The following is a 120,803-nucleotide window of genomic DNA, read 5'->3' on the forward strand; positions in this document are numbered from 1 at the left end:
TATATAACGACTTACGATGCGCGTCCGAGGCAGTTTATATACATATAATATGTATGTGTGTTTAGGCACCGCACACCGTTCAGTATACGTATATACACGAATAGAGGATTATAGCTATAGTGTATAATATCTTTGCGGAAAATATCCTCTATCTCTCCTCCGCTGCCGTCTCAGCATAATACGCGTATGTGTATGAGTATAGATGTGGGTATATATAATATTATAATGAAATATCAACAATCCTTCGGACGCGGCAAACCGACCGCGCGAGCGTCTTATAAAACCCCCCTTCTACCCCGACCCTCGTCATCGTCTTAACTATACGTACACACACACCCTGCAGTGCTCCGAAACGGTCGTAAAATACTGCAGCTATCATCGTGTATGTGTGTGTGTGTGTGTGTGTGTGTGTGTGTGTGTGTGTGTGTGTGTGTGTGTGTGTGTGTGTGAGACGTGGGTATGTGGCGTATAATAATTCCAACCCCTATCGCCTATCCGAGGTTGACCTATAGACAGACAGTGGCATCCCTCTCCCTATCGGCATCTTCCACGCGCGGCGTTAAGTAAAATACAATAAATATATATATACATTATATATGTACATTACGTATCCAAAGACGACGGCAATAATTTGTTACCGGCTAAACAAAACAAGACGCGCTCGTGATTCGTAACAATGCAAATATTGCTTATTACTATCAATGCGTCTCGGCAACCACCACTAATCCTATTATAATAATATAATATCATATTATCGTAAACATTAAACGAGACTTGAGGCCACTGCTGCAGCGCCAAGTCGAGGACGAGTCGAAATGCATGACGCGGTGTAAGATTAAATTTTCTGCAGAGACTGTCTCGTCGAGGAATATATAGTAAACTGTCGTAGTATTATGATTAACGTAAACATTTTTTTTTTTTTCTAAAACATGACGCGACGAGAATAATTGATAAAGTATATATTATCATTATTTAACCAAGAAAGTAATCCTCGACAAATCCGTTCCCCGCAATACCTATCTATTTAAATAAAACTATAATACCTCATAGACCTTTTACTCATAGACCAACCCTCTTCACGTTTCCAACGCAGGATTAGCTAAATTAGTTCCCGTATAAATTTATGACAATCCACTAAACTGGTCGAGTTGGTTCTCGTTTTTTAATTACACATATTCCCTTTCCCAATTTTACAGGCTTAGTACATCAACAAATTATATAAATCTAGATGGGATATTCCCTATTAACGCCATGTAATTCTCAAAAATGTAAACAATCAAAACTTACCTCAAACCTTAATCACTTCTTATAGAGAAAAATAGTTTTCTATGAAAAATTATTGATCATTCATAATGCATCTTTTATATTTATCACTCGCTCCAAATGCCTTACCATAGTCATATTATTTGATATTCAATAATTGATTAAAGTAAATCATATGTTGTACATTATTTATCTCTCATATGTGATGCTACTACATTAAAATAGTTTCAAGTCAACAATAAATTCAGAATTACGAAATTGCTAATCATAATAAAATACATTTTTAAGCGAGAAACCATTTAGGAAAGGATTATATTTAGTATAGGATAGGGTGGTCTATGGAATACTTACATTACGCAATTATGCAAGTGTTATATACCCATATACATACTCCTATATGTAACTGAAATAATTGCCGTTTAAAACTCGGAACTAAATTTTAAATTTGGTACCTATTAAAATTAAACCCCTATTTTAATAGGCACATAAATTTTAAAGCACAGTAATGTTACAAATATATATATTTATATATACGATAAGTATAATGAAGGATAATCCTTTTTAAGTAGGACGAACGGTGTCGCAATGTTTAAAGTTAATCCACTATCAATTATTTCACGTACTGCAGTAGTTATGGATGATCATAGAAAAAATAATGGTATAACGTGTCTTAGGTACATATATATGATATATAAAAATATAATATGTTATATTATAAACATAGGAAATTATTCATTTTTTTTTTTTTTTTTGATTTTATTTACTTTAACCGGCGTAGAGTAATCGTATCACACATTATTTTGCACCATAAAGTATTATACTGAAACACGCGCGTTTGCGGTTTCAACCCCTACCGACTACGTAGATAAATTGTTGTAAATAAACGTTTTGGAATGTCTTTATCGCGGCGAGTACTCACCGAAATACATGGTTCTGAAAAATTACAGTTGTTTTCTGGAACCTCAGATGAGGTAAATATCGTATTGACGAATATTTCGGTGGGCGAGGAGGGGTTGAAAAAAATAATTGGAAAACATTTGTAACATTATGGACAATTGACTACGGTGATATAAGATAACGAGGGCCATAGAGTTACAACCATGATGGTCACCCCTCGCCCTTGCTTTATATAATTATATATACTACCTCGGTTAACCTGCTGCACAGTGAGAAATTAAATTGAGTGAGAACACGAACACTTGGTCCCAGCTAATTATATCCGAAACACACGGAAACCCGAAAACGAATCTCGAAAAACCGCTCTACCATTTATAATTCACTGCACAGTAAGCGTCTCTTATGAAGGGGCAATTGCATGCGTCCATGTTTTTATTTTTGGTAAACTGAAAGTCGCGCAAACGAAATCTTTTAACAACAGTTTGGGTAAAAAAAAAACCTAAGTGAAATAAATAATTGAGCGTTACATCCGATTGGTTACCTACTACCTACCTCGATGTTAATAATATATTATTATAAAACAATCGATGTGATATTATATTATGATGTGTTTCATAGATATTATTTTATAATATAATACGACATATTAATAAACAAATTAGTAATATGATATAAATAAAATATTTTTGATTCCTAAACAATCGCTGAAACAACTGATTTTTCTTTATCAAGGTCGATGACTTATGTACTGTACCTAGCTTATACAATTTGTTCACTGCCAATGGTAATTATTAAGAATCTAAGATCAATAAAAAAAGTTACATATTATGTTAGCTTAGATCAGAATTTAGATGATTATTGCCTGGAAAACTTCAAATAATATTAAACTATATTAATAATTTGTATGCATATCATTATAGCAGTAATCATATTAATAATTACATAACAATATTATATAAGTTATAATTATGTACAGATAACTAAAAAAAGTAAGCTGACAATTATTTATAAAACTTACAAAAATAAAATACTAAACACTAATTATTATAATACACCTAACTCCTAACTCATGTAATAATTCAAATAATTTACAATATTTTGTAGGTATACCTCTAATTAAAAAAGTTTAAATTAAAATATTAAAATAAACCACACACATTTTTATGTAGTTTTATTTTTTCTAACAAATGCACTTAAATTAATTTAGATTTTTACAAATCATATTATAAAAAGGACCTTAAAATTATAATATAAAGGTAAGCATCATTTAGAAGCAGCTTTGTGGTGGAGTTTTTGTTTTGAAACACACATATACACAATACACACACGTGTTTCGTTTTCCTTCAGTGCCGAAATAATAAATAACTGTTGTTGTTTGGCACTTTTACCGGAAAAACAAACGAGCGTTTTTCAAAAACTTTGAAAACATACACATTAAGCGAGTTGGTGGCTCATTCATCCGTGTCGGTTTATGTTTAGTGGTTTTACGCGTCTATACAACTTTTATACCATCATGATCGTTCAATAAAATAAAACGAATTTTTTATATGTTTTTAATCTAAATTTGTTCTACATTTTATTAGATATATCTATATTCTACATATATAATAATTATATATATATATATATATATATATATATATATATACATAATCTATATTTATTCGTCAAATACATAATATATAATATACCATGTGTGGCCACAATGAGGCTCGCGAGCCACATGCGACTCTTGAGTGAGTATTGTGCGGTTCTTGATGCCAAGCTTAGAGTAAAATTAATTAATATACCTTATATAAAAAGCATTTCTTGATGTGTACCAGAACAATAATATTCTGTGTAGTCTAAAAATTAAATATTCCTTCATTTTTTACAAAATGAACAATTTTATTTTTAATTTATTAACAATTTTATAAGGTACATCTCTCAACAATGCGGCTGGCGTCAAATTAACTTCATACATTTTTGGCTCACAAAATTAAGATTAATGGCCACCTTTAGAATATATCCTGAAATATTATATTATTATATTATCAGAAATACTTTTTGAATTACCATTTTTGTGAAATTTTTAAATTTTAAAAATTAAATTATTTATTTATGTATTTTTTAAATTGTCTAGGTTTTTTGTATGCTTCTAATTTAATTTTTTTTTTTTTTTTTTTTTGTGGTAGGAAAGTGAAACTTGACATTGATAATTCAAAAGTGAACAATCCCAGTACTTTTTAATTTGTATACATAATTTGAAAAAATATAAAAACCAGTTTTTGACAGAATCGATTTTCTTATTTGGTAGTTTTTCCAAAACGAATAAAAATAAATTCTCAAATTTTCCACCAAATGTGTATATTAGCATTACATGATAAAATATGACAAGATATTTTATAGACATGTATAATGTTTTCTTTTTTTACTTTCAATAATATTGTGAATAAATCATTTTATATTTAATTAAAAAGCTTATTCAATTAATACGAGATTTATTTTTTATTTATTTTAAATTCGTAAATTATTTTGAAGTAAACAATTTATAAAATGTTGAATTAAAAAAAAATACACATTCCGATAAAATTATATATTTAAACACAGAAAAGGTAACGATGCTATTTTTTTTTATGTAATTAAAAAATATTTTTGAAGGTATTTAAACTTTTACATATTATATTTTATGAAGACAATACCGCAAAGACGTGTACAAAACATTTAGACTAATTTTATGCTATTTCCTATTTATAGTTTATACCACCAACAATCACACTGTTCTACGTTAAGTTGGTATTGAATCAAAAGTTATAACATTAATATTATATTACATTAATAATATAATAAATAGGTTCTTTTATTTCCGCATAAATTAATATTTCACCTTACCTTATCACTAATAAGTAGATAATAGGAACATTAAATATTTACCATGTAATTATATAGTCTGACAGACCATCTTTCGCTCAGAACCGTTTTTCGTATACAATGATTAATTATTGATATAAATTAGACACAATATAGCCACATAATTACATTACAATTTACCGAGAATTACTCAAAAAAGGTACATTCGACAACTTACTGTAAATCAGGACGCAATCGTTTTGACTACTCTGAGGTATCGTAAGTAGATAATCATTCTTCTTCCATTTTTTTTCCTTTTTACCCTCCAATGATACAATTTTCTTCTAGAAACAGAAGAAACCACTCAAAAACTTGGATATAAAAACATTCTTACTGCTCCAAAGGTTGAAAAAAGACTTACTCGAAATTAATCAAAAGTTTCAATTCATAATTACCTGCCCCGTGTGTATGTTATATCTTCAACAATAGTTTATACTCGAAAATAATTCCTACCATTTATTTTCATAGCATAACCCAAAATTTCAGTATGTAAAATAATTTAATGACCTATACTGTCGATCATACTCCGAACCAAGATTGGCTTCAAGTCTTCCGGAACACTTATCAGAATTACTCGGCCACAATAGATCCTCAATCGTACCTACTCACCTTCAATTTCATTTTAAAGGCAAAACTCCAAAACAAAATATAAAAGAAGTATAAATATGTACAACAATTCATAGTCTTAGTACCGTTATAAATAAGTACTTGATGTAAATAATAACCTTTGTATCCTAATAGAGAGAGGATATGCTATATCTGCTATGTCAGAGAGGGTAAATTTTGTTACACCTCGAAGTTATAGGGACGTTATAATAAGAGACGCCCTTGACCCTTCATCACATAATCTAGTTTTTTATTAGTTTCTAATTATTGAATCATCAAAAAAATAACTAATTGTTTTTATAAGTATAGTATTCCTTTCAAAACTCCTTTTGTAGAAACCATTAGACTGAACTTATACAACTATATATGACGTATATCCAAAAATGACTTAATGTACTGCGCAGTTGTTATCAATTACGTATCTCGCGTTCTTCCTTTATAAATTATAATCAAGTTGTCTTAAATCATGGGTTGGTACCGCGTACATTGTGCTAATAATAATTGTGGGAATCCAAAACGTGTAAATTATTCGACAATGCCAAAACACTCGAATTACCATTTTTCACACTCGTGTTTGGCGGTATCGTTCAAAGTTTCCACAATAATGCTTGTTGAACAGTTAGTTCCATGCACAGCAGTTATCTCCATTCTACCCATCTTCCCGCACACCGTCATTTTGTAATGTCGTCTCTCTATTTTGGGAATTCCGCTTTTGTTTAGTTTGGTACCGCAGTTGCCGGCCGCGGACAAAGCCCGACAAAGTTTCAGTTAACGATTGTTACATTACGACATACCTACCTACCTACCTACCTACCTACACATGGAAAGTGCGAAATTCGACAAACGTTTATACTATTATATTCCTTTTCCCATTATAACCATATATCCTAAAACTAAATAGTTTTAACTTCATCGTCGAAAACAAAATAATATAATATAATATTATTATTTATTTTGCAACTATTTTTAAGTATACACGAGTGCAAATCAAATTACGAACAAATTACATTAAACATTTCGTTTTAACTAAGATTACATGCTATTAAAATAATTTAATTCAATCAAAGAAAAAAAATTTGACTTGCTTTATTCGATCAATTATTTACTCTCTGAACTATAGAGTAAAAGGGAATAAAACCATTTTTCTGTATCACTACTTGTTGGGTTTATTGTATATTACATTTTTTTCATTTTTATGTTTAAGAACGATTTAATATGCCAGTTTTCATGACGTTATAATATTAATTAATTAATTAATTATATTTTTGTTTTATGCCTCTAGTTTTTCACAAAGGAATTATGTCAGGAAAAAGTCATGGTTTATAAAGTTTATTTTCAGTTTTCACAATTCCTCGCTTAAACGAATTAATGAATTTATGTAGAAAATCATATTTCTAATAAATTTTAAGAAAAAAATAAAACACCAAATATACTTATAATATTATTTCCATTAAATAAAAATGTCATAGCTGATAATAATATGTATAATAGAGAAATTATTTATCTTTGACGTCAAATTAACTATATATCCATTTAAACATTTTAAACCATACATTAATATAATATATATATTTTATCATAATACTTTATGTTATTCCTTTCTTATCTATAAACACGTACTTTCATAGTAATTATTACGAATAAATTATTTTATTAAAAAATGATTTTATACAAAAAGAAACTCAGAAAATGTGTAATGCAAAATTAAAAATAATTTAATTTAATTAATTAAAATTAATTATAAACAAAATCAGTCTTAGATTCTTATAAGAACAAATTGTATTTTATGTTTTATCATATCATATAATTTACCATATTTTACGGATAAAAAATATTCGTTCTCTACATATAATAATATTATAAAGTACCTAATTTATAATATTCAAAAGTCATTCTATTCAAGTGTAGTATCGACATGAAATGTTAACGTAGCGCAACAAAACATTAAATGTCAATTAGACGTGATACTATTATTATACGGTTAAATGTCAGTTAGGGCTCACATACTTAAAGGTTAAAACCGTACGGAATTATTAGAAATACCAACCGAACGTAAAATCGGGCACTCGAATTTTATAATTATGTAATTTAATAAATCTTTCTGCTAGAGGTTGGAGCAGTGTGATTTTCCATTTAGTCTTTGAGTAAAAGCAACGTAAGACTAAATGATTCCACCACACGGACTTGCATTATTTTCCACCGTGCACTGGACACGAGGGAAATCAACGCATACTTTAAGATAGGTACCTACCCTTATTATGCGCACAAGACACTTAGTTAAATGTCAAGCCCTCTTCAACCACTGGTGACACTTAGTCCAAAGAACCCTAAAAATATATTACACTACACTATAGATATAGGTATATGTTGCAGCATTACGTGAGTCCGAAAAGATAATTTATCAATCATCACATGAATGTGAAAATTGAACATTTTAATCTCAATGCATTATATTATACTATATACAGTTTCATTCTTATATCTATCATATATTCATGTAAAATCTAAAACATTTATTCTTTATTTCAAAATTTAATTTAACTTTTGTTACGCAGCTTGTCCTTCAATTGTAAGCATATACAAATTATACGTTTTGATTAAAATATTATTAATACAAATTTTACTTTTAAGTTATTATATGTGCCTATACACTATACAATAGTTTATACGGATGGTTAGAATGGAATAGGACATGAAAAAAAATGAAAAGGGGTAAAACCTTGTCAAGGAAATATATACTGTTTTGTTTGTGGCGATAAGGTGCCAAACCACAAGTCGAAACGAACATCAGTGAAAAGGGTAGACGTAGTATCAGATATCGATATCGGACCAGAGACACCCTTGTTCTTTTTGTTAATTACAAAAAACTACCCTTCGTGAAAAAAGAATAAAATATATCACAACCCTTTTACCGGTTTCTTTTGCCGTCTACATTGTTTTATTTTCTTCCTGAAACGTATTTTTTTTTCGTCTGGCTATTGTCCAAAAGGCACGTAAATGCTGTAAAAAACCGTGATAAAACGCCTCTATAATGTTTACGCTCCTAACTATTTTAACTTCAGAAACACGCACCTCTTTTTCCCGTCATACATTTACACAGAACTTTGGATTTATAACTGTGTAGTCTACGCGTGATCGACGTTTTTATTTGGAATGACCAGCCAAAAGACTGCTACTAGACTACGTTATACTCAGCACAACAAAGGACTCAAAAGGTTTCTTTCGTAAATTTTTTTCCGCCGTTGGTTATCCATCAACGTCAACTAGAGACTAGTGCTTAACATTAAACGTGGTGTATAAAACGCTCAGTCAGCGAATGAAAAAGGGCAGTCGTTCTGAATTGGTAGTGGGGAGAGCATTGATAATTAACATAAGAACGAAGAAAAGATATTAATAATATGATGAATGGTGGAAATGTTGACAGTAAAAAAATATAAAATGAAAATGTCCCGTACGCGTAGAATGGTAACGGACTTAAATGAAGCATATAAGCATTAAGCAGCTATATAATATTTTAGGAAGCGATATGGTTTTTTAAACAAGAGAGCGACTGTAATAATAAATTGTATATTACATAATTACAGTCATAATATAGTATTTGGAATGTAGTTTTACGTTATATTTTAAACATCACTTATTAATTACACCGTAGCTCACATTAATATTATTGTTATAGTTGGTAATTCATATATAATTATTATAAACCAATATAAATATTTCAATTAGCATAATATAGGTAGACTATATTATATAATTCAAAGAATAAATCACCTCGCCCCAACATGTTAAATATATGAGTGAAATTACTGAAATTAAATTCAGAGTTGGTATGAGTCTGAATGATAAACACTGAGTACAGTGAAGTTTGTTAAATAATGTGACAAGAAAGTAACGCTATCGTGGTTTTTACAGCACTGCATGTGCAACTTTTACTCGCTTTACCAGTATGTGATCGACCGTTGCGCACCCTCAACGCAGATCGAGACTTTTCGATTCGGTACGTTAACAATCAAATTTATATCCTGTGTCGTTTTATTGGTTTTTAAAACTGCTTTACAAGTCTCACTGGGGCCAACGTATTTGGGACGGGTTGTAATTAAAACGAACTTGCGATTTCCCTTGACTATGTGCGCGCTCGAACCCTTTTATAATTGGCAAATCGGTTAAGTCTGCAAACATTTTCCCTTTGAAGGTTATGCTGCAATGGTTATAGGTGATATATTATTATAACAACATGTAACTTATTAAAACACACGTACTGTAAACGGTTTTAGATTTAGACTAATTTATTTTTCATATTTCAGAATGACTCCAGGTAAAACCATCAAGCTTATAACATAAAATATACAAACAGGCTATGTTTAATTAAGTAAAAGCTATTTAAAGGCAATTAGTTATAACAACAATAACTAATTTAAATATATACAAGTTTTATTGGTAGAACTATTGAAGTATTATAATAGATTAAAACAAAAACAAACTTATTTTTTATTTATATTAGCTTTTAGTAATACTATTAAAGCTAAACAATTATGAGCAAACTCATTTATAGAGTAATACAATATAATATTTTAATAGCTGTACATAATGATGGGAGAGGGGAGTAAGAATTAATACGAACTCGTGATGAATGTTCTCAAAAATATATAAAATCAAATAATTGGTTATTAAACATTTATAGAAGTGTACTTATACTATAGTTAATAGTAAATTATGAATATAGTTAAGATGGCATTGCATAATAAATCATAATAATTATGAACCCGAACACTCATCAACTCGTCCAATCAGATAGACAAAGCGATACCTTATATCAACACAATATTGTAATGCATACCGTGTTATGCAGATGTAAAGCGAACCGACAAAAAACTAAAATTTCGAAAAATAGTCATCTGTTCCGTATAATAGTATAATCGACTAAGATTTAATTGAAATACCTATTGTCATAATAATATTATAATATGTATTATGCTAACCTGAAAAGGTTGTTATAACTATAAACAACTGAAATGTAAAATTATGATAACAAAAAAAAGAACTAAGAGTAATCATCACTCTTCTCTCTCCCTCTATGTTCATATATATATATTATGTCCCCCGAGGAGCTAAAGACTAATACACGGATATTCACTCGAATCGCAACCGATCATCAGTCTTGTCTTATACAGGTGGAAAACGGCTGTGTATTATTAATCAGCTGCCGTTAACACTCGAGTCCCCAGAGCTGTTTCTTGACGAGGATTTGCTTTTAGCCCTACGGTCACCTTTTATCGTTGCCATTATTATTATATGGTCATTGTCTCGTGGTAATAAAGCGTTTATTACTGTATTATATTTTTGTTTTGTTTTTAGAGGGAGTTGGAAAAACAAAAAAGTATCCACGGTTCTCTTCAATTTCCCAGAAGTGTCGTTTTCCCTAGACTTTTCTTACGAGTTGATTTTATGTAATGAAATCGCAATTTTTCAAGATTATAAAACACGAAACAAAAAAAAAATGTTTGAAATTAAAACTGAAAAGAAACGAGCTTAAATTAAAACTATTATAATTATATCAAAAAACATTTTGTAATATTTTAAATGTTACAGAAGCGAGGACTTTAACTTATACTGAATTTAATTTTAGCATTCAGCGAAGTTTTTTATTTTTATTTAATCATTAATTTTGATTTCTAATACACGCATTAAAATGTATTAAATGCATATCGCTAGCTAAAAAATTAAAAATACATGACGTGCACAATTTTTTATTATAATTTAAACGAAAAATAACGATTTTAGCTTAATTTCTTGTAATTAAAAAATAAATACTATTTATAGGAACTGAAACTTTTCACCACTATAATATGTACATGATTAACATACAGCTGAGACATATAAACATATAAAATATACAACTTGTAATATTTATTTGAAATAATATTATGATTATTATTGTTTAATACCCAATAGTCCTATTTGTTTTTTGACGAAAATTAGTTCGACCTACCAGATTACTAAAAGGAATATACCAATAAAAATGTATATGTATATATCCTTCGAAATATAGACTGATAGATCGTCTTTACTTAAAATAATTGATTGATCGTATGAAATGATTTATCATTGAATTCAAATTAAACACAACCATTACAACAGTGACAAGTTTATCACTAAACACCTATACTATGCATAACCTATAGCGAGTGGAAAATTTGCGCTCCAGGGCCACATCGTGTTGCCACCCCCAACCTTTCACAAAAAAAAAAAAAAAATGATAAAAATATAGTTTATGGAAGTTCATTAAATATCAGATGATAATGAAAAATATTAACTCGCTAAGTTTTGGTTTATACACTGTTTTTACTAGGTATTTCTAAAGAACCTAATTGTTTCATAGTTACAAATAGTATGAACTACAAAGTCATAAATAATTCAGCATATTATTGTTTTCGTGTATAAAGATTTTGGTCAAATTTTAGTCAAACTCTTAGATTATTTACTATATTCCTCGTAAAGTATCTATTTATAACTATGAAACTATTTATTCAATAAAAAAAAAATTTAATATATTAGTATATTGCAAACATTTATTTACATCCTACTTAAATAGTGGCCGAATGATAATATAGGTTTTTTTTTAATTCGTTCATAGGTTTTGTAATAATTTTAAGTCAGGTAAGCTAAATACGAAGTTGACGCTTTCAAAAATACCGAACACATCTAAACTCATAAAACAATATAAATTATTTTACTATAAAATAATATTAAATTATAATGACTGAAGAAAGAAAAATCGATTGCCTGATCTTATAATATTATAATAAAATTCATCGTTATTGTTGTATTAAAATTTGTATTTGTAATAATTTATTGACATATTAATTTTTTATTTTAACAACTTTTCGTGGAATTGCATCATGAAAACGTTGCATTTTATGTATTAAATTGGCGTACAATAATGCGTTATACGCGTTACGTACCTACGTCGTACATAGTATTATATACGATTCTATATACTTAATACGGTGAACAGAAAAAAATCAATTTCCAACATTAATATTTTGTGCGTATGATATTATACATTATAGGTATACACAGTGACAATAGCGAGCGTCGAGAACTATATAATGTTATACCGTTTGGCGGGACAAATAAGTGGTAATAAATAAAATATTTCCCCAATGCTCGTCAACGCGTCAGTAATACGCGAGAAGGACCGGTGCGTAATAATATAAAGACGTCTACTGGACCTAATATAATTTCGTTTCGCTGGCCGTCTAGTTCTGTCCCCTCACCCGTCGCTCGGCCGCTCTAGTACATTTCCACTACTCCACATATCGTTTTGGGTAAAAGCACAATATTATTATCCAGTAGTTTTATAATATATTTTTCAAAAGATATCTGTAACGGATCAGTGCGCCCGATTGCCTTTGATGGAAAATAAAATAAAAAGTAAAGAAAAGCAAAGACCCCATTTACTCATGGCCGAACACACGTATACCTTATACCTATACATACGTGTATTTTTCTCTACTCCGTCGTACTACATTTTATATTTTCCTTCGCCCGACTATTTTTTATCGGGCCACAATTGAGTGTATATATATATATATATATATATATATAGGTATAACACAATTAAATAATAAGTGTTAGAAATAAAACGTAGTATAGTATACACACTATAGCATACTATTCAATAATGTATAGGTATCAATTCAAACGTAAAAAACTAGAAATATTATAACTTAATCCTAGCTACTTATGTAACAATTTTTATTCCATTAACTTTATCACTCATTAACTTAAATAATTTCGTACATTTTAATCCATAGTTATACCAATTGTCATAAGTAGGGTTTGAATTTGAAAACAAAGACATTATGTGTTTTTTTTTAGAAATATTATAGGTTGTATTTGTAGTTATTGAAGGAAACATCAACTATAGGTGAAGCGCGTTTATGTTAAAGCTATGAGTGTAATTTTACTGTGATAATTCATAAAATCCCAGTGAGTGCATAGTAAATTGAAATAAATCAAAAATAATTTGAAAATACGTAGGAGGTATTGCATGGCCCCGATCGTATCTCTAAAACCTAACCTAACCAATTTGTAAAACTAAAATAATATATTCATAAGTTCATAATTTATCTTACATATTATTGTACTTGTAGAATTAAATTTTATCATTGATAAAATATTTCAATAACTATATGATTACGTTAACACGGCGTTATAAATAGGCAATTTAAGTACGTTGCTGACTTGTGGAAACTCAAATCAGTATATTATCACGTCATGACTACGAATATATTATAATAATATTATCAATTATGGTTTGTTAAAACAATTAATCGAATGATTTTTTTTTTCAAAAAGTAAAACTTTCAGATGACTAAAAATCTGTACCAGCGTTTATGACAATATTCAAAAAAAAAATCCTTATTTTTCATCCTATAAAAATCTTTAAGGAACGATTCGAAGACATCGAAACACTATAGTACTTATGTAAATTCGAGGATGGAATGCTGAGATCATCACGAAGTCAAGTAGGTATATTGTATTAATAATAATATGCATACATTTTTATAGAGACGACAAACTGTAAATATACACACAAATGCGACGAGAATCCACAGCTATAATTATATTACTCCCACGGAATCAGTGGCTTAAAAAAATATAATTAATAATTGACATTCGCAGCCTTTCTAGTTAGAGGATATAGGTGTGGTGGCGTAGAGTATTATAATATTCCTGTGCATACTATACATTATACTACACGTGTATATAATATAATATATACATAGTATATACCGGATGATCCAAATATTTTAAGTCGTTAAAAACAAAATATATGTTTTAGTGATATTATTTTTTTATTTTACTTTTTGAATGATACATATATTTTTAATTCCTTATTCCAAAACTGAATATTTTTTATACTTCAATTGATAAAAATCGAATTTTGGACTAGTAGATAGAGGTTATAAGTTATATAACTTTAAATAAGCCTAGTAAATTATAACTAATAAGTTATTTATCCAAAATTTAACAACGATATAGGTAGATCGAAAAACTCCGCTTAATAATCTGTTTCGGAATATTAAATTAAAAATATATGCTGTTATTTAAACGATTAAAAAAACTTGAAAATTATGACGATAAAAAATAGATTAAATAGATTAAAATTATGTGAAAATAAATAATTTGAAAAACGTTAATAATAGTTTTCGAAATTAAGAGTGTGTCTTACGTTAAATGGACCACCCCGTACATATATTTTAAACGTGAGTCATCGCCTCCACGCCGTCAAATTCCAAATGGTCGGGCAGTCAAAGGCCCACGAAAATGGTTGTTTTTGCGTTATTATTATTCATTTTCCTACGCCCTCCACGCGACCGTTTGTTGCTCCGACCGTGGGAGGGTCGTTATGATATTATTCGCCTCGGAATAAAGCTTGTTTCACCACGCGATTCTCCTCGACAACTAATTAAAGCGACCGCCGACGTGTACATACCGTAGTTTCCCAACCCGTGTGACCTTACTGCAGTCAACGGCTCACTTTTGTGTCATCCTCGCGACAAACGCCGTTATTTTTTCCCGTGTCACATACGTACTATGTCCTATATTATAGTGATCGTCCGATGAAATTTACGAAAGGGTGGATGTAAAAATGTACAATCAACTATGTGTGTGTGTGTGTGTGTGTGTGTGTGTGTGTGTGTGTGTGTGTGTGTGTGTGTGTGTGTGTGTGTGTGTGTGTGTCTTATGACATCCACAATCGAGATACAAGCCGGCGTTATGACTTCCAAGTGTCATAGTGACCTCCGGATTCCGGATAAAAAATATATTGCTTCAATACTTCTGTTGTGAACTTTACTATTTGCAAATTCTTTAGCGCATTGATAACATTTTAAAATGTTGACATTCCCGAAATAAAGAAATTGCCTTCATAAAAGCCACGCATACACTGTAATAAAGTGCTTCATTATTGTATGATAGCCGTAACAGTGTCTAATTTTCATTAAAAAAACTTTATTTGAAACTATTGAAATTTGATTGGTGAAGATGAAACTCAAAAAATCTATCTAGAACTAAGGCTATACATATAGATAAGGAATAAATGTTTGTCATTTGGTTCAACATTAAAATACATATAAGATAATTGTAATTTTGATAAGTAAAAAATGAAGTTTTATTTTTATTTATTGAACATTTAAGAAATGTTTTTATGAGATTAATGATGGAAATAAAAAATGTTTGCTTTTAGCTACTGCTCGTAGATTATTGTAATTTCATGCATTCAAGGAAAATAAACGCACTCGAAATTCTAATGTTACTGGCCAATGCAAACGATTATCGTACTCGCTGGCTAGTAACAAACGTTTTCGTCTAGGAGATTTTTAAATTTAAAAGTCTCTGTGTTGAAAGACACGTTTTTAGTTCATTTGCAATTCTCAATTCGACCAGCGACTACATACACTCGTATACACATACGCACATTTAAAAAATGGCTGCTTACCATCGCAAAATACAAGAAGTTCAAGTCCAATTACTCCTGATCTTGCATGAAATAGTTGCGGGTATCACGGATGGATATTATGACAAAAACGACGACATGCACAACTGGGTCATAGCTCTTCTGCTTGCTATCGCTCAAGATACCATGTCAAAAAATGTCGATCTGTCTCCAGAATCGGAACCCATGGATGTGGATGAGGTCTCCGAAGACACAATAATGTTCGACACAGAAGATGCGAAAAATACCGATGACCAGTTGTCATTTTCCGTAGGCAGTAGTGCATGGTCGAGTGGCGACGCGCCGTTCTTCGAGTCGGGGCCCGTCGAAACCACTCCGATTCCGAATGACGGCCCACTCGACGATGCAGAGAAGACGTGTGAAGCTGAAAACGGAATTGAGCCGGCTCAGGGCATTGAAGAGCCAGACAACGGTGAGGTCGTAGGTAGGCTGGACCCGCCAGCAACAACCGGAAAATCCGACCAGCCACGAAGGTACAAGACCTCGTGCTGGAAAGGCGTCAGGCGGATTTTCCGACGTCTGTGTTGCTGGCGAAGAGAAACCGTCCGCGACCCACGTTAGTCTGGCGGTCCCCTAAGGGCCGATGATGTCGTCAGGAAGACGGCGACGAATAGGAGGGGAGGATACGGGAAAGAGCCCGGAAGGTGCACGGCGGTAAGTCACCCGAACGCGTTTCCCGACCACCCACGTAGCGACGGGTTCACGAGCGTAGCGCTCTCGGTCGTCGTTGACGCGCGAGACCCTCTGGCGGCTCGGCGAGCGCCCGGCAGTTACAGTCGCGTGGATCGATGGACGACGATGTCGACGGCACGGTGTTTAGTTGAGGTAACGGCGTGGGCAACGATTCCGCCCCGACCGTACCTACGATGATGACGGCGGCGATGGCGACTCGTTACGATGGCAGTGGCGGACACTTTGGCTCGAGGTAAGTGGTATAGAGATTTATGTGTTAGGAACACGGATGTCAGCGGCAACGAACCCGAGGAAACTATGAATGTTTCAGGGTCCGGTGGCGTGCGACTTCGTGGTGACGGTCATTGCAGGACAAAGACGCGGCTGAAGGGTCGACGCCAGCGCGAAAATTACCGATTGTCAAGGATCGCGGCACGTCGTTCGTGCGGCGGTCCGATGGCTCTCGCCTTTTCGTCCCGCGGTAAACCCACATCGGCCGTGTCGCTTGTCCGTATAGCGATCACCGTCCATTCCGCGGCATGCACCAAATCTCGATTCTCTCGCTTCGTGTCCAACGGTATATCCGCTGCAAGTCTGTCGCTAGAGTCGTCTCACCGTCGACCATCAAAGCGCTAACATCGCGCACTAGCCGCCGTTGCTTGTCGTCGTCGACCATCGATCCCGCGGCCGTCTCGGTCTGGCCTCGCCGGCTGGGCAAGGTCGTCACGCGTCCGAGCAAACTCGCCCGTGACACTCGTCTACCCGTGGGACCAGTCGTGGAACGTTGTGGAGGTGACCAGTGGCCAAAACTGTTACAAATCCGCACCCAATCGCCATCTCGTATCCTCCCCTCCTTGTTTTTGTGTCTCCTGACCGACCTATTTTTTTTTTTTAATTTTATAACTTTTTTTTATGTATATATTGTTGTTGTTTATCTCCTTCTTTAATGTTGTTTGTCTCCCCCCCTTTTTGGCTAAATCTTGTACTGGCAACATTGAAATTATAGTAATTTTGTGCTATTTTTTTTAATGTTCTCATTTTTTTTAAAATGTTTCCCCAACCCCTTTTTTGTTTTTGAAAATCTTTTACTTGTAAAAATGTAATAATTTAGCCATTTTGTGCTAATTCATAAAAAATTATACATATTATATCTTCAAAAATGTTTTCCTTATGATTATAGCAACTTTGCTCTATTTTTTGCCAGTTATAAAATATTTTTTCAAAACTGTATGTTCATTATTTTTATTTGAAACATGTACCTATATAAATGTATACATTTGTAACTGTTCGTTCAATTGTTATAATATTTGAATTTTGTAATTGATTATAAATTTGTTTAATTAATAAAAGATAATTTTTGTATACACAAGCAATTTTAGTTTCTTCTTTTTTCGTATTGTTAAGTGTGTAAATCAAATTTTAATGACTAAAAAATAATTAAATGGTAATAAATTATGTACTAACGCATTATGCGGATGTGTGTGTGTTATAAATGTACGTATTATGTAAACTATAGATATAATATACTATATATATATATAATTTAAAGCAATGTCTGTGAATGAATCCCAATGGTCACGATTATTAAAAATGCAGGTTATAGATCTTACATCATGGAAAAAATTATATATTTAACAATGTAAGTTTCTACACGAAAAGTTAAATATAAAGTTCCTACTTTAATCATTTATATCAGAAATAGTGAAGTGATTATTTTGGAATAATATAACATAATATAATTTAATCAATCAAATTGTTAAAAATAAAAGTATATTATATTTATTATTACAAAAATCAATATACATATGTAGGTATGATTAAAAAAAATTATCAATAATATTTTATATTATGATAATAATACTAATTTAATGCAGGTATTCTGTAAAAATTAAATCCTTGAAATAAAATATTACGTTTTTTTATACCATCTTGACGATAATGTATAAGATATTTAATTGTTATGTAATTATGAGTTGTAGTGTGTTCCTTTGATAATGTATAATATAAGGTAAAACAATTTGCCAGAATTTGGCATTTAATAAGAAAAATTAAGTATGAGGTTGCATTAGATTATGCAAAATTAGCATTGGACGACGTTGGAGAAACTAATAAAACAACAACCAAAATTGGACCAATGCGACGATGGATAAGAGATTGAAAGAACTTAGTGTCAGGCTTAAAAGTGGAAGTATAAATATTCCGGATTTTTTTTGAATTTTATAAACCAAAAAATCAATATTTATACATACAAGTTTTTAAACATTTAAACTGACAGTGATTATTATAACTATTGAAATATTTTTATATACGATTTTTTAAATGAACTGTGATTAATATTGTTATTATTATATTATCGAAACATTTTTTAATATTTTTATTATTTGACGTATGATTACAGCATTTGTTTAAAATTATAATAGGTATATTAGTTTTTTGAAAATGTATAATATAATATAATAATACACATTTATAATTAAGTATTAAAATGTGGTAATTATATATACTAATTAGCGCTTAAAAATATTTATATAAATCATTTTCATTTGATGTCATTAATAATGTTATCTAGGGATTTTTTATTCCTCTTATCGCGGCCATAGCGCATCGCCGATAAGCGCGGGAACATAACGTACCTGTTTTTTTAAGCGTTTTTTTCACTAACCATAGGCCGAGCCACCGAGGTCGCCTACTTTCACTTTAGAAAACGGCGTTTCTGAGTTCAGTAGTTATAGGACGGATTGTATTGCATAAGGTTTGTGCATTTTGGCGAGCATTCCTTACAGGATATTCGCTGATTTCAATGTTTACCGCTGTTTCGACTAGAAGTACAAGAAAAACAGCGATAATAGTATTATATATGGGGGTGGAGTGACTAAGGCGTCTGTTGCCATGCACGGAGTCGCCGGTTCGAACCTCGGTCACGGGCGGCATCGCTCTTTGGGCATTTTCGCGGTGTCTGGAGAGAGAGGCCGCCGCCCCCCAACTAGAGCTGGCGGTATGTGAAATTCGCTCACCGGTATTCGGTATGTATTAACATACCGGTTTCTATCGGTATACCGGTAATTCGGTATTTTCGGTAAATACCGTCTCTTCGGTAAATACCGTTCCTTCGGTATATACCGTCTCTTCGATAAATACCGTATTTTTGGTTTATACCGTCTCTTCGGTAAATACCGTATACATTCAGTAAATACTACATGTATTTTGTTAGATCATATAAATATCGTATATTATCGCCGTGTTCCGTGTATAGTCTCAAACTTCGTTAATACGTTGAGGTAGAGCTGGTGGTATGTGAAAATCACTCACCGGTATTCGGTATGTATTTACATACCGGTAATTCGGTATTTTTCGGTAAATACCGTCTCTTCGGTAAATACCGTACATTCGATAAATACCGTATCTTTACTCGCCGTACCGAAAAATACCGGTAGTTCCAAATACCGGTGACTCACCGGTATACCGTAAATACTGCCAGCTCTACCCCCAACCGGACATGGCAGAAACCTACGGGTGCCCATTCAAAATTCTGCCAAAATACCCACGTGTTTAAAACCTACAGTACCTTCCCCTACAGTTCCCCCAGGCTAATGACCTCAGTTGTCGAAGCCTTAACCCTAAAAAAAAAAAAGTATTATATATACTAGTTACTAGGTACCTATATCACTATTTATGCATATTGTGCATATCGTATTATCAATATTTAATCATAATGTATCATACATTGAACTTATCCTAGCAAACGATCCTTTGAATGAATTTTATTTAACATTGGAAAGCAAAAAACTCTATAAATAAATTAAATTGGGTGGTATTATTGTAAGGTCTGTGCACCTCAGGACTGTATTCGGTGGAATAGACGTCGATGTCTTAATTTTATTGGATCTTGCTGCAAGATTCTTGCAGGACAGTCCTAAAAGTTTTTCACAGCGGTCTTAGTCGGGAGGACGACAAAAATATCGATAGAATTGCTTATATACTGGTAATGTACTGTATGCCCCATATTATCAATAGTTATTATAATTACATATTGTCGTAGATTGAACTTACCCTAGCATACAATCCTTTGAATGAAAATCATATTGGAGAAGATTAAATGAACTATAAAGTATGAACAATACAATAAAATAATAAGGCTGAAATGATGATATAGAGTTATAGACATTTTAGTTCAACCAAAACAAATATTTAAAAATCGTATGTGAAGTTGAAAATCGCGCAGTAATAGTGCAGTATAGGTACTATTTTTAATAACGGCTCCACTGGACTATTCTAGCAACAATTATTTACATCGAAACAGAACTATCATCAGTGTATAAATTTCTGTTGTGAAAATTATCAGTACTATCAATATTTAAATATTATTGACTATTGTAAAACATCAACTTAGGTTTGTTCTTAAAAAAGTTTCAAAGTTAAAAGTATTATAAACATATAAAATATTCAAAGTATTAAATTGGTGGAATTTACGAAAACCTGACAATTAGCTCTATCTATCAGTTTCGTTTAGTTTCATTTTTACTTAATGGAAATAAAATCCAAAATGTATTGTTTTAAATCCAACGCGCAACTATTACTTAGTTTTATTAGAAAATTAGTTTAGGTAAGTACCTACCTACGTCATTTTGATATCCAAATTAAAAAATTTATAAAATCAAAAATAATAATAATAGGTTATTGTGGTCCGGATTTAAATGATCTAAAAACTATCCAAATAAGTCCTCAAAAAAAAAAAAAAATGAAAAAACTGCAATATTCTGAATATTCATATATCATTAAACGTTGTCTTTGATAACGTTGTATTATACACTTATATTACAATATTATTAAAATATTAAATTATGATGTTTAAACTTAATAAATTATTTTTAAGTAGTACCTTTCGTTCTTTATTTGGCTTTAATAGATAAGTTATTATAAGTATTTAGAAATATTTTAATGTTTGACACGCACATTAGGTAAATAAATACAATACTCACTTACATAAATTGATAAATTACCTATAACTTATCTATAAATTGTGTTATAATAGGTACCTTTTTTTTTCCGTGTTATCGAGAACCAGGGAGGGGACTGCTGTTAGCATTGCTTCCCACAATATAATAGGTACCTCTGGACTCTGGTATAATATATGTGCTAGTAAAAATTTTAATGTAAAATATAGAACCTCCATTTAAAAAAAAATGTCTAGGCACACCACTGTTTACGAAGTACAAAATATCAAATTATGTAAAGCTAAAATTTAGTTCCCTATTGCATACAAAATAATTTCATCAATATTAGGTGTAAAGTGTAAATAACAATATTTATAAATTAATAATGTACCTATAGTAATTTATTACGTTCTTACTAAATACAAATATAATATGGTGCATCTAACACAGAAATATAGTCAACAATCAATATTATAAACTATTATGCTTTAAAAACTAAAAAATTGAATAAATTACTTTTTTTATTTATCTTCAAAGTCTTAAAGTACCTACTAGGTATGTTGTCAGAGACCTGTGAGTATCTGTTTAGTATTTCTCTTTTTTCTTTCTGTATTTGTTCATTGAAACGACCTTAGGGTCTTTGTCAATACGTATCACAAGACAGTAGTTAGTAGGGAGATCATGTGATCTAGTTATCTATGTATACAGGGTGATTCTTTTATCATTGAACACTCATTATTTAAAAAAGTATTTACTTTTTTCAAAATATTTTTTTACATAGTTTCAAGTTGTTAAAAAACCAACGTTTTTATTAAAAAATTATATTTTTAAATATTTTTTATCCTTATCATTTTTTAAGTTTTTTACTTTTTTGAATGACAACATAGAGTTTTAATATCATATTCCAAAGCAGAATATTTTTCTAATTATTTTGATACGTAAAAATCGAATTTTGGACGAGTAGTTTATAAGTTATAAGTATTTAAAGTTTAGATTGGCGGAGTGGAGTGGTACGGGGTTACCCCGCAAAATGTTTGTCCACTACTCCGCTTGTGTAAACTTTAAATACTTATAACTCATAAACTACTCGTCCAAAATTCGATTTTTACGTATCAAAATAATTAGAAAAATATTCTGCTTTGGAATATGATATTAAAACTCTATGTTGTCATTCAAAAAAGTAAAAAAATAAAAAAATTATAAGGATAAAAAATATTAAAAAACATAAATTTAATAAAAATGTTGTTTTTTTAACAACATGAAACTCTGTAAAAAAATATTTTCAAAAACATTGATACTTTTTGAAATAAGGAGTGTTCAATGATAAAAGAATCACCCGGTATATCATTATACATAAGATTAAAGATACTACCCCCTTCTCTAATACGTGACATGTGCGGTCTTCAGTCTCAGTGTCAGTGGAATGGGACCTAGTTGTAAACAATGGAAACCAGATAACTCAATCGAAAGACAGCATGAGAAATAGGCGATCGCATTAAACCACGCAATTTTTTTTTTTTTTTGCACTTGCTATGAATCGAACTGATGATTGTGAGTTGCAATCAACTACGCGACAATTGCGTCACTCCGGCCCAAAAGTTTTTTATTAAAAAAAAAAAGAAAAATGTTTTATCAGACGTTATAATAATATACATTAAATTACTTTTTTGTATACCGTTTGCGCTCGGTAATTTTCAGGGTTAAATGTTGATAAACCAATTGTTCTAGATAATAAGTAATTTAAAATTAAAATATTTAAAAATATAATTTATTATATTATTCAGTACAATATTAGTTACTTTATTTAAATTAAATTAAATCATACAATAACTAACACAGGTATCATAAAAGTAAAAGGCAATTGTTTATAAAAAAGTACCTATAGTATCATTGTGTATCACTATACAATAGTGATAAAATGAAAACTTGGTTATAAGCAAGTAAAGTAAAACATAACTACCCATCACTCTATGTATATGATTTTCATAAAGATTCATTTTTAAATCCCCAAAACTATAATAAAATATTCACTTCAAAAAAACATTTTAAATGCAAGAATCTTTAAAAAAACATGTTACTATTAATTTATCAATATCATATAGGTTTTTAATTTGCAATTATTTTAGTAGAGAGAAACAACTTCATTCAAAGTGAACTGCCCGTCTACCGGGTTGCCTATACAACACAGTGTAAAAATCAAACATACATAATTGTTACAAATGGATAAAAATAGTATATAAATAAGATTAATAAATTTAAAAAAAAGTAAAGCATATAATAAAATATGGAGTGTTAATAGAATATAAATTGAAAATTATTGCGTTTTGAACATGGTGAATAAGATTATTAGTAAAATAAAGGTTGTACATTATTGATATAAATAATATTAAGTGTATAAATGCTATGGATAATATTAAGTGTATCTCTCATGACAGCTAAGCACATTTCTTTTAGTTCTCTAAAATCTAATGCATTGTTTTTAAAGAAGTCTCTAAGCAGAGGGGACGCAGTCCCACGTACCCCGAACCATAAGCCAGGAACTTCTCAATTATTTATTTGATATACATAGTTTACATTTACTGTATGATAACCCAATAATTGTTGATGTAATTAAATTAGAAAAAACATTGTTTTTATATATGAAGGAACTATAAGGTAAGTGCAATTGGTTTATAGACTGTTAAATATAAGGAAGGCAATAATTGGTACACTGATCCTAAAATACAAATTTTTTTTAGTCACTATGGGTTCTACTACTTCTATTCTACCACAGTAATATTTATTTTTTTCCATGAAACAAGAGATTTCAAATTTTTCATTTAATGTGTTTTATAAGTTTTATGTTTGATAAATTAAATTATATTACAAGCTATTTCATAAATTTAAAATTGGCTCATATATGATTATATATCGAGTTTCAGATTACTTTATCAAATTCTTGGTCAATCAAATCTAAAAACTGTAAAGAATTTAATTAATACAATTTTATAACTTGACGAAAGAAATAAAATAATTATGGTTATACAGAATTTCTATAAAAGATGAACAAACACTACAATACATCACTATTAATAAAATAGTTGATTATATATATATATATATTACTCAAAAACGAAACAAAAAATTATTAACTATACATATATTATAATAAACAGCATAAACTTATTAAAGTATAATGTAATCATCAACAACAAAAATGGGTAGTCAATAAAAATTCAAATAAATATTCAACATTAAGTATATCACAGATAACATGAATAGAAAAAATTAAAACTGACGACAAATCAAATTGCTTTCATCAAATGGGTTCCATACGGTATATAAAACTATCGGTATATAAGCATTTAGCCAATTTAATTATGAATAGTTCACCAGTTTTCATAGAACTCTGTGGTCCTTTTATCATTTTTAATGCCATGTCAATGGCTACAATTGAATCAGAAAACTGTCTATCTAGTTTTAAAGACTCTAAAATGCTGATTGCTTTTAAACATTCTATAGACGTTGTAAAATCACTGCAACAAAGCAAATTTAAAATTAAGTTATTTTGTCTATCATAAGTATAATAAATAACATAAAATTAAATCAATGCTATTACTTGTCATTACACAAGAAACCACCAGGAGCATTATCTTCTTGTCGTATATGTTGTTTACGACTGGATTTGTTTTCTGGTAACTGTGAGTGTATAAAAGCTACTAGAGCCCGACATATTACACGACATCTACAATTTTGAACTGTTAATAAAAAAGAATTAAAATAAAAACTAATTAGCAGCTTACTTTGGTGATATACTGGTCTGTTTTTGTAATCTGATGGCATCGAACAAATTCCAACTCTGTTTATGTTGGGCTAATTGTGCTGCTGAATTAGCAACTCGTAACAGATATTCAGCTGTTTGATCATCTTCAACAGTGCTTAACCGTAAGACTAAAGACCACAAAAGTGGCAACTTGTTTTCAGTAATATTACTGCATGAAATAAATACATTTAATTTAATAAGACATTTTTTTTCTATTCTAAGCTACTCACTTAGGTTTCACTGATTCTAGACACTGTACTAAAGTATTTAGTATGTCAGGATATGCTGATCGATTTTGGGATTCCTTTAGAGCCAGAGTGTATAATGTAAGTAAATGGCTGGAAGACATTAATACTTCACCTAAACCTTGATAATGAAGACGCACAGGCTGAACCAGTGATAACACTTTATCCCATTTAAAATCTTCTTCATTTCCTATTTCAAATAGTGAAAAATAAATATACCATAAATTTAATAGACACTTAGTACAATAAACTTACCAACATGTTTGAACCATGATGTCAAACAAGCTTCAAGTATATCACCTTTATGTTGCTGATCAGTAACATGAGCCCAAGTAACCATCAAAAAACCTTGTAATACTCCACAATCAGCTTTTCTTTGACTAATCCACTCTTGAATAGTTTGTACCATGAGGGAGGATAATATGGAACCTGTAGGTTGGTTAACTAACACCAACAATTCTAGGACCAATAGTTTAGCCTCTTCACCATGTTTAGTGACCATTTCAATTTCATCCAATAAACGGTGAAAAGCACATTTAAGATTCTTGTAATGACCTCCCAACACTGACCTGTATCGTGAAGCTAGCGATATAAACATCCTTACCATTGCACGAATAAATATTCTTCTTTTGTACATCATAGGTTCTGCATATGGAGCATTATGATCAACATGATTATAACCAGCTGCTGTTTTTAAGAGGCTAGAAATTAAAAGTTATTACAAATATTAAAATAGCAGATAATAAATTTAATTTTATGAAGAGCATGACTTACTCAAGCACGGCCGAATCTGTGCTACACCAATCTTCATTACTTAGTTGAAGCACAATCATTGGATCATATTTTGAAACAAACCAACTCAGAATGTTTTCATATGTTTCTCCATCAATTTGGTACCAAGCAAATTTTTGGGCTTCTAATAAAAGGGGTCTAATTTTTCCACCCTATAAAAAAATAATAACTCAACAAACATTTAAGAAACAAATTAAATTGTTTAAATTCAAAATTACTTTTCTCATATTAGGTTGATTAGATAGTTTTATAAACAATGATAAAAGTATACGGAGATCAAGATTTGGAACATATGGCCAAGGTACTTCTAAAATTACATTTGCCAAAAAACATTGAGATTGAGGTAAAAATTGGTCCATAACCTGTGAAATATTTTAAATAAAACTATTAACTATTATTTTTGTAAATGAAGAACTAAATAAGCAATATCAACAATCACCTTCATTATTAAATCTAAATCGACAGGTGTTGGTATAAATCTCTGCCAGGGTAACTTTTCAAGATTTGTGTGAATCATCTCAAAAATGTAATCATTTGTCTGAATATGAGCAAACATTTTTATATACCATTGACAGACAAAACTTAAGACATTATCACATGCTAAAAATAAAAGAAAAATAAATGAATTTCTTTTTTAAAACACAAACAATGGTAGTTAATATTTTTTAACAAAAGTATTCTTACCTGGCATGGTGTCTAGCGCAAATGTAATACATTCCACTAATGCATCAACCATTAAAGTAGATATTGAAGTGTCAGTAGCCAACCAAGGCAGTTTTAATGATTTATGATCAGTGTTCCAACCCTCATACCATGGTTCCAACCATGGGCCAAACACGCTTATTAATGTTGGACACAAAAACTCACATACTAAGATAGTAAAAACAAAATGAAAATTTCAATAATGAAATCTAAGCCATTTTTTTATATATATAAACTCAAATCATTTTTCCATTTAATAACATTTAAAATGTAATAAAATATACATTAATACATTTTATAGTGATTTTTAAATATATTTAAAATCTATTGCAATAAATATTTTATTGATATAGATTGTAATTCAATTATATTTTTTTAGTATAAACAAAATACATAAAAAATATATTATAGCATTCATATGAATAATTTTATTTTAAATAAGTAAACATACTTTTATTTGCTAACATTCCACGATAAGATTGTAATGTCCCCACAACAAGTGCATGGGTAACCATGGCATACAAGCCGACCAATGGTTCAATATATACATTGTATTTTGAATATAGTTCGCCTGTGGCAGATTTCAGTCTTTCATTAGCAAAATGTGTGGTCAAAAGATGTAAAGTTTCTTGAAGCTAAATGTTAGAAAGAAAAAATGTTGAGCAGAACAAAAATAATAAGTCAAAACATACTTCTTGTGAACTTAAAGATCGTTGATCAGTGGCATAACGTCTAACTACGTCTCTTAGCTGATCTGTTGACATTCCTGGCAACAAAATTGTTCTCACAGAATTTGTTTGTGTAGTAGGTACAGCTTGAGCCAAAATTGTATTGAGAATATTGAACCATACTTGACAATAAATGCGACCTTCTTTAGAGTGATCCAAGAGTTTAAGTAATATTTCACCATAATGTTCAGGAAAATCATGATTCATTATTTCACATAGATGTTGACTAAAAATCTGTTAATTACAATTAAATAAATCACTGACCAATTAAATAGTTAAATACTACAAACATTAAATTTACTGACTTCATGTAAAGACCATGTGTAATCTGATCGTGTTTGTTGTTTAACTAATATCAAAGCTCCTATACAGTAATCCATTAATATTGACCTTTCTTGAAGTAAAGGCTGTTTCGTTGATAGACAAACTGATATATTGAACTAAAAGATAATTATTTAAGGTTAAAATTTTATTTCATTAACTATTACCTAATACAGTTGCGCTCACTTTAGAAAGTAAATTTAGTGCAATAGGCTCGTATTGAGCATTGCAATGGTCAACAAGATTTTTGTAAGCTTGCACAAATATATTTGTGGATGCACTAGATGGTGAAAATAAAGGAATCAATATATCTGCTAGTTCAGGGTAAGTTAATGCTGTGTTTTGTATTCGTAAACATTCATTTTCATTATTCAGTATAAAAACCTAAAAAATATGAATTATATAATTAAATTATAATAATTGTTGATTTATAATATTTAAAAAAATGAATAAATTTATAAATACATTTCCAATAGATTGAAGCATAGTCAACATAAATTTTTCAATAGAAGGACATGTTCTTAGAATTGCATATTCTGACATGAGTGTATAGAACAACCAAACACCTAATGATTGAATATCAGTAACTAATGCAATGTCCCCTATTTTTATCAATGTGTTGTATTCATTGAATATTAACCTATAAGTTCAAACAAGTTTAATTACAAATTTCTTACATTGTTTTTTAATAAAAATGGTCACAAAATTAAATACTTACTGAATAATTAGATCTATTGTAGTACATGCTGTTGTTAATGAACGCGGCAATGCATTTTCCAAAATATCCGTAATTAGTGTGTCCAATTCTGATCTGTTATTGGAATTAATTTCTACTACATCTGTATTTAACTTAGCTTCTCGAATCTTTAAATTAAATTTTACACTTTAAGTAAATTGATATTTTCTTTTTGGAAAATTATGTTTAATACTTGGAAAGTGATTTCAGCTGCTCCAGCACAACTACTGGTGCTGCCTTTTTTTGTTCTATAATCACAAACTGCTTGAACTCGGGTAGTAGAATCCATTTGGACATAAACCATTTTTACGCCATCAATGTACCGATTGTCTAAATTTTCATGACAAACTGTTTGCATGCGGTACACACTACTGCAAAACAATATTATTTAACTTAAAACAAAAAAAGTAATAAATATAAAATATGATAAATGCCCACTTAATGAATTGTACAATTTGTTTAATATTTAATTGTACTATATTTAGCATATGTTCTTTATGATACAATATATCAGAAGTTATTGTTTGGACATCTGACAGTCGTAACACAAAATCTGGACTTTTAATAGGATCATCGTAAGATTTCAATCTACAAGTATAAATTGCATTCAGCACTTGTTAGTATATTTTAATATTAGAAAATTTTAATTTTAATTTTAAACCTGTTGATAATTCTAGTAATAGGATCCTTTTCTAAAGGTAGTCTCCTATTAGATTGACTGTTACTTAGAGTATTTTTGTCAAATAAATCACACCAACTTTGAACACACTCAAGTTTGTTTTCTTCAATTAATTTATAATTAATTAAATCTGACAACCACTCCTATTAAACGAAAAGGAAGTTAATTTTTTCAACTCAAAATATTATATTAAAATAATAAATATCATAAACTTTATTTCATTACATGAGATCCATTTATAATATGTGTTAAGTCATTTGGTTCATACATTGAGTCCAATGAAGGTATAAATAAGGTAGATTCAAGAATCCGAACATCAGATAACCATAGGGTACAAGCTTCATAAAATCTAAAATTAAAAATATAATTTTTTTGGCCGTTTATACATTTTAGTTAAATATTTAAAAAATTAGAGTTTCTACAATCTGAACAGCAGTTTTAAATAATAATAATAATTTACATACCTCGATAAACGCAAATCAATTTCAGAATTTGGTTCAGTTTGAAGTTTAGAGCGATGAAAATCAATGTACTCTTTTAGTTTATTACTAATTTTACTCAGATATGGTGAGTTTACAAGACCATCAAAAAATTTGCGACCAACACAGCCTAATTGTTGAGTTCTAAATAAAATAAAATAAAATATTGATTTATATATATAAATATTTATTATGTGTTTAAAACATTTACCCTGGAACTCGTTGTAAATACAATCTAAAAAAGTTTTGCCAATATAAAGGAGTCATAGGATGACCAGGTGGAATTTCTAAACCATACTGCATCCACCGGTATATAGCTAAATGTCCTGATGTAAAATGAGGCACTTTTAATTCTGAACACACTCTCTAATCACACACAAAAATAAACAATGGTTATGATATTAAATATTATGTTTTATTTTTATTAAACCTTAAGCGCATCATCCACATTTGATTTTCCTTGTTGTGCATGTAATTTTATTAATAAGTTTTTCCAAATATCATTTCTACCTTGGACACACCATTCTTCAGCTTCTAATGCCAACAGAGCATAATATGGACAATAATACAATACTACGGGATATTTGGGCAATAAAAGTGGTCGTTTTTCTGGACTTTGAAACATAAAATTAAATATTGACCCAATAGCTGTGACATTTTCTTTTGAACCACTAAATTGCTACAATAATAATAGCAGTTAATACTATGTTAGGATTGCTCAAAAACAAAACTTACAGTTATCAAATTTATAAGCAACTCTCGAGCCCACTGTATTGATTGGGTTCGGAAAACATTTCTGATTACAGTATCCAACACATATACAAATAAATCCGAATCTGCTTCTCTCCATACAGTGCACACTACTTTAGTCCAAAGGTCCATAACAGAATGAGGACTTATTAACCCATACCGTGCATAATTTGATATTTGATATTGAATCATATTAGTAAATTGTAAAGTGATTTCAGACGGCCCTTGAACACTCAATAAATTCATAGCACGTTTTGTTGTACTATTCCTATTATCTGCCATAATGCCTGCCACAATCGTAATCAGCCTATAAAATAATAAAATAAAATCAATATAAAAAATTATATTTTTAAATAAAAATATCATCACTTTTTGGATTCCAGTAGGCAATCTGTATTTTCAAAAAAAAATGGAACTATCTTATTTAGACAAGCTATAGTAGCTGTATAGTGTCTGTATTGTAATAATCTATAACAATAATCTAAACCTTTATTTAGAATAACTGGAACACAATGGCCAGCTGTGGTTACATGTATAGCAGTGTATAAAGCAATTGGGTCATCATGACGCAAATATTTTATGTCCTAAAATTGAGCAAAACGCATTATTTGGGAAGTGTTTCTAAATATGTTAAGCTATTGACTTACATTATTATCAGTTTCAATATCTATTACAGAAAGTAAATAATGACTCAAGTCTTGTAATGAGCCACGCACTATAATGTCTGGTAGATCCATTAAATGGAGTTTTAATGTATATAGTACTTTCCATGCCCATACTCGAAAAGCTTGTTCGTTTGATTTAATTTGTACCAACTAAAATAGTATTAGTTATTGTTTTTAACATTGAAGATATTTATAAATTTATAAAAATTACTTGTTTTATACTGTGAACTAAATATTGAGTTGAAGTTTCATCTACAGTGATGGGAGCATGTTGTACAACAGCTTTGACAATAATGTTCGCTATACGGCAGTGCATATCTTTAGTTAACATAAAATCACTGCATTTCATTGAAAAAAATAAATAATAAAAATAATGTTCAAAATATTTAAACATGTTCTATGAATTGATACACCTAATTACTACATATTTAAACAAAATAATACATACTTAATATCATTCTCATTGCATCCCGAAAATATCTTTGCAAGTATATGGCGACTTAGAGAATTTTCTGTTGATGTAATTGGATGATTGAGTATCAAATGCTCTAGGTAAGTTAAATCATCCATAGTAATATTCCAATTTTGAAGTTGAAGAGTTTTAAAAAGATATATAGAACCCTTGGTATGATAAAATACATTTAATTTTAATTAGTCTGATAAATTAAAACTATTGGTAAAACAATTACATTTCTAGCATACATACCGAGCCAACATCATCAAAGTTATGTTTAAGTACGCTTATAATTTCAGAAATAAGAAATGGATATTTATCAGATAAATTTGTAAGCAATGTTCGACAAGTTTTACGACATTGTTCTTTAGTTGTTTTAATTACAAATCCAATCTATTAAAAAAAAAAAAGTTATAATAATAATAAATTATACATTACAACTTTAAAGTACATATTATTGTCCTTACTTTAAATAAACAATTAGTCACTGCCTTTATAAAGTCTATGTCATTGATGTATCTACTTAAGGCCATATTACTAATAGCTGTTAATAAATAGTAACATTCATCATCAGAAGTATTTGTAATACATTCTGAGAGTTCTTCTAATGAACATTCATAGAAATCTATAAACAAAATGAAACTATTAAAATAAAATATATAATATATGTATAGGTATACATTTTAATTTTAATGAACCTGATTTAATATGTAGTACAAATTGAAAAACATGTACTACCATCTGATAAGATACTTGTCCAAAAGGTAGCATTACTAAATACTGCCAAGTAGTTCTATCAACATTATTGTACAAACAACTAACAGCACGGAACAAAAATGCATCATATTCTGTTTGTATTCTAGCAGTCACAAACTTATGATTTCTAAATAAAATTACACTCTTTTAAAAAATTAAATAATTTATAATGATACTAGTTAAATAACTTACTTATATTCTTCTAATACATCAGTAACATAGTTTACAGTATCCTGAAGTAGATGTCCAAGTCGTTTTGAAAACTGTTTATACTCAGTACTTTTAGAATAGTAAGTCTCTAACCCAGATTTAAATAATTTAACCAAAACGCTGCCAACAGCAATCAGTCTTAATAGGTCGTGTTCATTCCACAAATTTAAACGTAAAACATTATCATTTTCAGAAAACATAATCATCTGTTATAAAAATGAAAAACAAATTATTATTTATCAAAGCTTTTGATTATAATATACATATATATATATTAAGAAGAAAATTGTTGAAATACTTTTTTAAAGAGCACTGAAAATGGCATTTGATTGAGAAAAGAAATAATATCACTCTCACGGAGTGTTTGTTGAGAACTTCCTGAACTATCTTCTTCTCCTTCACTATCTACCACTACCCATATAGATTCATTAGCATCTCCTTCATTTTTATAAATCTGAAAAATTTAACACAAATATATTTCAGTACCATTAACGATGCCAGTCAATGTGACGTTAATTTCAGATCCCAGCAAAATTCTGTTTATTTAAATATACATTTACATAACATATTTTTTATGAGCCCTTGACTATCATCATTGATGATACAGTATGTGCATATAAAATGAACAAAACCGATACAGTTTCTTACTTGTTCTAAAAATTTTTCTCGAGCTTGAACTGGTAATAAAATAATGGCCAATGATGTAATCATGTAGTCTAAATGAAAGTTATCATCTTGATGATTTAAATCAATCAAAGGTATTTGGATAAAAGAGTTGGCCCATTTCCCAACACCTGTTTGACATCTGGATCACAAAATAAAATAATTTATGATTAAGAAAAATACAATCTTACGATGAGTGAATTTAATGCAAATATTCTAATCGTTGAAAAAGTATCTTTTAGAATTTGCTCTAGTTCTGCATGCAACCAGATTCTTTTATATATCTCAGTAGTATGTCTTGTAAACCATAACACCCCTTTTGCTGCATACTCAAGATATATACTCCCAGATACCTGTATTTTAAATTTATAATATATTTACAGTGTATTATCATCAAATTTAAATTAAATAATAAATGTTTCTCTTGGTAACTGTCATTTTGTGATTAAAATAAAAAAAATATTAATTAATGAATTTATATATACATTTTCTGATAAAACCATTATCAACTTTTAATTTTCAGTTATATCTGATTACCTTAAAACGTGATTAATTATAAAGAAATGATCTTTCCATGAAGCCACTCGAAGTAGAACACCAATTATCTTCGTTAACAAGTTTTTAGTTTCATTAATAAAAACTTTATCGTTAATTATTTTTCTTTGGTATAAAAATAATACAGAAATGGAAGACTTGAGATCATCGATAGGTGACTGAAGATTTTTTCCTTGTAGACTTCTCACATCAGAGTTGAAATAGAGTCCCACAGGAGTATCCGCAGACAAAGTAGAAAAAGGTTGACATAATACATGTAAGTAATAGTCAATCTAAAAAAAAAAATAATATATTTTACTTATTATTATTTTCAACTGATGAACTATAATATTTGCATAGTGTACTCAGTGGCGTACCGGGAATTTTCAATGGGGGGGGGGGGGGTTATTAGGGAATCAGAGCTGGGATTTTATAGCACTTAAAATTGTAAAATTGCATCCAATAATATTACTAAATATGTGCTATAATATGTAATTAAAACCATAAAATATGCAAAAATTGGAATTTTAAAACAAAATTAAGAATACGTAACAGTAGTATTTGTTGTCTCCGTCTTACCAGTGCGTAATATAGCAAATTTACGCTCAGCAGAACATTTGTAGCTCCTTTAGTTTAAAAATTATAGTGAATCGAACTATAATAAAACTTGATGGTAAGAACATTATCTGTGTTTGTACGTTGGTTTTTTACGATAATTCAATTTTTAAGTGAGTTATGAGCATATAATATACAGTACATTAAAAATGCTCATAACTCACTTAAAATTAAATTATCGCCAAAAACCAACGTACAAACACAGATAATGTTCTTACCATCAAGTTTCATAATAGTTCAATTCACTGTAATTTTTAAACTAAAAGAGCTACAGTGTTCAGCTAAACATAAATTTGCTATATTATGTACTGGTAAGATGGAGACATCAAATACCACTGTTACGTACTCTTAAGCATAAGTTAAGACATTTTACAGAATCCACATTACAGTATTACACCACATACAGATGTTCACAACATAAACACATTCAACTAAAAACACAATCAGTAAACTAGGCACACTAGTAAAGTAGTTAACTGCATTCATATAGTAGATAATAGATACCTAATCCTTCAACACTTGCTCAATTATAATCACAGCCATAAATAACGAAAAATTAGTCCATCAAAATCAACAACGATAAAATGTTTAAAACTAAATCCAAAATATACTTTTTACTAAATAATGCACCAGTGCATCTGTATAGTCGATCTATTTTACTTTAAAAAATTAAACAATAATTAAAAACACATTTATTATAATATTATATAATATAGGTAATATTAATTTTTTAATAAAAATTGGTCAAAATACAATTCCTCAAAATACGTAATGTAAAATGTTTAATTTAATTTTTCTGAATTATGAACTATATGTAAAGCATACTCAACTTTTTCTAAGCATTTTATAAGAAATATTCAAATGATATTTAAATCCCAATTCTGGTAATAATATATCTAGTGAATTGTGGTACTATACAAATAACGGATTTAAGGAGATTTTATTTAATGAGGACATAATCCATAATCTTTCTTCTTGGGCACGCCACTGAATGTAATTATAAATATTATGAAAAAGATAAAATACAATCATAATCTTTTAAACCTTCTCTTTGATCATTTGACAATCGTATAAGGCACAATAATAGTTGTTGACTAAAGTTCGTAACTGTTTGAGAGATACCTCTAAATTATCTAAAGCTACTTGGTTGAATCTAGATATATCATATTTCTTAGTAGCCGATACTGGATTACCATCCTGAAATAAGAAAAAATAAAATAAAATACTGACTATAATAAAAAATCAGTAGGTGTTATAAAACATCTTTGGATGAAATATATATTATGCATATCAAGATAGCATTAAAATTAGTTTACCTAAATAAAATCATTATTCTAATAATATTTACTTGGCATTCACCGTACTGTGTATATGAGGCTGGTTCTAATGCCCAGATATGTTTCTCATGTGTAACATAAGAATATTTTGATTCTTTAATTTCTTGTTTAGTGCTTTCAAGTTTAAGTCTTGCATGTAAATAATCTTGAAGTAATGTGTAAAGTGGATGTTCACAAATTTGGAAATATTTTAATTCTGTATGATTAAATTCTTCAATATAGTCTTGTAATTCAAATAATAATTTATTTTGATAATATTCTGCCAGTTGTTCGTCATTAAATGGAGTCAAAGATTCAAAAGTTTTATCAACTGGTGAACTACATAATTCATTAAATATCGGAGCACACGGAATTGGTAATGAACCTACAGAGCAAGGAATTGAAATTGGTAGCATAGATGATGGTGTTATATTTTTAGCAGTAGGTTTTTCGATAACATTCTCTGTATCAGATGTTTTAATAGTATCATTATTTAAATAACTGACACTATCATTAACTTCTTTTGAAAGTTTCGTACTTAAAAAAATATCATTAAATGCTTCGTGGAGAGCATTTTCTACATCATCTACTGCAGAAGAATTCAGCACATTGTCTATAGGCTCTGGTTCTTCAACATAAACCTGCAACCAAAAAAATTATTAAAAACGTCTATGAAAGAAAACATGATTTACAATATGCTTGTTGTCTTTCAAATAATTTTAAATAGTAGGTTGAAAAAAATTATTTATCATGTTGAACAAATAAGTATAATTATTAACATGGAATATTATATTAGTAGCCTTTTTTTTTTCGTAGGTGCTATGTCCGGGAGTAGGCTCAAAGGCCTTGTTCAGAAGCCTATTTGGCCGAATTTCTATTGGGGCACTCGTAGGTTTCTGCCATGCCCCAGAGTGGGGGATGGCGGCACTTATTCTCCGAACACCGTGACTTGCCCGGAGAAAAATGTCGCCCAATGGCCGAGGATCGAACCTGGTCCGGCAGAGCCACAGTTGACGCGTTAGACCGCTCGGCCACCTCGTCCCCCCATCAGTAGACTGAGCATGGAGATGATTAGAACTATTTTTAATATCTCATCATAATTGTTGGTAAGCTCCTTAAATTACAACAGTGCCCTTATCTATTTACAAATGAAAAATAAAATTAGTTTAGAGTTAAGTACAGGTTATTTCCAGAGACAAAAGACACATTAGCATATAATTGTGACTGAATTATACTGTTGCTGGACTCACATCCTAATAAAAATTAAATTAAAAATTATTAATATTGTAATAATTTTGTAAACAAATACCTATAATAGAATTTTTTTTTTTTTTTATTAGAAATATTTTATTTAACACCCAAAAAATAAATCTACAACTTAAAGCTATAGCTTGCAACTCGGCTTGCAATTGCTCACGAGATACTATGAGAAATTTTTCAATTTTCAATTAACTAAATTTAACACGTTGACTGCCATGCAGCCGCCGGCGGCCTCAGGAATATTTATCATGAGTACGCCAAAGACATTTTTCAGTGTCATTATAAATTTGTATTTGTATATATACTATTGAATTTGAAAAAAAATTAAAAATACAAAAAAAAATGTTAAAATTATGTTTATTACACCAAAAAAATTGCAACTATTCCCACTACGCCACAGCATATTTTCAAGATCATTATTGTAGCGCCATGGAAAAGTTAATAATATAAATCCAAATTTATTTACGGCAGCCCGCGGCAGTATGGCCTCCTACGAATGATATAGTGCGGCAGCCGGCGGTCTAAAAATTATCAATACCTAATTATTATTATACGGACGCCGGCGGCCGCATGGCAGTCAACATGTTAATAGCACCATAAAATAATTGGGTACAATTTCAAAAGTACTTCAATCAAAACAATAGTTGATGATATTTTATACAACTAAGATAAAATATTCTTATTTACTTATTAAATTTCATTGTTGATAAATGTTAATACAAATTTATGATGTATACAATATTCAAATATTTTACTTAATAATTAACCGAACATTACACATTTACAATCAATAATATCAGTGGCGCAATTAGAGGATGGCAAGGTGGCCATTTGCCCCTTTCACATTTTATAAGCAGCCCAATGAATTGGTGTCTGTTTGTTTCTGCTTAATCATTACTATATATTATTAGAAAAACTATGTACCTATTTTTGATAAAATATTATATGGTCTTCTTCTTCTTGTCGTATCGGTATATTATATGGTAAACTGAGAAATTATTGCCACAATGATAAATTAGTAATGACTAATTAATAGTTTATATTTAAATGCATGTGTGGAAATGTATAAATTTTGGCATGTGTGTGTTTTATAAAGGATAAAGAACATAATAATATATGCCTACGAACGTAGCAAGTGGTTTGTTTAAAGTTACCTATTTAAGCTAGTCAAACTTTTGCCCTCTTTTAGATATAAATGATACCACTATTAATAATAGTATGATACTGTTCATAAATATCATATTCTAGTCTCTAGATAAATAATACAAACAAAAATAAAATTTTGAAACGAAATAAATGTCAACATGATATATAATTACAAAATATATCACAAGGATGACACATAAACACCTCATGGCCAAAGAAGAACCCCCTCAATGTGCAGCCTGCGGGGTTACACTGACTGTGAAACATATAATAACAGAGTGTTATCAATATTTAGAAGTTATGGAGAAATACAACATTCCACCCAACTTGTATGGAGCTCTGGGACCGAGCAACGAGACCACATCGAAAATGATAGCCTTTCTCAAAGGATCGGATTTATACAACAAAATTTAAACGTATTGATTAAAAAAAAAATTGTAACATTAACTTAAATAGTAACCATATGTAGTTAGCATCATATAAACATTGTAATACCCTTAACATTGTATCTTAACAAAAACTAATAACCTTTGTTGTTGATGTTTTTTTAGTTCAATAAAAAAAAAAAAAAAATTACAAAATAATACTAAATTCACAAATTAATAATCAATCAGTATACGCAAAATGTATATTGTATCGAAGATTTTGAAAAATCGGATTATATTTATATAAATTGTCCAATTGGTAAACATGAATATAGTTACCTATTTTAACACACAACGAGAACCTATAATATACAAGCATTACTTAATGAGTCCATAACAAAAGGGTGAGTGTTATAGAAATACAATACGATCAGTCGGCCTTGATAAAAAAAACCAAATAAATTGGAAAACTGAGAGCGAGTAAAGCTCATATAGAGAAAAATAAGACTGCACATTTTTTTCGTTTAAACATTTTAAACTGTGGTTTGGCGTATGAAAAATTAGTAACTATATACAAAGAGGCGTCCTAATTCTGATATCGCCTCAGAAATAAATATTATCCGGATGTCGTACATACTTTTACCGGGTGTTTGGTCTCAGACGAAGCGCGACTTTTTGGCCTTTGTCGTTCCATACCGAAGAACGGAAGAAATCAATTCATACTATCTCGAGCGTTAAACGTTCAACGGAATCGGAGAGCACAAATCGTAAAAAATACGGACAACCAACGATCAACGAGAACTACGGCACAAGACAATCTCCGACTGTCGTGGCGTCGTGCAAATAACTAAATTAGCCAATTGCGACTTTTCCAATATTTTTTTGTCTTATTCGTATTTATCATTGTTTTTAACAATGTTTATTTTGTTTCATCTCTTATCGGTGACAACAATAACAATAAAATCAGCTGCCGGCTGCCGCTGAGCGAATGACCACTACGGCCATAGCATAGAACAGCTGTACCACGCTGTACCTAACCTGGCCGCGTATATATATATATATGTATATATTATCTTAAACCGTGCTACGGCCTATCTAAAGCCATATAACAGTAATACGCATTCGTGTGACGTTATCACTTATCATCAATAAATGTTATCATTAATTAATAATTTTTATTATTTAATTTTTATATTTAGTATCCAATTTTATATTTCCGTATTAAAACTTATACATAATAGTAACATTTATAACTACAGTTAACAATATTAACTGTTGAGAAATATTAAGAAAATGGAGTTTGTTTTTGCGTTAGTCAACAAAGTTATTAAAAATGCCGGAATGAGAAGCTATAAGAAAAAGGAACCGAAGAGACTGTCCAATAACAGCGATGAGTGGAGGGAGTTTGGAAAAATGCTAGATAGGTAAGTTTATAGTTTATAAATCATAAATAAGTTTACTGTTTATTATTTCAAGTTATCTATAAACATTGATACACAGTTAAGTAGCCAAGTAGGTACTCATACTAGGTTAGTTACTAAACTTTTTTAATTTTTGTTTAGAAGGCTTCTATATTATCTTCTATGGTAGTAACTACTAACTAGTAAGTCTATAAGCCACAACACCCACAACTATCAAATATTCTAGAGTCTAGACTCGAAATCTTGAAATTACTGCTACTGCTACAATAATGCAGTGATGAATCGTTTTTCTATGGCAGTGATACATTATTTTTGGATGGATGAAACTGTATTTAGTTGGACGTATGACAATCATTCAATCATCAAACTTTATTTTTATACTCCCGAATTCGGAGCTCATTTGGCAACAATAAGAGTTGAATTTAAATTAACTTAACGTAACTTAATTATTATTATTATTTAGCCAATAGATAGACGTGTTAAATTATGATTATGCCGTGTCTAATTAAATATCCTCGTCAATTATTGCTACAAATCAGTGACCGTAAAAAAAGGAAACTAGCTATTGACGATTCAGATGAAATAGCGTTAGACCGTAATTTAGATTTGTTCATTGACTCTGAATTAGAAGTGATTGAAGATTCACAAGCATCGTTGAAGGGACATAGAGACTTATTTGGTAAACTTATACCACAAGATGAAGTTGTCAGTAATGCAGACAATAAAGATAATAAAAACAAATCAAATATAAAAACACCAATATCAAAGAAAAAGAAACGATTGAATGAAGAAAATATAATTTACAGTCCAGTAATAAGACCAAAAAAGGTGTTTATCCCACCCCAAAAGTTTATGAAATTAATGAAAGAAGCACAAACAGAATTGTACTCCTCAATGGGTGTCAACAAGAGTTCAAGTGACATGTAAATTGTAACAAATGATAGGTCTTAATGTCAGTGGAATTCAAAATTTAGAAGACAGTCCTATAACAAGTATAATAAATGAGTCTAAAACTAATTCAAAGAACTCAGTGATTTACACACATAAGTCAACTAATACCGATAATGATAAGGAATCTCGACAAATTTTTGAAGGTAAATTTTCATTGATACCTATACACCTATTGCACCTATACACCTAAGATAATATTATTGCTTTAAAATAAATCCTTGTCCAATAAGCTTATTGTTATTTTTGATGTCAAAATATCTATAATACCTAAGTAGATCACTGTGGGAAAAAAAAGATAATATATGAAAACATAAGAAAATCATGTAATCTTTAAAGTGCAATTTAGGTACATTTAATTAATTCACTAATTTTACATTTTTACCCTAACCAATTTTTTCACAGCTAGTCGGTAAAAAAAATAACAATATAAAACTAATACTTTGTTCAGAATCAAATTAAGTGTTGACAACTGTGATATAAATTAAAAAGTTTACAAGGTCTATATTCTATAAGCTGTTATAAAAGTAAATAACTGGAGGATATAACATAATTAAATGCAATTGAAATATTTTACTTTTTTTTTCCTGTCAAGTATATTTTCTTCATTCAATCGTTTCTTTTTCTTTGATATTGGTGTTTTTTTATTTGATTTGTTTTTTATTCATATTATCATATTTATATAAATATTCAACTACTTTGTTGCTTGTGTATTTTTATCTATGTTTTATTGAACTTAACTCAATAACAAAAATATATTTTTGTGATATTAAAACAATTATATATATATATATTTTACAGGTATGTTTAATTATTTATCTTCTAAACTCTATTACATAATTTCTGCATGCATATACTTGTTTTTTAGTTAGTTGTCACAAGAGATTCATAGAAGAAATTCAACAACTTAGAATTTATAATGAAAAAAAACTTGTTCTTGATTTGTTTAGGATAGCTTTTTTTTAAATAGCCTTTTCAATCAAGAACATGTTTTTGACATTAAGCGATCATATGATTATAAACTATAAAAATGTTATTTATTGAGATGTTTCACTAAATCATACATTTTTCTTATTCCTTATTTTGTTTATATATACTGAATTCTCTATATTATATTATTATTATATAACATCCCAATAATTGTTGATTTTTTTTTATGTATGCTTGCATTTTAACTATACTACTTTTTATGTCAATTGTTATGTATGTGTTATAGTCTTATAAATATTAAAATAATAAAAATATAATGTGATATAATAAAATTACATTAAGGTTAATGAACTAGATATAATTGTTGCAACGAGAAAATTTACAGCTGAAAATCTGCGTGCGCAGCTTAAACGGTTCAAGTTACCCAAAATATATGTATGAAAGAATTATTCCTCTTTGATTGATCTAAAAAAACGTATGCATGCTATTTAGCTTACCATATTTTTCTAATGTTTGTATTAATAAAATTCATGTTTTCTATTATATGTTAGTTTTATATGTAATGTTTTCATTATTAAAAAAAAATATATTGATAATATAGAGTGTTTTAATTATTTATTTAAGTATTTTATTACTTTTAATTATTAATTTATGTTCTACTCCGTAAATAGTAATACCATGAAAATGTATTCCTAAAATGATTAGACTGAAAGAAGAATGTGACAAGTATAAAGAAAAAAAGTTTTTAGATTGTACATTTTTGGAATTTGAGAAAATTGAAAAATGACCTCCTTTCCAAATGCTTTATGTGTTGTATAATATAGATTTTTGTAAATATTTTTTATATGTTCTATACATGATTTGTATGATTTAATATTTTATTATAATAGACTGAAAAATATAATAAGTTTTCAACAAAAAGAAATACTTTCATTAAAAGAACAATTGAATAAAGTTCCACTGGATTTTGAAACGTGGTTTACTGAGCGTTTATCACATTTATTTTCACCAACACAAATAGAGTTGCTTTTACGACCCAAACATGAAGTTTTTCGATGAGCTCCAGAAGATATTTCTTCAGCAATATCTTTAAGAAGTATTTCTACTAAGGCATATCGATATTTACAAGATAAAAAAAAATTTCCATTACTGGGCAATATTGTTTTATTTAATTATAATAATATTTATTAGAACAAAATTATAGTACAAATTTAACAATAAAAACAATTGCTCAACCTTTTAACTAAAGCTAGTAAGAAATGAGCTGAGTATATAAGATTCCATTAGTTACTTAATAATTGATATAGTTTTATTCATTCATTCTAGGGCTTTCTACTCTCAGGCAATGGGTTTCAAACTTTCAAGTGGAACCAGGTTTGTTAACAAATGTGCTTACATTAATACAAGCTAAAGGTAATTGATGAAAATATTGTATTTAATAAAAAATTAACATAACATTGATAAATCCACATGTTAAAGGTGTCCATTTAACTTCTGAACAGAAAATTACAGTGATATCATTTGACGAGACTTATGTTTCTGATAGAATATAGTATGACAAAAAGTATGAGAAAGTCTATGGACCGCATAAGTGTGTTCAAACCGTTGCAGCTAGAAGTAAAACATTTATGACAAGTGTTTAACTTACCTGTAAAATAAAAATTTAATTTTAATGTTTAAAATATTATATTTGATTAGGTTTAATAGGAAATTAGAAACAGCCAATCTATTACAATAAATTATGATACTTCTATGGATAAGGATATATTATTAAAAATTATAGAGGAACTATATAAAGTTGGTTATGATGTTGTAGCAACTGTCAGTGATACAGGGCCTACAAACATTGGCTTATGGCATACTTTAAATATAAATATGGAAAAAACATCATTTAAGCATCCCATTTCTAATAATAATGTCCATGTGTTTGCAGTCGTACCTCACATAATTAAACTAGCTAGGAACCATTTCCTTGACAAGTTACATTAATATAAACTTACAAAATTGAATTAGTTAATTAATTAAATTGTTCTTTCAGAGGATTTATTTTTCCGATAAAAAGTATATAGGGAAAAATATACTACAAGAGTTACTAAATTTAAATGCAGGGAAAGATTTTAAATTGGCTCATAAACTTAGAGCGTCACATTAATTTCAAAGGATGAATGTAAGGTTGGCCGTCAATGTATTTTCTAATACAGTGTCTAAGGCACTTTCGTTTGTGGCCAACAACATATGATTGATCAGTACAACTGGAAAGAGACTAAGAAGTAAGTCGTATATTAATATATAAAATTTTAATTTATCATAAACAATAATATGATTATATATTAGAATATTATTAGGCTTCTGAGGTCATTGGACTTTTTAATGATTGGTTCGATTTGTTGAATACACAACACAATTTCAATAAAGGAAATGAAAGTTATGGTCTAAATTTTGAAAAACAACTTGATTTATTAACGAAAATGACAAATTTTATTACAAATATGAGAGTTCATGGAAAGAATTATCTTTTACCATTTCAAAAAGGTAAAAATATTATTTTTAAATGTATATAATTTTTTTAATTGAACCTTTTATGCTTCTAGGTATAGCTATCTCAAATACATCACTCATTAATTTGTTCAACGATTTAAATGCACGAGGGCTGTCTTTTATTTTAACAAGGAAATTAAACCAGGATGTTGTTGAGAACCTCTTTAGCTTTTTAAAGGGTATGGCCGGTTCTGCATGTAACAGTATAACTGTCCTTGATTTTAAATATTGGTAAATATTTCTAATTATTCGTTTTACTAATATACAAACTTGTGCATGTTTATAAATATATTATGTTCTTTATAGCCTACGTTGGTATATTTTGGGGAAGAATTCCAACTTTGTTTTTACTGAAAACCACAATTCGGAAAATGATTTAGAAGAAAGTCTTTTAAATAATTCTGAGTGTTTAACTAGTGAAGTTATTCAAGATTCTGAATTGTTACCTGACTTGTTTTCTTTAGACACTCATGATAATGAGTTGGCTGAAATTGAGTTGACATTTGGCACAGCAATGGCAAATATTCCATAGAACAATTTGGCACATTTAGAAGAATTTGAAACAGCAAATGAGCCATTTGACGATTTAGAAATACAATATGTAGAGTACATAACTGGGTACCTGATAAATCGATTTGGACATAAATATCCTTGTTTACTAGATTCAGACATATCAGACGAAAATAATGAATCCAAGTCAAATTGGATAGGTCATATTTCCAAAGGCAACCTGAAACATCATTCAGAAAAATTAGTAAGACTTACTAAAATAATGGAACCTTATTTCAAAGAATTACATGGTGAAGGAATTTCAAAAGCACCTGGAATTATGATAACATTGACAAAGACATTATTAAATATTTCTTTAACTCTTGGAATCCCACAAGAAGTTTTTGGTTCGAACAAGAACATTTATACGGTTTAATAACCTAAATAAAGAAATATACAAAACACAAAATCAACGTAATAAACAAAAATTAAAAAAGTTTAGTAACTAACCTAGTATGAGTACCTACTTGGCTACTTAACTGTGTATCAATGTTTATAGATAACTTGAAATAATAAACAGTAAACTTATTTATGATTTATAAACTATGAACTTACCTATCTAGCATTTTTCCAATCTCCCTCCACTCATCGCTGTTATTGGACAGTCTCTTCGGTTCCTTTTCCTTATAGCTTCTCATTCCGGCATTTTTAATAACTTTGTTAAATCAACGCAAAAACAAACTCCATTTTCTTAATATTTCTCAACAGTTAATATTGTTAACTGTAGTTATAAATGTTACTATTATAAGTTTTAATACGGAAATATAAAATTGGATACTAAATATAAAAATATTTAATAAAAGTTATTAATTAACGATAACATTTATTGATGATAAGTGATAACGTCACACGAATGCGTATCACTTAAATGTCATCATACCATAGAGTAATATATTACTCTATGCATCATACCATGTTCTTTTATCATGGTCCTATCCATATCTTTATTATCTATGTCCGCGAACGATACATATCGGCGAACAGCTGATGCTCATCCGTGATAATAATATAATAATATTTGGTCGGTGAATGTGTGGTAGGAAAAAGGTGGAAATACGACCGCGAACGGCCCGCGGAGATTCCCCGACGTGCTGCACGGTTGTTCTGTTATGAGTGGCGACCACAGTCGCCGGTCGATCAGTGTCCGTGTGTTGGGCTGACCAACAAGTCGTTGCAGTTCGGTCGCCGATGTAGTTGAACACGTCCAGTACAGTGCTATGGCTTCGCGTATAACGTCCGGTGCTCGGTTGTGCGTTCGCGCCAGTATCGACAGACTCGTGTGCAATTTGTCCAGAAGCCGTCATCACAATGCGGTGGATACGGCCGCAGTCCGGCGGGATTCGGACAGGAAGTTGCAATGTTACCAGGTCAGTACCTCTACTGGGCTCATCGTCATAAGGGCGGGCTCGGTAAATAGTTTTCCAAAAATGAAGTTCAGTGTTGTTATTATTTTTTCTCAATCAAGGTCCTTTCAATGACTTTTACGAGACTGGGTTTTTTTTTTTTTTTTGGCAATGTGACAATGTGACAATATGTCTTATTGGAGCGTATGTCAATATACTTATACATGTACAATAATATATACGCAACTTAACAACCATTTCTACTCTTAGCCTTTGTAAGCTTTTAAACTCACAACTAGGCAGCGATCAATAGTTCTTATTCGTACTCATGAATCATGATTCTAAACGTATATTTTCAACTTAATAAAAAATTTCTGGGATTCGGGATAAAATATATTGATTTTAAATTTAGAATAAAAATTGAAATTGAATTTTATCGTGAACATAGTAATCAATTTAGTCACACAACTTACTGCATGCAACAAAATCTCAAATATATTTAAATATTATAGAATGTCTTTACCAACGTTTAGTACCTACTTTATACTTATTAAGTATATTAATTTTCGATACTAACGACATTTTAAAATGCAATAGTTTTTATCTTTTATGTATAATGATATTTATATGAGGGTGTGAAGATTGAACAGGAAGAAACAAAATAATAATCATTTTTTCTTTTATGAAAAGACTAACCTAACCTAACCTAACTTAACCTCTGTTACCTATTATATTGGTATAAACTATAAATTCTTCTTTTAATTAAAATCGAGTTAAAATAGTGTTAAATTAGAAATTGCCTATGTTTGTTTTTTATAACAACTAAATATAATACATTTTCATAATTTGTTGATATCTATTATCTATATTAAATTAACAATCAATATTTTTTTTTATCGGATAATTAAATCATTAAAGCGTTATCTAAAAAAAAAAAAAATATCTAACGTATCTAACTTTGAAAAGAAAATAAACCTCATTAAATCAAATTAAAAATAATTAATAAGTAATCCATTATTTATATTAAATTTAAATAAGCTTTTAAAATTTGAAATTTTCGTAATCTTTTAACTATTGATGAAATAACCTATAGCGTAATATTTAATCTATTATAATAGCAACGTATTTATTACGTACCTACCTATTTTTGAAATTAATTTTCTTACACCAATTTTCTTGTTATTCATTTATCAAGACATAAAGATCAACATTGATAAAGTACTGTGAAAAAATTTTAAATATTTTCTAATATTTATTACAACATTTTATCATGGGTAGTCGTAGTGTAACTACAATAGGTAGCAGACAGCAGTATGCAGTATGTTCATACTTCATATTATATTATTACGGACAGTATCTTTGACTATGTATAAGGTTTCATGTACGAGGGTATATAATATAATATAATACCTAGGTATATAATTATTTCAAATTTTATATTTTTCTACAACGAATTTCTTCCGTAGTGATTGAATGTATCCCAAATAAATCCCAAAAAAACGACCTCATTTTCTAAGAAAAATTTCTTTTTCTCTTTGTGTATAAATAACTTATTATGCACCATTCGGTCTAGAAACCAAATTAGGTACCTTATTTGTTAAATGTCGTAAATAAAATATTATGATTTATTAAAAGTACCTGTAAGTACTATTTGTATACGATTAAATTGATAATTTAAAGTCTCTGAAGTCATCTTATGTAGGTAGTCATTTGTAGTCATGATTATTTGTCATTAAACTTAATAATTTACATAATAGCAAGGCAAATAGGGAAACATATTCTTAATTCTTATAATAATTAACAGATAATAACTATAAACTATTTTTTTTATCTATCTCTGACACCTTTTCATGGTTACCTGTGACGTTGTGATTTGTGAATAAGTATACGAATTATCTATTGTTATTAAATTCAATTTAGGTTCCTAGACTAAATTAACTTATATAGGTATCTAAGTACATACTATCTAATTATACTAAATTTAGACTATTTATAAGTTTACAAGTTTAATTTGCTACGCAATTTGAAATTTTGGCACCAATATTGAATACACTGCAAGTCTGCAACTGTTATTTCACAACTGTTGCGACACATTCATTCATAATTAATATTTTAATTGTTAACTCCTACAATATAATATTGAAATTAAGAATTCCTTATAAGAAACTATTTCTTATCTTTGTTTAATAAATATTGCTGTACCTACTAGTCCCATATGCGCTAAGCATATTATATTTATGTTATATATGGATACAATATGTATACGGTTTTATGTTTTTACACGTACGTAATTCATAAAATATGCTGTTTAAATTCGTTTGGTTTGTCAAACAGTGATTGAGCTCGTTGATAGTACTAGAAACACTTAACGCGACGTATTAACGGATTAATCGTTTATCGACAATTACATATTTTATCTGATGATTGATTGCGTAACGATTTATTGCGCATAAGTATTCAAAATATGATTTACTGAAAATAATAACAAAATTATACATAATTTATTTTAATATGTGTAAAAGAATCAAATGAATGCTACGCGTGGTTCATAATAGTAATGTATATACACTTACAAAATTATTTTGTTCTGAGCGGGGGAGGGGAATGCTTGAACTTGGATAATGTACACCGCCACCGACCCACTGTCCGACTTGTCTGATTCAGCACGATGTGGTAGCGTGTTTATGCGATTCGTCCTTGTGACGTTTTACCCGCATTATCATCGTCGTGCAATTTCGCGATCACGTATGTGTATAATTGGTGACAGTATGTATTATAGGTGAATCGCCATAATAATAACGAACCAGTTGTGCTCAACACGCTACTGGCCTACTAAGAAAATAAAGAGAAAAAATCGATAATAAATAGAGAAGAAAAAGAAATATAACGTACACATATATAGTTGCCGCCGAGACCGTTAATCAAGTTCGACAACCTGGTATAGCCCGTGTTCGGTCTCTCACTCTTTCTCTCTCTCTCTTTTCGTCTCTTTCTTTCAATAGCATGTTGCCACAATCACGTCGAAAACCATGTCCGAATAAGACCTGTTAATTCTAACACTTCGACCCCACTCACCCGCCATTTATTCTTAAAAAGCTCGATTTGTTAAAGCTGATATAAGTAACTACAATGTCTGCGTATACTGTTATAGTGATATTAAATCAAAATTCTTGTAAGCTCAACAACACTAAATGCATAATATCATACCTATTCATAAAATATGATTATCAAATTTTCGTCAAAGTTGTCTTTCAGAAATTACCGGTAAATCGAAAAGATATTTTTGTTCCGTCACATTTACCGCTTTCAGCTGTCTGTTAAAAGAAGTGACAATAAAAAATCTTTTTAGTTTTTCGTATACAATAATATTATGATTCCATTAAAAATCTATAAATGTTATAATATGAAAGATTAAATAAAAGATTAATAATCTATATTAATAATTATAAATTGACTTGCAACGTTCTATACTTACTATAATTGTTAAGTTTTTCACATAAAAGTTTTAAAGCTGTACCTATACCTGTATTTTATAATAGGCTATTATATTTATATTTACATATAGGTATTTCATTACATTTTATTTGACGCCCCAAGTATTATTATTATTTTTTAGAATACTTACTAGTGTTATCATTTGAATTCTTAAAAAAATATCAAAAGTCATCGGTAAAATGTAAATTTACGATTTTAAAATGAAATTTTGCTTAATCAAACTATCATAAATCATAAAGAATTGCGATGATAACAGATAAATATCTATAATTCACTATTCGCATTTGCAACAATAATTTTAGTATACATAGTACCTACCTAATTAACTTGTTTATGCAAATACGTGCACAATGTTAAATTATAATTGATAAACTGTTAATACACCAATATAATGACATGTATGGAATATGGATGTTTAAGTTATAAATTTATTAAATATAATTTGTGTTTGATTGTTCACTAATCTCTCAAGTTACAAAGTAAATCAGATCTTAATATTTATTTCTGTTAACTTTAGAATACGACCAAATTTAAGCCATACGTTTTCTTTATACTGACAAAATATATACTTATTTCAGTATCGATCATTTTTTATAATCATGGCATAAGAAATTCCTCTAAAAATATTTATGCCTTGATTATTGACTACAGATATTTATTCATATTTGTTGTTAAGGTAAAATAGAAAAGTATTACAACATTTTCATTACAACTATATTTTAAAAATAAATTGGTTCTTACTTAATATTTTTAACAAGTTCTTTAATTTATTCTAAGCTTATTTATTTGATACTTTAAAAGTAATGTTGATTAAATTCTGGATAAAATGAAATTCTTATCGCCAATATACATTAATGATTTATCTTATATTCTTATAATAAGTATTTTGTAGTTAAAAATAGACATACGGTAAGTCATCATTTAAATTTTATTATCTACGTCATCAATATTTTTTAATATTAAATCTCTTTAGAAAGTAGGTACCTACTTAACTTAATTTTTTCATATACATAATTATATATATATAATTTTAACCGTTAAATAATCGATTTTGAATTTTGATATGCCTTCAAGGTAATCCAATTAAGTAATTCCTTTCACAGCAATTAAACATTCAAAAGTTAAGTTTATATTTAATGTAAAAGTATGTAGAATCAAATTAATTTTTATGATATTTGTATACCATGACAAGAGTAAAGCAGTTACCTAACGATTATTTTTTTAAATATTACCTGCATTCTTAAATTTGGAACTCTAAGACAACTGATAAGATGGCTCTTTGCTCCTTCGTATTGACCTTGTGACTTTGCCTATGCAAAAATAGGTGTTTCCTTTTGGCCTCACAGTTATAGTGAAAGCGTAAGTAAATTACGTGCAAACCAGTCCAGGATGTCTGCTGTCATAGTATTCAGCATGTAGACTACTAAACTATCACGTGTAGTACAATCCTTAAACAATTTATTCTTGTTTAAGTTAATAAGGACCAATTTTTTCTAATTCGGAACTATCTAATGTATTCAGATTATTTTCCCTGATTTTAGTTGTTCCTTAGAAATCTAAACTAGGTAATTAATTTGTATAAACATCAATTGTTATCATAAAGAGATATTTATCTAGGAATTGAGGAAATTAGCATTAGTGCTCAGATAGGTTAATTTTGTTTCCAAACCAAGTAATCGCTTAATTGTTCCTAATTTGTGTATAGTGAAAGTCATGGCTCTATTGCTCATATATGATTTTCATGAGTAGTTTGCTTTTCAAATTTACGCTATCCATTCTAAATACCTAAATTCTGTCTTAAATAATTAAAAATATTAAAAATGAGAATTATTTGCTCTTAACATACTTTTATAACATATTACCAACAACGTGTGCAGACAATATAGGTTAATCTATAAATGATGATTTTTATAATTCCTCATATACCCTAGGTATTATAGATTCTGAGCGGAGCGAGGAATGTATTGGTTTTACAATGATGTTTATTTCTTTTCCTTTTTTATTCTGTATACATTTTTTATACTTTTACCTCTAAACTTGCTCAAAAGTATCAAGTGTAGCATCATTTCTGAAAAATAATGTTCTTGAGCTGATACTTTAGAGGGGTCATTTTTTATAAGCATTTAAAGTTCAAATTTTGACTAAATACGTAAAAATAACGCAATGTTCAAATTATCTTAGAAAGAAATTCATAAAAGATTTTATTTTTAAATCTAAGATTCGAAAATTTAATACAAGGCTCCTATCATATTTTTACAAAAGCAGTTGAAAAATAAAAGATATACATGGTAATTTATTATTATTGTATAATACTATATACTTATGTATTACTATTGTTACCTATACTGTATTCACCCACAATGTATTATATTTATAAAGACTTTTGGTCGTTTAAATAAAGATGCCATAGGCAGATTAAAAAAAAAAAAATAGTAACAATTTTTTTTACAAGCATTCAAAGTTTGAATTTTGACATCATACGTAAAAATCACGAAAATTCGCAAATTATTTTAAGCTAGAAATTCATAAAAAATTTTCTTTTGAAATCTATAAGATTTGAAAATATTTAATAATCTGTAATATATCCTAGACAGATAAACCGTCTTCGCTCAGAATCGTTTTTCGTATATTCAATGATATGATATCATTGAATTCAAATTTAATTCCATCCATTACAATAACCCACTTGTAACCTACCTACTGTACAACAGAGCGACATCCACGACTTACCCACTTTTTTTGGTAGTTGTTACTGATGTAGTGATGTTGGATGGAATGAATGAAGAGTAAAACAACATTTAATTTAAAGTGTTTTATTACCTATAAATAATATCAAAATTTTTAACTTTTTGGAAAATAGCGGCTTACGTAAATTAACAATTATTTCCGTCTTTAAAATTCCGGTATATGATTATAATAATCAGCTTTTACTTTCTGGGATGAAACATTTTTATAATGACATTTATTGGTTTAAGGCAAGATTTAAGATTTTGCCTAGAATTTTGACAACAATGTTAATAAAGTATTACATTTAATTATAAAATATAATAATGTTTATGGATAGGTTGTTAGGATACTAACACAAAATTAATAGAGATCATATATACGCATACTTAACTTATAGCAATGATATTATATACTGTTATATTATTTTTACCATACTTACTAATTAGTAATTAGCATTCTAAGGGTGCAAATATTTTTTTTAAATAACTAGCATATTAAATTTAATCTCACCTATCTTAAAGTTCTTATTTTAACGATTAAATTTGTCACTTTCATATTTTAAACTGAAAACTTTCACATTAGGGTGCATAGAAAGCTTATAAATCAATATTTTATTTTATTGTACCTACCTACTTTGCGGAATTAATTTGCTGCTACTGTATATAAATAAAACATTAATTTTAAGCAAGTATCTGATGAAAAGCACTCTCTTCGAGCATGCTAAGTTGCAGGTACCTATGTAGTATGCACGTTATAGGTATACTTACGGTAATATATGAGTGAACGTCTAAAACAATTAAATATTTGACCTGTAATAACTAGTATTCAATAAGTTTAGATTAACAAAACGATTAACATATTCTATTTGATAGTATATTACTTATTTATTATTTGTGAATTTAAAAATCTTACATTTTGTATAATCAATACATGGCTTACAAATGCTACTTAAATGTCAGAAATTTTTTTTTAGCATTTAGGATTATTTGTTTAAATATATATGCATTATAGGTATATAGATATTTTTTTATTCTGAGTATTGATACTTTAAGTACTTGAGAATGAATGCTATGTGAGACCACGGGAATAACTAGTGTCTAATCTATTGTGTAATTAGCTAATAGACTAACTTATGTTAAACCTTATATAAAAGGCTCTTTCAGGGTCTAGAAAGCTTAGAATGTTTCTTTAGTTGTTTCAAAATGACTTACTATAAAGTAGATTTTGTATTGAACTATTTACTATAATATTTGTAACGCAATTTTTTAAGTGTTTAAGTTTTATCTCAAATTACCTTCATATATGTGTCTTGTAGCATGGCGTTTTCAGGCATTTTCCAAGGAGAGGGTGGGGGGATAAATGAATTTTAAAAATAAATAAAGATTTTTTATACATTTTAAAATTAATCTATGTTTACTAAATTTGTGCGTTACAGATAATGCTTTGAAACACAAATTTAAAATTCTAGGGGGGCTAGTGTTCCGTCTCCCCCCCCTGGTAATGCTAATGTCTGATAGATAGGTAGTTCTTTTTATTACATTAAGCATAGTTCATATTATTTTTAGGTTGGATATTCTTTCAATATTAAAAAGTATTTCACTTATAACAAATTGCTAGATATTAGTATACTATTTATGTAATATAAGCAGTGGCGGCTCGCAAGTAAATTCATTAGGTAGACTGAACATTTATCATTTAATTTATTATATTATAATCAAGTTTGTGACTCGTGTATTATGTCAAATAACTAAATTCAATGGTTTAATACAGACGCACGACACTACAACACGCTGCAGATTTTTGTGTTAACAAAAAATACGCGACGACCACGATGCTAACAGCAGAAACTTTGAATGCTAGAAACTAGTCTCAATGTACTAAATAACATCCATACAGCATACAATCTACCCCGTCTTCCACATTGTCATGCTTATGAAATTCGTATAGGTACACAATTTATTCAGTCTCTCGAACGGCAGACTCCCGAACTAGCGACCGTCATCATCGTTATCGATATTTTTCACCTGTATTATTATTGATGATTGATGAATGACAACCTTATTTTCATAATTATAATTTAAAAAATAGAATACAAAATATTATATTATCAATATTAATATCGAAAACCATAATAATAATTTTTTAAATGGATAAAAATATTAAAATATAATACAATTTTCTTTAAACTTTTTTATTTTGTTACTACTTTTTTTTTTAATGGGGAGTCGCCGTTTCAAAGACTCCCCTGACGAGCCACCACTCAATATAAATATTAAATAATATTTATTGTTAACATTTTAATACTTGGACGTTTGCATAAAAAAAAGAATATTACTTTTTACCAACTTAAACTATATTAATAGTTTACAATGACCCAGGTATTATGTATTATTAAAATTAATATAAAAACAAAACTGTTTGGATACTTACTTGTATATAATGATAGAAGTGCCTAAAAAAACCAACTTATAATTTGTAATTAGACATTTTAATCTTAGAATTTTTGAAAAAAAAGATCCCTGTTTACAGTGTTGTTCGAAATAAATATTCATTTTATATATTATTTTATATAAAATAATAAAATAAGTGCAAAGTTATATTTAATTTTTTGATTAGTAACTTTACAGTAGGTAGTAGAATATCTTATCCTGATATAAATGGGAACTATATACGGTTATATAGGTACGGGTACTATTCTTGAATCTAATGGTTCCAAACGGAGGTATCTGTTTTAAACATCAGATAAATTTCATTTCATTATAGGTAATCACTTATTATTCCATCTTTTAATCTTTACTATTAGCATTATTCTTGTAAAATACCAAACAATAAACTTAAAAAGTAGGTACTCACTATTTACTAGAGAAAAAAATTGAAAAAGAGTTGAGAACATCATATGTTAAATACAATTCTCCGTACGCATTTTAGTTTCATATTGCTATACGAATTTGGTAAATTAGGTACTAAACAATATAGTACAAGTACAGTCGTACTTATATGTTTGATTTTTTTTTTTCATAATCATTACACATTAGTCACATAATCATAACACTTTATTAATATCTTCTTCATATATAGCTAATAATATTTCCATTTGTTAATAGCACATATCCTTGTTTATTCCTTTCCCTCAACTCTGCTATTCAATAAGCAAGCGTGTACAAACTCGCATGAACACCACGAGAACGCTTAGGAATGTGTCGTGTCGTCTATTGCGTACACAGTATTCAAATTGAGGCCAATCGAAAAAAATATTGACTGCGTTTCTTTCTGTCGTTTCTTGGTTCAATTTACTATTAATATGAGATTTCGAATGCATATCGTATTATGAAAAGAACATATCTGTATGTTTTCTTACATTGTAAGTATAATTGTAATCAAAAATTCTGTAGATACACAATTCGTTGGGATGCTCAACTAATAATTTACCTAATTTGAATTATTAAGCTGTGGTTGTTTCAAAATTTGTTGGAATGTTTTCCAAATTACACTGTCTTTGATTCATTATGTGAATAAAACTAGGTTTGTTTTTTAAGGAAATTTTAAAATTAACTATACGTGATGTGCGATGTCATTAACTGCAGTTTATAGTTTCATAAATGATCGTTATCGATAACTTGTAAATTTAATAATAGTCTGGCACGAAACCTCTGGTTACATTTAATTCATATGTTTTAAAAACAAACGATTTTTGAACAAATATCATGCCATTATTAAATGTATTGACTTTTAACAATTAATTTGCGAGGAATTGCTTTAAAATTCTATCGTTTACTAATTGCAATTATTATATTACCAGGTGTATATGAATTCATATAAACCTGCTGCAGCTTTCACGTTGGAATGATGATAAATATATTACTGATTCAAAAAAAAAAATATAAAAAAATACATCATAAAACATTATGACAAAAAACTTCTGGTTCATTCGACATTTCATAATTGTTTAATTATTAAACTATATAAAAATGCTTATAAAAAGTAAATTATATGCATTTTCAAACATTTTTATATATTGTTTATTTATGCATAATATTTATATCTTGCATACCTAGAGCTGTATTCATGAAATAAATGTTTTTCAACAACCTATATTCCAATATTGTGTAATAATAATTAGTTGTTTAATGTACTATTCAATTATTTATAACTATAATAACTATACCTATTATTAAACCTATTTTTATAGCTGATAAAAAAAAATGGTCGATGTATATAAGTATATAACTATGCAAAGTTTTAATTTTGGCGAATTATAATATTAATAAAAAATGTATTGGGTACAAAAAGCTGTTGATTGAAAATTGCAAAAAGTACTCTGCGTCAAGTGGTGAGGCGGTTGAACTTCGTTTCGCTGTGGCCTTGCGGTTATAGTAGGTATATGTAATTATTTCGAGTGGTATATCCGGACATGCACCGATTATTGACTGATACGGGGTTAGAAAGCGCGAAAATGTTTTAAAATATTATATATTTTAAGAAAGTAAAGTTTTAAATTTATATCTAAATCATAAAATCTTATATTTCTATAATTAAATTATTTCTAGTACAATTTTAAATATATTTTGAATTTGTACCGTACTAATTATACGATGTTTTTATCGGTATTTTATCATCTGTCGATTTTTAATTTGCCAAGTCTATCTTTCTATTATTGGTTTTATTAGTTATAAATTTATAATGTATGTTTGTTTTCTGGTTGAAGCCTTACTTGTAGTAGTCATAGAGTCGCTAGAAGAATGTTTAAAGATTTGATATCTAATCCGAGTGGTAATATAGTATTAATACTCTTTTCGATGAAAGAACACACCGTGGCCCGACGAAAATCTGCACTTCTGTGCATCCCTCTCGACACCCTGCCATGGAACCGGTTTCGATGACAAGGTGTCGCGTGGAAATGCGCAGATATGCAGAATCTGAGTGTTCTCTCGACGAACAGATAAAATAAAGGTAATTTTTTGAATTTTTTGAATTTCAAAAATGTTAATAGGTATAAATTTTTTTACTATAAACCGTGAAATAAATATATTATTAATTTTTTATTAATAAACTTAATACAGGTCCATTTTGAGTAGATAAAATCCTGCTTTAAATCATTTTTTAAATTTAATGATTTTTGATAGGTATCCTAGTACAAACATGCAATATATAAATATAAATAGGTATATTTGTATTGTAACACAGAGTAAAGAAGAATATATTTTTTTGTATCTTTTTAATACCTTACAATATAATAAATATAAACTTAAATAATATTTTACAATACCTATATATTTGGTACAAAATGCCCTTAAAATTGTTGTTTCCAGTGATTTTTGACCTGAGAAAAAATATAAAGTTTAAATGACTTGGTAATTTCTCAAATTTAATGTCTTCTCATATCAATGAAAAAAACTGAAATATTTACAAAGTTAAGTGCCAAAATACCACTAATATGACGAATAGCCACGGGGGTCTGCCTGCCGTTAGTTTGGGAGCTTAAGAGCACGCTACAAACATATTTGTTGTCTCCGCTTTACAAGTGCGTAACCTAACAAATTTATACTTAGCAGATCACGTTTAATTACGTTCGTTTAAAAATTAGAGTAAATTAATCTATTATGAAACTTAACTTTTTACTATAATTTAGTTTTTAAGTAAGTTGTATAGTTTTTTTTATATACGCATAACTTGCTAAAGAATTAAACTATCTTAAAAAAATTCACATATTCAAACACATATAATGTTCTTAACATTAAGTTTCATAATAGGTCGATTCACTCTAATTTTTAAACTAACAGAACTAAACGTGATCTGCTGAGCGTAAATTTGCTATGTTATGCAGTATTGTAAGACGGAAACAAAAAATTTGTGTGTAGCGTTTTTTAAATAAATAAATACCTGCAAAAGTACAAATGTTATGATTACTATGCGAGTATAATGTTGAGTATCAATATAACAATGTTTTAACATTTTGAGGTACAAACTAAAAATCTCGTTTTTGATGTTGAAATATTTATATATATATATATATATATATATATATATATATTTATTTATTTAAACGTGTTTTTAATTTTGCTTAACTAAAGACTAAGTTTAAATGCAGAAGAGCTCACTTTCTTATTTCAATATACCTATAAACATACACCTATAATAGAAACCTGAAAGTCTAAATAAATACCAAACTAGATAACCGGTCTTACATACGCTTAATATATTTATTTTCTTCGTATTTGACGTATAATAATATGTAATGCTTATGTAGCACACGGGTGTGTTTAGCATTATTTAAATCCAACAAATATCGTAATGAGTAATTTGAACTACATATTATTAAATAATTTTTAGTGGTTCGTATAAAATTGCATAACTGGAATTTTCAGTTTTGAATTTATAATTCATATAATGTTAGTATAATTGATGTATTTTAAGAACCCATGTGTCATAAAAATTATTACAATATGGACAATATGGTTAGAATTTTAGATACAAAAAATAAATAAAATTTCAAACAGTTCAGATATATTATATTGAATTTTTCATCATAATAATGGGTATTTATGTCCTTCAGCACAAAATAACCAACTACCTTATTAGGTATTATGAAAAAAAAAAATTCTTTAGTAATTTCTAAATTGATTTCCACTTTAAACCTTTAATTTTAAACGAGAGGTTTCATCATTTTTATTTCAACATTATAATATCTGCAAATGTTAACTCAAATCTAAATGTATTATGTTAATATATTGTATATCTATTTATATATGTAGTATAATATGTTTTATGAATATATATACAATTTATTTTTAAAAAATGTATAGTTTTCAAATCATAAAAGCTAAACCAATTTTATGTGATAACAAAACTGATACATAAACCCTACCTCCCCTGGGATTTAAATTTCGATGCGATTAATAATATGTATTTCGGTCATGTCCCACATACTCACGACGATGATGAGCGGGCCAAATGCCTGCAGGATGGAAAGTATATACACACACATATATATATATATATATATATAATAGAAAACCGGTCGAATGGTCATTAATAAAATATAAGTGCATTTGAATTTGAATATATCTCTTCAAATATATAGGTGTTACAAATATTAACTATTATTTTTTTTTTGAAAATAAGGAAAAAATTAAGAACTCATTTTTTTCAGAAACAGTTAAACCGAATCAGATCAGATCACCAAAGGAATCACTGTCGACGTTTTACTACTTTACAAGACACTGATACAGATTCACTTTCTTCTATCGATCCATACAGACTGTTAGATGACGACCTCAGAGATGTATACACAGACATCACACGGGTTTGTGATATATTAATATTATACTTGTTATAAGATTGAAGAGTTACGATAAATTTATTAAGGTGTTTATTGAGACTTGATGTACAGTATTATTGAAAGTCGAATAATTATACGTAGGTCATATATATAAAAGCTAAAACTAAAAATTATTAGACATAAATTGATTTATTTTATATAAAAATTATTTTTATTTAAATATTAGGAATTAATACTTGATTTTTGTTTTAATATTACGTATCATATATAACGCAATGTATAACTCATATTGAACGTTTAGTTTTGAACATAATTCAATCATATAAATAAATATTCGATAAATATTTTTGAGGTTGGGCACATCTATAATGATAGAACTTATTACACATATGTATAAAAAAAAACTTTCACTTATTTTGGTTTTTATTTATAGTTTTAACCATTAACAATTCCTCACATTCCATGTTAAATAATATACTTAATGGAATTAGTCGTCGTTGTTTATTTAATATTACCTATACATATATTTATATTATATATGTATAAAAATACATTTTACATACTTACCTACAATTATCTTTATTTAATGTGATGATATTTTCGTAATAATATTAATTAATAAATATTAATTTTTATAATAATTCTAGTGATTTATTATGTAGGAACTCGAACTGAACACTAACCAAGATGAGCTACGGACGATAGCTACATATTATTTCGATGGACAAGGAAAAGCCCTTAGGCCTATGGTGGCTATCCTGATGGCTCATGCCATAAATTACCACATGAACAATAAGTAAGTCGGAATATTTTATTTTATTAACAATGATGAAAATGATACCTCAAATTATTATTAGCCACGATAGTGAAAATGTGAACTAATGTAGATCAAAGTATATTTGTACGAATAGAACTGTACAACTGGTTGACATATATTTGCGCAGGAAGATATCAAGGATATCCAAACTGGTTATAGTTCATGTAACCTAGATGTCTTAAGAATATACATTTTTGTCCAAGTCTTATGTACCTGCAGATTTTTGTGTCCAAAATTTAAATAAAAAAAAATGTTTCATTTACTCAATTAATATGTTCTCTAAAACATTTAAATTTTATAATACAAAATACTCGTGCAAACCATTTGTATAACAACAATTCATATTCTTTTAAAAATGCTATTATAGTGTATGCATCTACTAATATACTATAAAGTAGAGATGACAATACATGCACTCAATGATAAAAAAGGTTGCCTAGCCAATATTTATTGTGTGTATGAGTTGGGCAATTCATATCTACAAAACCGCCGTGCTTATAGGCAACTATACTTGGTTTTTATGAGGTGAAATAGTGTCTTGTGTTTTGGCCGCTAGTATCGCGTATTGTGATTTAGTATTTGATCTCATTATATCCACAAATGAAATAAAATATATTATGTATTTTATGAGATAACCTAAATATCTAATCATTATTAATTATATACATATAAATGTCACGTTACTAATTATAATGGTTTTACTTTTTTTGAAAATTTTAATTTTAAATTAATTTTTAAGCAGAAGACTAAAAAAGCAGTGGCCTAGTGACATCTCGTCAAAAAACCCACGACATCTAAAATGTTCTCGGTCGGGTGGTACTGCTGAGTGCCTGCCCCTAAATGCTAATTTCTGTTATTTCATATTATATTAATTATCAAATTTGCCCATTGTACATAATGTTGTTTAGATTGTAAATCACTTAAATATATAAATAAATAAAAGTTAGAAAAAAGGTAGAAAATTAATTTTTATTGATGAATTAAGACTTAGTTAAACTAAGTTAATAAATTTACTAGTAAACATTTGTATATTATAGTACTCATACTATTCTTATGGTTACAGTGGTTTGGACAAAAAACAAAGAGAAGTAGCTATGATTGCAGAAATGATCCATTCTGCTTCTCTAATTCACGATGATGTCATTGATCAATCAGACTTTCGACGGGGAAAGCCAAGTGTAAACGCACTTTGGAGTCACAAAAAAGTGAGTAGCATGGATTTTTTTTCAATTAACCTAACTTTTTTGGTATTGACGGTTAAATTTATATACTTAAAGTATCTTATATTTACTTATTTTACTAGGTAATTATATTTAAAATCAAATATTAAATTTTAATACAATTTAAAAAAAGAATTATTTCGACTTAACTTCCAGTTTTTAACGATTCTCATCTGTGTACCAAAGCTTAAGTGTTATTTTATCTGCAGATCGATGTTTTCAAAATTTAAAAAAATGTGCATATCATGCATTTCATATATTTTCAATAGTTACAACCTTAAATCCGTTTAAGCTATTATGTATAAAATAAAGATTAAATCTATTTACCATCTAATACTATTAATTTTACTTACTAAATAAGATGGTTATTATTCACCTTGAACTATTTTATAATATAATCTTCGGTTATAGATGTCGTAATTAATGTTGGCTAATAACATAAATTTATATAATAATAAATAAGACTTATTTTACTTTAGGTCATGTGTACTAGGTGATTCTTTATTTATCGAAGTACACTCATTATTTAAAAATCTATTTACCTTTAAAGAAGAACATATTTTTTAGTCGTTTTAAGTTTTTAATTTCATATTCCAAAACAAAATGTTTTTCTTATTAAGTACTTGGTATATAAAAATAAAATTTTGGACGAGTAGAGTATATGAGTTATAACTTATAAGTATTTTTAGTTAAGACGAGTTGTGGCACTAGAAAATTGACAGAGATACCCCACAAACTTTTGATTTACCTACTACTCCACTCATCAAAACTTCAAATATTATTTTTAATAGATTTTTCTAATTAATTTAGAAAAACACAATTATAATAATAGCTATCTATAATGCATCCAATATTTTTTTAAATAATTATATTCATGTGCACCTTTATATTTCCATGCTTCTGTTATTCAATTGTTTGTATCTAACAAATATCAATGAGTTATACTGATGATATACTATACCTAATACTGACCTTGACCCCCCTGTAACCGTTATAGTTTTACTGCAAAATAACACAAACAAAATTGCTTGTCGTATCTCATGTGTAAGTAGAATATTTTAAAAATCTTTTGAAACACTATATTACTGTCACTTATACGTATTATATTATATACTCCATTGACTATTAAGAAGAGGTCATATATTAACATAATATTATTAAAACTTCTTAAAAATGGTAAACAAATGGTGAAAAACTGTAATTTTACTAAACTTATGTGTTAAACATTTATAAAAGTCTTAAAATTGTATAATGTGACGTTCAAACCAAAAGAGTAATTGTGATCAATTAGTATTGGGTATGATTTTATATTAATTAAATTCTGCTCAATGATGAATTTTAAGCTGTTATAAGAAGTTGTGCTTTATATCTTGATCTATATAATATTATTTTAAAAACAAACAAATGCTATTGTATAATGTTTTTTATTATTTAATTATGTTGCCGTTATATGTATATTTTATATTGTTATTTTTTCAAAATATTCATCAGTCCTTATAAATAGCGTTAAAGATAATATTATCATTATGTATTTTTTTTTAAATGCTTGTGAGCTGATCAATCACACACATGCAGTCATAAAACGACGTGTAGATTCTCTATAAAAAATGATATAAACCGCGGTCGGGTCGTGGTCCAATACAGAATGTAATAAGTTGGGTAAGGTGTGTATAATTGTCACGTATTGGTGACAAGTGACGAAAATGATGATTATAATACCGCTAAAAATAACAACAATGAAGACTTTATTATTATAACGTATAAGTATATATCTCGGTGAGATGATGGTAATTAAAACCGACGCGGCGCCGGTGACCATTACCGACTCAGCTAAGACCGATATATCGATGAATGAAGAAGGTTTGGCACCGTGGGTTTATACTTTCACTATATAATATAGGCAGTCAGGTAGACAGGTATAATAAGGTATAGGTGGGTACACACGGAGACCCACTTATTACGCGCGCTTCGAGCCGCTGTGACGGAGATGTCTGGTCGTGGAATACCGCGCACGCGGGTATCGATCAATTTCACTTGAGCAACCCGACAAACACACACAGTTCTCGAAAGCGGTCTTTTATAAGAAAGTCGCGTGCAGAATGTCTGTATTTGTTGTTTTTTTTTTTTTTTTGTATCTCGTTATTAATATACCATATACGACGGTCGTCACGGTAATAAATATATAAATTATATACGAGTACATTTACTCGTCGCCGCCACGATAAACTGAACTTGTCGATCTCTATGGGAAAACGTAGAAAGAGAGAGAGAGGGAGAGAGATATTGAAAAAAAAATTGAAAATGTCAACCAGACAAGTTTGACCTGTGGCAAACGTGCAAGTCTTCCACGAGATAAAGGGCAAGGTCGTCTGCCGGTTGGCGCACAGTAGTAGTCACCATTTAGCTGCGTATCGTTGGCTCGTGAATGGTACCGTCAGCACTGTCGTGAGTTGCATCATCCGAATATAATATCCTCGAAATTATAATATATATACTGCGAATTCCTTGTGTGCATCAACAAAATTGTCAGGATTGTGGTCTTGAATTTATTATTATTACGACTTATCAGTAGGTATAGGTAAAAATTGTGTCTTGTTCTCTTTCCCTCTCCCTCTCTCTCTCTCACTGTGTGTCTCTTTATTTTTCCCCTCTTCTCAAAAATATTGTCAATATAATGTAATATTATTCTTGGCCCTGTATGTGCGTTTTGTGTGTCGGTTGCAACGTGTATATAGAGAAAGTTCAACGCGTGCGTAGGCAGCCTGTATAGCTAGGAGTATGCGTCGTGTACTCATGTGTGTTTCACAATTAGACGCTTGTTCCGGAAGACCTTTCACACAATGTGTAAACAACAAATTTTTATCTATATATGTATATAGACGCACAATAATAAATAATACTTTGAGACTTACACTGTCGTCCAAATTTAGAGAGTCCGATTGATTCTTGGACACTATTTGTGACAAAACTCCTGGGAACCGCTTGAATGAACAAAGATCCGGTTTCCAGATAAATTATAGTAGGTTCCTATAACAGGAAGGGCTGGCGTGTAAGTAACCGGTGAGAGCAAGACGTGATTGACCGTTTAAATATGTTGCTAGTTTTAACATTAAATTAGATACTTACCACAGAATAGATTAAATTCAATCTATTTTAAGTACCTATTTCAGATCGTCTATTTGATTATTATACGATCAATTCTATTTTAAAATATTGTTATTATTAATGGTTTCGTAAAAATTGGGCGGAATTTTTTTCCCTTATTTAATATTTTTTTTCGACCCTAATATACCTTGAAATGTTTTTACTAGAAAATAGTGAATGTTATGAGATCAATATCATATGTAGTTGTTCTTGTATTATTATAATATAAAGTAAATGTGTACAAACAATTCACCCTAGCTAAAGCTCTAAATAATACGTTTCCTGTGTTAACAGACTGAAAAAAGGAGGTTGCATACTAAAAAAAATCATCTTTGTGTTCCAAATAGAAATTATGGTTGTAATTTTGATAAACAATAACTATGTTTGCATTAACAATGATGAAATCATTTTAAACATGGATTAAAAATATCATCAATTTTCTTTCAATTTATCATCATGAATTATGATTCATAATGATTCTTTCAATATATCATCATGAATTATGATTCGTAATGATATGTTCAGATATCCAATAATTTCTAATAAATTTATATTCACATCACGGAATTTTTTCATAGACGCATAATATAATAACTTAATACGTTGTTGCTATAAGTTAATTAAATCATTCCTATAGGTAGGTACTATAAAAAAAATAGTATATAGGTGCACATTAATATAGAATTGATATATTATGATTTATAAGTAAAAACCCAATTTTATTTAGCAGTATTTGGACTCATGGTTTTAGTGGTATATACTATATAGTACGAGTTTAATAATTAATGTCAAACGGTCCATAAATTACATGAGAAAAAAATTTAGTACCAATATGTGATTCAGTATTATTATTCATAATATTTCACCTAATCATATAATATATATATAAAATACAATAGATTATACCTACTCCAATTAAATGTAAATAAACCAAAAAATATTTAAGGTATACGTTATATAGGTACATATTTTGACATATTAAACATAATAATAAATAATAATGTCATAAACGCTTAAGAGCTCAAAGGTTATGCCATTAAATTAAATTAGACTCCCATGTCTAATTGTTTAATGTGCGTAGGCCGTAGGTACTAGGTACATAGTACATACTACATAATATTATGAAGACACTATTGTAGACATTATTTATTATGTAATACGCTGATATTGAATTACTGTATTTGCCATGAGACTACTTTGAATTCTTTGCTTTACATTAAAACTCAATCAGTTAAACTGTTCGTATATTATAATTTATAAGCAATTACCTTTATTAAATAAATTATTACACACACACAATATTATATGTTATATTAATTTTACAACGTTTTTTATTATTTCCTAATTTGTTCTGTCATTAATTTCAATTACCTTAAATACACGAATGGATTTTACATCGTCATCGAACACAATAGACAACGAAATTTACATTGAGTAAACATCGTTTCATCCGTAAACATTTTAACATTGTTTAGATTGCATTCACATAACCTCAAAAGTATATTTATTATTCTGTCATATTTCTATTGGACCGTTTACCACATATCATATGGAATTACTGTAATTAGATCCCTCGTTCAGAATTACGTTGTGATTATCTAACAATGACATTGTTTCATAACTAATATCTTGATTGTTATATAAAAACGTATTTAATTTAAAATAACTTTTTATTATTGTTTTGAATTTTTAAACAAACAATCATTTTCCTTAACTAATTATTTTTCTTTATCTTAAATATCTGCAATTATGGCCTTTAGAATTTTTTGGTGGGTTATCGTTGGTTGAGGGCGAGGATTCGTCCCTAAAAACCAGGATGGTCAGCCATCCGGGAACTAGTGAAGACCGCGATGATCGATGCAGAACACTTAGGGCCCGTTTTACAATAGTTAAACTAATGTTAACCGTGAAATTCAAACGGTAAAATCTGTGGATTAAGTGTAACCGAGTTTTAAACTACGATTGTAAAACGGGTCCTTAGTAACTGAGGCCAACCCCCGAGCCACACCAGGCTTCAATTATTAATTTAAATACACCATTACGAATTCTAATATAATTATTACAAATTGTGTAAAATATATAGTTCACAAGTTTACACAGTAAAATATGAAATTATACTTAGTTATCTCAACTTATGTTGGTATGTACCTATTAATGTATTATACGTGTTATAATATTCAGCTATATAAGCATTATTTACTTTTCGAAAGTATATTTTTTAAATATTTAAATGTAGATACAAAATTAAATTTGGTATAACGTTACTCCTTACTTTTTTATGATTATGAAAAAGCACAAACGAAATCTGGTATTATAACCCCTACAACCCATTGACCCAGAATGGTCATGTGACCTTTAGTGAAATTATTAGAGAAGGGCATCGGAATGCAGTCGAAACCCTCGAAAATGACACACCCAAGTTCAACCCGAGGCACACTTGCAAAAATTTATTCCTACCACAAAATATTAAACATAGATTGCTTTCACCTGTAATATAATTATTGTATTGGCACAAGATGAACCGACTTTCTAGTTATAAGATACTGATACGGTTTTTGTTTATATGTTTATAAAACTCAAACAGCTTGGACGTCTTTCCAAGTATATATAGAACTTTATTTGTCAAAATTGTCTGTTAATGAATTTGACCATAATATAAAATAGAATAACTATAAAGACGCAATAATTAAAAAAAAAAGTATTGGTGACGTTATATTATGTCCATGGTTTGTTTTTTATCGAATAAATCATTAATATTGAATTAATTATAACGCCATCCCATACAATAAATAATTGATAACTTATAAGTATTCCTTTATAATATATGAAAATAGTTTGTCACATTAAAAAACAAGTAGGTTATTATTCATTAGTTATCTATTAAAATAATACGTTCAACTTACTTTACCGATATTGAGTTTTACCATATCATTGAATGGTACAAATCGATTTCATTCAACACTCGAAATAACTTAGAGTAATTCGATATTAATATTAACATAGGACATAGGTGATAGCATTGATTATAGAATTCCATAATCAATGGTAATAGATAGGTCCCGGATTTAAATGCACTTAAAACCATACAAACATGCGCATAAAAATATGCATTTTACATATATATTTTATACAATTTGGTATTTTAATTAGGAATTTATTATTAAAATATATTTATTATTTATTATGTTATTAAAAAAATATATAAAAATTGACTAGATGTTGCTATGATATTGACTCGCATATGTTTTAGGGTAATATTATTCATTCTAAATATAGATGCTAAAAAATATATATAAATAAATACGTTAAATGTGTATAATATAATGAATAAATATGCATTGTCTTCTATTCTTTTTTTTCTATGAAATTTTTTTGGTTACACAATTATTATACTATTTCCATTTAGATTAGTAAAGTACATGTCTGTCTACGTTTCTACACAATATAACATCATAAATCATTTTGTGGTCTCTGAGCTTTTTCTGTTTTGTTTTTGACTGGGTCACGAATACTCACGACAAAAGAAAAATAATTTGGGGTAATGCAATTTAAAACGTTATGAAATTCGGCGATGACGAAATACTATATCGTCTATATCATACCATACGGTATACTTATATTATAAAGTGCATATTATATTTAATATTATATCTATACTTTTTTATTAATACAAAAATGAATACACGGGCATCCGAGGATGCATTAGAATACAATTTTTCCTGATTTTTTTACAATAATTTTTTGATGTTTATATTTATTAAATTTTAAATACTCGATTTTCTTAAAAACATCTAAGTATTAATGTTTAATAGAAAATCTGGATCCCTGTCCAAAAATGTTTGAGCGATGTTATACTTATCTTGTTTCTTAGTATTTACGACATATGTTGATAATGTGCCTGATAATTAGATATATATTTAACAATACATGATTCACATAACGTATGTGAAGTTCTTATTTAATCATAAGTTACTGGAAAAAATGCATGTCTTCGTACGTAGAAGATTTTCTATCATTTTTTATTTTATTTTATTTTCTACTTAGTTTTTGCCCTAGCTTTTTCCATTTGTCATTAAATATCATTTATATAAATTATATATGTATATTGTCATCATATGTGTTAATATTAAAATAAATCCTTTTGTCTGTTGACAAATCTGTTATAGATTAGGTACGCCTCTTGATCGGAGTTTTCATTTCTGATAATATTGCTGATTCCAAGTACTTTTTTTGTAAAAATGTTTCCTTTTCGCTAGGTACCTATTACTTAATATTCTTGAACGAGATTTATTAAACCAAATGTGGTTTTTGTGCTTTTAATTTTTTTAAGGCTACTAATAGTGAGTCACTGAATATAAACTTGTGTTATACTTTTTGAGTATATATTCGACTACTGTATGTAGGTATTGCTAGTGCATTAGCCTGTGACTGCAGTTCATTGAACATATTCCATATAGGTATGGTATAATTTTATACCATATTGTAGTCATCACCCGATAACTAAGACGTTATTAGTTTATAAATTGCTATAGTTTGTTTAATAATTTTATTGATGTATTTTAAAAGTATATTCTGTATTATGCATCTGTGTGTAAGGTTAAATTTAAGTAGTCTTAAAAAACTTTTTTTCTGAACTGAACTCAAGACAATACCTATCTATTAAAATATAATTGATTACTCCTGAATTTCCGTACAAAAAAAAAAATACACTGTTTAAAACGATGCTATTTAAATTAAAAATTATTGTCAGCACTCAACAGCTAAAAAAAAACTATAAATGCCATAGATTAATTATTTATCATACTTAGGTAGTTCTTAAACTGCTTGTAGAATGATGAACTTCGAACCGATAATAATTTTTTAAAGTCATTAAATATTTGGTCTATAATATATACGCTTATAAACATTATTCGGCTTTTAAATGTACAATCTTTGCGATTTCTGTTAAATTATCTATACTGAAAATTTAAACCAACATCAATCATCTATGAACAATAAATCTATATCTAGGTACTGACTATATAAAAAAAATTTTTTTTGCGTTTTCGAAGTAATATTTAATTAACTATTTGTTAGATTTTTGATTATTATAACCAGTTTTTTCCCATCTTCTTTTTAATATAATGTGTATTTTTCATATTATTTATGTACACATGAACTGCCAAGTATCTATACAACCCTCTTACTGAGTCCGCCGGTTGTCAGGTGAACGTTCGAATGTCCACGTGTGTAACCGACCAGCGTCCGTCCTTGACCGGACACAAGGCTGCACTTCTATCGGTTGTATGGTTATCGCATCCGTTGGGTATACTATCCTTTTGCCTACAAGACACACCTTTACTATATCTTCTCCTTATACATGCTATCTGCTGGAATGCTGTTTCTTTTCACATCCGACCGAATTATGCAACCACAGACTGCTGTATAATATATGTGCGTGCGATGAGTGTATATTTTCTCCTTAAACGCACCTCCCCTTGTGCTCCGGGCGGGCGTTTTACGTTTCTTTCTTTTCGAAAAACTATCCGACCTTGGCGTACAGCTTGGCATGACTAAGCAACGACGCTTTACTCATAAATTATTTGGATTAATATGTGTATATATATTATATATTATATGTAAGGTATACAAACGTATTTATTTTTTTGAGTAGATTACATAATACAATTGTGCGTCTCTTTCCATTTTGATTTGCTCTCCCGTCTAATATAGCTATATCACTAGTTTGCGAAATTATATACGACGATACCTAATGTCCGATGGGCGAAAGTAAACGAACATTATTATATTATGTATATCGACTTTGGATATCCAAGGTTTTTCTGCTTTGTACATGAGTAAAAATCTATGTCAGACGTTTCAAAGCTTTGACGGGTGAATCAATTATTAATGAGTAAACGTATAATATAATATACTCGATGGAAACACACGCGTCCCACACAGACATACAGAAAATGTATAATTATATAAGGTCATTCCGGATGTTTATGTGAACACAATATATAGGTACCCCTGAATTTTTGAAAAAATACTTATACATTTTATCGTATGACCAAAATCGTGCAATATCAATCATATACATCATTTGTTGAGGGAAAAATACTACGTCACGATCGCATGTGTATATTATTCGACATAAGCCAACCTAAAAAAAAATACATGGACAGCATTTATTGCCATGTGAACTTTAACTTACTTCCATTCCATCAATAGTTTATGCGTATATTATTATAACTAGAGTCGATAAGTGCGATTAAAAACTTAAGTCTGCGGTATTGTCAGTACTCGAATTTTGAGATTTTTTCTTAAAAACTAGTCAAAATACTTTACTAAAAGCTGAATTTTGAATTGTTGAAGTCTTATAATTACTTGTTATTTGTTCTTACCTAGTATTATGAAATCAATTTTACTAAATAGTTTCTTAACCACTCCATTGTTTACTAAGTATAAATGACATATAGGCTAGTACTTAAATTATTTATTGCAACATTATTTTTATGTTAAACAAATATATAGTTTCTATTAGTTTATTATTGTTATTTGCATTACTGATTCCTTGAAACTATATAAACATTAGAATCAAATGTCTGGAAAAATTCTCATTAAGTTCTTATAATATTGATTTATAATTAACCACTTAATATAAATAAGTTATAAGTTTATATATTATACTTATAATGTAGGTACACGTAAAATTTACACTTTAAATAATAAAATATTATTATTTATTACTCAACTAAATAGTAACTATAACTAATACTGCATTTTTGGGGAGAAACTACATGAGAAAGTTTGTTTGTTTTATATTTAATTAATTAATACTTAACATGTAATTGTTGGTGGCGTAAACCAATCTTATTATTATGACAGTTGTACATTTTCTACGTATTAAGTACCTAGAAAATAACATTCAATTTCCTAATGTGTGTATTTGGGAATTTCTTACGAAAAAAATTCCACCATAATGTATATTTAATTTAAAAATATGTTCATTAGAAATTTTAGACTAATATTTTAATAATTGTATTCGCATTTGTGTACTGGAGTAGTTCTATTATAATTTATAATTATTAAATAATACTTATCGGCCACGTAAAATATTATTCATTAATTTTCATAGGTGTATAATTAGGATATTAATTATTGTGATATTAGGCACAGATGCTAAGTTATTTAATCTTAGAGGAATCTTAATAGAGCTATAATTTGACCTTATTAGAAAATAATATTTTCAGGAAAAATTTCGTAATGGCCTTTTATAACGCATTCTTGTATTATAAACTTTTTTTAAAAACTAAAATAAAATTTTAATTTTATGTTTTTTATTCTTGTCATATAAATTAGTGCGTTAATATATAATATAATATATAAAATATAATATAATATATAATATATCTGAACGTTTCACGAATGACGTTCAATATACATTTAAATTTTTATCTTTTATGGTATATTTTAGATATTAGTCTCAGAGAAGGTATATCAGCCAATTTCATCAGTCATAAATAATATGTAAAACCAATATTTCTGTCCGACCATCATATTGTGTCATTATGTTCGACTAAGGGTCATAAGTACACGGTCACTTCGGAGGCGTAACCGGGCGCTCAAGTTAGGCAACTCCTACTACCTTCGCGACGTAGATCAACCAATGAAAAATTATACATTTTTATTTTATTTTTTCAGTCTCTCTTTGAAAGAAGTAAAGTATATGTCTGATTCGTCTAATCTAGGTATAATGGCCATAAATACTATAATTATTTCAGTGAAAGTATATTTTGGCATTAACTGTCTAGTGATAACCATCGTATTATCTAAAACTCATAGGACGTTAATAATCGATCTGCTATACTATTGATCTTAAACAATGTAATAAAAAACCCTTATCCCATTGAAATGTTTTATTTTATATTAAAATATTTAATGAAGATTAATTAAAATCATATTCTATATAAATAGAAAAGTAAAAAATAAATAATAATGATGAATTATATCTACTTTTTCGCATATTTTCAGATATATTATATACATTTATTTATTAATTATATATCGAGTACTTAATGTTGTAGTATTTAAAAAAAAAAATTAAATAAAAGTTATTATTTTTATCGCAAAGTTATGATTTTAATCTCTAATCATCAGAATAACTAATTAAACGTTGTTTAACACAATACGTTACCTTGTTGATGTGCTGTTCACTCGAGATCCTATTATTTTTTAATAATAGTATCAAACTATAAGTTAATCAGCTCATATCATAAATAAATGAAATTTAAAATGAGAATATTATAAATCCTTCAAAATCCATAAATCGTTATTATATAATGTGTAATTAAAATGCTAACAATTGTGTTGAAAGATAAATATTAAATATTATAACAATATAATGCATTCAATCGATTTCTTATTAATGTAATTATTGTGTGATGGCTAAACACTTTTTTTTTTGTACGTATTTATAATTACTATGAACTATAATAATATGGCCATGTTAATAATAATTATTATATATTTATTAACAAATTGTATGACTATTTTTTGTTTTATTTTTCAGGTAGCCATGGCTGGTGATTATATATTGGCAGTAACATCTATGATGATCGCCAGGCTTAACCATAATGACGTCACAATCACGCTTAGCCAAGTACGTGTAATCTTGTTAATGTTAATATTAAACCAAACTTAAATATATCCTATATAGTATCGAAAAACGGCACAAATTGAAAACTTTACAGATCATCACTGACTTGGTTCAAGGGGAGTTCATGCAGCTCGGCTCGAAGGAGACTGAGAACGAAAGATTTGCTCACTATTTAACGAAAACTTACAGAAAAACAGCCAGCCTCATAGCCAATTCAGTTAAAGCTGTAAGTAAAAAATTATGTAACTCGATAAATACCATAGAATAAAGACTAAATAAAAAGTTCATTATAAATTATGACTGCAGAACTTTTAATATTATATTTTATATTTACAATCAAATTGTTTATGTATGTAAATATTAAATGTAAATTGTTTAACCTTAAATACCTCTTCCCCTTATAATATTTTAAATCATAGTATCAGTTAATTAATTATTCGTTATTGGATATTTATTTTTAATCATATTCACGCATTGTTCTAAGCATATTACACGGAAGACCTAATATTATATTATAATTTGAAATTTAAAAAAAAATTGTATTAAACCCATAACAGTCTATTATATAGTTTCAAAGTATCTAACATTCTGCTATAATCCAGTCCTAAATTTATAAAATATCACCGTATAATTTACGACTATATTATTTTTATTCTTAAAAATCAATTATCGAGAATTTGTTCTTTATACCAAAATCCGATTTAGCATATCATCCTGATATCACGTTGTTCGTAAATTTTCAGCAGCAGCTTCTGTGCAATTATTGATGTGATATCTGTATCCAACGTTCCAGTCGGACTTGGCCTTATTTCTAAAACTAATTACCACGGCATCGTCCGAATTCGGGATGGAAGCGTATCAAATATTTTGCACATCATTTATTTCCCATTCTCGTCGACGTTTATATATATATATATATATATATATATATATCTGCCTGTGTCGTATATACACTCTGCGTAAAACAATTACATTACGTATTCATTTTTGCACCGCTCTCTTGCGTTTAACGAACGCTTCAAATTATTTCATTTCTTTTAAACGCCTGGCTGAATCTCAAGGACCTGTCGAAGGAATATATAGAACATGCACGCAGACGGTAAAACTGAGCCATAATAATTTGTTTCTGTCGATTCACTCGTGACAATGTCCGGTAAAACTATAATATGCACCGGACGCTGCAAAGGTAAAAAAACACCTGTTCCACGAAATTTATAGAAAATATACAATATCTTATACTCGTGATAGTATATATACCTACATAATATCATACAAATGCGATGTTACGTAGGCAATTTAATAAAAATACTATACCTGCAGAATTGAATCATGAACGCAGTGCGTAGGTATGTAGTTTTGTGTGTATAATAAATATATTATTTTATCATTGATCGTTAGTCGTTAATTATTAAAAATGAACGTCGTCGCACAGAATACATTACGAAAGAAAGCGAAATTTACTTTGCGCGTACATACTGCAGTGGCGGGTAAACCCTATACTTTTAATTGCCGTATTGTGTTAATAGTGTATAGTTCATATGCATATAAAATTACCATGCGGATTAATTAAAACATTTTGTGTTTAATATATATTACATGAATTTTCAGGACGTTCCCAAATTATTACCCTATTGTGTTATAGCTGGTCAATTCCTCGAGTGTGATTCCGCAGTGGATATGTACGCTCGTACTACCTAATTAATACCTTAAATCATTGTTTACAATGACTTCACTAATGGCGTATTATTATTATAATACTATATAATAAATAAACTATTTTTTTTCAGCACTATTATAATAATTATTATTAGGTATAATATGTGCTGAAACTTTGGTTGACGAAACGTTCGCGCAAATACACAATATATTATAATCTTATATTATTATGTATAAAATATGTAATAATAATATTATAATGATGTATTGATGTGTAATGTGCATGTGCATGTTGGTATACCAGCAATACTATTATTTATAAATATATACCTATAAAAAGAATGAAAACGTTACATTACGAAATCTCCGTGAGACTTTTTTCTTTCTTTTTAAATTATTTTATTGTTCTATGCTAATAACGGAATTCGTTCTTATAGTAAAACAGTTCTATTCAGAATACTAAGCGCTATTGCGGGGAGACTCGGAGTAGCGATTTTCACTTTTTGACCGGTGTATTTAAGCATAATATAAAACTGTTAAGCCACCTGTACACTTAACGACTGTATAACCTACATCTATACATACCGTATTACACACACCGACCGGGGTCGAGTTCGGCTATATGCAAACTGTTCAGATAAAATCTCTGCGGTATGAATAAAAAAAACATTGTTCGATGCATTATTTTGGTTATGACTGGGATAAATAAAAACGGATTTTTTTACCGCGCGCTGATAATATAAAATGTATACCTTCTAAATAAAAAAAAAGATTTTTTCCTATAGTTTTCTCTATTATTATTATTCATTTCGTCGTTGTTTACTTCGCAGGAAGCTATGTTAGCTGGTGCCGACGATCAATTGGTCGATGTATCGTTCGAGTACGGCCGCAACATAGGCCTGGCGTTTCAGCTGGTCGATGACCTGTTGGACTTCGTGTCCAGCAAAGATGCCATGGGTAAACCGACGGCAGCCGATCTGAAATTGGGCTTGGCTACCGCTCCAGTACTATTCGCCTGCGAAAAGGTATGCATATACTTCCTTTGCTTCTTAAACTTTTACTGAATATTAACTAATTAACGCTAAATCTAAAAAACCTCCCAAACTATTTGAAACTTGATAAAAATTATTTATCATTCAACTTTTAAAATACCAGACCCAATCGATAGAGACCGTATTGACTGTTGGATTTTTTTTTAAAAAACGTGAAAATAGATATTCGAGTTTTTTTTTTTTAGTTAAAGTAAGTATAGTAAATTAGTCAAGTATAAATATACATAAATTGCAGTATATAAACCAAGATACTCTACAAATTAATGAAAATATAATATTTGTTTTGGTTCTCTGTAATCAACTAAATATTATACATCAAACTGTATAGTTTGATAAACTTACGTATATCGATGTTCAAGTCGTGAAACCACGACATGCAAACGTGGGACATGATATTTAAAAATATTTGAAGCAAAATTAATTCATCAATATTATTTTTTCCTAATAGGTAGTTTAGGTATTTTACCATTCCTTAAAATCGACTAGTTCATAGTTATATTATATACATATTATTGGCATCTCATATTCACTATCATTAAACATGTGGTATTCATACAGGTCGTTAAAATGTTACATTATGTAAATCTAAACGACCCTGTACTTAAACACAGTAACCTACTGCCTAATAATTGATTTAGAGTTTACCCGCCGATCGTTCCTTCTACTATATTATGTATTATATATATATATATATATATATATATATATATAATATTGAATTACGATAGATTTTTGCCTTCGTCCCGAAAAAAACATCAGTCTCTGTTATTAGAAGTATAACCTAATTGCAATGACCAATAACCGTGTGTGCATTTATTTTTTATATTTCTAGAAAATAAATATGTCTAGAAAGGGTCAATTTAATTGTTTTAATTATTATTAACTGTAATATACGATTTATACAATTTTCTCGTAAAATACGAATATAATTTTTGATTGTTGTTGATTTTTATATGTAAATATGTCTGAGATAGTCGTTCGTTTTGACAACTTTCGGTCATGAAGGGTTAAATCAGTCGGTAATTTTGTCCAAGTGCATATATAGAGACAGAAGATGGAACGTGTCTCTGCTCTCACTTCCCAATTACGTAACTAAATGTAATTATATATTATACATTTCATATTTATGCAATTATATCACAAAAATTCGTTTTTAGGATATGTATTTTCCTATACACTTTCGATTACTTATATCAAATCGTTTGATCGTCCTCGGGTACGTGACTATAGCCACATATTCCCCGAGGTGTATTGCGGACACTTTAAATTGGTGGTCAATGGCATCTCGTCACCAGACTAGCTGACTAGCTCTTGTATACATAATATATTTTATATTAAGCACATATTCTAGTGTTTTATTTTTTTTTTAGTGACAATGATTTTTTTAGCATATTTCAATATTGTTGATGAATGAACAATAAATATTTTCAAACCTATATCAGCTGCGTGCCCTATATACCTAACCTAACCTAACCTACATGTCTAAAGAATCGCAATTTTGTCGTGGCAATTGTATGCGGATTTAAGACGACCCGGAAATAAAAAGTAATCATCGTTTAATCGAATCGAAAGAATTATTTCTGTTGAGGTTGCTCATCGCCAAGTTTCTTTTACCAAAAATATACCTAACACAATATAATAACCGCTTTCTTGCGACCAATGGGATTTCGCCGGAACCGGCGTGCATACTTGCCAGTATATTATTATTATTATTATCATTATTATTTTGTGGCCGTAATCCGTCCTGCACGACAAACCAGTTGGTTGGGTTGTAAATATGTTTTTCTCTTTTATTACGTCAACAATATGGGTATCTACAACTCGTATGTATGTTGGTTGTGTTTCTCGCGCGCGATGTAATAATCCCGGGGCAGAGCGCAATCAATTGTGTTTAATAATCTCACGCTTTTCGCTACAGACGTATATAACACGTTTATAAAATAATATTGTAATATTATAGATACGCGTGCGCGTTTTAATATAAAATATATACATATACGGGAATGGGTAGTTGGACATAATAATATTATGCGTTGTTTTATGACGCGAACCTGATGCGCGCGTTACGTTGTCGAAATTCAGGTTATGATTAGAGGCATGTCTGTGATGTGTGTAGGTACTCTCCGCCTTAGAATGTATCATGTATGTATGCAATAATTATACTAAGTAGGTAGGTAATAATTTATTAACAAGGGTCATTGGCGGATCGCATCTCCTGAGTAATTTAATTACTTTTTCTCGCGTAAATAACGACGTTTCCATTTTTCTTTCACGCCTACTTAGGTGCTTACGTTTTTTCGTCTCGGCCAAGCGATGTAAGCTCGGTGCATTATTTTATCATATTATGATACACCGAGTATAAACAAAAATAATTTTTTCCGAAACTCTTCTTCGCCAGTAATCAACAAGTATCACGATTTACGATAGCCAGCACCTGTATTATAAAAAGTGAAGTGGCCTACATTAAAAAATTGATATTTTCTCCACTGCATTGAAAAACTTTGAATTATACAAAATATATTTGTTTTCGTCACACCTGATTCAAAAGTTCAGTTTTTGATGACAGTTAAAGCGTTGGAAAAGTGACCTTATTCCGTCCAATGGTTAATAAAATGGGAATCCCGTCATAGTTAGGTTAGCCAGCGTATACCCTGCACAACTAGATACTGAAATTCATAACACGGTCCTTATTAAACATAAGCTGTTGTTTACGTCTTAAACAGTTAAATTCATATTTAGCATACTTGCATGATGCGTAAATAATAATATTTTTCTTTCACGAAATTAAATTCCTTGAATAATCTGGTTGTTGCATAGAGCCCTCCATAGGCCTGACAAAAAATATTTGTAACTCGTGCGGGAAGGCAATTTCAATTTTGGTCGAAATGCGGCGTTCGCATGTGGTTCATGCAGCCAGAGACATAATTTGGAATTTGGTTTGGGGGGGGGGATTATATATTTTAGCGAAATCTGTAAGCCTAACTCAACTTAATCTACAGTAACCTACCCCACCAAATATAAAATGTTAACAGTAAATAAAAGTTTTTTGGGATCCATCCCCTCCACCCCTTAATTACGCCCCTGTATGCAGCACACGTCGCCCGCAACTGAAATAGCTCAATTCCCGCACTTACTACACAATAAACTATTTTAACAGTCGCTTTTATAATCTCTAGTGTAATAATAAGTAAAGCACAACAAAAAATAATCTAATATGTCCAAAAACACTTTATAATATTAAATAATTCACTGTAAAATCGGCATTACATTATGTCCCCCTTCGTGAAAAACTTTGACCGTCTTATATGACGGCCGACGATAGACGTACAAATCGATGGCTAAACAACAAAAGAATCATAACTTGAAATTCAAGTGGCATGGCCTATATTATTGGATGGAATTAATTAACAAACAGACGTACAAATAAAAAGTAAGTAGGTATTTTATAACAAAATGCCGAATTATAGATATATAGGTGTGCAAAAAGTTGTTACTTATCAAAAATTTAAAAAAAATTATCAACATCAATACAAAATGTTGTTTAACTCTCCTGAAAACCTTGAAAAACGTCACTTACCCCCCTTTGTTGTGGAACGTTCAATATGATAGATATTATTATATACCCGATTTAATTCGAAAAAATACAGTACACCTACCTTTTTAATACAACATAATATAACCTATTGAAATTCACTCGGACTCGATTTACCGGTTGATAATTGATTATGTACCCAATCATTTGGGACTCGATTATTTACCTGGCCCCGGCGACGCAGTTAAATCAGTGGGTTGCATGAGGAAGGGGTACACGATGTGTGTATTGTGCGAAAGTAAGACGACCGCGCCTAACCTAATTACGGCTCGATCGACAGACATTCGGTACGTCTTATATATTACCATCGAGGGCGGCACATATTGTTTGAGGGACGTTAAGAGAGTTCAAGTTATTGCAAATGTTTCGTGTTGTTTAAAGGAATAAAAACTCTTAGGAATTAAATTAAATGTGAAATTCGTGTTAAAACCGTCTCGTTATATTTTTTTTTCATTTCTGTTTCACTATTATTTTGTGATAACCGCATAATAATTTACTATTATAAATCTGTACTACAGATTCTGTAGAAACGTTATTCGTATTTTTACAATGATTACCTATATTGAATTAAATTATTATTATGTAAATGAAATTAATATTGGTGTATAAAGTAAGCAGACGTTCGTTCGGTCTAAAACTCTTAAGGGGAAGGGTGCAACTAATATTTATCTCAAGGTGATTTACGCCGGATCTATTGCAATATCTTCAGTATTTAATTTTTATTTATATAAATCACTAAATAAACTGAACAAATTTTAGTGGCATAAACCACTCAACCACGTTACAAAAAAATTTAGTAAGTTGAAAAATAATTTTAAAAATGAATAATATACATATCAATATTAGTGTATGCAGCTGTCGTTTACTGAAAAGTGACAAATAAACTAGCTAAGTCTCTTTAAGACTCATTTTAATGGGTCTGACTATTAAATAAGTATTTATGATTTATATAGATAATTATAAAATAGTGAAAATGGCAAACCTAATGCAGTGATTCCACAGGTGACACTTTAACTGTGTGAAACAAGTAGCTTTTTCTTTGTAAAACTTTTTCATTTTTATCATTGATATTAGATACTTTGGTTGCACAACGGCTACATTGGATCACAGCGCTGAGCTGCGCCGAATGTTCTTATCAAATAAGGGAGACAGATATCTGTCAAAAAGTCACATACAAACGCCCTCTACACCTATTATTATAGCATGAACTCTTATACCATGTTACCATACTAATAATAATAATTACACAATAATTAACAAATTAATTAATATGATTAATTATTTTATTCTAAAATATGATAATTATTACATGGAATCTTAAAAAAGCAAGGGAATTTTAAACACGTTAATGTAGTACATTAAATATACATTATAGAGGCGTTAGTTTGACACAACTTTCTTTTAATTATTGATAAGAACATGATGTTCTGAACATCCAGAGCCGTCATATTCGTGCTCGTTGTGCAACCATAGTATCTATATCCATGGTAATTAGATATAATAACATACAGAATAGTAAAGCGGCATACTATCAGTGCTTGAATTAGGGGGAGGCGCATGGAAACTCAGCTCCTATACTATTTTTTGATTTTAAATAGCGTTCCATTACTACATTTTCCTAAAAGAACGCACGGGTACGCCGTACGCGGTATTAAATGCCAATGAATATTTTTATTTTGTATTTATTCAATCTTATAAAAAATTAAATAGTGTAAAAAATATAATAAACTTGTAAGTGTTGGAGAATTTTATTTTACTTTTTATCAAAAATCAAAATTGTTAAAAGTATCTTACAGGTAACAACAGTCTGTTTAAAGATCAATACAATGTTCTACTTGCTGACTTAGACATGTTACATCCTAAGACATGACCTGATAAATTTGACTTCCAACATGGTGATGCCAATATACGACGTTTGGCTAAACAATTTCAAGTTGATGAAATAGCATCATTACGTGGTTTTCGTGAATTCAAAGAAATTAAAGACCATTCTAATATTTTTGATCTTAAACCACTACTGACTGCAGTTAATACAGTGGCAATTTCTTCTTGTGCGTGTGAACGGACATTTAGTGCAATGAACATGTTCTTAGTGTTCTTACACCTAAACGAAATTCATTATCCACACAGCATCTATATTCATTACTATTTATAAATTGCGTTGGACCTTCTGTAAAATTATTTATACCCAGCCCATACGTACACTCTTAGATACTTAATGGACGAAGAATTGCGGATGAAGTGTGTTGCCCAAAAAGAGTGGAAAAAGTTAATGATGTTCGATGTTCATGTTTCTTATATGCCTTTATGAACTTTACTTTAATCGGGTCCTAGCTCCTAAGCCTTATCCATTGTATTTTTTTTTTATTATTATTATTGTTAAATATTAACATTTAGAGAAATAAAATATATAAACTAATAAAAATATAGTTATATTATGGTAATAATTAAGGGGGTGTGGGGGGGGGGCAAAGCTCCTCACGGGTTAGTACTCAATAAATGTTCAGTTGGAACACTGTTTTTGAATTTCTACTTGAGTTCCCTTTCTTTCAATTTCCCAATTCGAGCACTGCATACTATACTATTTTCTCATAAACTAAAAAATAACTTTTCTAGGAATTTTGTTTAGGATTTTATGCTATAAGACAGCCTTCTTAGATATATGTACTTATATTTTATATGAAGAACTATTTATTATAAAATAACAGGTACTTAATAATACCAATAAATCAAGACTTTTTTTTTACAATATGTTACTAATTAGAACAATAAGTAAAATAGATTGAAGAGTTTATGACTTGGATAAAAACCTTCCATTAAAGGCACTTTGTCGGTTATCTAATCATATACATAAGCATTTACAATGACATATTACAGTTATAAAATAGATTTATATTTGCTAGATTAGTAGGTCTCGACACCACTGCCGTTTTAATGTTTTTGGGATTTCCTGGTATACTTTCTTACGCAAGTCCTTTGATAAGGGATTGATGTGGTTTCGGACATTTAAATTTAATAGCCTGTAAAATATTTCAACTACACCGTGGACGGGCGAGATGGTAAGATCGTTGTGTAAGGTCTGGTTGGATACATAGAAGAGTGTTTTTATTACAGCACGGAGGATTTTTGACTGAAACCGCTGAATACGGTTTATGTTTGAGATTTTTTCAGAATCTCATACTTGGATACCGAACGTTCACATTGGTTTAAGATACGATCTGTATATTAGTAGCTTTACCTCAAGACTTAAACTTTAAAATTAATTCACTTTAATATAGTGAATATATTATATTACTATAAATTCATATACCTTTGAATATCTTTAAACTTAGGTGTAGATATATAGGAACTAAGATTTTAAATTTAAATTTTCAATAAACAAATATATATATACAAATATATCGACCGCGTTGGTATATAATTAAGAATTTAATACGTAGTCTTATATCCAACTGCAATAATAGCTGCATGGTTCGCGTTTTATTATAGTCAAAAATTTGGAAAATAATAATAATAATAATTTGAGCAACAATAATACATATACGTATGTAACTGTAAAAATACTATAAAATCGAATTAAAAAAGTTTTAAAAATTAACATTAATATTGTTCGACGTATAACCGTTCATCGCTTGCGGCAGCGGTTTTGGCGCACCAGATCGGCATATTCCTCTGTGGATTGTGCTGATAGTTCGCACCCACGATTATTTGCTTAGATAGAACCGTGGTTGCGCCTCTCTATCAGCGGGTTCGGACTTACCCCGTGAGTGCTGATTGGTGTCTCTCCATTCTTCTGCAAACAAATAACCCCGAGTTTCCTCGGTACGCCTGACAATACTTGTTCTTCCAACCGATTTTCAATTTCTTCGAGCGTTAACGTCACCACCTCAAAAGAATTATCTCCCTCCTTTTGACTGCTACTGCTGTTGATAACATCACTATTGTTACTGCCGTCATCGTTTCCGTTATCACTGCTTGTACTGTTTTCAATCCACCTGCTACCAAAATTGCCGTCATTGCGTCTACCACTACGGCCAAACATTGATTTATTCGAAGTAAACATCACGTCCTTTACTAGTGTTTCAAATCGTTGGGGATCGAACATAGTTTTTTTTGGCAACGGATCCTTTCGCACCCAGGCCGCGATCTCGTCATCTACTTTGCAAGCTCTCGATGGGTTAACCCGCCACAAGAGATTGGTCTGCAACGGGGACCCCGAATTTAACTCGCTAGTGGGTTCATTGTCCAGTGTCAGGAACAACGTGTTCTCGTTCAGATATTGGCGTATATAGCGCCGCCATTGTTCAGTCGTCTTCCGGAAGTAGGGAAAATTAATGTACACGAACTTGAAGATGTCGCTGATGCACATGAAGCCATTTGGTGAGCTTTTCAGCGCCAGTCCAATCAAACCAGGGTATGAACAAATGGGCCTGGGATACAAATTCTTCTTGAACATTTTTCGTTCAACTAAGTCATTAGGTTTTATTAAAGTCACCCGATTAGTCTGTCCGTCGATCTTCATAGTCACGGAAGAGCCGGTGGCAGTATGGACGCAGGGTCTATTCAATTTTAGCTGGTTTTCCGGCAGTGTTCTGGACGATTTCCAATTGTCCGAGTAGTTTGTCTGTCCGGAATGTTTTTGTTGTTCTCTCAGGTTTCTATCTGCGTGATCATCATCGCTCTGCTGGTCTTCCCGCTTGAAGAATCTCGCTATCTCACCGTTGTAATTGATTCTGCTTTCACTGACGCTGTTAGCAGCCATCTGCTGCGGGTATTGCTGCTTATTCGTGCCGATGGGCTGTAATTCGACTTTAACATCTCCTTCAGTGTAGGCATACTGAATGGGTGTTCTCATTTGTACTGCCCTGTTGATTTTTAGGTCTTTATAGAGACTCTTGCTGTGAACTCCGATAATTCTGGTAATCTTCGGGAAAGATATGACTGGGACTGTATTATCGTTGTCTCGTTTAAAACTAGAAAAATACAAGAACTTGTTAATAAGAACAACACTGAACGTTATAGTTGGGTGTATATAATTAGTTAATTAAGTAATTTATTATTGTAGGTCTTATTTTTTGTTTCAAATACTTAAATTTTTCCATTATAATACACCAAAATATATATATATTTTTTTTTTGTTTTGTTCTTTCAGTACCCCGAGTTGAATGCCATGATAATGCGGCGGTTCCAAGAACCAGGTGATGCAGAACGTGCCTTTGAGCTGGTACACAAGTCACAGGGTCTCGAACAGACGCGGTTTCTTGCCAAAAAGCACTGTCTCGAGGCAACTCGTCTGGCCGGCAAGATTGCCGAGTCACCGTATCAAAAGTCTCTGTTGGTCGTACCCGACCTAATAGTAAATCGCATGAAATAGCCAAATCCCCTTTGCTTCTTTAGAATACACAGATAAATGTGTATGCACATTTTTAGATACAATTTTAAAAAAACGTAATGGTGAACCAGTTATTATATAAAACTAGTCCCAATTATTCGAAAAAAAAAATATATAATCTATATGCTAATTATTTTATTTATATCGTACGAAGTTTAAATCGCCTCAATTCAAAGATACACTTATTTTTGTTATTATATTATTTTATTTTAATGTATGTTTATAATTAGTTTTAATTACCTACATACATTTGTTTTTTTTTTCAACACTAGTACTTAAAAACAACATACCATCATAATATCAACAATAAAGTAATTTCTGTACCATACTGTTATAACTGTGATCTATATGTTTTTCATCGCCGTACCATATTTATTTTTTAATATTTTATTTTTTTAGTTATACTCAAGAAATTTTTGTTTATTAAATAATTTAATGGACAAATTATCTTTATATATGTATATTTAGAATATATACAACTTATTATAGTTTTCTGTACACTATAATCTAATTTTAACAGCGCACAAATTAATTTTTAACAAAATATATTTCAAAAACTCACATTTTGTAGCTTTTGATTATTATGATGTTATAATTAAGATTATGGTGTATCACTTAATTTGATTCTATGCACAGAATCAAGTATAATTTTTATATTATTAAACATAAATAAAATTCAGTACAACTGACTAACAAGATCGTATTTTTTCTCCACATTTTATTTTTCTTAACTTGATGGTAAAACAAATTGTAAATACCAAAGAAAATACATTATTTTGTAATCTATAAAAATATTATTTTATTAGTCTATGATTTATATTAATTTATTATTATTATTATTATTATCTTTTTTTACCATTTAAAATTACCATTGTGTATAAAAAAAAATTGTTTAATTTTTTTGTAAATGTGTTGTAAATCTGCATATATATATTTGGGTATTTGGGTCTTATAAGCATATTAAAAATAATATTTTAAAACCTACGTATTTATTTTATTTTTAACACATAATTTAGATTTTTCAATAATATGATTAAGCTGAACTCATTTTACCTTTTTTTATGCTGTAATGTATTTCACTACAAAAATGGAATATTTTTACACAAGTAAAAATATATTATGTATATTGATAAAAAAAAACTTATAATCAACACATTTAAAATAATAATTATTAATAATATTAAGAAAAACATTTATTCAAAAACAATTTTAAGACAGTTTAATCGTAGTATTGATTTTGTATTCATTAATAATCCTAAATCAAGGATTTTTTCAAATAATGTTCATTTAGTTAATTTCCTAAGTTAACATTCATTTGGAACAATAAGAATCTGAATTAAATTATACATTCAATTAAATTGTTGAGATAACTTTAAACTAAAGAATCTATTAATTGTTTTGTTAAACAAGAAGTTAACTATAAATAATTATTATAAGTGAATTAAAATCTACATAGGTAACCAATATTTTAAAATGCTTATCTATGGTTTACCAAATTATTATAACTTACATTACTCTAAATAACAATCTACTTCATCAATTGTTTATCATGAACTATAACATTAATTCTTTAATTTTAGTGATCATTTTTATTTTTAGCTTCAATTTATATGGAAAACACATTTACAACCATATTATGGATACTACAAAATATAAGTATCTTAAAATATGTGTATGAAATATTAAATTAATGTTTAAAGTTTTTAATACACCCATAGATTCAACTAAAGGTATTACATATGTAAAAACTTTTGATTTTTATATAATTGTTATCCTTAAATAAAAATTATTTTTATTATATTTTATATTTATTTTAACAAAATACTATGTATTGAACAATATTCACAGTTATATATTAAAAAAAAAAACATCAAAATATATGCTTAAAATGTATTAATATGAGTAGTAAAAATATCAAATCACAGAAAATTAAAATCTTTATAAACATTAATAAGATGTAATGTAAACTTAAAATAAATCAAACAAATTTGTTGTTGTATTTACCGTTTCATTTGTTTCAATGGATTTTTTGTTGGTGCTCCTTGTATCATTGAATCAGTTGAATTTTCTGTCTTGCGAAATACCTTCATAGTAATAGCAGAGGCAGGAGGAGGTAACAATGGTCCTCCTTCTGGTGTTTCGGGTGTTAGAAGTGTTTCAATTGGAGTCGTTGTACTCCGCACAACATCTTTACCCATTTCTATAATGCCTTGACGCGAACTAAGCATTCCACACAACTGTAAACAAGATTGTATTATAATTGTAGGATAAGCAACTTCAAATTATATTTTATCTAAACATTGTTAAATAATAATGTTTTTACTTCTAACATTCCAGTTAGAACTTGTCTAGCCTCTTTATTATGAATAGGAACAGCTGGATCTAAAATGGAATGATACTGCAACAATTTAATTCTACACAATTCGAGTAGGTCCTAAAATGACATCAAATTATTAATGTTCTAATTAATTAAAATATAATATTTATTAGTAAATTTTAGTTACATCTGCCGAATTTCTCGTTGGTCTTGATACATAACTAATAAGTTTAGATGGCCTAGAATAAAAACAATTTATTTATAGGTAAATTTTTGTAGATTGTATTTATTCATAAATCATAATTGATAAAATTATGCATTATGGTATTATAAAAGATAAATCTATATTTGAGTAAAGCAGACTTTTTTTCCAATTAGTAAGATTATATAATTACGTAATACTAATAATTTATTAAATTAGATTAACCATGAGTGTTAAAATTACTTTAAAGAGTAATATAATTTTAAAAAAATAATTATCATACAGTCTTTGGAACTTAAAATCTTGTTCAAAACCATTTTGATTTATTTGTTGTAAATATAAATACTAACCGTTCTATGTGGTATTCAGTAATATTAGATTTTATATTGTCACTCTTATCATGTTTAAGAGAATTTATAATAGATGGCATTATGTATATCTGAAATAAAATAAAATTACAAAAAAATCTACCAAACTAATGAAAAAACTTTTTTACCTTGGGATCAAGCATATGTAATGCATATTCAATAACAGTCATCACATCGACGTGGGGATATCTCATTAAATAGTTTAAACAGTTTATAAAGTCACTTTTTAGTACTGAAAATAAAAATTATCTAAAAAAATCTAAAAAAAATATGTTTTATCATACATTGTATAACTTACGTTGAATTCTTATAAGGGCCAACATAGCAACAAAAATATGATTAACCAATGCAAAGTCTTGAGGTGATGTGGCAAAAATAGCATCCCATAACACTAATACATCAACTAATAAAAATTCTCCACCAAACAGCAATCTCAACCAACGACTAAAAATTATAACAATCATTATTTCATTGGAAAAAAATTAGTACAACTGCAATAATCTACTTACAGTCCAAAAGTAGAAAATGAAATATCCAAATCCACTAAATGACCATATAATTCTGGGTCATGTTTAATCAACATTGTATCACGTATTTTATAAAGTTTTTTAACAACTTCACTATCAGATGAAGAACTCTAAAACAATTAACAAATATTAGCTATTGCAATAACAAAAAACAAATATAACAATTTTTAGCAAAAATTTAAATTAACTCACAGTAGTCTTTACATGCTTAGTTGGTTTTGACGTAGATTCGATAAAATCGTTAGCGTTATAATTGTCTTTCATTATTTCCATTATAGTATTAAATAAAGAACTAGAAGTAAAAAGTATTTAAGTCATCGAAAGTACTAAGATTATTAATAACCAATATTAGACAAGCATCTGTGATGTCTTATACACCTACAACATTGACTATGTTACATGCAGTGGCACAATTATAGGGAGTGTTGGGTGTGCAATCACAGGGGCCCCGGGTTTTTGGGGGCCCCGATTCCTGAGATCTCTTGTATGATATTTGAATATTTCTACTATAATTTGTATTCTGTAGTATACAAATATTATATATTTTGTTTTACATTTTTAATATAATAATATCTTAACTCTTTGAGTTTAGAGAGTTTGAATTATGAGTATGAAAATATATTATTAACAACCAAAAACTTATGCAAAAGTTAGGACATACCAACGAATTATCGAACAGAAAGAACAAGATTTGCAATCAAACATTTTGATGAGATTGATGGAAATCGTTGACTAAATATTACGGAAGAAAATTTAAAAATTAAATTATTTTTCCAATTATAGATACAGTACTATTTCAAATAAATTCAAGATTTTAAGGCTTAAAAATGTTAATGACTATTTCCATTTTCTACATCCATCTATATTAGTTTTAAGTAAAGAAGAATAAATAGTCAAAGCTTCTTATGATTTTGTACAATTATATCATGATAAGTCCAGACTTAACACGTCAATTATTATCCATAAAAGAATAATTGTTTGTAAATATTTCAGGAATAAAATATATAAAAGATCTGGCCATATTTATTTTAGAAAATGATTTTAACACTACATACAGTGATGTATTAAGTGCAAGTCTTATTTATTTAACGTTACCCATAACAGTTGCTTCAGAGATCTTTCTCAAAATTAAAATTGATAAAGAATTACATGCCAAACTCAATTGGCCAAGATCGTCTTTCCGACATCTGCAGTATATTGAACATTGAAAAATAAAAAACAGATGACTTTGATATAAATAAAATAATTAATGACTTTGCTGCCGTAAAAACAAGAAAAATTAATTTTATAAAAAAATTATGTAACTTTTAAACAATTAAAAAAAAAATTATTATTATTATATGACATATTAACATGTGAGAAAACAATATTTTTTAGTTATAATATAATAAGGTATATCGTTTCTGACTATTTTTTTTTTTTTTAGCAGGTAAAGGGCAAGGGCCCCAGTCTGGATATTTTCACATGGGCCCCCTTATTACCAAGTTGTGCCACTGGTTACATGCCAAATTTAGATTCAACAGAACCAACAAAACTATCAGTTACCTTTGGTATTAGAGAGGATTGAATTATTGTCAAACTTAAATTTAAAATCATCATCTGTATTGGTATGAAAGATTTTTATGATATTTCAAACTTTATGCAAGTTATAAATTTTTAAAATATAAAAACGCCTATATCGATTAATAATTTATTGAAATATTGTAAAAAGGCTAATGTATAAACACACATGTTTTTAAATTAGTGTCTGGTGATAAAATTACTCTGATACTTAAAATAACACAAAGTTGATTCTGCCGAACAGAAATTAACTGTTTCATATATTTTTTAAAGAGAGAAAACAATACAAAAGGTGTAGCCATTTAGGGATTAATTAAGTGCTTACTATGCATCTGCTTCCAAAAATGTAGGATCTAGAATTTTCTGGATTATATCACTAAAAAAAAAAAAAAAAATATTGGGATAAATCTAACATTTTAATTTAATTTAATTTACCTGACATCAGAAGATGACTGTTCCAAAACATGAAGTAATGCCTGATGATCGCAATGGAGAACAAACAACAATGGCGCTAGGATTTCATGCATACCCTACATAAAGAATAAAAATTAATAATAAATACAATTTTAGAATAAAATATAGTTGAAAACAAAAACCAACTATCGGAACACTGTTATAAGTAGGGTTTGGAAGTTATAGGAGCGAAAAAAGACAAAATATACATGCAAATATGCAAGAAAAATATATAAAATATGCATGGAAAAATGTGAAGTATGCAAAAAAAATTCTAAAAACACATATTTAAAAAAAATTGTATTATTTATAACTCTCATAAATAAAAAAAATAAATTAATTAAAAATATGGTGTGTTACCGGTTGGCGTTTGAGATTTTATTGAACTGAAAAAGTAGTTAAATAAATATATTTTCATTATTTGTGAAGTACAGAATAAATATATATTGAATAATACCTGTTAAGTTGTTGCATTGAACCACCAATATTTTCTTAAGATTTAAAATAAATTGATTAAGAATGAAAGAAAATTATTTTTTGTAGAAAATATTTAATATGCATACAAATATGCGAAAATCAATGGAAATAGATGAAATATGCACTTTTTCTCTAAAATTATCGAAATATGCATTTTTAACTTTCAATTTTTAAGCTCAACATTATATATCTTGGATTTCTAGCTTGGTCTGCTATATTTGCATATAGAACAATATGCAACTCCTATAACTTCTGAACCCTAGTCATAAGCAATCTACCATAATTATTACTATCTGTCTATATATATATAAGTCACTGATGTGCTGAAATTTTCACTGTGTGAAATTTAAAGCCTAATTAATTATTTATAGATTTTGAACATACAAATATCAACATAAGCAGAAGCTAATATCATAATTTAACTTTCTGATACATTGCATTCTTTTTTAAGTCACAATTCAATATTTGAATTTTTGCATGTCAAATTATATTTTAATATGGACAAAAAAAAACTAACCTATAAACCAGGGGTGGCAAACCTTTTTTGGGTCAAGTGCCAAAATTTAAAATCAAGTTTTTTGAAATATGTCCGCATGCCAAGAAAAGAAATGAATTTTACTAGGTTAGATGAAAATAAAAAGCGTGCAATAATTAGACACATTTTATTAGGTATATAATTTAATAAATAAATAGTATATATGTAAAGTTTTATTTCATTTATTATGTGATTTCTGTTGTTGATTTTTAGAAGATAACATTTTAATATCTGAAGTATAGTTGGTAGTTTTCAGTGAAACACAAGCAGCACTAGTTTCATCGATAAATGTATTTCTCTGCTTCGTTTTTATTAAATTCATTATGGAGAATAAACTTTCACAAGCATAAGTTGACGAAAAAATTAATAGTTTGAACAAATTTTTAATGTATTAAATGTGTTTGGAAGCGAATTCCAGACTAGAATTTCATTTCATTTTTTTTTAAAGTGACATATTAATAAAATACTCGTATTTATTTATTTATCAATAATCACGATAGTAGACGACGTCCGACGGATAACTAAATTATAAGTTTGTTTGAACAGCTGACAAATGTGCAATTGTCGTTATCGCAACCGGTCGCGGTATCGGTAAATTCAAAATAAACTTTGTAATCGAATGTTGGGTACTTTGTACTTCTATCGTAGCAATAAGAGTACAAAAATCATAAATATTATTTATTATAACATTTATAAACACGTTTTATTACAAACTTATAAATTTGTTTCTTAAAATTTTCTCATACTAAAGTTTTAAAATATAATATTTTTTTTTAAGATAAATAATATTTGCGTGCCACTGAAATTTGGTCAACGTGCCATAGGTTCACCAACCCCTGCTATAAACATTTATTCTATTTTTGCTATTACAAATAAATAAATGTTTAAAATATAAATCAGAATATTATGACACAATATAAATTAACTGAATCTATAATTTTCTCAATTTGAATTGCCCATTTGTTTATTCCTTTATATATTGTCCAGTTTGTGGGAATACTCAATAAGTTGGATCTTCAGATTAAGATTTTTATATGATAAACTTTATTAAAACTGAGAATTAACTGAAATAAGTGATTTTATTATAATTAAAAATCATATGTTAAAATATCAACAAATTATTTGATTTCAGAAAAATATTTTTACAACAATTTATAATATATTGTTTAAAACCTTTATTTTATTTTTATTATTCATACACAATTTTAAGTACCTACCTATTGATTATTATTATAATATTCTGTCAACATCTAAAAAAGCTATTATTTGAAATTTATATTAACACATAACTGTTATATTATCAAGTGTTAGGTACTTATTTCAAATTAAAAAAAACTCGTTAAAATATTACATACTTGTCTATAGCTCAAATCAGGATGTTCTCTTGAATAACAAAACAATATATCGATCATTATGTCTCGAATTTTTTTCGCTTTAAAATACTCAACATCTGGGGAAGTTCGTATCACATCTTGTTCAATAATGTTCCTTAATTCAATGTCTTTAAAATATTGTTTCCAAATACTCTAAAATAACAACGTTCAAATGAACCAATTAATTCAATGTTCAAACATAAAAAAGCATTAACAATTAGTACATTTAATTATATACAGTGACAACTCTGTTAACACTATAGACAAAATCAAAACAACCAAATACAATAAAATTGTATAATTTGGCCATACTATATTATTAATAAACATTAAGCAAAAGTTTGTGATACCTATGAACAGTGGTACCGATCCCTATGTTAAGGTCAGGCCATCGTCCAACATATTTTGGAAATTTAGGATAGGGTGCTTCATATTGATCACTTTCTTCTAGCCGAGACGCCAGTTTTACCAATAATAAGATATTGGGCCTATTTAAATATTTATCGCCCTAATATATTTATAGGACTTTGGCACACTGTCTAGGAATGAAAAAGTAACTGAATAATGACCTAAACTAACATTGAAAATCAAAAATTATGAGCAGAGATGATCACTGTATAAAATTTTATTTTGAATATATAAGAAGGAAACAAACATCTTCGTCTTGTGACAGTGGGTCATCCGGTCCAGAATCTTGTGTATGTGGATCATTGTAATGTGTCGATTTAATTTGATTGTAGAGTGACCGATATTTTTCAATAGTCATCAACCATTCAGATGAATTCGGTGGCAGTATTTCCAGCAAAAGACGCCAACACACACTTCTAAATCTAGATGTCCGCAATTTGGCTTTGATAGCGGTGACTCGTAGTTCATCAGTGTTGGTGATATTGAATAGATATCTCCATTCGGTTCTGTGTAATTTTTAAAACTTAAAAATTTGAGTAAAACAAATTTTAACAAAAAATACATACTCGTATAGTTTGACGGAAACATTTTGACTATTATTATCAACAAAGCTGTTCTCATCAGCTACGTCAGAGTAAAACATTTAGGTGTGAATGACAAATTTTGTTTGACCTAAATTAAATTAATTTTTATTAATATTATTATTTATTTATTTAACTTAAAATGCACAGCATCACAGCATACAAGGAAAACAATAACAACTTTCCTGGGAATTTGCGTTCAAGATAAATACCTGCCAGTAATTATTAATGTTATAAGATTTATTTCTGGTCAATGGTCACCACATATTCGCATTCAATCAAACACGTTGGTTCAATAATGAAACGAAACACAGGTGTACATGTACATTGTACTTCAATAATTAAACTATATTTTTATTTTTATTAAATAATATTATCTACTTAAAGCAATGGGCAATATTGCCTAATGGCCAATGGGCTATATAGTATATTATATTTCGTTATGCTTAAAGTTAACAGACAACTACAGTAACCTATTTAACAATTACCTATTTGATACTAATTTTTAATTTTTATATCACTCATAACATTGCTAAATAACATGTTATGTTATTCCAAGACCATGGTATTGTGGAGGTTACGCCGCTATCGAAGGCGTCCTCCAACGCTCGCGCGAGTAAGTTCTTACTCGAGCGGAGCTATAAAACAAAGAAACGATTGTTCGGTGTACAAGGTACGTTTATTACAAATCCGAGTGATAGGTATGGTCGTATGGACAGTTTACAACAACTTGGTTTGTTCGAGTCGGCCACTTGACACGGGCGCGACGAGAGAACAACAAAAATAATGTACAGTAAATACAAAAGTTCAGGTGAACGGTGGGTCACAAGGTTTTCGCGGTGCGAGGGTTTGCGTTGCAAACGGCAAGAGAACAAGATGGCGTGATGGCGTCGGAGCCCGAAATCGGCGAGGTATATGTCGGTTGACGGTTACGAAAAAACAGGCCGAGCGCCGGCCGCCGCTGCGGCGTGGAGGCCGGCTCTCGGCGCGAAAACAATGTGACCAACCGTTTAACAATATCGACGACGCAGGGAGGCCATGTGGCGTTGGTTCGCCACAGTATCATAGAACAATAATGATATCACAGAATAACCAGAACGGACACTCGCTGAGACCAGACAGTAAATAAAAACGGTTTATATCACTAGAAAAAAAACGGTTTATATCAGTATCATGGAAGAAATGTGTCATATCTGTTCGGCTTGGAATAAATAACAAATTATAGTATTGCTGGCCGCCAAATAGAATATTATTTAAATTTTTATTTTGTTTAATATTATATTATTCATAAATTGGTTAATTATAAATCGACAATGATTTATTAATGTCCACATAGTAGTTTCATAAGAGTTTAATATAATGGCATCAAATAGTTTTATTTATAACTTCTTAATCATACATTACAATGGTATTTAGATTATGTTTATTAACATAGCAAGAAAAAAAGTAATAGAATTAAACTTTATATTTATGTATTTTGTATTGGATTTATATATTAAATGGCTTTAAACAGGTAAGCATAATATAAGATTGTTAATTTATTATTCATTATTAATCTCTTATGCTCTATATGCGTGCGCATGGGTGGTGCAGGGTATGCAAATACACCACCTGCTGAATCTTGAAAACTATTTTTTTATTCAAGTATGTTACTCTTAGTATATCTTTTGTAATAAATCAATCAAAAATTATATCTAAAATTTGTTTTCTTAATAGTTATCAATTATCATAGGCAATAGGCATGAACATATTATAATAAAAGGTATCTATAGGCTTGCTAGGTACATCTGCATTTATAGACCATGCCAAGCATTTCTATTATTGTGGATAGAAAAACATTTTGGATGGTGGCAAAAATAGTAGCGAATATAGTGATTAATTGTAAAATAGGAATGGACCACCTGCAAGCTATGTCTGTGCACGCTTATGCACAGGTTAAATTATCAAACTTAAATAAAGGACCATACAAAATACATTTCTTGAAGAAATAATGTAAATAAATCATTATACATACCTATAAAGATACTGTAATATGTACCTAAGTACCTATAATATATATTTCTGTGTTATAAATATATTTATAAATAATTTTTAAACACAAGTGATTTTTTTATTTTTTTAAAGTACTGTGTATTACAATAACATATTAAGATGTTTGTTGTGTGAATTTTAATACTGTATAAGTCTCTTGCATACAACTAAAAAAATTTACATTTCTAACATCATAACATTCATAATTAATTCCATTAAACTATTATATAAACATATAAATATAATTTATACACCTTTATACAAATATAATAATTTATGGTATGTTTAATAATGTAAAACAAATAAGCTGGTAACCAAATCTCTATTGACATGTAAAGTTCTCAAGAACATTTTTAATTTGAATATTCAAGGTAGTACCTATCGGTAGATAAGTTATTAGTTGTATTAATTATAAATTAAATATAAAATCTCATTAGTTATATTTAAGACAAATTATTAGACAGCAAATAGAAATGTTTGCACATTATACTAAAGAGTCGGATTTATGTAGTTAGACATTTAAAATATCATGAATATTTGAAATATCTTATAATACTTTCAATACTTAAGACCTAAGTTTCTGGTGAGCTTAATTCTAAATAAAAATAAATTATTTTTTATTTTTTATAAATTTAAACCAATATATTTTATAATTGTTACTAATTTATTACAATATTAAACAAATGCACAACTTAATTTAATTTTAATTTATAACATGTTAATAAACAAATTTGTTTCATACAATCTTAAAAATAATTTAATGTCTATACTTCATTACTCACAATCATAATTAATTTAAAAAATGATCAAATGGTTATCCAGTAATATCACTCAGTATATCATCCATCTGAAATTGACAAAGATGAAATATACAAATGAACTGAAGAAAACTTAATTGAGTGTCCATGGTATACATTGATATCTTGGTCTATCTGGAACTTGGAACCCCTCCTTTGCTATTTACAACAAAGAAACAAATGTATTTAATTGTAATTCTTGTAAATATATTTTAAGTGTAACCATATAGATCATATTGTGTAACTCAACTACCACAAATTATGTGTTATTGATTTATTTTGATAACACCTTGGAGGACAAACAGTATATTGCCAATATGACATACTAACATATTTAACTATAGTTAATATATGTGTAGTTGTATGCATAATATATTAGGTACAGTGTGAACTTGTATTATTTTTCTATTTCATAGGCTATTTTGGTCATAAGTAATTATATTACTATACTTACTATATTCCAAATAAGTTTGGAAAAACTGTGCAGCCTCTGATGATAGGACTGCTGTGATTGGCTAGTAGTTAACAACCGCTAACGAGAGTGCAAACTCCGAATGTTCTATTGTCGGAATATTGAATTTTTAATACTTGTTAAGTGTTTCTTTACAATTTAATTAATATGTTCAAGCTGTCTGTACTATTAAAACTGGATACTGGTTCAACAAAATTTTAACACCTACAAATTAAAAGTTTGTTAAAAATATTTCAATGCACCATATATTTTCTCTCAGACCTAAGATAAACATAACAACCAAATTTGCGCACAGCAGATCCAATTTTGTAATGTTAGCTTTAATATTAGAATTAACATAGAATCAAAATTGAAAGAAAAAATGTTTTACAAGTAAATATTTATTTATATTTTATTTTTAAATGAAGTTATGGGTATTTAAAATTTGTAACATATATTTTACATTGTTATTTATTTATATATTTATCATGACTAAACGGGCTGAGCACTTTGGACACAAATATCAATCAACACACACATTTAGATATACCATAATAAAACTGTATCACATAATATCAGACAATATAATAATATGACCATACAAATAACTAATTTTTAAATTAAAATATCGATAAAATTATCTAAGGTTCCCACAATAACATTTTTAGCTTTTAATTTTAGAATTCACTCTAATATTAATGTTTTTATAACTTGAATTAGAATTCTTAAAATGTATACTTAGTCTGTAGAATTGCCTTTAAGAAAATCATCATCTGAAAAATTGTCAATTCATTGGCTGGACTTCCTAATTCCTAGTAGATGGTACATCATGTATTTCAGTTTTGAGAACCATGATATAATACATTGTGTGAACTAAAAACAGTAACAGACAACATGCAGTTAACTATTAAGTGGCGTTTAACAAACATTTAAAATTTTAGAGACCTCAGATATTAACTTACTTATGTGTACCGTGAGTATCACTACCGTGAACAGCTCAAGTCTAACGTCTATAAAGACTACTAACACTATAGTCTATAGTCATTGTTCATTAATCAACATAAACAATAATATTAATGACCTAGTCAGTCTTTGATAAGAATGTGTACATCGGATTGCCTGTATAAGTTCTAAACATATTAGAAAATAATATATTGGCAGTGGTTGGATATTTAGATGTATAGCATGGTAAAAGGACATTTCGCACACACCGTTTCATCCCCGTCAAAAAAACGAGTCCACGGCATAGACATATTAAGAATATATTATTTCTTAATATGTCTATGGTCCACGGACATTTCGTCCCCGTCTATTATTAGAATAGGACATTTGGCCCACATGAATAATTATGAATAATAGTATACTTATTTCACGGATAATATCATATACTAATAAATAATAATATACCTTAGTATATCATTCGAGTATTTATTTAGCTACCCATGAAACGTTTATAGTCCCAGGTATTTTTAATCACCAAATACAAATCGCTTTTTTTAAACTTAAAATTTCAATTATTTTTAAAACGTTCAATTTCAATATAATTTATATTAATAGGTGGTGATGACCACATTAGAAGTAGGTATAGACGACCAAAAACACATTTAATTGACTTTGACTTTATTTGAAAATTGACTATGACAATGTTATCCAAATACAATATTCACCAACCAACAAATGTTTGATATCTGTACATTTGTAAATGTACCTGTTATATTTTTATATAGGCACTTATTTTTTTTTAGTTTATTAATGTAGAACGTAAAAAGTTTTTTAAAAATGTTATAATATAATGTGGCCATCCCCACATATTAATATCAATTATATTGAAATTGTGCGTTTTAAAAAGAATTGAAATTTAAGTTAAAAGTAAGCAATATACAATTTGGTGTAGTACCAAAGTTGAAATACCTAAATTTGATTGGACTAAATACTGTGTGTTATTTTTACCGATCAATCCTGAAGGTAATCATTGGACTTTATTTATTATGGACTTCATTTTGGGCTGTGTGTTTTACTTAGATCCTATGCGTCCAGAATCAGGTTACTTATACTTACCTCAATTAAAAATAGGCTGGTAAGTCGTGGATTTCGCTCTGCTGTACAGTAGGTTACAAGTGTGTTACTGTAATGGATCGAATTAGATTTGAATCCAATGATATTATATCATTGTATACGAAAAACGATTCTGAGCGAAGACGGTTTATCTGTCTAGGATATATTATAGATTATTAAAAATTTTCAAATCTTAGATTTCAAAAGAAAAATTTTCATGAATTTCTAGAATAAAATAATTTACGAATTTTCGTGATTTTTACGTATGTTGTCAAAATTAAAATTTGAATGCACGTAAAAAAAAAAATGTAGCTATAGATTTCTTTTATTTTTCAACTGCTATGGCAAAACTATATTATGAGCCTTGTATTAAATTCTCAAATCAAATTGCCGTAATTTTTACGTATTAAGTCAATATTTGAACTTCAAATACTAATAAAAAAAAATTGTGCCTATGTATTCTTATAATTTTTTAATCACTATAATAATAACTTAGGAGGAACTTTGTATTAAATTTTCAAGTATTTTGATAGGGCCAAAAATTTTTATCGACACTTAAAAAAAAATTTTTCAGACAAATTGAAAATTTCAGTCGTCTATAAATATCTCAAAAAAAGTCAAAATATTTTGAAAATTAAATTATGTAAAGAAAATGCCAATCTAAATAACTGATAAAATTTTCACGTACCTACGACTTATACTTTTTGAATAATAACAAATGTTTAAAATCATTTGAGGATAAATCGTTATCGTTACGCTATTTCGTAAAAATTTAAAATTCAAACGCACTTAAAATTTTTCCTATAATGATGCTTCAAGTTTTCTCTATAGCTACTTGAAGGAAAACTTATAGAAAACTTAGAGTTGAATTTTCAATCCTTAGTTATAAACGCAAAAATTTTATGATTATTCAACTTCAAAATTACTTGCAAATTTTCGCGTTTTCGACAGATTTCGTAAAATTTTGAACTGTAAACGCTTATTAAAAAAAATTGTGACTTACGATTTTTAATTTTGTTTTTAGCTTCAATAAGAGCAACTCATAAGGAACCTTGTATTAAATTTTCAAGTTTTTTTGGTCGTCCAACATTTTTTTTACCGACACTTCAAAAAAAATTCTCAAAAAAATCGAAAATTTCAGTGGTGTACCTATAAATAACTCAAAAAAAGTCGAAAATGTTTGAAAATTAAACTGTATATAGATATCACTACCATTAATATTTGGTGAAAATTTCAAGTATTTACAGTGATTAGTTTTTGAATAACAACCATATAAAAATATCGATTTTTTTTTAAACTGTTGGAAAATGTTTACTTTTGACCTCTATAATGCACCATGGTTCTTCAATTTTACATCGGAAACCACCCCCCCAAAGTTTGAAATCGAAGCATTATTTCGACTAGTTATGCTGTACACAGACACAAAAAAACACACACATCATTGTAAAATCAATACATTCATCACTTCGTTCAGAATCTAAAAAACTAATAATTATCAAAAATTTCAAATGCCTATGAATTATAATGAAAATTTTTGAAAATTCCACCGTGGATAGAATAGGTATACTTATATAAACATCCGGTGAAAATTTCATGTATCTATGGTCATTTGTTTTAAAGTTACATCAAAAACCAAAATCGATTTTGTCGAAAAATGAGTGTGCATAAAATTTCCGGTTTTCCCCTTAATTTTTAGTTTGTTTTTCTCGATTATTTAGAAAAGTATTAAGAATTTTTGACTTCAATTTTCCCCCAAAGTACCAACTAGATTCACTTTCTGATCGAACGAGGTACTGAAGTCGAAGCACTTTTACTGTCCCAAAATGTGATGACAGACACACACAAAAAAAAAAAAACACACATCATTGTAAAATCACAGAATATATGAAATATTTTATATTAATATTTTATATTTCATATATTCTGTGGTAAAATCAATACATTCATAGCTCCGCTCAGAATCTAAAAATGTTGTTTTCAATGTGTGATAATGCAAAACCGAAATATTTGCTACATAAAATTATTCTTAAGAAAATAGAGTATCCTTTACAGAATGATAGTAACAAGTAACAACTGCGGAGTGTTTGTGTTGTTTTATTGTAGTATCTATGTATAGTCCAATGTTTACGCAGAGCTTTTCAAAGGATGTTAATGTGAGAAATACATTGCGGTATCGATGTTTGATACCTATACTCTGAAAACATCAGTGAAAGTTGCATTATGTGTGCAGAAAATAGGTAAGTAAATTTTACTTGGATGAATAATGTAATAAATGTCAGCGAAAAGTTCATAATGTATGTGTAGGGAGTGTACGTTACAAATTGATGACTAAAGAATTGAAAAATGAAAACTTCACTTGTGTCTTATGCAATAAATATATTAATTAATTATCTATTTTTAATAGATAATAAAAACTAATAAGAAATACACATAAACATACATTGTAAGTAGTTATGAATGGTTGTATAAATTATTAATTATAAATTATTGTTTAGTAAAATGGGATCTATTTTTTAACATACAATTATGTAAGTAACTAAGTCATATCTTTAAGAGTGGGCATTAACAACTAGTTAAATTTATAAACTATTAACTTTTGCTTATAACAATCTTATGTTTACCTAACTTATCTTGAACATGCCTACCTTTGCATATCTCAGCGTTAACTCCACCATTGACGGTCCTCAGTCCAGGAAGGGCGCTTTTAAGATATATTTTTTTTGTAATTTTCAAGTATTTAAAATCAATGATGCTTTTTTGGGTTTAATATATTTGATATTCATGTATTGTTCTTTTAAATTGGTTTTTAATTGTAAAATTATCTATGGTTATTGCGTTTTTTTTTCATTTTATAGGTTATAACTGCTGAAGTAATAGCCAATGTTTATAGTACACAGGACCAGGACATGTGATATGAATTGGGAAGTGGAAACAAATATCTAATTCAGACATTTAGAGTAGTAATGGCAATTTGATTCATTAATATTCAGACATTGAAAGAAGCTTTATGATTTAAGGATTCAGAGTTTCCTTTATTTGATAATATGCCGAATTCTCCATCTGGTGCAAAATCCTTATACATGAGTAAATATCTTATACATAATAATTTATGTATACCTAATTAATTATTGTTATTGGTATTTTTAGCTATTTATGGTGTCATTGTTATAAAGATATTCATGAGAGCAAGAGCATGCAAATTGAAAAGCGAGAAAATATCAATAATCTATCTATGCAATATTCACCTTCAGGAAACCATGGAAGTGGCACAGGAAGGATTTACTAGCCACTATTTAAGGGATTCAGAGTTGCCTAGTTTTGATGTTCCAAAAGCTCACACTTCAAAATCAATACCATCTGCAGGTATATTTTAATTCCATATTTAATAATTATCAATTCAAATTTTTTTTAAGTCATTTTTTTTTATAGATGATCAGTTTTCACCTCCATTATTTGCCTCACTATCAAATTTCCCATCATATCAAATTCTGTCAAATAACCGCGATGAATCAAAAAATGTATGAGGTAATTAACAAAAATATTTATTAATTATTTTTAAGTATTGCTTTATAAATAATAAATTTATTCATAAAATATAGATCGGTAATAAAACAACTGATGATATTACAGTTACAAGAACATTGGAAAACCAATGATATGCTCAATAAATTGTTGTTGACCAGATCAGAAAATGATGCTACGGTATCTCACAATTTCAACCGAGAACAATTTACTAATACTGCTGTCACTTTAAATGACATTCAACATTTAGATGAATCTTTAAAATAAGCTGCATCAAGATATTTAATTGTATGCAATGTTTAAATAATTTTTTATATGAGTTTAACATTTGATGAACTAACAATATAATTATAATTGTTGATTTTTTTTATTTGATTGAACAGCTCAAGCAATGAGGTTGTTTCACAATTGAAGATACTACTGCTTAAATGCTTAGATTATTGTTTACTGTCCAATGTGGCTCATTATATAATTATGAGGGGAAAAATTCAAACAAATTTGCTTTTATGGATCAAACAATTCATGACATTATTATTGGTAACTATTATTATCATAATAATAATTACATATAAAAATATTTAAATAACAAATTGTTTTGCTGTAAAATTAGATATTAATATATATTTTTTTTTAGATACAGCCTTGTTTAAGCATCAAAATGGACAATGATACAGAACAAAAAGTAGTAAGAAAAATAAAAAGTTTGGTGGAGATTAGCCAACAAGAATTAATAATAAAATAGGGGGAAATATGAAACAAAAACATAATTGTATATTCTTAGCCATTAAAATAGGTACTTAGTTAAATGTAAAAAGACAGAATGTATGTATGTATGTATATGTATGTATACAGTATACAGTATGTGTAGGTATGTATGCTATTATGCTAATATAACTGAAAAATACTAATTTTCTAATGTTAATTTTGATAACCTTATGTTAATTTTGTATTTGTGATTTTTTATTGCATATATAAGTGTTTTTTAAATGCATACTATGTTATTTTTTAGTTAAATTTTATAATAAAATAGTATTTTTAGTCTTATTTATAGTCGTGAATTATCTAATCGCATTAAATTGTTATGTATTTATTATCGTATTAACACAAATTTTATTTCTTAAAAAATTGTATATAATATTGATTTTTAGGATAAAAACTGTAATTCAATAGCAATCATGTATAGTATACAGTATACATTGTATACTTTATAAGTAATGTTGAAAATAATTAAGATAAAATAAATTTTATTTTTGCATATTTACTATTTTATAAGATATATTATTTCCACATAATAAGAGCATAAATGTATATTTCTAAGGGTCCGGAGTTCCACCAGTTACGGGCTTGATTGCATAGATGACTATTAAATACAAATTAATTTGTGGTACACATTAATTTGGTCTAATACTGAAGTGTTTATTGTGAACATAAACAATAACATTATTATAACAAATAACAATATATAATAACATTATTAAATTATTTGTTGGTTGTCATCCAATTCATAGAGAATAAGCTGATAAAAAGAATCCATATGAAACCTTTTACATTTTAATTTCTTTTAAGTTAAATAAACATAACTATTCTACTGATGTAACCGCCTTCTACCTACTTTCATGTAACTGTTTACTTATATTTGATATTTATTATGACAGTTAAATCATTTTAAAGAACAAGGCATTATATATAATACTAGTAATACTACATGATATTATTGTATAATCATTACCTCAATTTTTAGTTTTGTATTCTGTTTAACAATATATTTTATATAGCATGGTATAATGTACATTATTAATATACTGATTGCCCTTTAAGGCATTAACGTAATTAATAAAAAATAACTTTAAGAAGGCCTAATAGTTAAGGTAAAAGTATACAATAGAATCTATTGAATAGATAAATTAAGTCTTAAACTACTCAAGATCAGGTAAAGATTACAGAGCTATTAATTAAATGCAAGAAAATCGTGGGTAATCTAAATATCACAGTCATTTATCACTCGATATGTTATAAATAAAACTAATTGCTAAATGGTTAAGTATCCAATATCATTGAAATTAAGAACCTATATGTATATTTTATTCAGTTGTGTATTTGTAGTTGTGTGTGTATCAAGGGGAGTAATCAAGAGGCTGCCTCTGAGTTTTTTATGACTTGGTGTAACCACTGTACCCTGGTAGGTAATAGCCCATAACTCATAGGATATAATTTAGTATTAACTTAAACAGTTAATAACAAATATTACAGTTATTGGAGCTGCAAGGTGTGAGAAACATTAAATCACAAAACAATTAATTAGATTAAACTATCCTCTGAAAACTTTATCATGCAACTATAGAATAATATAATATAAATTCTAGGATGCAAATATGCAATATCTTACTAGTTTTAATTATTTATATTAACTAAGCGTACTTAAAAATTATCTATTTGAATAAATTAATGAATCAACGAATATTGTTTGAGTTATAAAAATATAATAAATATTTGAACTTGGCGGCCAGAGATATTATAATTTGTTGTTTATTCCAAGCCGAATAGATATGACACATTTCTTCCATGATACTGATATAAACCGTTTTTTTTTCTAGTGATATAAACCGTTTTTATTTACTGTCTGGTCTCGCTGAGCACTCAAAAATATTCTGTGATGATATCAACAGGACGGATACAGTTTTTGATAACAACTGATAACAGTGAACTGAGTCCTGTAGGAACAAAAAAAAAAGGCTCTTGCCACGTCGTCTTGCCAGTAAGTTGCCAACCTATAATAGTTAGCACAAGCCACAAATCCACACAATCGCACCTGCGTGTGTTGTCTCCGTCTTACACACGTACGACATAGGAAATGTTCGTTCGCTAGTTTCAAGTTTCAATAGGGTATTGTCAGTTTTGATATTACTCAATATCACGATTTAAGATATCTTAAATCGTGCTCAATATTAGAGTGAACCACCTATTATCAAACTTTTAGGTAGCATTGTAGCAACATTATCTGTGTTCTCTCGTTGGTTTTTTACGATATTTTAATTTTTAAGTGAGTTATGGGTATGTAAATTATGAATATTTTAAAATATTCATAACTCGCTTAAAAATTTAAATATCGTAAAAAACCAACGAGAGAACACAGATAAAAGTTGCTACCTAAAAGTTTGATAATAGGTGGATTCACTCTAATATTAAAACTGACAATACCCTATTGAAACTAGCAAACGTGTGTAAGACGTAGATAACACATGCGGGTTAGACGTCCTCTTAACTAAATAAATAACTAGGGCACTTGGGCACTATAGAAAATATAAACAAGACTTAATTGTAATATTGTATTTAGGTAAATCATGATCTAATACTTCACACAACTCAGAATGATTTGTAGGCTGCCATTTGTTACGGCGACAATTTTGTGACCAAGTTTTTCGTCTTTTAGGGTCTCTTGGAAACCGAAAAAGGCGAAACCCTTTGCTACGTGTATTTAAACACTTTACAGCACCAGCTGTACAACCGCCCATTCCTTGTAGAATTATATAGCTTAATTCACATGATATTTAAAAAACATATATTTCAGAGTTTAAACCATATGCAGTGGCGCATTTAAGGGGGGGCAACTGGGGCAAGTGCCCCGGGCGCCAGATTCCCAAAGTGCTAGGGGGCGGAAATTTTTTTACAGTTTACCACTACATAGAATTGAAATATTTATATTTTGTTTGATATAATTATTACACAAAATAGAAATAAATATTATAAATTAAACATAGACATTTTACTCATAATTCATTAGGTCTATGATTACAAACGGTTTTCATACGGGTCACGGCTGAACGGGATTGCGACGATCATGGATATAAATATCTATGATTTATTTATATATATATATTATATCGGTATATCACTCGTGGCGGCAACTACAATTTATCAGTTAATACAAGTTAAAAATAACATAATATCCATAAATATTTTCCCTATCGCCGACTGCCGAACGTTGTCGATCACTTATTTTATTTTTGTCAATCTACTATTAACAGTAAACTGTCTTCTGACAGCGTCTTGTGTATCAAGTTGACGGTGATTACGGTAATTGTACAGTGTTATTTGATTTACCATTTATTACTCTTTATTGTTTATAATTCGTTATACTTTCCAACGTGTATGGTTCTATGCACTGTACGTGATTAAGTATTATAAAGTTTTATATTACTAAATCCTGTAATTAAGATTGGAGAAAATGAAAAAGAAAAACCAGCTATTCGATGTGAAGCAAATGGTATACTTAAAATACTTAAATCATTAGAAACATCTTTCTTGTCAATTTTTTGGGGAGACATATTACATAGGTTTAATACAGTTAGCAAAAAACTTCAAAGTGTAGATATTGATTTAAGTGTTGTTGTTGAGCTTTATCAATCATTAATTATCTATGTTGGTGATATTCGTATAGATAAGGATTATGAAAATTTTAAAAGAAATGCTATTGAAAAATGTGGAATTATAAACTTTAGAAATACTGAAAAGCGACAAAAAAAAATTAAAAAATTTAGTGATGATCATTCAACGGAAAGTATTGTAACTAATTTTAAAGTAAATACCTATTTTGTTATTTTAGATCAATTAAAGTCGGAATTGTTAAGAAGAAAAATTGCATACGACCACCTTTTAAAAAATTATAATTTTTTTTTTAAACTTACTAAAATGACAGCAGCAGACATAAGGATATCTGCTGAGCTGTTAAGAAATGAATATAATACAGATTTGGGATCTTCATTTCCCAATGAATGTATTCATTTTAGTAGTTATTTGAAAACCATATCTATTCCTCCGAAAAGTATTCAAGATATGTTAGTGTTCATAAGAAAAAATAATTTGAAGGATATCTTTCCATATATAGATATTGCTATAAGAATATTACTATGCACTCCAGTTAGTAACTGCTCAACTGAGAGATCATTTTCCGCCCTAAAACGTATTAAATCATATTTAAGATCAAACATAGGCGAAGAAAGAATATCTGCGTTAGCAATTATGAATATAGAATCTGATATCACTACATCAATAAGCTACGATGATATTATTCAAGAATTCGCACAAGATCGTTCACGACGAAAACTATAAGTACTTTTTTTAAATATCGTTTGTTGTAGTGTATTATTAATTATTTTAAATATATTTATATTTATTATCTACAAAAAATATATTTTTTTTTCATTTATTAATTATAATTGTTTCAACAAAATGTTTGTTTTTACAAATTTTTTTTTCAAACAAAAATATTATATGTATATTTCTTGGGGAGGGGGGGGGGCGCTTGTAAAATGTTACCCCAGGGCGCTTAACGTCTAAATGCGCCACTGAATTGATGACAGACAAAAAAAACACACACACACATCATGGTAAAATCAATACATTCCTCGCTCCCCTCAGAATCTAAAATACCCACCAGGTTATGAGTTACGACTTATGAATAAGTATGGTCTATGACTATCGTCTCTTTTTCGCAAAAGACCATTCAGATTTCAGTTTCACAAAATACAAACGACCAAATTCTACCAGATGATATAATATAATTAATTATTATAAAAATGTTATACACTGTATTTTTACCAGTTATTTTTGTTTTTACTGACACTGCATCGGAAAAGTGACCACTCCAAAATCCAAGTTAATGCTCATCATTTTTCTTGTCATCACATGATCGGCGTTTGATTAAGTTATCAATTATCATAGTGGTCATCGTTCCATTGGTCAAAATTAAGGTGTATTTATAAATACACCTTGGTCAAAATGTTAAATGTCAAATTATAATTTTGTGGTATCAATACCATAATAATTTATTATAATACAATTACTGTTGATGGGCGGTAACGAATAATTATTAATTAGTAGTTAGTACTATCGAATAATATTCGATTATTCGTTCAAACTATTGAATAATAAATTGCATGAATGAATAACGAATTTAATTAAAAAATTCGAATAATTATTTGCATGGCCAAATAACAAATAACTGAAATAACATATATAAATTATTCAAATTTCATATTTATGATAAAGTCTAACCAACAGTGGCGTACACAGGGGGGGGGGCTTAGGGGGCTTCAGCCCCTCCCATTGGCCATGTTTTGGAATACATTTTATATTAAAAAAGACAAAGTACAAACCATGATATTTCTAAAAAACGGTATTGAATACAACGTATTATCTTTAGTAACAATGACCTAGTATAAGCAAAGCATAAACGTTGTGTTTATTATGGTACCGAATACCGATATAGATTTAGCCCCCCCCATTCGAAAATCCTGGGTACGCCACTGCTAACCAATAATCACATTTCGTGGAACTTATTGACTTACTGTAATTTATGATATAATAAATGTATCAATCATCATTGTTGATGTTCGATCTTCCATAAACATTTAATTTTAGTGTTACTTTTTTCTTGTATAAATAGAATAATTATACATAGGCAAATACTGTACATACTTTTTTTATAGGTACCTAGTATCTAGAATTTACAAATTGAATATATTAAATATTCGAATATATCGTATAATTTGTAACGATTATTCGAATAACTTATTTGGAAAAACTATCGAATCACTATAAATACAATTGTAATCCTTAGTACGATTTTAAAAGCCTAATTGCTTTTAAAATGAATCTAAATCTTAATATAAAGTTTAAAATAACTTAGTAAGATCATCGATCAATGAATTAAAATAAAATTGAAATTGAAATTTATAATGAATAAAAGTCTAACTTCACCGATTAAAAGCTAACGAAACAAGAGTTTTATTTTATAGAAGACTAAATTTTTAGAAAAATCACTACCTATTGGTATTAAACTGAAATTTTTATTTTTTATATAATCGCCGGTTAACGTAAGGCACTTATATAAATATAAATGTGGGTAAAATCGTCTGCCATTTTGCGACGATTTATACATATTACATACAGATAACAGAATAACAAATTCAAATGAACGTCTTAAAACTGTTAAAACGGGAATTGAATGTTTTTGCGAATACGTTTTCCGGTTTTCGTTTTAAATTTTGAATTAAAACTGAATAGTGAATAATGGATATTATGGACATATGGTCAGTGGCGCATTTAGACGTTAAGCGCCCTGGGGTAACATTTTACAAGCGCCCCCCCCCCTCCCCAAGAAATATACATATAATATTTTTGTTTGAAAAAAAAATTTGTAAAAACAAACATTTTGTTGAAACAATTATAATTAATAAATGAAAAAAAAATATATTTTTTGTAGATAATAAATATAAATATATTTAAAATAATTAATAATACACTACAACAAACGATATTTAAAAAAAGTACTTATAGTTTTCGTCGTGAACGATCTTGTGCGAATTCTTGAATAATATCATCGTAGCTTATTGATGTAGTGATATCAGATTCTATATTCATAATTGCTAACGCAGATATTCTTTCTTCGCCTATGTTTGATCTTAAATATGATTTAATACGTTTTAGGGCGGAAAATGATCTCTCAGTTGAGCAGTTACTAACTGGAGTGCATAGTAATATTCTTATAGCAATATCTATATATGGAAAGATATCCTTCAAATTATTTTTTCTTATGAACACTAACATATCTTGAATACTTTTCGGAGGAATAGATATGGTTTTCAAATAACTACTAAAATGAATACATTCATTGGGAAATGAAGATCCCAAATCTGTATTATATTCATTTCTTAACAGCTCAGCAGATATCCTTATGTCTGCTGCTGTCATTTTAGTAAGTTTAAAAAAAAAATTATAATTTTTTAAAAGGTGGTCGTATGCAATTTTTCTTCTTAACAATTCCGACTTTAATTGATCTAAAATAACAAAATAGGTATTTACTTTAAAATTAGTTACAATACTTTCCGTTGAATGATCATCACTAAATTTTTTAATTTTTTTTTGTCGCTTTTCAGTATTTCTAAAGTTTATAATTCCACATTTTTCAATAGCATTTCTTTTAAAATTTTCATAATCCTTATCTATACGAATATCACCAACATAGATAATTAATGATTGATAAAGCTCAACAACAACACTTAAATCAATATCTACACTTTGAAGTTTTTTGCTAACTGTATTAAACCTATGTAATATGTCTCCCCAAAAAATTGACAAGAAAGATGTTTCTAATGATTTAAGTATTTTAAGTATACCATTTGCTTCACATCGAATAGCTGGTTTTTCTTTTTCATTTTCTCCAATCTTAATTACAGGATTTAGTAATATAAAACTTTATAATACTTAATCACGTACAGTGCATAGAACCATACACGTTGGAAAGTATAACGAATTATAAACAATAAAGAGTAATAAATGGTAAATCAAATAACACTGTACAATTACCGTAATCACCGTCAACTTGATACACAAGACGCTGTCAGAAGACAGTTTACTGTTAATAGTAGATTGACAAAAATAAAATAAGTGATCGACAACGTTCGGCAGTCGGCGATAGGGAAAATATTTATGGATATTATGTTATTTTTAACTTGTATTAACTGATAAATTGTAGTTGCCGCCACGAGTGATATACCGATATAATATATATATATAAATAAATCATAGATATTTATATCCATGATCGTCGCAATCCCGTTCAGCCGTGACCCGTATGAAAACCGTTTGTAATCATAGACCTAATGAATTATGAGTAAAATGTCTATGTTTAATTTATAATATTTATTTCTATTTTGTGTAATAATTATATCAAACAAAATATAAATATTTCAATTCTATGTAGTGGTAAACTGTAAAAAAATTTCCGCCCCCTAGCACTTTGGGAATCTGGCGCCCGGGGCACTTGCCCCAGTTGCCCCCCCTTAAATGCGCCACTGCATCAATTTTTGGGACAGTAAAAGTGCTACGATTTTCGATTTCAGTACCTCATTCGACCAGAAAGTGAAGCTAGTTGGTACTTTCGGAAGTCAAAAGTAAAAAATTCTTAATATTTTTCTAAATAATCGGAATAAACAAACTAAAAATTAAAATTAAGAGAAAAACGGTAAATTTTACGCACAAACAATTTTCTACAAAATCGATTTTGGTTTTTGATGTAACTTAAAAACAAATGACATAGATACATGCATTTTTCACCGAATGTTTATATATTATGTATATTCTATCCACCATACAATTTTCAAAAAATTTCGACATAAGGTTGAACTATTTATAGGCATTTGCAATTTTCGATCATATTAGTTTTTTTTAAATTAATATCGATCAAAATTTTTTTGTTGGGTAGAAAAGCTTGAAAATTTAATTCAAGTCTACTAAAACATTGTAACAATAGCAGTTGAAAAATAAAAAAAATATATAATAGTCACAATTTTTTTTTACAAGCATTAAAATTTTAATTTTGACAACATACGTATAAATCACGAAAATTCGCAAATTATTTTAAAATAGAAAATTTTTAATAATCTATAAAATATACTAGACAGATAAACCGTCTCGGCTCAGAATCATTTTTCGTATACAATGGTATATCATTGGATTAAAATTTAATTCCATCCATCACAGTAACCTAGGTACAGTAGCTACTGTACAGCAGAGTGACACCCATGATTTTTATATATGGTTAGTCTGTTATAAAAAAAAAATTGTATATATTACTATGTATTTTATTGTTTATATGTATAGATTTTCAAATATAGGTAGAACCATAACATTGCAAAACGCAATAGGTACCTACTTTAATTATGAGAATATGAATTTCACTCTCTAGTCACTAGAGTAACCTATATTAAAAAATAAACCTAATCTTATAAAGTTGATAAATGTTGGTCAAATTTGATGGTTAAATCACATTTATAAAATGACGACATTAGGTATTTAAAAGTAATAAATTAAATAAAAATTACACTTATAGGTCTTCAATCTATTTTATCACACCTCACAATTTCTAGTTGTTTTTTAGGAAACCTATATATGTATTTCAAGGTTTTAAAAATTGTGGTGCATAAGGAGATCATTAGTTCAAAGAGTAGTGCAGAAAAATCAAAATGTAATATTTTTATTGAAAGTTATATGATTTAAAATTTTATAATATTTAAACCATGAAAACATTTTTTAAATCCATAAATTTACATGTAAATTTATTATTTCAAAATTCATAATCTAAAATAAGATCAAGGTACTTATAGTTTTCACTTATTATAAATTCATAACTTATCAATACAGTCTTCATGTTTAATTACATACATTTTACAGAATATACATATCATAAACAAATAAATAATAATCACACAAAAATTCATAAATATTAAATAAATATTTGAACAACTAATTACTTTTTTTTTTTAATTTGGTATTTTGTCACGTTGAGCAAACAATGAATATAAATATTTCAATAACTTATTTGTTTTTAGGTCACTAAGATTAATTCAATCAGATAATATTTATACCATAATATTAAATATGTTTGTCATACTTACTTCTTAACACCTTGTAAAATTAATATAAATAAATAACATATTCCAATTACTAAACAAAATATAGCATACCATTCAAACTATAAAAAATAAATTGAATTATTAATTAATATAATTATTAAAGTATTGAGTATATATTTACCAAAATTTTAGATGATGACGACAAACCACCTAATGTCATGAAAAATGTAGCTAAGGATTGTAAAGTTGCAGCTAGTAAGTTATTAACACCAAACACAAATCCATGGTTATCTTTATTGACACACTTTGCAATTTCAGAGCTTTATTACAAGATAATAAAATTGATTAGATTTTTTTATATAAAATTAAAAATTAATATAAATAAAGTATTGTATATGAAACCTGGCAATGGTCATCATCCCTTGATAAATTGTGCAATAAATTATATAATTAATATATGATAAATAGATTGAACTATATGCAACGGAAATATAAAGAGCAGCACATTGCATAAAAGATGTTACTATAATAAGTAAATTACTGTATTTATCCATATTCAATTTAATCGAACCACATAAAAATGTAACAAATGTACCTAAAATAAAATAAATTATTTATTTATTATTACATTTTTAAAACTATAGTAATTAGTAGTGTATCAAAATATTAATGAAATATATGTATGAAATTAATACCTGCATAACAAATACATATTAGGATATTTCACCAGGGACATAATTAGCTGAAAGACAAAGAGCAATTACTTTTAAGCTGTAAAAATTTGAGAAAGAGTCGCCCCTATATTTTCTTATGTTTTCTATATTAGTTTTATTTAACCTACATACTAGATCATAGATTACAAATTACAATTATTTAATCCAAATTTTCAAATCATTCCACTTCACCAAAATTCAAAAATTCAGTCTGTTTGTTTGGATTCCGGATCCAATCCGGCTTCATTATTTTCGAGATAATTAGCTATTTTTTCATGTTTTAGTAAAATACATATTTTATGAGTACTTAAAAAATTATAGATATATATTTTTACAAATAAAAAATAATAATTGTTTTCAAAATTATAAATAATCCAGATTAAACATATTGTAACTTTTGTTTCAATCTGGATGTGAATTGATACGGATTTGGTGCTCAGTACTACTCTGCATAATCAATATTAACCAAGTTGATATCATGTGATGTTTTTTTTATGATTTAGATGTTAAATTTGATAGGTTAGTAAGAATCATACTTATTATTGTATAAACAGCATCAACACCACCATTCCATTCTGAAGTTTTAGTACAATTAATAATACTACTCTGAAGGCATTCGTCATTACTTAAGGATTCCCACAATGATTGAATATAATACAAAACCTAGTAAACCATTTTAAAATTATAAACATATTCTAAAAATTATTTTTTATTTATACTTTCTTTATACTTGATTAAAGCAACAAGTTGCAGTTATCACCCAAAATGACCATTTCAAAATATACAAACTCTTATACTCTTTACACATGGATTTGAAATATTTCCATGACATCTTTTTATGCTAAAAATGTATTTGAAAATAAGTAAAGTATACAAATGTTTTATTTCTAAATTCATTTTTAACTCCTGTTTACTTTTATATTATTCTCAGCTAAATCATAATTTTCATTTTCCAATTTTGTTTCTAATGTTTTATCTATTACATTCATTTTCTGAGCTTCTGGCTTAGGCTCACTTTTTTTTATAGCTGGCAATGTTATAGTCCACATCATTGCAGCTGTCAGACCTGAGAATTATTATGAAATTATAGAAATTGATAGTTCACTATTTTACCACATCTTCAGTTTTATAAACAAACTAACTTCCTAATGTGATGAAATTTAATTGATATGTATCAACTAATTTGGTTGAAATGAACACCTGAGAAAGAAATCCTGAAAAGAAACGCCCTATAAGATGTGCAGCTCTAGTGTAACTGGTAACTTTCTGGTAATATTTCACATTCACAACAGAATATGTATATGTGTAGTATGCAACTTCTGTAGCAACAAACAAGCCATATAAAATTTCAACTACCTAAAAATAATAAGTTAATTAAATTTAAAAATTGATAAAATGTGTTATTTATTATTTTACATTAGAGACAATACTTACAACAATAGATGTAAAACTTGTAAATAAAGATAACGAAGCATAAATACAAACACCACATAGCGCTTGGATAACTATTACAATTTTATACCTCAGCCAGTCAGTAGTTAAAGAAACAAAAATCATAAATAACATAGAAGCATAAACACCGATAGAGAGTATTTCATTATTAACCTGAAATTGAATAAAAATATTAATTATGGAAATGAGGTAATAAATAAGTATTATTATTTATTAGTAACCCATATGACATATAGGTATGTTGTTTATTTATATAGCGTATCTAATTTTTTATTTTGGATCTTAAATTATTAATAGATTAAATAAACTTAATTTTTTTATTTCCAATCATAAATAAGCCTAATATGATATTTATAGTTAACAACATATTTCTTTTCATTTAAAGTGGGTACCATAAAATATGATTCGAAAGAATATTCCAACCAATGTTTTCAAACTTGTTCTTGTGTTTAGAACATACAAATATACGGTTAAATATAAATAATACCTTAATTTATTTGTATACTTAAATATTTAGAAATAAAAATGTGGTCTAAGTTATTTGTTTTACAAATAGCTATAATTATACTTACTCTAATCATACATAATAAAAACAAAAACTTAAAGATTATGGTTTGGCGAGAGTGTTAAAAATTGTGTAGGAACATCCTAGATATCTTATTATTTTTTAATTAAACCTTACACTTAACTTAAATATTTGTATTAAATAATGTAACTTTTTTTAATTTTAAAATTGTCCATATAATATTTACTAAAGTTGTACTAATACTTATATAAAATGTATTTCATATTATTAGTTAAATAGATATTACTTATGATTTTAAATTAATTATAAAAAAATATTAAGTTTTCTTACTTATATTATAATATTTGTAAAATAATTCATACCTGTTCTTCAGTAAAATTCATCCGAGGACTTTTTAAATAAGGAATAAAATAAGATTCTGATGGACGGAATTCTTTTAAAACACCATAAATACACAAGCATAAAGAAATGGTTTTCCATGTCATGTTGAAACAAAATACTTAACTAAAAAAATTTAAAAAAAAAATAAGGTAATTTATTATATTATAATTATTGTAGACAGTCAAAAAAAATACTATGCATCTACGACATAATATTAATCATCATTAATAAAATTTACCGAGGTCAAATAGTAACATTTCATATTTGATAACCACATTAGGTAAATTATCTTTATAAATAGTTATATCTAAATGTTTCACCTACCTAATACACATTATTTGAAACATTGTATAGTATTATTGTTTCACTACTTAAAATAAAATAGCTTTGAATATGTATTTAAAAAAATAACCTATCAATAATAGGTACCTATATTCATTGTTATATCTCATTTAGAATGTTATTAGATAAAGGTATGTGGTATTATTAATATGCAGATTAAAATTGCATATTATTGTGTTAAAAATAATCTATGAATAATTTATACAATAGTGATTAGTGATTACAAGTTATTTACCTATTTTTAAAATGTTAATAACTGTAAACAAAAAAAGGATTAATCATATCATTATATTAAAGGAATAGAGCTAGTACCTTGCTATATTATTAATATAATAGCAACAAATAGCAATGCTTTCTAAACTTTCAACATTGGTATAAGCAAAATTAAAAAATTCAATACAAAAATATATTATGATGAATATTCATAAAAACTAAAGGATTTAGAAGCATATAATATAATGCTAAAGTGAATATTTAATAATATATTTTATTAAAATATTACATTTTAAAGATAAATAAATAGGAGTTAATCAGTTAATGTAATGAACTAATGAGTAAAGTTACCAACATTTATTTATATATAATATATAAATTTATGTATAGGCAGTTTGTTGATGGTCCTGAATTCTTTATTGTATTATGCTATACTATAATAAGACGTGTTTAATTATGTTTGCGTTCAATACGTAGATAATAATTAATAATTATTAATTAATTTATAATAATTGCCTTATTTTCAGAATCTCAAAAGTCAGAATAATGATTCGAGATTCGAGCATTGAACCACAGAATAGATAAAATTGAACTATATTAGTATATTATGATTATGAATATTATGATAACTGGAAGCTCACCAAGCAGTGTTGCCCGAGAGGGAATGTTAAAACGAGATGGGACTACTAATGATATAACTATCTTTGTCTTACACATGGCTCTAATATATTAAATTAATATACTGCGGTCCGGGATATTATTTTAGACTTTAGTTTGGTTCTTAAAATTTGGTATTTTTATATTTTATTTTTAACTTCCACAAAATTCTTATGATTAAATTGATAAAATATAAATAATTATAATTTATAATTTATAATACATATAACAAGTATTGAAACATGCTTTTCTTGTGAACTTTTCATTTCTCATATGTATGTTTAATGTTGGGAATAAAATAGGTATTAAGTAGCCAAAACTCGATACCTTGTTAAAAGTGGCAATGCCAAATTTTGGGAATTGTTCACCTCCGGCCTGGGACCCAAGGTGAACCAATCCATAATTTGGCGCAGAGTAAGGGCATTCAGTGGTCACCCCAAGAATCATCGTATACAGATCATGAAGGATACAGAATTGTGTACTGACCCCGACGAAATAGGTACCCAACCTCTTTGGTGAACTCTTCCATCACAATAGTTCGGACGAAAATTATAATGCAACGTTTCTTAATAACAACATTTACATTAGTAACCAACACTATACATCCTGCATTAACCCCAATCTAGACGAGCAGAAAAATCTCAACTCTCCAATCCAACTAGCTTAAATGATCAGAGCTACATCAAAATGCACTAGTCTCGCTCCAGGTCCAGATGGGATAACGTATTGCTTCATTCATAACCTACCCACTTCCGCCCTGGATTCAATCGTCATGGTATTCAACAAAATTTGGTCATCCGGAGCAATAACTAAAAAATGGAAACACTCTATAGTCATTCCGATACTTAAAGTCTTAAACCAAACAAAAACAAATTCGAAACCAATATCACTCCTCAATACCATGGTTAAGGTATTGGAAAAAATCATCGACTCCTGACTTAGATGGTTTCTTGAAAAAAACAATTTGCTCGATCCTCGCCAGAACGGCTTTCGAAGACATAGAAATACAAGCAACACACTACATGATATACAAGCGGAAATCCATTCTACTCTCGAAACGAAACAAGTGATGGGCCTCATAGCCCTTGACATATCCAAAGCTTACGATACTGCTTGGCGTCCTCGCATATTAAAAATACTGTCAAATATCATATCTATTGACAAATTATTCGATTTCATACAGAATTTCCTGACCGACAGAACCTTTCAAGTTAGGTGCAACGACAAACCGTCAAAATTATACACACAATATAACCTCCCTAGAAGATACCCATTTCCCTCACCCAGACGTTATTAAAAACGAAATCTCTCTGATGGCCCCTTGGCTATTCAACAACTATGAAAACAGTGAACTTAGCGAACTCTCTAAGAATGATACCCCGCCAATAATCTTTAACCGACACCTACAATCAATCACTTCCGATCTCGGCGACCACACTGAAATATACACCGATGGCTCCAAAACGGATAACGGAGTTGGTGCTGCAGTAGTATTTAAAGACCACGTATCAATGCTGAGACTCCCCAATTTCTGCTCAATATACTCAGCGGAGGCAACGGCAATTTCTTACGCCCTAGACCTCATCAAAATTAGACGCATACTCAAAGCAGCTATACTAAGCGACTCGCTAAGTTCTTTAAGGAGCATCGAAAACCCCTTCACGTCGAATGAAATCGCTAGAAAAATTCAGAACCAACTGCATAACCTCACTAATTCCGGACACTCCACCATCTTGATATGGATCCCTAGCCACAGTCAAATCACAGGAAACGAGAGAGCCGACGAAAATGCTCGCCAAGCAATAACATCCCCTGACGCTATAAAACTATTAACGGCTTTACTCTACTCGACGCCAAATCTTTATCTAAAACAATCACAAGCAATATATGGCTTCGGGCTTGGAGATATACAACTGTACAAGTATTATATATAACTATATAAGCATAAGTATTGTATACATAGTATAATTTACAAATAAAAAATATTTTTCTTTGAAGGGAAACCTTAAATATTAAAATAATATATGTAAATGTCTTTGAAATGATCAATGTGTAAAATCAATAACACTATACTACTATAATAGGTGTAACATTTTATACTAACTTGTGAAATGAAAAGTCTTTCCTAACGTCACTTAAGCTAGTATACAATTAAAACCACTACAGAAATGTACAATCTTAAGTTCTTAACTGCTCACTGTTTTACTTTTTTTTAAAGTTTGAGTTTAAAACTTTACTCTTTAGTAACATAAAACAAAATGTTAAAAGTCGTTGAATCATATTGTTGTGTGCGATAAAAAAAATAATACCATTCTTATCTGCTGTCTTTTTCTAACACGCTGTTTTAGTTATTTTTACATTGGTCTTATGGCTGGTGAGCGGGATTCTACCTAAAAGTCCGGCGAAAGAAAGTCCGACGAAAAAAAGTCCGATGTCATAAGTCCCGCGAAAAAAAGTCCGGTTTATTTATTTACGAGGGGTAAACCACTATCGAAAATTATGTACACCAGATTATAAATAATAAGGATTTTTATAATACTCTATTACCATAGTCAGCTGTTTTTTATGGCCATCGAGAAATTTGCACTTGGAAATATTTTTTTTGAAGATTCCATAATATTCTTCATATTGACTTTCTGAAATTAAATCGGGCAAAGTATTCCTATCAAAATCTTCAGTACTGGAAATATCACTTTCAT

General features: G+C 28.6%; 6 protein-coding genes and 1 long non-coding RNA gene across 19 annotated transcripts; 3 read left to right on the plus strand and 4 right to left on the minus strand.

Annotated features, from left to right (window-relative positions):
* Nucleotides 1–24,852: 24,852 nt before the first annotated feature.
* On the minus strand, nucleotides 24,853–39,906 carry Epg5 (ectopic P-granules autophagy protein 5). Of its 3 annotated transcripts, none has more exons than XM_015511727.2 (37): nucleotides 39,642–39,906; nucleotides 36,266–36,874; nucleotides 35,962–36,114; nucleotides 34,306–34,595; nucleotides 33,754–33,910; nucleotides 33,404–33,559; nucleotides 33,088–33,311; nucleotides 32,838–33,022; nucleotides 32,607–32,764; nucleotides 32,392–32,532; nucleotides 32,134–32,306; nucleotides 31,897–32,023; nucleotides 31,668–31,835; nucleotides 31,390–31,604; nucleotides 31,006–31,327; nucleotides 30,701–30,949; nucleotides 30,482–30,636; nucleotides 30,256–30,414; nucleotides 30,017–30,140; nucleotides 29,774–29,934; nucleotides 29,551–29,700; nucleotides 29,306–29,483; nucleotides 29,095–29,240; nucleotides 28,842–29,016; nucleotides 28,563–28,760; nucleotides 28,361–28,495; nucleotides 28,020–28,289; nucleotides 27,779–27,962; nucleotides 27,310–27,495; nucleotides 27,065–27,225; nucleotides 26,844–26,987; nucleotides 26,608–26,777; nucleotides 26,089–26,534; nucleotides 25,819–26,023; nucleotides 25,569–25,757; nucleotides 25,385–25,510; nucleotides 24,853–25,301 (listed from the first exon to the last, which is right to left on the minus strand). In XM_015511727.2, the coding sequence occupies exons 1-37, from the start codon at nucleotides 39,696–39,698 to the stop codon at nucleotides 25,085–25,087; spliced, it is 7,263 nt and encodes a 2,420-aa protein (XP_015367213.2). In that variant the 5' UTR covers nucleotides 39,699–39,906; the 3' UTR covers nucleotides 24,853–25,084. The 3 variants fall into 3 exon arrangements, with proteins under 3 accessions (XP_015367213.2, XP_089075352.1, XP_015367212.2); XM_089219226.1 differs by having other exon boundaries at nucleotides 29,306–29,480; nucleotides 32,820–33,022; XM_015511726.2 differs by having other exon boundaries at nucleotides 32,820–33,022.
* Nucleotides 39,907–46,435: 6,529 nt separating this feature from the next.
* On the plus strand, nucleotides 46,436–87,747 carry qless (decaprenyl diphosphate synthase subunit 1 qless). 2 transcript variants are annotated; one of them, XM_089219230.1, is made up of 8 exons: nucleotides 46,436–46,757; nucleotides 60,112–60,258; nucleotides 60,897–61,030; nucleotides 62,115–62,256; nucleotides 73,970–74,059; nucleotides 74,151–74,282; nucleotides 76,543–76,737; nucleotides 85,509–87,747. In XM_089219230.1, exons 1-8 carry the CDS (start codon nucleotides 46,608–46,610, stop codon nucleotides 85,728–85,730), a joined length of 1,212 nt encoding a protein of 403 aa, XP_089075356.1. In that variant the 5' UTR covers nucleotides 46,436–46,607; the 3' UTR covers nucleotides 85,731–87,747. The 2 variants fall into 2 exon arrangements, with proteins under 2 accessions (XP_089075356.1, XP_089075355.1); XM_089219229.1 differs by having other exon boundaries at nucleotides 46,438–46,757; nucleotides 60,106–60,258.
* TBC1D5 (TBC1 domain family member 5) lies at nucleotides 83,799–95,605 on the minus strand. Of its 4 annotated transcripts, none has more exons than XM_015521325.2 (15): nucleotides 95,038–95,605; nucleotides 94,535–94,640; nucleotides 94,216–94,474; nucleotides 93,543–93,713; nucleotides 91,158–91,252; nucleotides 91,048–91,098; nucleotides 89,355–89,454; nucleotides 89,145–89,272; nucleotides 88,934–89,079; nucleotides 88,764–88,867; nucleotides 88,618–88,706; nucleotides 88,253–88,304; nucleotides 88,072–88,182; nucleotides 87,753–87,985; nucleotides 83,799–85,329 (listed from the first exon to the last, which is right to left on the minus strand). In XM_015521325.2, the coding sequence occupies exons 2-15, from the start codon at nucleotides 94,609–94,611 to the stop codon at nucleotides 84,069–84,071; spliced, it is 2,877 nt and encodes a 958-aa protein (XP_015376811.1). In that variant the 5' UTR covers nucleotides 94,612–94,640; nucleotides 95,038–95,605; the 3' UTR covers nucleotides 83,799–84,068. The 4 variants fall into 4 exon arrangements, with proteins under 4 accessions (XP_015376811.1, XP_015376800.1, XP_015376806.1 ...); XM_015521314.2 differs by lacking the exon at nucleotides 95,038–95,605 and adding an exon at nucleotides 94,762–95,031; XM_015521320.2 differs by lacking the exon at nucleotides 95,038–95,605 and adding an exon at nucleotides 94,713–95,031.
* A 1,068-nt stretch (nucleotides 95,606–96,673) lies between these two features.
* On the minus strand, nucleotides 96,674–100,116 carry LOC149058769 (uncharacterized). Of its 2 annotated transcripts, none has more exons than XR_016190213.1 (4): nucleotides 98,774–100,116; nucleotides 98,567–98,701; nucleotides 97,832–98,053; nucleotides 96,674–97,536 (listed from the first exon to the last, which is right to left on the minus strand). It is a non-coding gene; the product is annotated as an uncharacterized LOC149058769 (long non-coding RNA). The 2 variants fall into 2 exon arrangements; XR_016190212.1 differs by having other exon boundaries at nucleotides 96,675–97,536; nucleotides 98,791–100,112.
* Nucleotides 100,117–101,452: 1,336 nt separating this feature from the next.
* LOC149058770 (uncharacterized) lies at nucleotides 101,453–104,925 on the plus strand. 3 transcript variants are annotated; one of them, XM_089219233.1, is made up of 7 exons: nucleotides 101,453–102,120; nucleotides 102,739–102,967; nucleotides 103,031–103,246; nucleotides 103,313–103,408; nucleotides 103,483–103,693; nucleotides 103,789–103,942; nucleotides 104,040–104,925. In XM_089219233.1, exons 2-4 carry the CDS (start codon nucleotides 102,928–102,930, stop codon nucleotides 103,405–103,407), a joined length of 351 nt encoding a protein of 116 aa, XP_089075359.1. In that variant the 5' UTR covers nucleotides 101,453–102,120; nucleotides 102,739–102,927; the 3' UTR covers nucleotide 103,408; nucleotides 103,483–103,693; nucleotides 103,789–103,942; nucleotides 104,040–104,925. The 3 variants fall into 3 exon arrangements, with proteins under 3 accessions (XP_089075359.1, XP_089075357.1, XP_089075358.1); XM_089219232.1 differs by lacking the exon at nucleotides 101,453–102,120 and adding an exon at nucleotides 102,210–102,326; XM_089219231.1 differs by lacking the exon at nucleotides 101,453–102,120 and having other exon boundaries at nucleotides 102,183–102,967; nucleotides 103,514–103,693.
* A 1,133-nt stretch (nucleotides 104,926–106,058) lies between these two features.
* Nucleotides 106,059–108,514, plus strand: LOC107171489 (uncharacterized). Its single transcript, XM_089218465.1, has 3 exons — nucleotides 106,059–106,160; nucleotides 107,621–107,963; nucleotides 108,009–108,514. The coding sequence occupies exons 1-3, from the start codon at nucleotides 106,059–106,061 to the stop codon at nucleotides 108,512–108,514; spliced, it is 951 nt and encodes a 316-aa protein (XP_089074591.1).
* Nucleotides 108,515–113,425: 4,911 nt separating this feature from the next.
* Nucleotides 113,426–118,014, minus strand: LOC107170870 (folate transporter 1-like). Of its 4 annotated transcripts, none has more exons than XM_089219365.1 (10): nucleotides 117,803–118,014; nucleotides 116,874–117,015; nucleotides 115,968–116,138; nucleotides 115,676–115,889; nucleotides 115,448–115,599; nucleotides 115,264–115,374; nucleotides 115,070–115,196; nucleotides 114,223–114,415; nucleotides 114,002–114,140; nucleotides 113,426–113,939 (listed from the first exon to the last, which is right to left on the minus strand). In XM_089219365.1, the coding sequence occupies exons 2-10, from the start codon at nucleotides 116,994–116,996 to the stop codon at nucleotides 113,859–113,861; spliced, it is 1,311 nt and encodes a 436-aa protein (XP_089075491.1). In that variant the 5' UTR covers nucleotides 116,997–117,015; nucleotides 117,803–118,014; the 3' UTR covers nucleotides 113,426–113,858. The 4 variants fall into 4 exon arrangements, with proteins under 4 accessions (XP_089075491.1, XP_089075495.1, XP_089075494.1 ...); XM_089219369.1 differs by lacking the exon at nucleotides 117,803–118,014 and adding an exon at nucleotides 117,217–117,364; XM_089219368.1 differs by lacking the exon at nucleotides 117,803–118,014 and adding an exon at nucleotides 117,131–117,147.
* Nucleotides 118,015–120,803: the final 2,789 nt, after the last annotated feature.

The sequence above is a fragment of the Diuraphis noxia genome, unplaced genomic scaffold (assembly GCF_037042655.1).
Source record: "Diuraphis noxia isolate RWA-SAM2 unplaced genomic scaffold, SU_Dnox_SAM2 contig0002, whole genome shotgun sequence".
In the NCBI taxonomy this organism is placed as follows: domain Eukaryota; kingdom Metazoa; phylum Arthropoda; class Insecta; order Hemiptera; family Aphididae; genus Diuraphis; species Diuraphis noxia.

What these genes read in the sequence shown, in the direction of transcription:
- qless (XM_089219229.1), top strand. Translation starts at nt 46,608, where the DNA reads ATGGCTTCGCGTATAACGTCCGGTGCTCGGTTGTGCGTTCGCGCCAGT. An exon ending in CACTTTGGAGTCACAAAAAA is followed by an intron (nt 62,257 to 73,969) that starts GTGAGTAGCATG and finishes TTTATTTTTCAG; the next exon opens with GTAGCCATGGCTGGTGATTA. An exon ending in TCACAATCACGCTTAGCCAA is followed by an intron (nt 74,060 to 74,150) that starts GTACGTGTAATC and finishes AAAACTTTACAG; the next exon opens with ATCATCACTGACTTGGTTCA.
- LOC107171489 (XM_089218465.1), top strand. Translation starts at nt 106,059, where the DNA reads ATGATATCAACAGGACGGATACAGTTTTTGATAACAACTGATAACAGT. An exon ending in CTTGCCACGTCGTCTTGCCA is followed by an intron (nt 106,161 to 107,620) that starts GTAAGTTGCCAA and finishes CCTGTAATTAAG; the next exon opens with ATTGGAGAAAATGAAAAAGA. An exon ending in TGATGATCATTCAACGGAAA is followed by an intron (nt 107,964 to 108,008) that starts GTATTGTAACTA and finishes TTGTTATTTTAG; the next exon opens with ATCAATTAAAGTCGGAATTG.
- LOC107170870 (XM_089219365.1), bottom strand. Translation starts at nt 116,996, where the DNA reads ATGACATGGAAAACCATTTCTTTATGCTTGTGTATTTATGGTGTTTTA. An exon ending in TGCTGTTTATACAATAATAA is followed by an intron (nt 114,416 to 115,069) that starts GTATGATTCTTA and finishes ATTTTATTTTAG; the next exon opens with GTACATTTGTTACATTTTTA. An exon ending in GGGATGATGACCATTGCCAG is followed by an intron (nt 114,141 to 114,222) that starts GTTTCATATACA and finishes CTTGTAATAAAG; the next exon opens with CTCTGAAATTGCAAAGTGTG.
- Epg5 (XM_015511726.2), bottom strand. Translation starts at nt 39,698, where the DNA reads ATGGAACGACAAAGGCCAAAAAGTCGCGCTTCGTCTGAGACCAAACAC. An exon ending in CACAGTACGGTGAATGCCAA is followed by an intron (nt 36,115 to 36,265) that starts GTAAATATTATT and finishes TTCTTATTTCAG; the next exon opens with GATGGTAATCCAGTATCGGC. An exon ending in ATAATTAATCACGTTTTAAG is followed by an intron (nt 33,911 to 34,305) that starts GTAATCAGATAT and finishes TTTGTGATCCAG; the next exon opens with ATGTCAAACAGGTGTTGGGA.
- LOC149058770 (XM_089219233.1), top strand. Translation starts at nt 102,928, where the DNA reads ATGCCGAATTCTCCATCTGGTGCAAAATCCTTATACATGA. An exon ending in TGCAAAATCCTTATACATGA is followed by an intron (nt 102,968 to 103,030) that starts GTAAATATCTTA and finishes TGGTATTTTTAG; the next exon opens with CTATTTATGGTGTCATTGTT. An exon ending in AAAATCAATACCATCTGCAG is followed by an intron (nt 103,247 to 103,312) that starts GTATATTTTAAT and finishes TTTTTTTTATAG; the next exon opens with ATGATCAGTTTTCACCTCCA.
- TBC1D5 (XM_015521325.2), bottom strand. Translation starts at nt 94,611, where the DNA reads ATGTTTTACTCTGACGTAGCTGATGAGAACAGCTTTGTTGATAATAAT. An exon ending in TCATTTTCTACTTTTGGACT is followed by an intron (nt 89,080 to 89,144) that starts GTAAGTAGATTA and finishes TATAATTTTTAG; the next exon opens with TCGTTGGTTGAGATTGCTGT. An exon ending in TACATATGCTTGATCCCAAG is followed by an intron (nt 88,707 to 88,763) that starts GTAAAAAAGTTT and finishes ATTTTATTTCAG; the next exon opens with ATATACATAATGCCATCTAT.